At 31.8% G+C, this 112,178-nt stretch overlaps 8 protein-coding genes, 1 long non-coding RNA gene and 4 other non-coding genes across 26 annotated transcripts; 6 read left to right on the forward strand and 7 right to left on the reverse strand.

Annotated features, from left to right (window-relative positions):
* The first annotated feature begins 11,984 nt into the window (after positions 1–11,984).
* Positions 11,985–16,098, forward strand: LOC118027485 (persulfide dioxygenase ETHE1 homolog, mitochondrial). Its single transcript, XM_035030862.2, has 9 exons — positions 11,985–12,386; positions 12,844–12,972; positions 13,072–13,179; positions 14,176–14,310; positions 14,649–14,690; positions 14,767–14,826; positions 14,924–14,977; positions 15,723–15,747; positions 15,831–16,098. Exons 1-9 carry the CDS (start codon positions 12,171–12,173, stop codon positions 15,911–15,913), a joined length of 852 nt encoding a protein of 283 aa, XP_034886753.1. The 5' UTR covers positions 11,985–12,170; the 3' UTR covers positions 15,914–16,098.
* Positions 16,099–18,099: 2,001 nt separating this feature from the next.
* Positions 18,100–21,078, forward strand: LOC118063575 (large ribosomal subunit protein eL20z). The gene is made up of 4 exons (XM_035077639.2): positions 18,100–18,515; positions 18,884–18,959; positions 19,772–19,886; positions 20,830–21,078. The coding sequence occupies exons 1-4, from the start codon at positions 18,296–18,298 to the stop codon at positions 20,887–20,889; spliced, it is 471 nt and encodes a 156-aa protein (XP_034933530.1). The 5' UTR covers positions 18,100–18,295; the 3' UTR covers positions 20,890–21,078.
* A 1,936-nt stretch (positions 21,079–23,014) lies between these two features.
* Positions 23,015–27,777, reverse strand: LOC118063570 (mitochondrial ATP-independent inner membrane protease subunit 1a). Of its 11 annotated transcripts, none has more exons than XR_012168971.1 (7): positions 26,726–27,040; positions 26,421–26,645; positions 26,183–26,293; positions 25,160–25,232; positions 23,615–24,267; positions 23,388–23,481; positions 23,212–23,272 (listed from the first exon to the last, which is right to left on the reverse strand). XR_012168971.1 is itself a non-coding variant. In XM_035077632.2 (5 exons), the coding sequence occupies exons 1-4, from the start codon at positions 26,834–26,836 to the stop codon at positions 25,194–25,196; spliced, it is 486 nt and encodes a 161-aa protein (XP_034933523.1). In that variant the 5' UTR covers positions 26,837–27,040; the 3' UTR covers positions 23,015–24,267; positions 25,160–25,193. The 11 variants fall into 11 exon arrangements, 4 of the variants coding, with proteins under 4 accessions (XP_034933523.1, XP_073263233.1, XP_073263234.1 ...); XR_012168972.1 differs by having other exon boundaries at positions 23,584–24,267; XR_004689925.2 differs by having other exon boundaries at positions 23,212–23,481.
* Positions 27,778–28,152: 375 nt separating this feature from the next.
* On the reverse strand, positions 28,153–32,728 carry LOC118063542 (solanesyl diphosphate synthase 1, chloroplastic). Its single transcript, XM_035077597.2, has 6 exons — positions 32,079–32,728; positions 31,451–31,575; positions 30,598–30,725; positions 30,414–30,517; positions 29,193–29,320; positions 28,153–28,994 (listed from the first exon to the last, which is right to left on the reverse strand). Exons 1-6 carry the CDS (start codon positions 32,308–32,310, stop codon positions 28,446–28,448), a joined length of 1,266 nt encoding a protein of 421 aa, XP_034933488.1. The 5' UTR covers positions 32,311–32,728; the 3' UTR covers positions 28,153–28,445.
* Positions 32,729–48,942: 16,214 nt separating this feature from the next.
* Positions 48,943–49,027, forward strand: LOC118027512 (small nucleolar RNA R21). The gene has a single exon (XR_004683836.1). It is a non-coding gene; the product is annotated as a small nucleolar RNA R21 (small nucleolar RNA).
* Positions 49,028–49,402: 375 nt separating this feature from the next.
* On the forward strand, positions 49,403–49,478 carry LOC118027507 (small nucleolar RNA R21). Its single transcript, XR_004683831.1, has one exon. It is a non-coding gene; the product is annotated as a small nucleolar RNA R21 (small nucleolar RNA).
* A 675-nt stretch (positions 49,479–50,153) lies between these two features.
* LOC118027513 (small nucleolar RNA R21) lies at positions 50,154–50,231 on the forward strand. Its single transcript, XR_004683837.1, has one exon. It is a non-coding gene; the product is annotated as a small nucleolar RNA R21 (small nucleolar RNA).
* A 178-nt stretch (positions 50,232–50,409) lies between these two features.
* Positions 50,410–50,507, forward strand: LOC118027511 (small nucleolar RNA Z161/Z228). The gene has a single exon (XR_004683835.1). It is a non-coding gene; the product is annotated as a small nucleolar RNA Z161/Z228 (small nucleolar RNA).
* A 1,330-nt stretch (positions 50,508–51,837) lies between these two features.
* On the reverse strand, positions 51,838–52,969 carry LOC118063571 (glucan endo-1,3-beta-glucosidase). 2 transcript variants are annotated; one of them, XM_035077635.2, is made up of 4 exons: positions 52,704–52,956; positions 52,456–52,484; positions 52,109–52,343; positions 51,838–52,022 (listed from the first exon to the last, which is right to left on the reverse strand). In XM_035077635.2, the coding sequence occupies exons 1-4, from the start codon at positions 52,759–52,761 to the stop codon at positions 51,997–51,999; spliced, it is 348 nt and encodes a 115-aa protein (XP_034933526.1). In that variant the 5' UTR covers positions 52,762–52,956; the 3' UTR covers positions 51,838–51,996. The 2 variants fall into 2 exon arrangements, with proteins under 2 accessions (XP_034933526.1, XP_034933525.1); XM_035077634.2 differs by having other exon boundaries at positions 51,838–52,343; positions 52,704–52,969.
* A 1,367-nt stretch (positions 52,970–54,336) lies between these two features.
* On the reverse strand, positions 54,337–64,048 carry LOC140956174 (uncharacterized). Its single transcript, XR_012171265.1, has 4 exons — positions 63,750–64,048; positions 62,755–62,836; positions 61,692–62,163; positions 54,337–56,230 (listed from the first exon to the last, which is right to left on the reverse strand). It is a non-coding gene; the product is annotated as an uncharacterized lncRNA (long non-coding RNA).
* Positions 64,049–67,832: 3,784 nt separating this feature from the next.
* LOC118027484 (receptor-like serine/threonine-protein kinase At1g78530) lies at positions 67,833–70,475 on the reverse strand. Of its 2 annotated transcripts, none has more exons than XM_035030860.2 (6): positions 70,283–70,475; positions 69,725–69,917; positions 69,303–69,641; positions 68,845–69,099; positions 68,623–68,756; positions 67,833–68,208 (listed from the first exon to the last, which is right to left on the reverse strand). In XM_035030860.2, the coding sequence occupies exons 2-6, from the start codon at positions 69,861–69,863 to the stop codon at positions 68,008–68,010; spliced, it is 1,068 nt and encodes a 355-aa protein (XP_034886751.1). In that variant the 5' UTR covers positions 69,864–69,917; positions 70,283–70,475; the 3' UTR covers positions 67,833–68,007. The 2 variants fall into 2 exon arrangements, with proteins under 2 accessions (XP_034886751.1, XP_073267019.1); XM_073410918.1 differs by having other exon boundaries at positions 70,279–70,475.
* A 1,861-nt stretch (positions 70,476–72,336) lies between these two features.
* LOC118063576 (SH2 domain-containing protein A) lies at positions 72,337–81,406 on the reverse strand. Of its 2 annotated transcripts, XM_035077640.2 has the most exons (12): positions 81,021–81,405; positions 79,971–80,138; positions 79,555–79,761; positions 79,372–79,461; positions 77,584–77,661; positions 77,318–77,482; positions 75,978–76,322; positions 74,907–75,190; positions 73,877–74,039; positions 73,054–73,403; positions 72,731–72,808; positions 72,337–72,623 (listed from the first exon to the last, which is right to left on the reverse strand). In XM_035077640.2, exons 1-12 carry the CDS (start codon positions 81,183–81,185, stop codon positions 72,596–72,598), a joined length of 2,121 nt encoding a protein of 706 aa, XP_034933531.1. In that variant the 5' UTR covers positions 81,186–81,405; the 3' UTR covers positions 72,337–72,595. The 2 variants fall into 2 exon arrangements, with proteins under 2 accessions (XP_034933531.1, XP_073264137.1); XM_073408036.1 differs by lacking the exons at positions 72,337–72,623; positions 72,731–72,808 and having other exon boundaries at positions 72,831–73,403; positions 81,021–81,406.
* A 1,633-nt stretch (positions 81,407–83,039) lies between these two features.
* LOC118027480 (probable protein phosphatase 2C 80) lies at positions 83,040–83,971 on the reverse strand. Its single transcript, XM_035030855.1, has 2 exons — positions 83,741–83,971; positions 83,040–83,672 (listed from the first exon to the last, which is right to left on the reverse strand). Exons 1-2 carry the CDS (start codon positions 83,969–83,971, stop codon positions 83,040–83,042), a joined length of 864 nt encoding a protein of 287 aa, XP_034886746.1.
* Between the last annotated feature and the right edge of the window lie 28,207 nt (positions 83,972–112,178).

Here is a 112,178-nt window from a genome sequence, read left to right on the forward strand (position 1 = left end):
ATTACCAATTCAGAAGGTAACACATGAGCTTTATGATGATTGATTTTTTTTGTTAATGCTAAAGGCATTATGTTTAGTGTTGCACTATTATTAATTAGTACCTTTTATAGTGGCACACAAGTAAAACTTGTTGCTATAAATAGGGTTTTAATATGTTTACTTATAGCCATCGTTAGCTTACACCTAATCATTGATCTATTATAGTTTATGACTGGCTAGTTTCTATAATTCTTTCTTTCCTGTCCACACTATCTTCAGAATCATTATCAACATAGGGTAATTGACCAAGTTTGGCCTTAAACAAGTATGGCAAGGTAAACACTATGTTTGTTGATGTGACATTACCATGATAACTTTTATTCTGACTTATATTTATACAATTTATTAGCAATAGACCTTTTAGGCTTGAAGGTTATTTGTCTTTCATTGTGTGATAATATGTTCAGCCTTACCCTTCAAGTTTTCTATTAGGTAGAATTGTATGATAAATGAGGTATCTATATACTTCACAAAGATTTTTTGCATGATCTTTTAGTGAATTTTTTTTATTATCTTACTATGATCCATATACCTATTTTGATTGGTTATAACAATGACCAATTTGAACCTCTCTTAATGGTTGATAAAGTTTAGTATACTATGTTTCTTTTATGATAAAAAGTTGTTATGGTTTAGAAGTAGTCATTGTTGTTATCATCTTAGAAAATGAGTTATTATCCATCTTCATTTTCTTTTTCTAAAAAAATAAATTCAGCAAGCTTCCAATATCTTCTAAATCTGGTTCTTAAAAATGACTCAATTGTTAGTATTATGTCTTCACAAGTCATTCTACTTATAATATTTCTTTCTTTTTATATATTTAGTAATGGGGATTATATGATTTCCTAGGATTTTCAATTTCCCTCCTCGCATTAATCTTTTCCTTTCTTGATGCCAACAAGTACTCTTTACTCTAACTAATCATTTTTTCTTTTTCACCAATAGGTTTGTTAGCCTCTTTTGGCTTTCTTAATTCAGCAATTTAAAATGGTTTTTTTTTTTTTAAGTTCTATGATTGTTATGAGCTTTTTTTGTTCTTCAAAATATCTATCAAAATAAAAAACAAAATCAATCATTAAATATATGATCAAGATCTTATTTAAATAGCCAACTTAATACGTTTCCTTAATTGACTTGTTTTTTGCTCATTTTATCATCATCTTTTTATATAAAGTAAAATTGTTTTTAAAGGTTTAGATATTGGAATATGTGATCTCTATAAACCATTTTCTAAGATTACATTTCATCTTTTCTATAATTAACTTAATGCATTCATGCTTTGCATGTTACCAATGCTTCGTACTTTATTTTTAAAGTTCTAAAATGAAGGGCGTAGATTTGTATAGACTCTCTTGGATCTTAAACTATCTTGGACAAGTTAACTAGTGTTACTTCTGGTTTTGTTTTATAAATATGTTTGTGAAAATAAGCTTTTATCTCTTTTCAACTGTTGATAGACTTAGGTGATAATGTAAAGAACCAATTAACGACAATTTTGATTAATGATGAACTAAATAACCTCAATTTCTCTAAAGGAATAACAACATGACCACCATATTGATTAGTGATCTTTTCAAAGTGCTCTTTTATTTATTAATTATCTTTCTTATAAAACTATTTAAGGTTAGCTACATTGATTCTTCTAAGAATAGGATATAACATGTCTATCTAGTCAGGGTATAGATGATTATATGCAGGTCTGGTTATATGTCCAACTTCTAAGCCTATCTCTCTTAAATGTTGGACTATTCGACACTGTTAATTCTTTCTTTTGATTTTTAGTCGACAACAAGTACCTAGGTTAGAGGAAGATTGACACTGTTAATTCTTTCTTTTGATTTTTAGTCGACAACAAGTACCTAGGTTAGAGGAAGATTGAGATAGTCTTAGTGGAAAGAGCTTTAAATTGTTTGATTATAGATTATTATGGTTATATGTAAGGTTGTTGGGTATATAACTAGTCTCAAGTTTCCTTTATGCTTGTAGGGTAGGTGATACTTCATTAGCTATATCATGTATAAATTGGGTTTAGCTTGTTATAATGCTAGTTGTTTAGGCATGTAATATCTAGGATGAGTTCGAGAACTTTCAAAAATTTATGTTGGAGTTTCTTTTATTTTAGTATATCTTAAGATTTGCCCCTAAGCTCTTTGAAGAAATATAATGTTTGATCAACTCTACTTAAGCTCATTTTAGATTTGTTAAATTGATTAGATATAGCCAATATAGTCTTGTTGACTACCACAATATTATTATGATAAATTGCATTAGTTTCATTTTCCATCTCAATCTAAGGAACTTTTAAGTGGTCATTATCACAATTAATTACATGGAATGTTAAGTTTTTAATTGACTTTAACATGTTAAAAAAATTTCAAAACTACAAATTGAAAAAAGTTATAGATGAAGGCTCTAAAGAAATAAATTGTGATATGCAAAAAATATATATATAAAAAAAAAAACAAAATGTATCAAAAAGTTGTGAATAAATTATATAATAAATTTTATAAATAGGACATGTATTGTTTTAAACCACTGGAAATATTTATAATATTATAAAGATAGAATTCCATGTAGATATTAAATCTTATTCCTACATAAATTGTCTATAGCAAGCAAGAACTTTACTATCTAAATACTAGTACTTCTTATTTGTGCATATCCTTTTGATAATTGTATGTGTTTTTCTATAACTTTCACCAATTTAACTACAAAATATTTATGTTCTGCATATGATCAACTGATTGTTGAATTTTGATCTTCTTGGTTGATGATGAAAGATCAATCATCATTATCTTTACTAATTAATGATCAATTTTACTAATCAATGGGTATTTTCATTTTTCATCATTGATTTATAAAATAAATAAATATTGTTCTTAATCAATGTGGTTGTTTATTTTAGTATAAACAATTGTGAAGCTCACATGAATATATTATATCATAAAAGTTATAATTATTAGCTAGGATATCCTATGAACATTAGGAAATATTTTGTTTGCCCAATGAACTTTGAGATATAAAATAAGGAAACCATCAACTATAAGTCAACAAACAATATAGGGTATGAACAGACTAAAAATGGAGCACTATTGCACAATAACCTACTTTGCAACATTCAAAGTGTTCTTGAGTAGCATTGCGACAGTCATTGGCCCCACACCACTAGAAACTGGAGTAATACATCCAGCTACCTTTCATATTTTCTCAAAATCAACATCTCACATTAGCCTATAACCTGACTTCCTGTTTGGTTCATCGTTAGTGTTTGTCCTAGCATCAATAATTACAGCATCAAGTTTGATCCAACTTTTTTTTATTTTATTTAAAAGTTAGAAAATAAACTTATATATAAAAGAGCATTCCTTCCATCAAAACTCAAACAAATCCAACATATTAGACTATTAGGAACTCTGAGCTAGCAAAAATTGTGTCTAGTGACAAAATACTATATACCTTTTTAATTTTCTTTTCAATTTTCAGTTTGTTTTTTAATGAAGAATTGAAAAATAAGTTCATTTATTACAAAAAAAAAAATCAAATTTTTTTTACAAAAACATAAAAAATACATAAAAACTATAATTATTTTTTTATAAAAAAATTTAAACCATAATTTATAGTAATCTTAATATTTTGTATTCCTAATAATTTTATTATAAAAATATTAATTTTATTTCCTTCAAATTTAAAACTATCATGTAAAGAAGTTGTATTGTTAACCCAAAAAAATATTTAAATTGGATCTATAATAATTAAATTCATAACATTAACTAAATATAAAAAAGTAAAAAAAAATATAATTTTAATTTTTTACATTGTTAAAAAGTACATGTATATAAAAATAATTATATTGTTAATTTTTTTCTTAATTTGAAAAATAGTTAAGAATTTGTATTGGAAATTTATGAAGAACCTTTATAATGTTGATTAGGAATACAATGAGTAGTAACTCTTTAATAGTTGTCATAATTCTATTTTATAATTGTCATAATTTTGTTTTCAAAAATCAATTTAAATTTTAAAAAAAATTAAAACTATTTGAATAGCCTAAGCTTGCAAAATTTGACTAATTTAAGACTCAGTATATTTATATTTTATTTGTATGGTTTTTGTTTAATCTTGGCACATGCCTAAGCTTTCAGAAGTTGACTGACTCAACAACAGACGCATTAATAACGGAATTCTTGTGTTAGTGTCTCAAATTCAAAATTCGTTAAATCATAAACTCGTGCTCAATCAAGAAATTCAATTTAATATTGAAAGATAAAATCAGAAAAAAAAATATATATCAATTTAAAAAATTTATCAAGGTGAAAAATAACAATAAAAAATAAAGGAGAATGAAATCATAAAAAAATAAATTTTAAAAATGATCTCAAATAAAATAAGTAGTAATCAAAAAATAGGAACTACATTTGACATATTAAAAAAAATAAAGGAGGATGCAATTGAAAACAAATTTTAATTCTATAAAATAACTCGAATAAAAAAAATATATCAATTGAAAGAACAATGATCAAATTCAAAGGAAAAATAAATTGAAGAGCTGCTGTGAAATTTTAAAAAGTAAGGCATGAAAATCAAGGAGGATAGAGAAATGAAGAAAAAATAAAAGCAAATTAATGCCAAATTAGATGGGATTGCACCACATGCACCGTTTAGGGAGGTAAAACCCGTTGTGTCGAATTGAAAAACACCAAGGAAGGCCATTTTGTAATATCATAAGTCTTTGCATGCATCTTTCAAACATGGCGGGGCATCTTACTTATTGGAGCATTCAACAAACACACCAACAAATTTTTGCTGTTATTTTATATTTATTAAAATACTAAATTTCCTTTAAAACCACATGATAATCAAAAAAAAAAAATCATAAATGAAAGCACGAATAAGCCCTTGAAGGTAAGATAAGAAAATTTTGATTTTAAAGGCAATAGAGTCATTTTTATGTACTATGAAAAATAAAATATCAAAAAATCCCTTAGACCCAAGTTAAATAGTTTTTTGCTTTTAAATGAAATTAAGTAATTAGATTGTGCAAAAACAATATATTAAAAGAATGAGTTGTCTCAATCAATTCTAAAATTACCAATGGACCATGTGAAAAGACTCAATTACCCATAATAGACAACTTATTTTTTAGAAGGGCAAAATAGTAATTTCCATATATTGATATATGTATGATATGTGTTATGAGATTGCTAAGGCATTCCTTCATCTTTTAAGTTTGTTTTAATTACATTATGTACTTATTATTTTATAAAATTCCATATATTGATATATGTATTATATGTGTTGTGAGACATATCTCATACACTATGAATAATACTATTATATATTCATAACTTTATTGAAACTAGACATCAACATAAGCAGCAAAATTGGTATGCGTTATATCTTTATCTTATGATGATAGTAGAGATTCTCATTTCTATAGCATGATTATAATAAGAATAATATGTAGACGCTTGTTAGGGACTTAGTTTATCAAATGTGGTCTACATGGGAACCCATTTGGCATTTGTATATTGCCTATAGGGAATCTTATAAAGATGGGTGTAATTAGTTCTTTGACTTGAGGTTATTAGGTTATCTTGTTTGAAAACCATGTACTTTGACACTCTTTAGATAGACTTTAAAGGTTGCACATACATTAGTTATTAGGTATATGTTGAACCATATAAAAATTTATGAATAATAAAGATTGTGATGACAATTATGCAATGATAGTATAAATAATGACAATAATGGCAATGATGATGCCATCAATAGTATTCTTATTGATAAGTTAAAGGTTGAATGCAAAGACAATATAGAAAATATTCAAGAAAAGAATTTTGTTAACTTAAGGTATGTGTTGCAATGTCGCGGTCACACAAATTAATTACCCTAGCTTAAAACACAACACACAAAATGGTATAAAGCAAGCAAGGGGTCGATCCCACGAGGAAGATTTAGTTCAGATTTTTATGCTATATGTTATGCAATTAGGGGGTTTTTGATTTGTAATGATCTAAACTATGAAAGAAATTAAACTAGCAAACAAAATCAATTGAAACCAAAATTTATCAAGAAAATAAACCTTGGTCGCAAGCACACATCCACCAACGAAAATTAGAACCGGTCCTTGAAACGAAACTTCAATTTATATTTTGAATTTTTATATTTTCTTAACATTGGTTAATTAATGGATCCGCCGTATAATTAACCCTAACCAACAAACAATCACAATGTCCGCATTAATGATTTAGTTCAATGGCAGCCCTAAGAACTAGATAAATTGATTGATCTCTTGATAACCAAGCTGTCCGCAGCTATGTTCCCTTGTTTGAGTGTTCTCCCTAAGTTTAATAATGTACTTCCGCCACAATTATCAAGGTTAGTTGCTTCACAAGTTCATATATCACAACTTTGGTTTTGATATCAAACTTAGCAATAGATTATTCACAATAATAACTTAGAGTTCGCTCTAACAATTATCAACAACAATCATAGAAAATATGCATAGGAAAACAATCATACTCATTCATAATATAAACTGAAAATAAAAGGAAAAATAAATCTCGCGATTCTTGAAATTCGAAGGTTTGTTGTGTCCTTACAACCAAGAAAACGAGCTTAGCTTTGCATATCTATGTAACAATTACCCCTAAAGATAGAAGAAAGCATTATTTCTAGTTTATAGAGAGGAGAGTTTGTGTTTCTTCACTTATGGATGTTGCCCCCTTTCTGCCCTCTTTCTCATCTCTCTTTCATTTTATATGCTAAGAAACCCTAGTATCTATTTTACAAAATAGTCCTCCTTTAAGTTGACAATTTACATTTAAGTATTCCAATAACTATTTTCCTAAAAAGGAGAAATATATTTGCATTAAACCTTCAAGCTTTGACTTAGAGGAGCTAAATTGCTGAAATAAAAACTTGGACAACAGTTTAGATGCTTCAAAATATAATTTGGACATGTTCCTTTACGAAACCTGTTTGCTGGTAGAACTCATCTATCATCTTTGAAAATAAATATCTCCCTCATATGACATTGTTTGTTTCTGAAATTTTAAGTGTTGCTACCTATTTAAGTCAGAAATCCAACAAAATTGAGTTTTCATTAATTGGACTTCTGAAGCTCTAGATATTGAATTTTGAATGGGAAAAGGTCAACATTGGTAGACTACAAGATTTGACTTTGAAGGATGTGATTTCCATGATCTTTCTCTTTTTATTTTTCTTGCATTAAATTTCCAGAAAGATATGAATGATAGCTTTTTATTTCCACTAGAATCACTTCATTTTGACCTCTAGAACTCATGCTCTGCACAAAACATCGATTGAACGTCAAATTTACCAATTACCCCAAATTTACTCCTTTTTGCATCTTTCATCCAAAAGTGTCTTCAAAACATAAAACAAATAATATCAAGGCATTTTATATATATATAATGGGTAAAACACTAGTTAAATGTGGGTGAAACTATCGAATAATATGGTTCCATCAGTATGTTGATCCTTTTGATTACAAGTTTATTATTATCACAAAGATAGATTTTTTTCAAGGGTTATATGGATACAATGTATGTTGATGGAGCAAGTTTAAGGTTTGCAATTCATTACTTCAGAAGCTAGTAAAAAAGAAATCATTTTTCAATTGATATTTCTTATGCAAAATTTAATATGAAGAGATTAAAGTTGATATCTAAAATTTTTATGTTGCTTGAGCTTGCTCTTTTTTTGTGTGTTATTTTCATATGAGTCAGTTGGTATCAGAACTTAACGATTCCGAGTGATTAGTTGTTGTGTGTTGTTAAATATTCATGGCTAGGAAAGGCGGTTGCATAACAAAAAATGCTCATATAGGAAGGTATGAAAAGGTTCTTCCTAGGAAAAGAGACATTCAAGAACTAGTGATAGAAGACATGTGAATGGAGATTACAGAATTGACTTGTCAATTAGATAAAATTATAAAGGCAAGTTGTTGATAATGATAATGGCAATAATGATGTCATTAATAGTGTGATCATTGATAAGTTGGAGGTTGAGTATAAAGAGAATATGAAAGGAGCTCAATAAAAAAAAAAATATTTAGGTTGTATTGATCCTTTTATTACAAGCTTAAAATTATTACAATGAAAGATTTATTCAAGGGTTTTATGGATGTAACATATGTTGATGAACCAAATATGAGGTTTGCAATTCATTACTTTAAAAGCTAATGGAAGAGAAATCATTTCTCAATTGATATTTTTTATCAAAATTTTAATGTGAAGGGATTAAAGTTGATGTCTAAAAGTACTATACATTTAAAAAGAAGAAAGAATAGAGGTTGGAGAGTCTTGATTGGACACCCATAAGATCAAGGCAAGAACAATTTGAACTTAAGGATGAGTTTCTTCCAACCAGGGAGAATCATATAGGAGGATTTTTAGGGGAATTTATTTATTTCCTTAGTTATTTTTATTCTCATTTAGTTGAAAAAAAAATATTTTCTTTTATGGTGTTTTTATTCTTTCTAATTAGTTTAGGAATCACTCAATTTAGGAATTATATTTTTTGTTGTTCAATTTAAGCCTAGGACTAGTGTAAACTTGTATCTAATCTTATTAGACTACTTGAAGAGAAATATTCAACAATAAAATTTTGAATTAGGGTTTTCATGCGGTGGCCGTATTGAATAAAATTGTGTTGCTTGTGCTTGCTTTTTTTCTTATGTTGTTTCCATCACATCAAAGTCCTATTGAGATTAGGGTCAGGAATCCTATTAAAACTAGAAACATAGTTTTATATATGAAACTAGAATCCTAATGAAATTTGGATTCATTCCTATATTCCTAGTTAGACTAGGACTATAAAAAAGACGTTAGATATAAGTAGGATTTTATGGTTGATATGTTAGGTTATTTAACCAAGTATAGAATAAGTTAGGTTTATAGGCCTTAGAAGCCCACATGCTATGCTGGAGACTTTGTTATCCATATAGGCTTGTTAAGCCCAAATGATAACTTTGTCTCATCACCATCCATATGGGTTTAAGAGCCCATCTAGAGTCGAAAGAACAATCCCAAGAGATTGGGCTTATATATAACCTCAATCCATTTAGGATTAAATGTATTATCTTAAGAGGAACTTGAATTAGCACAAAATACAACCTGTTTCAATATGATTGAAACTCAAAAAAAGAAAAAAAAGAAAAACTAGATTATAAGGGTTTAAATAAAGAAGAAACCAAAATTTCAAAGAGAATGAGGAAAAAAAACATGCAAAATTATGGATAGTTTTTCCTATTCTACGATTTCTTTAAAGAAAAAGACATTTTGTCATTTTAATCTTTTTTAATATATTGATCGTTTTTGGAGTACAACTAGCATGAACTCCATAATAAATTTTTTTTCTAATACAAAAGATTTTTGGCAATGGGAATTGATATTCATTATTGCATGGATCATCTCTAGAGGTGAGATAATTAGACAACTAATTACAGGTTGTTACTATTAGTTTAATATGCCTTATAGCCAATCGATTAGTTATACGTGGTATTATTATATTCATGTAAATACATATTTACTATTAATAAATGCTTAATTTATCTTTAATATTCATATAATATTAGATTAATGAATTTAGAGTGAAGATAAAGTCAATGGAACAAAAATACTTTGCAAAGAAAATTACAAAGTTGTTATAATTATAGGATTTCTATTACATCAAAGCATTGTTCCTAAAATATTCATGGTCGATGCTCTCTTTAATATTGGACATTCATTAGAGCCATAGAGACTGACACATATTATGTTCTTTCCTTTATAAAATAAAGTAGTTACTTTCATAAGCTGAGATATAAGGGATGTCTATAACTAATATGTAGGTGCTTGTCATAAGACATATACACTGAACTAACCCGCATGAGAATTTCATATGGAGAGATCATATATATATATGGAAAGGCTCCCATGACAATTGTATAAGTGATCCTTAGATTTGAGATAACTAAGTCATCTTTTATAGATAATGTTATCATTTGATCATGTTACATGTTATCCTAATCGAGGTAACGAAATAGCAAACATTGGATATAACATGAATTATATGAAGGTTCTTAAGTGATAAAGAAATTATTCATCACCCTAGGTGAATTAGAAAAAAAATGTTTCATCTGTTCTGAAATAGTATTGATTCAAGAATCATTGGGTAAGGTGGAAAGAGATTTGAAAAGAGTTTCATATCTTATTCAAACAATCAACGACTATTATGCAAAGAACAAACATGATTTAACATAGTAGACATACTTCATGCTTTAATGTTAAATCAGAACATTATTAATAAAATGATATTAATTATACTGAGAAACTAGTTACTAAAGTCAAAAATTAAATTGGAATGATTTAATTAAGTATGACTTGATTAAAATTTATATTAGAAATTAAGTACTAGAATATAATTAATACATGGATATATTTCCAGACCTAAAAAAATCAAGTAAGGACTTGATTGAGTTAATTTTCAAAATTATCCTGAATTAATATGTAGGTATTATTAAGGGGAGAAATTGATATTTTGTCAATTTATAGGGTTTTTTATATTTTTCTATAAATAGTAAGCTATGCTTTTTATTTTTTTAAGAGTTGTTGTTGGTTAGACAAAAAAAAACTACATAAACACAAAATTAGAGCTAGCACTCTAGGCATAACAATTTAAAAGATTTCTCATTGGTGGTTCGTGTAGATTACTATTGGAAACCAGACAATTGGACAACTTGTAGTTTGCGATAATCCAGCATTTAAAGAATTATTTAAAGCCAAAGAATATTATATCTTTATGTAATAAATTTTTAAACAATTCTAGATCTGTCTAATAGGATCTTAGAGACTCCCGAATAATTTTGTTCATAGTATTCGCTACGTATATGATATTCAGGAACTCAATAGTCACGACCAAAAACTTAAGATAGTATTTGGTTAGTACCTCAACACATGAGAAATGAAGACACTTAGAATAGAGTGGACAAGATAGAAAAGGAGGTAGAGATAAAGTTGTACTTGGTAGAAATATACAAGATAAAGTAACTATTTTCATATATTTGGTTGATGGGGGATATAATATAATAAAATACAAAAAAAAAAAAATTATTCTACTTTTGATTTGAATTACCATAAAACTTGACATGTTTGAAACAATAATTAAAAACTATTTTTTTAACTGTAGTTTTTTAACTATTCTACTATTTTTATTTTTTTAACTGTAGGATACCATGGGGGATGTACTTCTTGGGTGGGGTGTTTGGTATAACTTTTATTTATGCTTTTACATTATTTTTAAAAGTGTTTTTTAAAGGCTTGATCATTTAGTAAGTGGCCTAGTGATAACAGCTTGGGATCAAGAGACTTGCTTTTTTTGTGGTCTCAGGTTCGAGCCCAATGGTTGCTACTATGATAGCCACTGAAAGTTTGCATTGTCATTAACTTTAAGACCCGTGGAATTAGTTGAGGTATGCACAAGCTGACCTAGATATCTTCATTAATAAATAAATAAATAATCCTCTTTTTAACTAGTTTTCAGTAATTTTATATCTTCCTTACGAGGATGACAAATTATTCGAAAAGCTTGCCACAAGATGTGCAAGAGCTAAGCAATTCCTCCAAGTTGAGTCCTTTTTTTCACAAAAGGGAGTTATTCATTTTGAAAAGCAGGTTATTACCACGCAAAAGTCTGGTATCTTTCTTGCTTATTATGCTATCCAATGGACCTCCCACAATAAATAAATAAATAAAAATGTCAATAATTTTTTATTGAAGTATAACCAAATGAATACTTTAAAAAAAAAAATTATTTTAATATATTTATAAGAATAAATACTTAAAAAAAAACAATAAACCTAGAATCAACGAATCAATCATTAGCGTAATAAATAAATATTCGTTGCAAACAGACTTGAAAGGTGATCCTCACTTTCAAATCATATTTCTTGTGTCACAAAAAAACAAGAACAATGTACAGGAAACCATAATCACCCGCCAATGACGTTATCTTCAACCCTTATTTTTAAAGAAGAAAAAAACAGTGACAACTAACTATAAGTAAACGAAACCACTAATCTTTTCTTGCTTGTTGGATAGTAATCTATTAAACAATAAAAAATTCTAATGCCACTTCAATTCATAAGATCCTCTTTGTTTGCATCACCGAAAAATCTTCTACGAACTCTTTTTCTGGTTACGAAGCTCAGATCGCTAGCAATGGGGTCTTACACGGCTTCTTCTCAGTCATCGAAGCTTTTTTTTCGCCAGCTCTTTGAAAAGGAGTCTTCCACCTACACTTACCTTCTGGCTGATGTTTCTCATCCTGACAAACCCGCTCTTGTGAGTTCTTTAACTTGATTGCCTTTCTTTTTGTTTTGTAGCGTGTGAATAAATTTTATGGTCATGATTTCTTGAATGGAATTGATTCGTTTTTCTTAGAAGCTTCAAACGTTAATAGGGTTTTAAAGAAAGTCAGTTTTTTTTTTTTTTTTTTAAATGGTAGATCCATTTCCTTGACTGCTTCAATTAGCGGAACTCATGTCAGGCCTATGTAGGTTTTGTGTTTGATCAGTGAGTATAAGATCATGTCATATGCAAATTCTTATTTCAAAAGAAAAATGAAGTCGTGACTTTCTTTTCTGTTGATGTACATGGTCAAATCTCAAATTTGAATGCTAGTATTGCATTCAGAAGGGAACATACGATTGAAAAAATTAAGGGTAGGTCCTAGTTTTGATTCAAATTTACTGGGTGGACTTTTACATATGATGTGGAATTGTATTGGTTTATCTTGCAGTTGATTGACCCTGTAGACAAGACTGTTGATAGAGACCTGTCTCTTGTTAAAGAACTGGGATTGAAGCTAATCTATGCCCTGAACACCCATGTTCATGCTGATCATATCACTGGAACAGGCCTCATTAAGGTTTGCCACAGATCAATTTTTTCATCAATTGTTTACTATATCTTTGCTATTGCCTTGTAATAGTAGTATTTCTCTCTGTAACGCTACTCTTTCTTGCAGACTAAATCTCCAGGTGTGAAATCTATTATTTCAAAAGCAAGTGGTTCCAAAGCTGATATTCTGGTTGAACCTGGTGATAAAGTATCTTTTGGGGATCTTTTCCTTGAGGTAGGCATGATGATGCTTGTCTCAATGAATTTTCTTTTTGTTAGGATCTATGAGTGTGCTGTGCTGATGGTGAGCTATTCCTAAAACAAAGAAATGATATCTATGGTTGATTATAGACTAGGATATATAGTTTCACAAGGAAATCCATGCATGATTTCGTTTTTATCAATAACAATTTCAAAATTTCTAACTTCACTGATTACCAGAGTCTCGGTGCCTAAAAATAAGTTGTGGAAAAAAGTTGTAGTGATTAAATCAAGGGTACTAAGTAAAGATTGGACTTCTGTGTGAGGAATAGAATTACTTTAGCCCCTGCAAATGGTTAGGGTTTCATATCAGAAAATTTTAAACTAATTGAATATAGAAATAACAACTTCATGATGGATTTCATAACTGTGCATTGATCCAATTTTTAAAGAAAACTTCAAAAGATTTGGCTTATGTAACTTACCATTCCATGTTTAGATTGAACTTAAAGTTTAAAACAAAACTGTAAATTAACGGTCTAAATATGCCTATATCTTCGATATACTTTTGAAGTGTGTCTTCGTTTTTAAGGATGTTTAACAAGCTTATATGGCATGTTCTTATGTACCACAAGCAAGCATGGAATGTGTATCGTGGTATCAAAACATTGTCACAGCTGGTCTTTGTTGCAAGTTCTTTGATGTTTTAAGCTTCTATAATAGAAACTGAATTTTTAGGCTGAAGGTCACAGTAATGTTTTACACCCACCCTCGATGTTTCTTTCTTTTTCCAATGGTCAACTGGGTTGGGTATGTTTTTCATTATAATTTTGAAGCCTATATTCCTGACATTTTCTTATGCATAATGTGTTGAATTTTTTTCAGGACCAGTACTAATGCAGTAAAGATGATTTTGTTTAGACTTTGTTATTGTTGACACTTGACTGCATAGTAAACCTATTATGTACAACAATATTACAAGGATACAACATATTTAGCATTCTGAATTATGATCTATCTATAATTTCAGGTTCGTGCCACACCTGGCCATACATCGGGTTGTGTTACCTATGTCACAGGAGATGGACCTGATCAGCCTCAACCTCGGATGGTATTCACTGGTGATGCTCTATTGATACGTGGATGTGGGAGAACAGATTTTCAGGTATTGTGTCTTGAAACTGATCTGTAGAGTGGAAAGAAGTAATCAGTTCCTTCTGTGATGTTAAATTATCAAGACACTGAAAAATGTATAAAATAGGGATTCCATTCACTTTTTATTTCTCATTTTGAGTTTGACTAAAAAAAGTTCTCAAAGTGCAAATTCTGATTTCACATTTGGACAGTTTATGGAAACTGAAATTCTGTAGTGATAGGAATGACCATACTGAATTTCCTTTTCCTCTTACAGTGTCAAATTTGCATGTAGTAATGCTATGGCATTTATATGTTTGAGGAAGAATATTTATGCATCAAGGTTTAATACCAGAAATTCTGTCACAGGGTGGTAGTTCACTGCAGCTTTATAAGTCAGTGCATTCGCAGGCAAGTCTATGAGATTTATTATTCTTATCTAGAGGAAAAGAAATAGATGAAATTATGCTTTTTATTTTGTGACCAGATTTTTACATTGCCCAAGGACACATTGATCTATCCAGCTCATGACTACAAAGGGTTTTCGGTAATGATACATTTAATACCTGATCTTCTACTAGGAAAGCAAATATTTAGCACCTCAATGTTAGGTGGTTGCTTCAGCTGAAGTCTATTGGTTGCAGGTAAGCACAGTCGAAGAAGAAATGCTCTATAATCCTCGCCTAACAAAGAATCAGGTAATTCTGTGGTGCCTATATCTTATATCTATGCAGAATCATGTTCACTGTATAAATGGCTGAAAGTGTAGTGAAATCATAATTATAGAAATGAATTTAGGGATTTCACAGTAGCATTTATGCTTGCAGCAGAATTGAATGGACAATAATGTGTTCAATAAAAGCTATGTGTTGTTCTTCAAATTAACAAGGATAAACAAGGTCTTTCTTTAAGGAACAGGGAAAAGGAAAGATTGGGTTACCCCACCACTTTTCTGAAATATGCTCTTCATCATATTGGCGACACCAATTGCTTAGTAACCCAGGATCATAATGGTGCCTTGTTTCTAGAGAGACACATGGTTATGCTCTCTTACTTGCTATAAAGAAGGTCAGGTATGAATGGATCATCCTTGATAGACCCTGCTGTGAACCCTCCATGCCAAATCTCTCTAATCATCCCAATGACCCGAAGCTTGGTCATGGATTGGATCCCACCACCAACCATGACTCGCCTGGTTTTCCTTTTACTCGTTACATGAGCCCAGACCTCTCATGTCGATGCTCCATACAGGTAGAGGTCCATTTACATGCAAAAAAGACAGATGAGAATAAATGTGTTGATCGATGTTCTAAAATTGACTTGGAACATGATGTCCTAAACTAGGCATCTACGAAGACCATCCTGGTTCCTTTCCTCTTAGAATTCCAGTATTCATTCCATTGCAATAGTAATTAATGTGCTCCATTCCATTTTTTTTTGCAGGAAACGTTCAAAGGCATCATGGAAAGTAAGTAGTGGAGTTCTTTACAGCAGGCTCAAATCATAACTCGACTTTTTAGAACACTAACTTCTATAATGATGAAACTGCAGATCTGAACCTGGCATATCCGAAGATGATGGGCATTGCAGTCCCTGCAAACATGGTTTGTGGCTTGCAAGATACGACTTCTTAAGCCTGATGGACTTTTCTTAACCTGTGACATGATCATGATGATAATAAAATGGCCCTTGATGTAAGAAGAAATGTAATAAATGACTAGACAATTGAATAAACGAAGAACAAAAGTGAATGATGAACAGGAAATGTTTCTTGAGTATTTCAAGTTGTGATCATGTATTCCTAAGAAATTTAATAATTCTATGAGGTGTTGGCTTTTTAGATATAATAAGTTGAGGAAGTAAACCTCCTTACCTACTTAGACTAAACTAAGAAGAATTTACTCTCTTTTTTTCTTTTCTTTTTTATGTAGAAAGTTTTTTTTTTTTTTTTTTAACTTTACTTTATGAACTGTGTCGGTGATTTCTTAAATATTATCATTTTAAAAAATAGTTAATATTATATATAAGTATGTTAAACAAAATAGTGTGTTAAATTTCATGAAATTGTTAGTGAGTTCACTTATAATAATTATTTTATTTCTTTGTTCATGTTAAGAAAATTGTCTAAAAAGTACTATAATCCATAATGTGATCTTACATTGCAAAAATTGTTATATCAATAATATATTATAGTATTTTTCCCCCTATTATAGCTAAAACTTTGGGGATTAAAAAACCTCTTTTTTAATTTTGAGGTAGAGAATTCATAGAATGAAAAAGGGACATAATTTAGATATATTGTATAAAATTTGGGAGTCTGATTAATTATGGTTGTTTTTTAAAATATTTTTCATATTAAAATATATTAAAATAATATTTTTTTTATTTTTTAAAAAATTATTTTTGGATCAGCACATCAAAACAATTCAAAATATTAAAAAATTAAATTTTAATTAAAAAAATTAATTTTTTAAAAATATGGGTATAATTATGTTTCTAATTAAACACTTATTTGGGGTTGTGAAAAAGTTATAAAAGATTATATTTAATGAATAGAGATTAGTGGTACTTGAAAGATTTTCTGATGATTTTGCAATATCTCTAATTTTGTGAATTTATAATTTAATTTAATTTAATTTTTAATATTTTATAAATTATATATTTTATTTTATTTTATTTTATTTTTATAATTTATTATATTTTATAAATTATAAATTTAACCCATATTTATTTAATTTAATTTTAGAAATGAGTGAGTTAGATATATTGGGTTAAATCAAATTTTTTGTTGATATTATAGATATTCAGGGGTAAGATATATATTGTTAATTTTCATGAATACTGTATTTAGAAATAGACTTAGAGATAGACTTAAGCATGAATTATAAGTGTCATTACACCTTAACAATAGGTCTAATTGTCGTGCCTTATATCATTATTAAATTTTAGTAATCCCTTTTTTGTAAGCTCAAAAATAAACTTTTTTTATTATATTAAAGAAATCTAATAAAAAGTTCAATAACATGAAATTTAAAACCAACGCATTTCTAAATAAAATGAAAACAAATGCTCAATACACAAACCATCAATATATATAAACAAAAAAAATATAAAATATACAAGTTGGGTCAGGTTTATCGAGTCTTAAAAATCCTAACCCGTCACCTAATTTATAATATTAATTTTTTAGATTTTTTTTACTCATTATCATCTCTAATATCTATATTATTTAATTTTAATAAATTAATTTGGATTAGATAATACAATATTACTTGGGTTTTTTAACCTCCCTAATTGTTGAGTAGCTTAATGAAGACACTATTGAGGTGTGTTATTATAAGAGAATGGTGTGGCCAAATTAGTTTTTGTGCTCGTTTAGTTTTTCTATCAAAGCATCAATATTTTATCATAGTATTTTCATTTCTTTCTTTTTATAAATATGTAATCTATAACTCAATTAATACTAAAAATTACCTTTTAGAACAAAATTAAGTTTTTTATTTATTTATATAAGGAATTTAAGCTAGTTTGTATGTAATTTGATAAATCTTGATGTATTTTAAGTAAATTTTTTTGTGGTTATTAATATTAACAACATAGGAAAACAAAACTTTTAGTTGGAAGCTCTTATAATTAAATTATTATTTTTTAATTCATGTGGTGTACGGGCAGCTTTTGACCACCTTTATTTTGGTTACTGTGGATGGAAGCATTCACGGATAGAAAATTGTAATTATCATCACTAATGAATGAATGGATTAAAGAGGTGACATGGTCTTATCATTATTAAAAAAAAAAAAAAAAGAGAGAGAAAGAAAGAAAGAAAAAAAAAAAAAAGCTTAGGGTTTAAGTAAATGAGAGGTAACAAAGAGAATGTAGGGGGTAATTTGTTCACCCAGCGGAAATTAAGTCAACACCAATTATAGTATTTTTCTTCTTCTAACAAACGAACCTTTCCACAATCATTGATTTCGATTCTGATTCACTCCTCTTTCTAAAATCCAAATTGAATAACAATGAGCGACCAAGAGAAAAACAGGGGAGTTGTTGTAGATCACCACCACCATGAAGACCAACCACCGCCACCGCCACCACCCCAGCCCCAATATGGTACCTTTCAAGGAGTTGCCAATTATCCACCGCCTTCTCAAAGCCATGTCATCGGCTTTCCTCAGCCTGTCCCCCCTCCTGGTATCACCGCCGAACCTTATGCTCTCGGCTACCAAACCGTCTCAGGTACAACAACAATCAATGTTTGATATATATATTGTATGTTAATTGACCATCAAGTGTTATGTTCAATTTATGCCGTTTCTTGGCTAATTTACCAGAAGTCACTATGAAGGCATGTTCCTTTTGGAAAGAGGATTTAATGATCTATGTGGTAACCATGCAGATTTAGGCATTTAGAGCTTATTTTATATCCATCAAAGAATCCTTGTGAAATGGGTTTACAAGGATTGACTTAGTTATGCGCTTAGATTTTAGTAAAAGCAAGACCAGGACCTTATTTGATTCTAAAATAAGATATTCATGTTTATTTAATTTTCTCTATTCTTAGATTAAAGTTTGTTGCTTTATGGTTGTTTGTGATGCTTGTTCAGGTTATGCTGTTGCTGAAGGAAGACCTGTGAGACAACGTCGCCTACCTTGTTGCGGTTGTGGTGTTGGCTGGTTCTTGTAAGTTTGCTATCAATATGACATTTGCTCCTTTCTATTTTCTTGGTTTTTAAATGAGTTTGTTTGCTTCGGCTTTTGGAATTGTTCATATTTATCTTCCCACATTGACTTTACATTTTTAGATTTCCAATGTGCAAACTCGGTTTGATATAGCTGCCACAGAAAGTATAGGTTTGACTGTGATGTAACTGGAATTGGAATAAAATAACTGGTTCACTGAAGATTTGATTGGTTAATGAATGAAAATTGCGTTAGCTTGCTGAACCCAAAGTCGAGTGCCCAGTTTCGTAATCACATTATGTTTACATGCTACTGACTTTATCTCAGTTCATTTTTTGTGTCTGAATAATTTTGCAATTAATGCTGTTAGATTCTTAAATTAGAGATTTGAAGTTTTATTTATGCCTTAGTACCACATTTTATGTTACCACAGTTTAAATTGATAAGTCAATCCATTTGAACATATTCCTATTTGTTTGTTTCTTTAACATCTGTTGTTATTATTAGTTTTTTTTTTTTTAGTATTTCTTATAAGCTTGTATCATGATTGTGGATTAAAGAAAATGGTTACAAGCTTAAATATTCATCCCAGAACATGAATGACCTTTAGAAGACTTTAAATTTCAAATAAAAGCAATGGACTCTGATTTTCTACTTGAAATGGCTGGACTTACAAGTTAGGCTTTTCATGTTGATTATCAAATGGTGTCAAATTTATCATTTTGTGGTTCAGACTTCCACTTGTAAATTATAATTCTGATAGTTTATTTATTTATATACTGATTGTGAAGAGCTGTATGCTTTTTCTGAAGGTTCATCATCGGTTTCTTTCTGGGTGCCATCCCCTGGTATATTGGGTTATTTATCATAGCTTGTATGAGGATAGATCCCCGAGAGAAACCTGGATATATTGCTTGCACCATTGCTGTAAGTAACTTTTCTTATCATTTATTTTTATTTTCTGGACTATTATTCTGTGCTGTTTCTGTAGAAAACTTTTGAATTAGCTAAGGAAACATCTTGTCGAGCATGCGTGCCACATTGAAATAAGGTGTCTATTGCACAATCTCTGTGTAAAGGTAAACAAACATGGAACACCCTTTAGTGGAATCCCGATTGATGCTTGTTTTTACCCTTTGAAACCACCAAGGAAAGAAAAAACCATCCACCCTTCATTTTTTAGTAAGATTGCCTTTACACCATTATTTTACCGAATAAAGTATTCCATCTACATTATTTTAACATATTAAAATTTTATTATGCATGTTATCAGTCATTTGTCTGGCACTTTCTCTTAACAGTAGCTTTTTTGACAATGAAAGAGCCAGGAGTAATTTTAAACGGACCTTATTCTTTGCAAGAACCTGTACATCAAGCCAGCATTTGTTAGGGGAAGCTCTAATTCATGGTGCATGATGTTTTTCATCTAAAATGTTATTACTCAGAATCGATGCTAGCATGTTTTCTCATGGGAATGCCAACAGTTCAATAAACCTCCATCGGATCCCTCTTGGCTTGGCTAGTCATTAAATACTTTTGTCCTGAATGATATTTTATCTACTTTGGAACTTAGAATCATTTTCCTTCTATATGAATGGTGGAGGATGAGGTTCCCTGTTTGTTTCTATATTTATAGCCATGACTTCTCTTACTCTTGATAAAATTCTGGCCTTCAAACTGTTATATTATTTTGTTCATCTGGATACTTCATGCGCAGTTGCAACTACTATATCTCTCTGTGGATAAGATTGTCTTGTTCTCATGTAATTTCCCACTGCTGGTGTGCGTTGTTAATTGTTTCCTGGGCAACAATCAAATATGAAGTCTTCTTGCCTGTTCTCGGCTAAAACTATAAGAATTCTATGTGCAGGCTATTCTTGCAACAATTGCAATTATTCTTGGTGCAACAAAGGGAGCTGATGAGTGGTAATCTACTGGACAAGAGTTTTATAGGTTGCAACCTGGATGTATAAACATGTTTCTATTCCTGATAATTATATTTTAAAGGTGAAAGACCGAAACTGCGAACAGAATCATGGTTGCTTGTGAAATATGTTATTTATTATGAGTGCCGTAAACTTTGGAAACTGCCAGTTATTTACAAGAAGATTTCCGTAAATGTTTGATGCAGTTTTTGTTATAGAAATGAATCCTTGCATTATAAAAGAATGAAGAGTCACTGGATTATGGTAGAGTTGCAGTTAGTTCATCTGTTCAGGTCTTTGGTATAGAAATGCAGCCAGAGCTTGAAGAAATCTCTTGTTATTATGCTAGGTATTTAGATGAATAACTGATGAAGATAATGCCTCGAGCGCCTCTTCCTTCCCTTGCGCATCCTGGGACGGTTTCTTTGCGTCTGGTTTTTTCCTGTGCCAGTAAAGATTACAAAATAGATTTATCTGTTGCAGAGCTCGCTAGTGTATATAACATTGCTGGAAATCTACGTTATGATGATTTTCTTGAATGTCTTGGTATAACTCACTGGATGTTATCAATAGACCCCTCCCTCGTATGCTCAGCTTAAAACCTTTCAGATCTCGGCAATAAAATTCAATTCTCACTTGTGTTGAATTCAAGAGTGTGGTGAATTTTAAACTGGGTTGTGGCATATTTTATTTTGATTGTGTTTAAAATGGACTCACCACTCACATTCAATGAGTCTCTGTCGAGTTACGTTGATCCATTCTAAGTTTATTTACTATTATGATAAGGAGGGATGGATGTATACTGAATCATGAAAATTCCTAAATAAACATTTATCTTTTTTGTTTTGCTGTATGATGGGAAGGCATGTTTATTGATATGTGAAGATGGTCAGTTGCAAGCTAGGGTTTTCTTTTCTATTTTTACAGAGAAATCTGACCTTTGACCACCAAGTAAAACAAAATCCCAATTAAGCAAGAATAGTATTTTCCTTGACTAATAGTCTTGATTAGCTAAGATAGAATATCAAGATAGAAGCTTGTAAACCCGCAGGCTCCTAGCCTTTGATAGAGTGATATACTTCCAGCCAATAGCATGTTGTGATAGTTGTTTTAAAAAAATTATTTTTTATAATAATATCTTAAAATGATATAAAAATTCAGAAAAAATTAATCTATAGCAAACAAAAAAAACAATTACGTAAATTAATCTATAGTTCGCTTCTCTGGATTTCCACTCAAGGCTGAATAGCAGTACCATGCTACCATTGACATGAAACTTTTCTGGAGAGCACTGAACAGAGCGTATACAAGCATTGATTTCTTTGGTGACTGTAGTTCATGTTCCAAGTGGAGGATGATGTCTTGTCTTCTTCATTTTGGAGCTGACATTCTGAGCTTTCCTCTGATCTGACATGCAACAGATGGTGGACTTGCAAGGGAACCAGATGCTTCATCTTTCCTTCCTCAGATTTGAGCTTTCCTCTGATGTCTTGGACAATTAAATCTTTAAATTTTAAAAAATTTGTCCTCAAACCCTGGTTTTAACAAATTTTGTATAGCTAACAGTTTTGATCCCTGGTTTTAGCAATTTTGAAAGTTGTCTAGATAATCGGTATTCGGTATAAACTAATTCATTGATATCATGATTTTGAAATGTGATATAATTAAAATTTTATCATAATTTAAAAAACAAAACCATTAAAAAAATGTTTTTCATCAAAAAAGTAACCTTTTGATTTAAAGTCATTTTCATCATTTATTTGCCCAATTTATCCATGTTCCTTTCTTTTTCACCTGATTTTAGGGAAGTCGATGATCTTAGCTCTCGTCATTTTTGCGGTTTGCCATTGATGATCTTTGACTCGGACATCTAATTTTCAGGTAACCAAATTGGAAGCAATCCTACTCCGCATTTACTCATTTTACCGAGTCTAATCCTCAAGATTCGCAATAGTCTGCAGAGGAAACTTAAGTTACAGGCGGGCTGCAAAACTCTGCCATGATAGAAGTCAAGATAGCTTCAGCAAAATTTCTGCAACACATTTCATTTTGCATTTCACCTTCTTACACGCATCCCTCGATTAGCTATACCTCTTCAGCCACAACACTGCTTGGATTTTGAATAAACAATTTAATCAAAGCCATCTTCAATTTACTGATGAGCATGGGCGAACCACACAAATGGTCCTCCAAGTTTGTGAATTTTGATAATTTAACCCCTATACTATAGGTGGAGAAAAAATAACACCACAATTATTTTCCAAAGGAAACCGTGTATCAAGTTCAAAGAAACTAAGAAATTAACTGGTTATTCACAGTATGAGCGGTACGATAAAAAGATCCCAACATGATTATACGAGGGGCAGAATCCATTAATATGCTGAAGAGCTGAACAAAACCAGAAAATACAAAAAGGGGGGCTCAGATCTATGAGAGTAGCCATGGTCAATAAATGTTTGGATTTGAAAAAAGAGGAAATAATGAGAAATATTGGGGCAGTTACCTGACTTAAAACACGAATGAGAAAACATGTAAGAACCTTGAGGCTGCCCCATTGTTCAACTCTAGGCCGGGTGAAATTGAGCTCTCACGCATTTCTGCCATTTTTAAAGCGAGAGCCCATTGGATCGGCCAATTTTTGAAAAGCAAAAGTTTATAAAACAACAAGAAAAGAAAATAATGATGGAGATGTAGAACACCTTCCATGCAACTGCAAGAGAGAGAATAAACCTGCTTGCAAGGATCAATGGAAGGAATCTTGGAGGTTGCTGTATGCCCGCAACGGAACAAGAGCGGCATGAAGGATATTCACGCTCTGTTCTCTCAAAGGCAGTGAGATCCCAAACCCTACTGCTTCTCCTTTTATAGCTAGTTCGGCTCGGACGAATTGTCCATCTTGCCATTAGTCCCTTAAAGCATTCTTTAATTTAATCATTTAATATCCTACCTCATTGACCTCCACGACTGCACGCTCCTCTTCAAATCAGTACAGGCTTTAATCAAAACTCACAAGGCCTTCAGTGATTTGAATAGTGCTTCCAAGGACTTGTACCCAAGCTTTTTTCTAAATAAATATAAATTCACAGGCAGCACAGCTACGCAGGTTGCTTCCAAGGGAAAACTGTATGTTGCAGTTTAAAATTGAAAAACAGTGTATGGGAGATAATTAATCAGCTACAAACTGTAACAATTCACAAGCAGGTCAACTTCGTCTCTCACAAAAAAATGTACATAAGAGAATGCCTGGAGTTTGATTCATTTGTTGCTTCTGGCCACTGTATCACCGGCGAAATGACAGTTGGAAAACTGTCATGATGTTTAAGAGCTAAAGCTTTGGCATGTACAAGTTATGCAAAATTGGGATCCTCTGCTTCACGGAATTCCTGAAAATCAAAACATAAAGAGCATTGGTGTTTTATATACACTCGCGTTTCATCAACTCAACAAAAGAGATGGTGCCCATCGGAAAAAAATGGCCGCTGAATAAGAATTTATAAAGCAATGCTACTTCAAGAAAACAGACAGTCGATATCAAGATGAAGTAACTCGGTGCTTGGTCCCTTCAAGAATTCGTAGTTTTGGTTACAAAATGGCATTGAAGCCATTTAAACCTGCAACCATGAGATTCTTTTTCTGAAAGAATAGCACAAACTCTGGGATCACCACCCCTCCTGAATCTCAGAACCATGAGTGCCAAGGAAAATGCATTCCAACATGTTGCATGATTCGTGGGGTTGCTAGCAATGAATACTCAGTGCAATGCTGCCACACATGGACATAATCATCATCTATGGTTTCCAGTCTTCTATATTCCAGGTAGTCCACATTCCATTCATGACATGTAAATTTGCATCTCACAAACTTGGTGACATGATTGAAGAAGCTCAAGAGGACATATGTTATTTAAATGCTTCGTTACAAGAGCACAAAATGCTCCAAATTGAGATGACATGGCAAAGAAAGAGAGATGCTGATTACTTCACTGGTCATGATCGATGTCCTTTAGAAATTCAGACCATGACCTTTTTGTGCAGAACCAGCTATAAACCATCACCAACCAGGAAAAATAAAAAAAAGTGGAAATAACTTAAGATCTGAAGACAACGAAATATCATAAGATAAATTGGCAGTAATCACATTCACTGCTCCCAAGGCTATGATGATTCTTGTGAGAGCATATTAACAAGTTTTCCCTTGATTTATACAAGGGAAAACAAATGGATATTAAGAACAGAATTTAAATATAGTCCAGTGGAACTGTGGAAATAAACATACCTCCAACTTATACAACTTATATTCTTCATTTTGGTCACTGACCGAAAGATCCAAAGCTAGAAGGTGGCCATACCTAATGACAAACGGAGATTTTACAAAATGATTCACTAACACTACCAATATTCAACTAGCCAAAAAAAAATCACAAAGAAAAAGAAGGAAACTGTGTATTAACTATCACTCAAACCATTAATGATCACTTGAAACCTAACTTGAAAAAAATCTTTTGTCATCAAATGATCAGCACCCACATTATGCACACACACCTGATATTGCAAGGAAATCATTTCATTCAAGATTTGAATCCAAGAACTACAACCATGAACTACACTATTTGCAACTTCAAGTGACGCTCAGGGAACAGAGTTGTAACTCTTACTTAAGAATGTAGAACTTTACAAGGTTTGGTAACATACACTCGGAAACGGCTCTTGAATGCAAATTCATTTTTTTCAAGAAACCTTGAGAGAACAAGAAAAAGATTCTCATTGTGAAGCCCCCATGCCTATGGGATCTCAGGTTAGAAAAGAAGGTTTATAACTCGCAATAGTAAATAACCAGTATCTCCGTCACGTAGTGTTGAAGAAAGCTTAAAAAGAAAGAAAGTTAATATCAGAAATAGTACTAAGTCAGATAGCCATTGGAGTATCCTCCTAGACCCCTGAAAGACTCAAATCCCATTCTTTAAAATTGAAACCCACATCTACAAGACAGATGTCTTAATTTAAGTTTGATTATGGTCCGGTCCCAACAAGTAGGATCCTGAGAAGGAAGTCTGAAGCAGTTAGACCAAGCAATCGATAAACCTAGAAATAAAGCCTAAAAATACTGAATCATATGCATGCAACGCATGTAAGCCGAAAAATGAAACCTAAACTTTAACCCTATAAAAGTAAAACCTCAAGCAAGAAACATCATTTCATATGCTGATAGTTGTTTCAAGAATCAACTCTCGTCTGATCTGAATCATACATACACTAAAAAAAAAAAAACGAACAAAGGAGTAAAGGAACAAACAGTTACCCTGAAAAAGAGCTTGCCTTGAACAAGACCATATGGAACAGGCCCATAATGCCGTGAATCACAGGAAGCATACATGTTATCACCCTGAATCCAAATGTGCCCCTTCGGTACCTACCAATTCCAATTATCCCAAATATGAAATACCAAACAACTCATTAACCAGATTCACGCACGCTTCAACCACAACCATGAGATGAGATTAAGAAGAAAAAAGAAATTAATGTTATACTATCCATACCATGATGGTGCGACAGATGTCAGTAATGGAGGGATCGGGCAAGAAATTGATTTGATCACCCTCCATACCAACAATGCGTTTAGTGACCATCTTTGTAGGATCTAAAGGTGACCGAACCAGTACCACATCTCCTGGACCCACCTTCTGGAAGCGGTGAGACACGTGCTCCACTAATAAGACGTCGCCCGTTAGATTTAGCGTTGGGAGCATGCTAGGGCCGTAAACCTGAAAGCAGAGGACGATGATGAGTCAGATGATGAATCCCAGAAGTGAGTTTACAAGCAAGAAGAAGTAACGGTACGGACGAGAGTGGGAGAGACGAGGTAGTTGTTGGTGAGGTGAAGGAAGCCAAGGAACTTAGCGACTAGACAAGTTTGGGTGAATGCTTCTTTGGCTATGCTTTTCCATGCATTCATGGATTTCAATTATTAGTTAGTTTCTCTAAGAAGTTTCTTTGGGGAGACTGAGTGAGTGACCTATTTATCGCGTCTTCTTTTTCTTTATATGTATATGGGTGCTGCGCGGTGCTGGTGTTAATTGGGGAGAAAGAAAAGGTGAACCGGCGGCGGCGGAGTGGACCTGTAGAGAGGCGGAAAGTGTCTGGCATGAAATAGGTGAAATGACTGTATTACCCATAGTAAAAAAGCATTATTCCTTTTTTTAATATACTTTAATTCCGCTTTACAGCTTAATCCAAAATATTTCATTATTTTCGGTGTTGTTTAGTTTCGTTGTGGTTTCTTATTTCTTATAAAACAAACAAACAAAAAAATTAAAATTAAAAAAATATTTTAAAAAATACCATCTACTATATTAATAATATGACAATCATAATAATTTTTATTTATTTTATTTATCTTAAAAAAATAGAAATTATTAACAAAAAACATAAAATAATTTTTTGCAAATGGTGAGAATCAATTGAGTTGCTTGTGGATTTCTAAACAAAGAACATGATATTACGAAGTATCCACAGGCGACTTGTACATTCTCACATAGTATAAAAACTACCTCGGATCTGCAAAACCGAATCTTTGCATCCAAGAACATACATAGACTATTTTGCATCACTGAATTCTTTCTTCTGATTTGATTTTCATCAAGCCACCTTCAAGAAGATGCAGCCACAGACACAATATCTGAATCGCATCCCTTGTCAACCCCTCAACTCGATGTTTAGATTTTAAAATCAAAACCATTTGAAGCTATATTTTTGGAGACCCTGCCTTGGAGAACGACGATGCACTGGTACGGCTTCCCTCCCATCTCACTCTATCCAGTGCGGGGATCGTGAGGGTAAAATGAACCAGATTTCTGAGGTTGCATCACCTGCCTACTCACAAAATGATCAAAAACAGAGGGTGAGAAATAGACTTGTTTGTTTTTTCAGCATAAACCACTTCTTTTAAAAATTAGATTTTTTTATTTAAAATTAAATTTTTTAATATTTTTCGATGGTTTTGAAATTCCAATATAAAAAACAAATTTTAAAAAATAAAAAATATGTATATTAACAATCACTGATTTGAAGAATTAGGTTATTGAGATTTGAGTGTTAAAAATTGAGATTTTTACTCGAGCGAGGCTGTGCTATATATATTATATAGTTGTTTTTTTTTTTAATTTTAATTTAAGAATTGGATTGCCTAAACTGTAATTTAAGAAAAAAAAAGTAAAAAAAAAATACAAATCAAACAAACAAAAAAAAATATGATGATACAGTTCAGCAAGATGGCCTAAAAATTCCTTTATTCTACCACAATAGTAGAAAGTGATTTTTCTGGGGACAACTGTGATCAACCCGTAGCTGAATACGAAGTATTATTTACTGAAATCTTAGCTCAGTAGCCTAAAGAATATAGAATGACGAGTCTTCAGGGACTTCTCTCCTGCAAGACTTGTATGAATTCCGGCACCCGTACAGGCTTGTTACATAGTATTTTCGCTACAGGGCTCCGCCGTTGTTGTACATTATTTATTGTTTCCGATGATCAACGAATAGGTTGTACAACAAGAAGTATCATACTAATGAATCCGTTCGAGATTGTACAGCACCATCTCCTCGAGAGCTGATTGATAGGAGCCCTGAGGAAGGCATCTGAGATTCTGAATTGCAAGATCAGCTTTCTCTTTCGCCAATTCCTGCGCCCTTTCAATGCCCCCGGAGCTCTTAACCAGCTCGATAGCATCATCAATGGAACCACTCTCACAGAATTCAGACTCGATTATTTCTCTTAGTTTTGGTGATTGCTCTAGAGCAAATATTACTGGAGCAGTCAGGTTCCCCTTGGCCAGGTCACTCCCAGCTGGCTTCCCCAGCTGCTCTGCTGACTGTGTGAAATCTAGTATGTCATCCACGACCTGGAAGGAGAGACCAAGATTCTTACCATAGTCATACATCTGCATGGATACGCTACTGTCCACCCCGCTAAAAATAGCAGCTCCTTTGGTGCTAGCAGCAATCAAGGAGGCTGTCTTGTAATAGCTCTTGATCAAATACTCTTCAAGTTCAACATCACAATCAAATAGGCTAGATGCCTGCTTTATTTCACCACTAGCAAAATCCTTGATAACCTGCCATCAAGCAAGTATAATTGTAAATCAACTTCAATTCACCAGAATGACACCGTCTTTACCCCATTCCTGTTTCTCAGATTTCAATTTGCAAGACTAACAATATATAGTGAGGTGCAAAAACTCCATATTATGTATCGAACAATGGACCGGGCCGGGCTATAACTACTCGTGTATAGAATGGAATTGCAGACCTACCTGGCTGATAAGCTTAATGACTTCAATATTTTCAAGATTTGCTAGGTACCATGACGACTGAGCAAACATGAAGTCCCCAGCCAGTACCGCTACCCTTGTACCATAGAGTTGATGAACAGTTTCCTTCCCTGCAAATTAGCAGCAGTGAACTGAAAGTCAGAGAAGGTCTTATGGTAGGCCCATAATGGAAATTATGAAACAAGAAAACAAAAAGAAATTGCAAAATGCAACAAACTGTTTTATAAATATTTCAGTTTCGCGACCCTACTTGATGTGATAAGTAAGAGCTTCAATAATACCAGTCACTACTTATAGTATATTTCCTTCAGTCTATAATCTCTGCTTAGGTAGCAATTCATTCAAAAGTTGAAGCAGTGGATTGCATATCATTGGATGTGCACATTCAAGCTCATGTCATGTCAATAGGCTCTAGCATAGTGATATACAGTGAAAGAAAGCTTAAGTTTCAAAGCTTAATTGGGAGAATAATAGATAGTTTCAGTTCCCTTTTTAAAGGGGGGTAGGATTCCAGGTCGATGCACAAGTCCAAACAATAGAAGGTTGGCTTCACAGAATCATATTTTCCATCTCATAGCTAAAGTAGGTCTTAGTATATGTGACCTGTTGGTCATCCATCTACAAGAACCCTTCTCTTTTCAGCCTTGGACTGGTTCTGTAAAACTCTAAACAGGGCAAATGAAATTAAAACTTATAATCCATAGATACAATTCGGAGAGCCTTCATATTCAACTCTTGTATATGTCCAAACGTACTCATTTAGAAATCCTTCAAATGTAGCTAATGTAAGGAGCAGAATAACAATATATGTTCAATAAACTAAATTGATCCTCTAGTTGTTGTAAAACACAAGACCTAATCCAATAGAGAATATAATGCTGATGACCTGATCGAGAACTCTTTTAATCAAGCATTTTATACAAGATTACATGTAAGCATATTACAATAACCAAATAGAGGTTGATAATCTGTTACCATTTCACAGCAAGGAAGACTTGCAGATATGAAGTCCAGGGCATGCAAACTGTAAGTGGGTTTGCTGGGGCTTGGGGCAGCATTAGATCCTCGTATACTTTGGAAGTTTTAAAATAGCTTGGGTTTCTTTAATAAGCATGTGTTGGTGAATGATAAAGTGACATTAATGATATTTTTCAGGTTGCTTTGATACATCATCATGATTATACTATCAATTTGAAATCCTACCTCTTCGCATGTCACTTTCATCCAGTACATCATCATGTATTAAACTTGCAGTGTGGATCATCTCGATAATCTCTGCTAAACGTCGATGTTCAGTTGTAAGTTCCCTGCAAAGCAGCAATGCAATATAATTTTTTCTATTCCACTCAGCACCATATAATGCCCTTAAATACTGGGTAAAACTTACTTCATCCCTACTACTTCAGCCGTTGCTCTTGAAACTAGAAAGACCAGAGCTGGTCGCATTCTCTTCCCACCAGCACCAAATATCTGCTCAGCTGCAGACATCAACACTGGATTTTCTGCACCAACAATCTACGAGAGAATCTTCATCAGAAATACAGGAACTGGATATAAGGAACGAAAGAAACTATTCTGATTTGGTGCAAAATGGTACACAATTCAGCTATATAAAGGGCAACATATAATAGAAAACAGACAATAGCAGAATACGGAAGCAGGTAAAAATCCTTATGAAGTGGCCCTTTTTTGTTAGCTCATCTTGTGCCAAAATAACCATGTTTAATTGTACCACAGTGTGGACTCGGTGCCGACTTTAAATTCTTACCGGCTACCTGCTATGCCAATTTATATCAACTCAGACCATTTGTAGTGGTCAATCAGCTAACCAATGGTTAATATATTTGTAAGAGTTTATTCTGCATAGATCTACTATGGTGTAAGTGCCCTGACAACTATTTTCTAAAATACAAAAAATATCTAGTGGCACCTTATACTACTACAAGCAAATATTAACTATTCAGAGATTAAGCATTGTCCTAACATTCAAATAAATCATATTGCAATTCCCAGCGAAATAAGTTACATACAAAGACAACTACCACAGCCACAGACAAACACAGCAATGCTAGATAGCATTTTCAAGCAAAACCACATTTGTGTTCCCAGAGTCAACAAACCATAAAACACCATCAACTGATATAAAGCTCGATATGAAAATTCAGCAGGTATCACATCTATAATGGTTAACATATGTCCTAACATATGTCAACACCAAAAAATCTATAATAGTTACTCACCGACTGAAGATTTTGATTAAGAGTCTGGAGATCATCTGCAACCACTTCAAACAAATTTGTTATTGAAATTGATTCTCTTGGATCTTTCTTCAATTTCAGAAGTCCTGTAGGACCTTCAGCAACTCCTGTATTCAGCCAAAAAAATGAACAAAAATACCAGCACTTCAAGCATTACAACATATCATTACAACAATGGCAGGAGCTTCATTAATGGAGACCAAGCTCTTAAATGCTAAGTACACCACAATCATCACGAATTAGATAAGCACTAAACTGTGACCAGCCAAGAAATAGTTAATCAAAGCCACCAAATTGTGCTACACTAAAGCAAATCCAATCAGTATTAGTAAGACAACTTGCTGATTGTTAGTTCTGTTGGATACAGACACTAAACTGTAATCCAACAAATTCAGATTGTTTCCTAGTATACAAATACATTCTAGTATCAATAAGACACGAAATCAATACTGCAAGATGTCCCAATGATCAATTGTCAACCAAACCATGAAAAAAAAATACAGCTACTATCGATACAGGTAAAACCCATGAATGTCAAAAAGACCTAGCAAAACAAAAAATCCAAATTACAGAGAGAGAGAGAGAGGTGCTTTGTCCATAAGAAAAGTACCCGCAGGTAAAGTCTCAGGGGTCTTTGTTGGGGAAACTCGACACCTAGCAATATCTCGCCTGCAACAAACCAGTCTCCTAGAACCATAATCTCTGTTACAACTCTTTGAAACAGACTTAGCATAATTCCTCACTGAATACCTATCTATTGAAGCATTGGAGGAGCAGCCACAAGCCACCAAATCAAGTTTAGCCCTTCCAAAATCAAGATTATGGCATGTCATTGACATCATTCTCAATAGCAACACCCCAAAAGAGTAAGAAAGAGACAAAATTTTGCTCTCAAATTGGAGAATCCAGGTAGCAAATATTGCTCAATTTGCCATATAACAACCAGCAGCCACCGAGAAATAAAGCGAGAAAAAAAACAAGAGGGGTCTTGTTCAAAACTCGAGAGAAAGAAAGAAATGGAGTAAAAAGGATGCTCAGTTTTTTAGAAGTTCCTCATTTCATTGAGAGCACAAGTTGGAGTACGCATTTGAGTGGATCCAATAAGCCCACATAGGACACAGTTTTGTCTTTGGTTTCTTTATCAGTTCTGAGGTCAGTGTTGTCAGGACATCAAAGAGAGTTGTGTCTCGTTTGTGTTCATGATGTAGCAGAAAGATTTATGAAAGGAGGCAACGGAAGGGCTTATCTGTGGGCGTTCAAATAAATGGGAGCCACAGATCCAACCTTATACTAATCACCATCTTTTTTTCATTTTCTTTTCGAGAAAAGGCAAAGATACGTTTTTTGCCACTCGAATGATTTCAACTGTCCTTGGGATATTCTTTACTTATAAAATATATTATTCTTTATTACTTTTTATTTTAAATAACCAAAGTTAAATGAAATTTATAAATTCTTATATCCCTGATATTTTTCAATTAGTCAATTTTTATGGCTAAATGCACTCCATTACAAAAAAAAAAAAAAAAAACTTTTCCTAGCTCAGCCCATGGTATAATGTACTCATCGACTATTATTGTTCATTTATATTTGTTATTGTAATAATAGTTATTAGTATTTTTTTTATTTTAAAATGTATTAAATAATAATTTTTATTTTTTAAAATTAATTTTTAACATTAATATATTAAAAAAATTCAAAATACATATATATATATAAATTAATTTTTTAAAAAAATATTTTTTTTCAAAAACATCGCACTTTGCCATCTATACTCTCTCTTTTATTTTTTTTTTTTATTATTAATGTGGATATCTAGGTGGGTATCTAAGTCCAGTTTATATGTGTTTCTCGACTAATTTCATAAGCTCTAAAGTTAACAATCATGTAAGTCTCTAATGGTCCTAAAATTTGTAGGAACTCGAACTAGTAATTTTTAGAGAACAAACCTAAAATCTCTATATTTTCTTCTTAAAATTAAATATCTCTTCCTTTGATAATTGATTGATAAGTCCTATCAAGATTGATGTCACATGTGTCATCGTGGATTGTGTTGAATTTTTTAACTTTAAAAAAATACTATATCATAATATTATAAACTATAATAGATTCAATAAAAATAATTTTATTTAATTATATAATCTCAAAAAAAAAATTAAATTTAAAAAGAAAAGGAAAATAATGTAAAAAAAAGCATTTATTAAAAAAATAAATTAAAAATCTTAATTTATACTAGTATTTTTATATTTTATATGTGATTGAAAACTAAAAAATCATAAATATAATACATTCATGTTAAAATTCAAATAAAAATTTATAATAATATTTTAAAAATCATGTTTAAATTGAAGAGTAAGTGAATTTGGTTCAAAACCTTTTTGAGTGACAAACAAATAAAAACAGAATAAAAATTTATAATAATATTTAATAATTTACTTTAATAATCATAAAATGTTTTCTTAACAAAAACAATAATTTATGTTAAAATTATTATATTCTAAGATGAATAAGAGATGCGTATGATTATATTTTAATGTTTAATAACAATAAAAAAAAAATTAAAACCTAATCTTTTTTTTACTTTAAAAAACCGATCTCAACGGTATAACAGAGACATACAAACTAAACTAGTATATAATAATTCTTCTGAAGAAAAAAAATACTTGCAAGTTGCATTTGCTAAGTGTGTGTGTGTGTATAACTTCAATAACTATTTGCGCAAGTCAGTACCGTCTATTATGGAGATACTGATCGACAACACGTGGAGTCTATTTAATTTTCTGCACCTTTTGCCAGGTTGGATGGGCTTGTAATAACTGTATTTTTGGTGTTTAATTTTTTATTATTTTTATATTTGAGTATCTCATTTATAATTCTGTGTATTTTGAGTTATTGTTGATGCTTGTTATTAATTTAGTTTATTAGAATTAGAGGTGATTATTTTTGGTTTGGTTTGGTTTGGTTTTTATTAAAAAATAACCAAACTAAAATTTTATATACATAAAAAAAAAAAAAGGTTCAAACCGACCAGTTTTGGTTCAGTTCGGTTTTTTTGGACAAAAACCGGTTCAAATTGGTATGACTCAGTTTTTCTGGTTTGGCTCGATTTTTTTTGGGTTTTGCTTGGTTTTGTTTCCAGTTTTTTTCAGTTTGAATTCGGTTTTTTTTTTATTTCAAATGTATAAAACTGAAATAAAACCGAACCGATTGATTTTTAAAAATTTTTAATTGATTTTTTTTCACGGTTTAATTTTTTTGATTATTTTTTTGATTTTTTTTTCCTCACCTCTAATTAGAATTATTCCTTATGTCAATAATTTTTTATAAGAGAGAAACAAAAATAGCACTTCAAAATTTATATTATCTCCTACTATTATTATTCTTATTAGCATCTCTTACTTTAACATAAATTTTTTTATTTTTAAAATAAAATATTTCGAGAAGGTTCAATTCTTTGAAATAGAATTTTTATCAACATCAATTTTTTAAATTTTTTTCAAAGAATTGTTGGAGATTTTCTATGATAACAAAATTGTGAAAAGACTTTTATTTTGTTTTTTTCTTATACCAGATTAGAAGAATGACTGAAACCATATTTCTATATTTAGTATGTATATCTTGTGACAAGTGATAAAAAGTAAGCTCCAATAAGAAACAAATACATATTAATATTAGATAATTTAACTTAAATAAGTAAAATAAAAAGTGAGGTGCTAAAATAAAAAAAAATAACAAAAAGTTAAATATCAAATTAAGATTTTTCCCTTTTAAAACTGTAATTCTTGTGTGGGTGATTTCACGAGGACAAGCAAAGATAAAGAATTTGTGATGGGTGTTTGTTTCCTTATTAAATTTTTTTTTCGATGAGTTTTTTTTTTATTAATAGTATATTTCTTACAAAAAACAATTATCATAATCTAAAAAGCAAGTTTTAAATAAAAATTAAAAAACAAAGAATGTCTTCATAAAATTTGTATGTGGTTGTATGAAAAAAAATCAAAGAATAATTAATTCATAAAAACCATGTAAAATTAACAATAAAATATATTTAATTCTCATTGAATATTCATGTATAAAGTTTTTATACAATTTATTAAATGTTAGAATCATCTATAATTAATAAAAAAAAAGTTGTTACAGATATAACTATAAAAGTACCAATCTCATTTAAAATGTATAATTGGATTTTTTAAACAGCATTGTAATTGTTAATTTAGATAAATATTTATTTTAAAATATATATAAATTTATTTTTAGGCCTAGGAGACTAGGCTTGTGTATTTTTTTTTATATATATATCAAGTTGATAATGGATTATTCGTTGTTAAAAGTGTGTTTTATATTGTGATAGTTGTTATGATGTTAATTTGAAAAAATATTATTTTATAAAAAATATTTTTAATTAAGATTAATTTAAAAAAATATAAAAATTTACTGCAAGACGACGCATAGTTAACTGCATTATTTTTTCGAGCATCTCCTATGGCTGGAAAATGAGGGTGAGTTTTTGGACCCTCTGCGCCGTCAATGGATGGAGGGGTTACTAAGATAATTCCAACACTTTTAAGGATGACAACATATGTGTGTCAAGAGGTGCCTTACACACAGCTCTAAGAGAGCGTGTCGTTGATTTGTAAGCATGGAGGTTACATGTGTCAACTATTTTTATTTTAAAATTATATTTATATTTATTAAAATATTAAATTTTTTTTCTAATCAGATTAATTATAACTAAAAACAAAATGAAGATATTAAAAGCTACATTAGTTAAAAGTTTTTTTTTTCAAATGGTAATTTAGTTATTTTAATTTTTTTTTATATAACTAAAAATACAAAAAAAAACCCCCTTAACTCCAATTAAATATTTTTTATTTTAAAATAAATTTAATTGTTTTATTATATTTTTAAAATATAAAAAATCAAATTATCCACAATTAATTTGATAATGATTAATAAATCTTGTAAAAAAATTATATTAATCCTAATAATCAGTTCAATAATTTTTTAGTAAACTAAGTTTATGTGTGCATTTAAATCTGATCTCTCTTTTTTATTTATTTAATATCTCGAGTTATCCATGGAACATGACTCCCCATCCTTATTTATTTATTAGAGACAAATTCCATCATACGATCGCTCATCGGATTGAGTTTTCTCGATTCCGAAATAAATATAAAAGATATGGTAAAACTTAGGCCATCGGCAATTTTTTATTTTGAATAATTAAAATTAAATTAAAAAAATTCTAAGCTAATAGTATAATAGACTGTTGATGATGCCTGCTTGCTGGAGCCCCTAAGGCAGGATCTCTGCTGACCTGTATGTTATGCCCTATAAGATTTGCAGAGCTGAAAAACATTTAAAAAAATAAAAATAAAAGGGAATTGATTAGACTTGCCTAGCCACCCCTTGCAGATAATATAAATAAGGAAATTTAAAATAAAAAAAAATAAAAAAAAAACAAAAAAAAAAACCCTAAAAGATGTTGCAAGACACAGTCGGCAATAGTGTTTTTCTAACGTTGACCTTTTTAAAAATCTTGCACAAGTTTTAAGGGTATAATTATCTTTCCACGTGCACAATTTTGATATTTTAAAATTGAGTGGGGGTAATATGGGTAATTTTCTTTTTTATCCATCTAAATTACAACACTAATCTTTAATTTTTTTTTTTTTTTCCTTATTATTAAAGTTAGTTTTGTATTTTTACATACTTAGTTCACCGTAAAAATACCCTCTTGTTCTTGGAAGCTAAAAAGACAAACAAATAGATGGAGGGCCAATCTATAATATCCAACTATGTTGATCAGTAAAATGAACTTTGCATCCTTTATGCCAAATGATTTAACTCTTAGAAAAAAAAAGAAGTGATTTTTATTAGTGGACCCACCAATTTTCATTGCTACACCACAGGTTTGGAGAAACAGCATTTTGCTGCTTCTCGTGGTGAGAAAGTAACCTCAACAGTTGAGCCATGCTTCATTGCGCACTGTTCACGTGAACAATTTTTTTTTTTAAACCAGTGCGAAAAGTTTTTTTTTTCCGAAAAAACTAGAAAGTTAATTAATTGCACTCGTATTGTTCACGTAAATATATATATATATATAATATATATATATATATATATATATATATATATATTAGTTTAAGGTAAATTAAATTTGTTTGTACTGTAATCTCAATTTTATTCCTGATAATATTTTACTTAATTTTATTGCACACAGGATAAATCATGATAACTATAGTTATTGTCGAATGAATTTTGTACGTAATGAAATTGTTGATTTTTTTTTTAAAAAAAATTGTGTTTTACTCGAAAAACTAGTACTTAATATCATTTAATAACACTATATAAATTAGAAGGATATCGCATGATGACATAGCATTTATGAAATTTGATCGCAATTCCAATTATGTTATTGTCAGGCCCGACCCAATTAAAAAAAATTCATTTTTTATTTTTATTTTAACTGTGTTCTATTCAAAAAATTAGAAGGAGATCGCTTGATGACGTAACAAAAAATTCAGTTTTTGTTGTTGCGCGCTTAAGAAACCATGAAAAAATATAGTCCTTGTTAGATAGATCTTCGTATGTGATGACATTGCACATAGTTTAATGGAATAATAAAAAATATTTGATGTCAATATTATTTATTTCATGATGTAATAACAGTAGTTAAATTTACAATATTTAAATTAAAAATCATTAATATTAATATACATATTTTTTAATTATTTTATAACCTTAATTTGTAAAGCATTTTTTTAACCAAACACATTAAACTACTTTTTCTTTAACCTCAATTTCAACCACAGTTTTAACCAAACACCTATTTTTTCAAACCAACCTCAACTAAAAGTACTTTTTATAAAACATTTTTTTTTCAAATCACAACTACAACAGCTACCACAATATAAAACACACTCTTAGATTAAAGGTTTTTTTTTTGTCATTTTGTTCATGGTTTTTTTTGTTGTAATTAATGAGTAGAGGTGGAGTTATTTAAGTATTTTTCTTTTTTAAAAAAAAGATGGAAAAAGTTGACATGTGTTTGGAAAGTGTCTGTGTGTCAATCGCATTGTTGTTTTAGGATTGTATGGGCAGCTGATTAGAGCAAGAAAAAAGGTTGTTCCAGAGCTTCATGAACTTTCTTTTCAGTGTTGCCTCTTGGAAAATGTGGTGCGTGCACCTTCTGTTTATCACTGGTGACCAGTTTTTTTTTTTTTTTTCTCTCTCTCTTTTAATTTTTGTGCGCCCTCCCACTTAATTTTTGAGGTGAACCTCTAAATTTTTATTTTTTTTATTTAGTCCCTCTATTTTTATCTTTATTTAAAAAAAAAATAATTCATTCAATTAGTTTTTTTTTCATCCTTATTGAATTTTTTTTTGTCAAATTTAGCCCTTAATCTTTTAATTTTTATTTTTTTAAGACTAAAATAATTTTTAGAACTGTATTTTATTTTAGATTCCACCCTCCTTAATTCTTTTTTATAATAGATTTAATCCTCATTTTTTTTTATTGTTGTTGTTTTTTTGCTTTGTAAAATTTTTAAAATTAGAATTTATTATCCAATTTAATTTCTCAATATTTAATTGGTTTGGATATTACCTTTGTTAAGCCTGCGACTAAAATTTCACAAGTTGTAGACTTTGAAAATTAACTTGATTTCATGAGGCTTTCTAGGAGTGCTTTGAGTATTTTTTTTAAAAAAATTATAAGTTAATTTTTTTTTATCCTTCAATATTTATTTAATTGTATATTGAGCTCTTTTTCCCCCATACTTTCTATGACCTCGGTTTTACCTTCTATTTATTTATTTAATGAGGTTACCTAAATTCTTTTTATTTTTATTTGTTTTTATTTATTATGTTTTTTTTTAATTATTCTTTAATTAATTGAAATTGATTTATTTAATATAGATAGATGCTCACTTCAATTATTTTTTTTGTGATGAGTGATGTCCACAATAAAGTGACAATGGGTTTCCAATGATTTGTTTTTGCTCTTGATTGTAATATTGGTGGCCAAGGTTATTAAAAACGCATTTTGATTCGTAAAACCGTATGATTTTACAAATCAAAACATAAAAACATGTTAAATCGAGTTAAAAACTCGAAAACCAGTCAAACTGATCAAACAGGTCAAATTTGCGTAAAATCGATCCAACTCGTAAAATCGTTCAAACCAGACTGATTTCACGTGAAAATTAAAACAGCTACCGAGTGTTGAGTCAGCACTCCCCTTTCCCTATGAGTTCCCACTCCCCCGTCAGTCACTTCACTCTTCCCATTTTCCCTTCACCATTTACCCTTTCCCTTTTTTTCTTGTCAATAAATCGCCAGTAGATTAAGAGGTCGTTTGGGAGTGCTTTTCAAAAGCACTTCCGAAAAAATTTGATTTTTTTTCTTTGAATTAATATATTTTTTATGTTTTCAAATCATTTTGATGTGCTGATCTCAAAAATGATTTTTTTAAAAAATAAAAAAACATTATTGGCATGCTTTTTTTGAGTGAAAAACACTTTGACAAGCAACTACAACCACACTCCCAAACACGCATTAAGAAATTGGTTCCCCTCTATACTCTCCACTCACCAGTAGCGCCTCTGATATGAATATAATTGTCTCCAGTTAGTATAAACAAAAACTTGCGAAACTGATTGAGTTTGTGACATGCAGTTAGAAAATTTTGAAATGTGAAAAACATAAACAAAAAGGAAAACATGGGTCTTTTGTTAAGAAGAATGTTCTCTTCTTTATTTGTTAATAAAAAAGCTCGAACACTTGTCTTTGGCCTCAACAATGCTGGCAAAACCACCATTCTCTATAACCCCTCCACACTTTCTTTATGTTATTCACTTTCTAGGCTTTTCTAGTTTTACATATTTGTGATGTTTTGGTGTGTTTTTTTGTGATTTAGATCGGCTTCAAATGGGAGAGGTAGGCTTCACGATCCCAAGTGAGTTTTTTTTTAAAGGAAGAAAATTTAAGTTGGTAATTTACGTTATCGTATGATTTTTTCTAAATTTTTGCTAATCTGATGCTTTTTTTTATGTGGTGTAACGACTGGATTCAATGTAAAAACTGTACAGTACAACAATATTAAGTTTCAAGTCTGGGATTTAGGTAGGTAATTGGTTTTAATCTATGAAGTAATGGAGTTTTAGTCTGTTAGATTGATTTTATTATGTAATGAAGAGGATACTGAGAGCTAGTATGCAGTAGAGTGATCAAGGGGTCCAGTCAAGTGGGCTTGTATCTCCACTCTCTCATCTTGCTATTGAGATCCGGAATGTTCTTGGCGATAAGAAGGTAAGAATTTATTCCTAATTTTTGTTTTTTATGTCTCGTCTAGTATTCCCGGTGTGATGCTATAAGAAATTAGGTCACAGGTTTTTCATTTTTTTGTTAGACTTTGTTGCTAGAAATATTAGAGTTGCATCAGTTTTGGTTAATAATGGTGGTGAAAGTTTTAGTTTTGGGTTATTGTAGCATGTTAATAATCTAGATGTTGTGATTAGTGGAAAATGAAACTTAATTTTAGGATCTTTTTATATGAGAGAATTGAATGTTGTGATTTGCTGATGATTTCATTTTACACGAGGAAATATTTTACACCGTTTCTTTCTTTCTCTTTAGTTTTGAGCAAGATCCCTTTTTTTGTTTTTCTCGCATTATTTCTTGGTGGTTACTAGTTATTATATGACAAATTGAGCAATATTTGTTATATGGCAATTTGAGAGAAAATTTTGTCTTTTTTTTACTTTTTTAAGGTGTTGCTATTGAGAATAATGTCAATGACATGCCATAATCTTGATTTTGGCAGGGCTAAACTTGATTTGGTGGCTTGTGGCTGCTCCTCCAATGCTTCAATAGATAGGTATTCAGTGAGGAATTATGCTAAGTTTGTTTCTAAGAATTGTAACAGAGATTATGGTTCTAAGAGACTGGTTCAATAGACTAATTTGAAGAATGAATTTTTATTTTTTTAATATATTTTAAAATTCTTTATGATTTTACGATCCGAGTTTATTTTTCATTTTTCTTGTTGTGTTAAAAATGCGTTTTTAACAACCTTGTCAATGGCTCTTTTGTTTTGGTTGATTATTGCCACATGTTTTTTTTTTGTTTTTTTTTTTATGGTTCGTATGCTATCGTTGTGTATAGTTTAAATAACATTATTAGATTACTCGATCTTATTGGATTCAGTTGGGTTAATGATTTCAATATCAGGTTTTTCTTACTTTTTTATAAATTTTCTTGGCTAGAAAATATCTTACCAACACTTGAATATCTTTTTTACATTTAATAAAAGTTTGATTCAATCTATGGCATAATAGGGGCAAATATCTAATGAGTTTCTAATTGAAATGTGACTAGAATCAATCATCATTGGTTTATGGTTTAGGCTTTTAGGGCTTTAATATGGTGGACGTCGAGGCTTAAATTTGATTGATCAATGTGTAAAAGAAAAAGGGAATTGTTAATTGAAATTTAATGTTTTTATAGCCTGTTTGAGAGTATGGTTATGGTTGCTATTCAAAATGTTTTTCGCTTAGAAATGCATCAAAATGATATTTTTTTTATTTTTTAAAAATTATTTTTTAGATAAGCACATCAAAATGATCCAAAAACATAAATTTTTTTTAGCAAAATTTTTTTATTAATTTTTAAAAAAACATGAGTTGACTGGCATTTTCAAATAGGGCCTTAAGCTGAGTTTTTCCAAGGACATATAATAAGTCACTTGTTTATTACATAGACAAAGTAAAACACTGCATATATTTCTCAATTCATTCACTTTCATTTCATTATTTACTAGCCATTTTAGGTTTTTTTTTAATATAGATATGCAAGTTGTTTTAAAGTATTTTTTATATATAAAAAATTCTAAATGTAAATTAAAAAGTTTATGTAAATATTTAATTATATAAATTGATAACTATATGTAAAAGTAAATAAATAAAAATATCATTAGCAATAACTAAAATCTAAACTTGGAAAATCAAGAGCTTGAAGTAGATCAAGATATTTTATCAGGCAACATGTGACATTTACTTTATTATGTTTAATGAATTTATTTACTAAAATAATCTTTGTATTCAATAAAATGATAATAGAAATAGACACACCCATGAAATTGATTAAATAAAATAAAATAAAAAAAAATATTATGCAAGGCTGCACATATTAAAAATCTTATTTAAAAATAAATATATTTTTTTAAAAAATAAATTTCATCTATATAAAAAATATAGATGAATCAAAATACTATCTTCAAAAATTAAAAAACTTAAAAAAAAAATCTATACAAAATAGGTTAAACAAGCAAAATCAAAAACCATAAAGGAGGGATATTAATTGAGACATAAATTGAAAAAAAAAAAAAAGACAACAATAATAAACAGAAAATTTTTAAGTTGAGTTACAAGCTCGATCAAGTTTAATAAGTTGGTTTTTTTTAATTAGACGATAAAAAAATAGACAACGATTGCAAACAAACAATTTTTTTTTTATAAAAAGTAAGATCATGATAAAAAAAAAAAACTTGGAAGAACAAAATTAAGTAAAAAGGAAAAAAAGAGAGAGAGGCTTGAGTCAACCTGATTTAACATGATAAACATGTAACCTCAGTAATAAGGGGTGAGCCAACTCGAGTTAACTTGCAAGATTTGTGATCCAAGTTATGAGACTGAGATAACTTAATAGAAAAGAAATTAAGGAAAACTACAATGACAATCTTTTTTAAAATAATAAAAAAAAGTTGAATTATGAAACCAGAAAAAAAAATGAACAAAAAAAAAGTCGATCCCATGTTAACATTTCAAACCCGTAACCTGGGTTATTAGATCGGAAACACCATAAATGAAAAAAATCATAAAGCTCAATCTCTAACAAATTTAAAGGGCAAAATTGAAAAAAAAAAAATCAATTACACAAAAGGAACTAATATATATATATATATATATATATATATATATATATATATATATATATATATATATATATATATATAAAGAATGAGGGTGAAAATAAAAAAAAAAATGAGAGGGCAAGGAAATTTTTTTGATTGTATGCTTAAATTGAAAAAAAAAAATCAGAACAATAAGGACCAAATTTAAAAAAATTCACCATAAACTTTGATTGGATATGGAAATTGAAAACCAATAACACTTTAATAAAGGGCCAAGGAAAAAAGTAGTAAATCAAAATAATAAGGATCAAATTGAAAAAGATAATATATGACAAATTATAATTGAAGTACTAAATTAAAAACAAACAATTTTTTTAAAAAAAAAAAGCTCAAGAAAAAAAAAAAAGGATTGAATTTGAAACACCTAAAAACAAATAGGACTGATGTGGAGAGGATAGAGAATAGGAGGAAAAAAATATCACTAGTGATGAATCACCTATCATATCGACATGCGTCACACTAGAGAAAGAGGATGTAACAACGTTTTTAACAGCATGGTGGAAAGACAAGTTTGTTTAGCGGGAGGCTTTTCAAAATTAAATATTAATTTTTGAGTGAAAAAGACTAAAAAACCCTTAATGGATATGTAATATATATATAAAACCCTCCATGAAAAGACTAAAATTCTCCTATGTGTATGGCCATTTTTATTTTTTTTTATTCATAGAGAAAAATTGTCATTTGATTGTTTTAAAAAAGGGTCAATAGTTCTATTTTTTTTTCTATTACGAGGAATAAATTAGTCATTTTACTATTATATAAAAGTTGAAATGATGTGTATACCCCTGAACAATCCTTTAATTACTAATGGGTCATTAAAAAGATTGAATTACCCCCAAACAAAAAGCATCAAATTCTCTCAATCAAGGGCAAAAAATAATTTCACTATCGAAGTGAATAGTGTGTACATAGTGATTTTCCTAAATATTTTAGAGTTTTGTATAATATCACTATTCATTGAGTCATTTTTTTTTTATGGATTCATTAAAATATTAGTTTTTTTTCCTTTGATTATTAAACTTATTTTTTATTGTTTTGGCCCTTAAAAATTATATTATCATGGTTTTATATTTGTAATTTATTTTTGGTTTACATGTCTTGCTTATACGAGATGCTAAAAAATACTTAAATTAAATATCTAATTTTACAAATAAAATTTTAAGTTATTATTAAAAAATTGAAAGAATCAGGACAAAAATTAACATAAACAAGTAATGCATGCAACATATGTAGAAAGTTGTATAAGAAAACTGTAAAACTTGTCTTTAGTGCACCAATGTATCATAAATAATATGAAGTTATAACAAACAAGAAGGTGAGAACAATTAACATATCCAGATTACAGATTATTACCTTGACATCTTCAGTTCTTCTGCATGCATAATATCTCGGAGCGAAATCAAAGCTTAGGTTGTCTGCAATCACATATTCCCGTGTCCTGAAAAATTTGTGGCACTGCTACTTTCTACGTTTGGTGCTCTATTTCTTTCAGAATCCCTGGAAACTGCTTTCCTATGCTTTCTCATTGATCGAAGGGGGATGAAGAAATGAAGTGGTGAGGTTGTCTGGTAAGAAGAGTAGATTAAATTATAAATGCATAGGGTCCTTGCTTTAGTATATAGTTATTAAACCCGACCAGTCCAGTGGGTCGACCCTGTCGACCTGTTGGCTAGACCGGTCTGGGTAAGATAAAAGATCAGGATGAGCAAAAACCTAGTTGACCTGTGACCTGGGCGACTCGAAAAAACCCAGTTGAGGCATCTTTTTTTTTTTTTTTTCAAATGTGTTTTTCTCTTAGCCAGAGACTCCTTATATGTGTGTGTGTGTATTAACCATTTTCAAAGTTCACTATATATATATATACACACACTTTATGTTCACAAGAAAAAAAGGGATGTTTTTTCAATGTGGGATAAGCAACTTTTTTTGGTTTAAATACTTCAACTTAAAAGGATAACGTATTAACTATTTTTTGGTTTATATACACTTTTTTCAATGTGTGTGTGTGTATTAACCATTTTCAAAGTTCACTAGACACACACACACACACACACACACACATACACTTTATGTTCACAAGAAAAAAAGGGATGTTTTTTGAATGTGGGATAAGCAACTTTTTTTGGTTTAAATACTTCAACTTAAAAGGATAACGTATTAACATAGTATCTTTTCAATGTGAAATAAAAAAACCTTTTGAAACAATTTTTTAAATTTCATTATTTATAACATGTATAGTCTATATTTACATGGATTGTTTTCTTAATTTTTTCATATGAAATATTAAAACTTTAAATATTTTTTTAAAATTTTTCTAGGTTAATTCAGGTTCACCCATATAATCCGAAACCTAGCTTCTTAATCGAGATAACCCCAGCTCGGGTGTGATAAGTATGTTCTATATGCTGGTTTATCTTGCATTTAGTGTTCTACTGTTTGGGGATTTATCCAATGCTCCCTCTTTTGTCAACAGGTGCTATCCATACTTATTCATGCTTTATTTCATTTCATTGTTTTTGATTTTATATACAACTGTTTTAGGAAATTGGGTCACCTCACACAATTTACTAATTCAACTTTTTATTAAGATTTTGTTTGGTTACTTAAAACATATGGATCTTATAAATACATCAAATTCAAGATATCTAAACTTGATAGTCAGCCAAGTACAAAGTGATGTAGGTCTGATATGATTGCCAAACTCAAGACGATTGGACTTGATATTCAATCAAGCCTAAAGTGACGTGGATTTAACACACTTTTCAGACCCAATACACTTGAACTTAACAGTCAGCCAAGTTCAAGGAACGTGGGTTTGGCACGTACCCCGAACCTAAGGCGTTTGGATGTGGTAGCTAGCCATATCCAAGGAATGTAGGTCTGGTATGCCTGTTATACCCAATGCACTTGAACTTGGCAACCAATCAAGTTTAAGGAACACAGGTCTGACACATATGATAGACTTAAGACACTTGAACTTTACAGTTAGTCAAGTCCAATGTAATGTGGGTTTGACACATATACGAGATCCAAGGCACTTGAACTTGATAATCAGCCATGTCCAAAACACTTAGACTTTATAGTCAGCAAAGTCCAAGGTAATATGGGTATGACATACATGTTAGACTCAAGACACTTGAACTTAGCAGTCAACCAAGTCCGAGGTCATGTGAGTCTGGAAAACATGTCATATCCAAGACACTTGGACTTAGCAATCTACCAAGTTCAAGGTAATGACCATTCCTTGATATGTCCAAGGGTATGACCAATCTCTCTTCGGTATAAACCTTAGGGAACAACTTAGCCTCTATAGGCTTAGCTATATTTGACGTTTGAAACTCTGAATCTCTCTACACATTTTAAAGTATATTAAAGTCGTTCAAAAACCCATCATATTCCCATCAAACATTAATATAGATGTAAGAGATATTTAACCCTCATTAAATGTTATCAGGTTAATTATACCATTTTTTTTCACAAAATAATAAGACTCATGAGCTATAAATATACTATGAAACCCTTAGAACAAATGTTCACAATCTCTATTTCTTTATGTCATTTATATTTTCAGAGCATCTCTCTCTAGTATATTCTTGTATTTTTTTTCTCTTTCAAAAGATATTAACTTTACCATCAAATAATTTTTAAATCCTCTGATTGAGACTGTTTTATTACATGTATTCAAGACCTTCTTAGTGAATTTAAAGTTAATTAGATTAAGAAGAATTCCAAATACTTTAACATATTAATCAACCTATATCCCAAACACCAAATAATATTTTATTTTATATTCTTGGATTTCTTAACATCATCAACTAATAATTAAACAAGCTTTTAATCATCTTTCCCACTTTCTTTCTCATTAAAAATATGTTTCAAATGGTATATTTTGATAAAAATAGTTTATTTTTTTTAAACAAATCTTTAGCCAAACTCAAGCTACCATAACTAACGGTGGAACTCCTTAATTTGATTTACATCCTGTTTTTTGTTTCTTTTATTTTTTATATTTGTTTTAAACATTTGTTAACATACATTTGCTAAACCATAACCACAATAATGATGTAGCTAATACACAAAGAGTACAGTAAAGAAACTCGTGATCACAACAAAACAACAAAATATTTCTACCATAAAAACAAAAAGAAAGCACAATTTCATCATTCCCTAGCAACAATTTGAATTAACTTTATCCAAATACACTCACAAATAGAAACAATTTCATCCAATCAAACTAATAAACAATTTATTTGGACCTGGAACAAAAAAGAAAGAACAAAAAGGACCCATTAGCCATCACCACCATCCCCAACAACTTTAAAATTGAGATTTAGTTAACTAGTGCAAGTACACTCACAAACAAATCAGTAACCATCCACTGATAAAAAAAGAAACAATTTTTAACTAAGAACATCAATATAATCACCAACCCATTAAGTAATCACTTGAACCCTGCAAAAATCAATGAAATAATTAAACTTTTACATTTCAGGAAACAAAACACAAAATCCCATTTGAAAAATTGAACTAAAGAACACATTAGTGTTAGATATAAAACCAAATAATAAAGCGGGAAAGAGAGATGAGGGAGAGACCTTCTAAAACTTGATCTTCAGGTCCAATATAAAAAGAATCACCACAAACATCATAAACAACTCTTCCATGGATTTCACTTGTTTAAGCTTTGACACTAGAAACAAAACTGCCGATAATAATAAAAAAAGAGAGACCAAACACCAGATTTTTCAATTGTGACTCCATGGCTTGTTTTTAGAGGTTCCTAAATGTCCAAAGACCAAGAGATTTTTACACAAATAATGATTTTTTTATAACAGGTTTACTCGTGGGGGCATTGAATGACTTTTCTTAGTTTGCTTTGTCATTGAATTTAAATATTTTCAATTTTTCTTCTTTATTTCAATTATATTTTTTTTCTCAATCTAGATTGTAAGATGTTATTCCCTTGTCATTGAAAAGAAAATATAGAGAATTACTATATGTATTAAACCACAAATGCACTTTATTTTAAGCCTCTTTGGCTTTATTTTGGTTATAAAAATAAATTAAATGAGGACAAGAGACTTGTAGTGGGTTGTGAGGAATCATTTATTGGGATAATCTATTTATTTAAAAAATAAAATAAATTTATTTAATGGATACTAATTATAAAATTTAAATTTAAAAAATAAAGAAATACAACAAATATTCTTAACTATTCTATCAACTTTTTAAATTCTATTTATATATAATGATTAAAAAAGGTTTCTTACAAGTGTTCTATGTTAAAATGTAACTTTCTCATGCTTTAGGGACTAAAATGGAAGTTATCCTCTTATTTCCCTCCCTGTATATACTATATAGTGCCTCTACAGTCTAAAACCTAAAATCTGGGTCAGCTTCTCTTCACAAGCGCTGCCATTTTGTACTTCTATCTACAAATACAAAAGCTAATCAACCTTCTTCGCTAACACTCTACTAGTGAGATTTTCCATTTGGTTTGTATCCCTATGAAGAATGAACTGATTTTTCAATTAAAAGTAGTGGGCTGATCTCCATTGATGATCACTAACCAATTCTGAGGGATGTGCCACCTTTTCTGTTTGGTTTATGTCATTTCTTTGTTCAGTATGTTTGCAAAGTAGCTTTCTTGTTAAACAAAGTCTTGGGTTTTGCTTTAAGTCGGATTTTCTTTACTGGGTTCATTCAAAATGGCATAAAAAGTTCATGATTTGGACCCATTGGAAACGTCCGTTTTTTACTTTTAGATTCCATCGTTTGCTTTGATGGATTTTACAATGTGAATTGGATTGGTGAATCATTTTATTGTTTCCCAATATGGAGAAGTTAAGGAATATTTGCTTGTCCAAGATAAACTGTGGAAAACTTGTGGTTTTCTTGAATGAAATTGTGTATGTGCATATAGCTCCATTTGATATTGCTTTTCTGGTGATATTGCTTTGTGTCCCTATGAAGAATAGAACTAAAAGTAAAAGTAGTGGACTGATTCTGCTTGATGAATAATGCATCTGAGGGATACATTTGATCTTTCTTGTTTGTTTGTACAGGTTATTTATAACATCTTAAGTTTGTAGAAGATTACACACACTTGCTTGTTTGCTATAACATACTGGCTTGCAATTTCCTGTTTCGTATCCATGTGAAATTATAAATAAAACTAAAACTCATCAATATTTTATTAATGCATAGTGTTATCTATAGTAAATAACTAATGAGCACGTTCCAACAAGTTGGGGGAGCCCGTGTTTTTTGAACGGCGTGTGTGGCATCTCCCGGTAGTTGTATGGCGCCTCCTAGTGGATGTTGATAGCCTTCCACGGCAATGTCCAAATCATCACACCGCTCTCTACACCGTTTATTATACTATTATATGATATTCATTGCTAGTATTATACTATGATATTCATTGCTGAATCATGTCCTGTTAAATGAGTTTGTTGAATGGAAAAGTTTAGTTTGGGACAGAGGACTTTGTTTGCCGACAGATTCTGAAATGCCTTTGTGGAATTATGCTATTATGACCAAAGCAAAGTTTAGCTGATATGTTCACGTATCAAAAAGATTCAGGAAAAAATTTTCAGAAAGTTGAGATATGTTTTCAATGCTAGATTCAAACGGTTGCTTACGCGTGCTTTCATTTTCTTGGGTCGAGCTCATCAGAATTTATTGTTCAATGCTAGATTGAACATTGCACATCTCTGTGATGAACGATTTGAAATTTAAAAGTAGTGGACTGATATCTGTCAATGAAGAAAATAATTCTGAGAGATGTGCATTTCTTCTAAAATAACCTGATCAAATTATTAACCGGTATTGTAATTTAGTGTAAAAAAGACTCAAGCTTTGTTCTTGCGCATTGCTACTAGTAAATTGGTCTGATCCCTCACACACTCCACTTCCTCTGTTGTGATTGTTTATGTATGTTTGGAGAGTCCTACTTGATGTGTTGAAACCAAACGATGATTTTGGATTCAAATTTCTCACGGTGGTCGTCTGAGACTCTTCAAGCTTCATTGTTGATTCAATTACCAAATGCACGTGATGGTTTCATCTCTCCAGTATAACAACTTATTCAAGGAAGAAATGACACTGATAATGATAGCAAGTAAAATGACTTCTTTCTGCTCGTGTTGATTCAATTGTTCTTATGGAAATCTCCAGTTCTCCTTTACAGTTATGCACTGCCCAGTTTTATGGATGAACATTTCTGCATTTGCTGAACATGTTTGAAGCAGGCCATCATCTTAAAGTCGTGTTCAACTTCATATTTTAATTTCTTATCCAGAATATCGCTCATGCAATGAATGATTACTTATTCAAAATGCTGCCATGCTTCCTCTCCTTTTATCAGGTTCCTAAGCACTCCTGCTGCAGTGTTTTCATAATAAGTGTGAATGATTAAAATTCACATCCACATAAATTTGCAGTTGTTCGCCAATTTCGTTGTGGTACACTTTCACAATGCATGGTGATAACATGAATATGACTTCACAATCCGAATATATTGGGATTTCAAGAGTTCCAGCTTCTGAGATAGAGAGGTCTGAAAAGAAGGGAAGTGAATTAAAAAGATAGTATTTTTTATATTACTGGGCAAAAACACTGTAGCAGTGTTTTTTCCAGTTGTCTTTAAACCTTTTTTTTTTTTTTTTTTTGTCAATTGTAGCTTTATATGCGTAATTTGATGATGAATTTGTCAAAATTTGTTGAGGATGGATAAAATTCAAACAAAAAGGATGAGTACAACAAGGATAAACAACATGCTAAATTTAAAATTCTTGGAAAAAGGTTTTTTTTTTTTAATTCTTGCACTTTCTTGTCTATTTCTCTACAGTCCTATATTTTTTAAATTTTCAATCTTGATTCAAAGATTCATTCTCTTGCATCTTAGCTTAAGTTAGAGAGAAGAAAAAGAAAGTTCATTGAAAATAGTAAGAAGAGAGAAAGTTATCAGTTTAGTCACTTTTCAAGAAAATTGTTGTTCTTGATGTTAATGAGTAGTTTTTATTTCTAAATATTTATGAAGAAAAGGGTTTAATTATTATTTTTTTTTATACCAAACAGGGATCTAGATGGATTCCATTAACAGTCTAACCCAACACCAAAACATAATTAAGCAACATCGAAACATAATTTTAGCAATCCCAATTTACAAGACTTAACCTAAGACATCGCTAGTTACTAATTGTATCCCACACCCACACACTCTTCTGTCATAGTTTATGTTCAGGTAAAGCACTTGTGAATTTGTGATTTTTTTTCTTCTCATTTCACTCACGTATTTACATCCTTGATGAGCTTGTGATTCAAGCTTGGATTCCTTATCAGGTTCATGCACTCTGAAAGATGATTAGCAACTAAACGAGGCTTGACAACATTGGAAAAAAAAGTATATCAGATTTAATCCTGTTGCTTCTTCGCAGCAATACATATATTGCCAGTAGCAGCAAATGAGAAATACAAGTTCAAACAAGAAGAGAAAAGGCACCACTATTGTAACTTCCAATGGGCTAAATGCTACTTCCTGGACCAGGGATTAGGCATAGATGCAGTTACTATAACCTGCAAGTTGACACAAGAAACTGTCGTAAGCATGACATGATTACTGCCAGCAGATTAACATATTGCATCATTCATGGAGTTCTTACTTGGATCAGTCACGACAACGAGGCCAGAGTTCCTGAAATCGCAATTCCAGTGGTTCCTTCCCTTACATTGGTAATACAGATTCATGGCTATGGATGCATGGTTTATGAGACTATCTGGAGAGAAGCAAGGACAACCCTTTTGTAGAATCTGGCAATCCACGTGAGCGCATGCGTAGTTGATATTCGCTAGTAAAGTTGCTTGGTCTGACGATGGCTTGGCCACACACCAAGTTTTCTGTGATATTATTTATGGTTAATGAGAATTTCTCTGAATAAGGACAACGCAGGTGGATACGATACTTTGTATTGTGTTGTGTGTGAAGAAAGAAGTTGATAGTACTAACTACCTGTTCATTAGCCATGACCGAATCCTCCCCTGCAAAAATATGAACAGAGAAGAAATCCCAGAATCAGGCCATTTGCCAAGAAACTGATCAGTTTATTGCTGTAATCATTATATATAGACCCACCTCAGATCTAAAGACACAAGAAATCCCTCCACATTGTGCTTTCAAAAAAGGAAGTAGGCATGAAAGTGAAAAGCAATGACTACAGCATCAGCCCTATAAAGTACCTATGAGATAAGACATTATACCTGAACTGAGGTAAAGTAGTAGGAGCAAAAGAGAGAGAGCTGCCATTGCTTTAGCCATTGATTTGTTTCTGCTGTACCTTGCAGCTGACTTTTGTAATGAGAGTAACAATGATTTTGATTTTTGAGGTTTGTACAGAGGAATGATCGAAAAGGCAGCTACGTTTAAATAAAAATGAAGGTACAACGGCTATATTGATTGCATAGCCGTTACGGAAATCGGAAAGGTGGGGAATTTCTTGGGATGAAGAGAAGTCCGACAGGCGTCATGTGACGTTATCACTAACTCCACCTTTCCAACCCCACTTTAACCCTATCTTTCTGTTGATGATTGGATAACCTGAGCAAGCGACCATTAGAAAAAAAAGTAAAATAAAATTGCAAGATACGAAGTTTATTTTATATATTATCTTTGTTATTTTCATCTTAAACATTCTCTTATTATATTCTTGCTCTTCAATCCAAACACATTTTTTTTTTAAAGTTAACTATTTTATTTCAATGAGTGAAGTCTTTTTTTATTTAACAAAAGTTGATTTCTTCCATTCGATTGAAATGGAATGATCCAAACCCACCGGCCAAAAATATTCACAGGGTTTTTTTGGCTGTTTTTGGAGCAGAGTGAAAAATGATAATGGTGAGTGCTGCACAACTATACGAGTACACAACACATCAAGGGATTGAATCGGGAGAAGAAAAGTTGAAAAATCTAATTAATTGAGTGAGGGAAACATGTAACAGTAATTTATGAGGAAAATCAACTGTTTGAAAATTAAGAAACCCCCCAGCCCCTTTCGTAACTAATCTCTTTGAACACTTTGTGTTACCAACCGAAGATGAAGAAGAGAAAAGCATTGATATGAGATTCAAATTAAGTAACCGTCATTGGATATGCATTGTTTTATTAAGCCATTTAAACTGCACCGTTTTATATTTTCCTTTAAACACAACGTTTTGATTAAACGCAATAATTCCACCAGGGGCAGTCAGTGGCGGAGCCAGAGTTTTTTAAATGAGGGGACAAATTATTAACAAATACTATATTATATAGACATGTATTAAAAATCAATTCAAAACATATATATTAATTAATATCAAGTAAAATTAATATAAAAATACTTTTAAAATGAAAAAACTTACATTATAATTGTTCTCTTCGAGTTTTCATATTTTGAAACCACTTCATAATAGCTTCATTATCAATCTTATCGAAGATATCTTTCTCAATGTATACAACCAAACTTATCATTCATCTACTTATCTCCCATCCTGTTCCGCAATCTACTCTTGACAATATGCATAACAGAAAAAACTCTCTCCACTATAGCAGTTGCAACTGGTAGAAGTAATGATAATTTGATAAGCATATATACTAATGGAAATATCAAATTCTTCTTTGTTTTTACCATTTTCTCTGCAAGACTAGCAATACCTTCAATACCAGAGAACTCATCATCACCATGTAGATCAATAATATACATATCAAGTTGGTCACCAAGTACCATAAGGTCCACTATAGAGAATTCACTAGGATAAAAAAGAGCAAGACGAATAAGCTTTTCTTTGTTGAAAGTAGAGAAAGAGTCATTTGGGCTTAAACATGCCACACAAAAAAGTAACTCCATACTCGTCTCGGTAAAACAATCATCTAACTCAGTAAGTTGCATGTCAATGATATTGTTAAACAATTCATAACGAAAATGGTGTAAGTTTGTAATCCCTTGAGATTTTTGTCTTGAACGCCCACGAAGCTTGTACTCATCATCCATGTTTAGAATATCAATATCATGTTTGATGCAAAAAGATGACACTTCTTTTAGTAAAGATTCCCAATCATTCTCTCTCATCAATTTGAATCATTCCTTTGATGTTTTCAATAAACTCATAACATTTTCTATGTCTTGATCTTTTCTTTGTAATGCTTGTGATAACTCATTAGTAACTGCTAGTATCCTTCTCAAACAATGAAGCATGAACAAAAAATTAAATGATTCCATAATACCTGTTAAAACGACCGTTTCCGTTCTCTATTCTGAGTTCATCCCATCCTCCCTTATAATCTCAAGCACATCAAGAACCGATGAAAACATTGCAAGTAAACAAATAATTGTAATATAGTGGGAGCCCCAACGAGTATCACCATACCTTCTAAGAGAATTTTCTTGATTCAAGCCTCGTCCACTAGAAATTTCCCCATTTTCAAGCCCTTCAATAATTCTAGCATATTGTTTTTCTCTAATCACCTCCATCCTCTTACATGATGCTCCAACTATGTTTATAATGCTAGAAATAAAATTGAAGACATCTCCAACTTCATTATGCTTCTTTGTAATAGCCACAAGAGTCAATTGAAGTCTATGAGCAAAACAATGTACATAATATGCACTTGGATTGTTATTTAGAATAAGTGCTTTCAAGCCATTGAATTCACCTCGCATGTTACTAGCTCCATCATATCCCTGACCACGCAATCTTGATATACTTAGCCCATGTTTAGAAAACAAAGCTTCAATAACTGCCTTGAGTGAGCTAGCAGTTGTATCTGACACATGTTTAATGCCAAGAAAACATTCAATTATATGTCCATTGTTGTCTACATATCGTATAACAACTGCCATTTGTTCCTTGATTGATATGTCACGTGACTCATCAATTAAAATTGAAAATAATGAGTCACCTAGATCTTTGATAATCACATTTGTAATCTCCTCTACAACAACTTGAGTAATGTCTTTTTGAATATCTGGAGAAGTCAATTTGTTATGTTTAGGAGCTTCACTGAAAGTAACTCTTTTAATAGCTTCATTATTTTTGGAAAGGAAATGCAAGAGCTCTAGATAATCTCCTTGGTTGCTTGAACATTCACATTCATCATGACCACAAAATGGAAGTCCTTGGTGCAACAAAAAACGAGCACACTTTATTGAAGCATTCAATCAAGTTCGATAATCACTTTGACTCTTTACTGTCTGCTCAGACAACAAAGTCATGATACTTTGTTTTTCATTCATCAAATTCTCATATTTTATCCAAGTTGCATTGTGACTACTATTAGACTTTCCAATATGATGATCAAATCTTTCCCTTTTTTTCCAATTTGAAAACCCATCACCCACAAACGAATCAACACCCCCTTTTGACTTGAAGAGGTAACAATACAAGCAAAAGGCAGCATCTTTGGCTATACTGTACTCTAACCATGTTGGGTATGCACCAAACCAAGCCGGATTAAAGCGTCGTAGTTTTGATACATTCCTAAATGTTTTTTTGAAGAAAATCATAGTGTGAAGGTTGACAAGGACCTTTTTGTAGATAAGCTCTTCGGATTGCATCATCCCTATCATTTATATGGACCTCATAAATTGGTCTTTTTAAGCCAAGGTCAGCAAGGAGAGTATCGGGGCTGATTTCAATATGACTTTTCTTTTAACTTGATTGAGTTACATGACTTGAAGCTTTGATTGACTCCTCATCCTCAAGGGATTTACGCTTGAAATACTTGTCTAGTGACATGTTAATTTAATATGAACCTGCTGGAATTTTTATCATCATTAGTGTCTACATAATAATTAACACAAGTACACAATAATTCACTATTAAACAAAAGTCAATTGAGTTACACAATAATTCTAAATCTTCCATATGAAATTAATAGCAAAATACATGTCAATTTATCAAAATCAAAACCTATTACAAAATACAAATAAATCATGTGAAAATATTAAATTTCAATAAACTACTATATCAATGCAAGAGATGTCAAAAATAGTGGTTTTGCATGACTATTAATTTATTTATTTATAATAAGAAAAGAAACATTTAATTGATTAAATTACTAGATTTAAACATTTATTGTGAACATATTCATAACAAAACCCATAAATTATCATAAACCCTAATATTTTTAATAACTAATTATAAAAGAATAAAACTAAAATTAGATAATAAAACAAATAGAAAAGATGAAGAAAATTTACCTAAAGTATAAAGGAAAAGGCAAAAAAGCTTAATTGATAATAAATTTGCATGTAGGAGACTAGGAGAGGTAGGAACGACTGCTGGAAAAAAAAACCTACAGGGAAAGATAAAGAAACAAAAGGGGAAATGAGGAAAATTAGGGAGCTGTAATTATATATATAGACACACTTTCCTTACCTATAGCAATAACTATCGTATAACAACTTTCCTTACCTGTAGGCTATAAAAATTGTTTAACAATATCAGTATTTAAAAAAAGGCGGAGAAAGGCGCCGCATCAATATTCCTCCAATCAATACCAAGATGAATCTATATTCATGTGAGAAATGAAAAAGAAGCCTTACCGCATTTGCCCTGGTCCTTAACAGGAGTGACGACGCCTTTCCTTCCTCCAATCAATAGTTTAACACCCATTAATATATTAATATTTTTTTAAAAAAAAAACTAAGGGGGCAATTGCCCCCTTTTAACCCACTGTGGCTCCGCCACTAGGGGCAGTTGAGGGTAGTCTTCAGCTATATATACTTGTAACAAACTGCATGAGTTTTTACGTGAAAAGAAATAAGAAATGAATGACTCTCCTGCAATTAAGGATTGTTAACAAACTACCCATGCCTCTGCTATGCTCATAGGCTGAACTTTGCTATCCTTCCTTGCTAAGCATCTTCCCTTCCCAAACTTGCCAAGTAGTGCCAATACTATTTGGATCACTGAATATTACACACGTAATAAGTGGTATCAGAGCTGACTATCAACGACATACAGTCATGCCACCAGACATTAGAACCACGGAGATCAAATGCATAGAAGACTCCATTGCAGCAGTCAAACAGGACAGTGGCTAGAAGTATGAACAACTGGTAGACATCCTGAAGGGACAGAGTCTAAAGCTCGATCAAACCATTGAGAACCAAGGGGCCCAACTTAATGATATAAGGCACATGATGAGAACCATGGCACATCAAATAGAGTTTACCATGTTGAAACTCTCTCAAGCTCCAAGAAGCTCTAGTCACAACCCTGAGAGGCTAGTACCTAGTATGGAGGGAATGGAAGTCAGGAACAAGGAGCCTCGTGAGGATCGAATGTCGTCCTATAAGGTATACAAACCCAAACATTTTTTCCCTACTTTCAATGGGGAAGATGTGTATAAGTGTCTTTTTAAATGCACATAATATTTGAGATAGAAGAGGTTGCTGCTTCAGAGAAATTACAAATTGCATTTTATTATCTTAATGGAGTTGCCTTTTATTGGCATCAAAACTTCCTTAAGAGTTTGGGAAACCAAAAGTCCTCTTAGGAGGATTATGTAGAAGCCATTTGCTATCGGTTTGGAGGCCAACAAGACCCTCTAAAGGAATTAATGGAGTTGAAGCAACGGGGAGAGTTGGAGGAATACATCCAGGACTTTGATGTTTTATGGAACAAGGCTGAAGTAAGCGAGAAATAAGCCTGGTAATCTTCTTAGGGGGACTGGAAACAGAGATTAAAAACACAATCAAGATGTTCAAACCAAAAACCCTTAGACATGCATGTAACCTGTCTCAATTACAAGCCAATACCTAAACATACAGAAGATCCCCAGCCTATGTCAAGAGACCACCCGGTGCGTTCCAACACCATCCTGTGCCAGCCACGACTACTTGTCCATCACAGTCCACAACCAACACTACAAACCCTTATACAGCTCCACAAAAAACCACTCCTACTCCATGGACTAATAACCCTGGCAGTAGCTACACAAAAACCTATACCAAACCCACCAAATCCATTCGCAACCAAGACTTTGAGGGTAGAAGACTGAAGGGGCTGTGTTTTTTGTGCGATGACAAGTTTGTGCCTGGACATCGATGTAAGAATAAAAGGGTGTATTCCCTAAGTGTTTTGGAGGAAGAAGGAGTAATGGAGGAAGAGGTGACCGAAGATAAAATTAATGAAAGGGAGCTCACACATCACATTTCCTTAAATGCCTTAGAAGGAACCGTGGGACTAATACTATGAAGGTCAATGGCAAAATAGATAAGACTATAATTTATATTCTGATAGATTCAGGCAGCATCCACAATTTCCTAAACACCACCCTAACCATTAAACTACAGTTCCAGCTAACAACCATAAAACCCATGATAGTGTAAGCAACCAATGGGGAGAAGATGGTATGCAAATCCATGTGCAGGGGACTTAGGTAGAAGATGCAGGGGATAAGTTTCAAAACAGATGTTTATATCATTGACCTCAACAACTGCAAAATGGTATTGGGAATACAATGACTATCCATGTTAGGAGACATCTTATGCAACTATGGATGTCTTTTGATTGGCAAGGGGAGAGAGTCTTACTTAAAGGAGAGAATCCACCCAAGTTCCAAACCATTGAACTAAAACAGTTGAGTTTCTTAGTGGGCAATCAGGGGCAAGTGGCCGACTACTTCTTATGTAGTCTTATGAAGGTTGAAGATGGAGAAGAAGTGGCAACATGCACAAGAACAATTACCACTTTGATTCCTGACATCAAGGATACTGATCTGTTAAGTCTCCTGCAATCCTACCAGGAATTATTCCATGAATCGAAAGGATTGCCACCACCTAAAGCTCACGATCATAAAATTCCATTGAAAACAAATAGTGAAGCAGTCAATCTAAGACCCTATCGATACTCTGGACTTTAGAAGGGTATTCTTGAGAGAATGGTAAAAGAAATGCTGGAAGTTAGAATTATTAGAACCAACAACAACCCATTTGCATCACCAATGATTCTGGTGAAGAAAAAAGACTCTACTTGGAGGTTTTGTGTCGATTATAGAGCCTTAAACAAACTCATTATCAAAGACAAATACCCTATCCCAATGATTGAAGAGCTTCTAGAGGAATTTGTGGGCGCAATAACATTTTCCAAGATCGATCTTCGATTAGGGTACCACCAAATTCGAATGTCTACAAGGGATGAGTTTAAGATAGCCTTCAAGACTCATAGTGGCCATTACGAGTTTCTGGTTATGCCCTTCAGCTTAACCAATGCCCCTACCACCTTTCAGAGCCTCATGGATAAAGTCTTCAGAGGTCATTTAAGGAAGTTCATTTTTTGTGTTCTTCGATAAGATATTAGTTTACAACAGCTCCTTAACTAATCATTACAAACATCTAAGGATAGTTCTGGAACTATTAAAAGGGCATCAACTAGTTGCCAAGGCTAACAAATGTTTTTTCAGCATAAGGCAGGTAGAATACTTGGGTCACATCATTTCAGCACAAGAGGTAGCAATTGACCCTCTCAAGATTCAGGCAATTCTAGATTGGCCAATTCCTAAAAATCTGAAACAGCTAAGGTGGTTCTTAGGGTTGACAGGTTACTACCGAAGGTTTGTTAAGGGATATGACAACATTTCTAAGCCCTTAACTAATCTGTTAAGAAAGGAGGCCTTAGGATGGGATGAGGAAGCAATACAAGCATTCACACTCTTGAAGAAACTCATGACAACCCCGTATTAACTCTACCTGACTTCAACAAGCAATTTGTGATAGAAACAAATGCATCTCTAACAGGGGTCAGGGCAGTCTTAATGCAAGAGGGTCATCCAATTGCTTTCATAAGCAAATCCTTGGGTCCAAAACAACAAATCATGTCTGTCTACGAGAGGGAAATGCTGGCAATCCTACAAGTAGTCACTGAATGGAAACATTATTTGTGGGGAAGACACTTTCACATCCGAACTGATCATATAAGCCTAAAATACCTCCTACACCAGAAACTAACGACTCCTGCTCAGCATGTATGGTTAGTCAAACTCTTGGGTTATGACTATGACATAGAATACAAGTAAGGAAAGGAGAATGTCCCTGCAGATGCACTCTCTAGGATTCCAAGTAAAGAACTCTATGCATTAACAGTTTCAACCATTTCTACAACTTTTATACAGGAGATTGTGCAGTCTTATAAAAATGATCCCATCATCCAAACTCTCATTTATGAATTGCAGCAATCTCCAACCTCTCATCCACACTATACGTAGGTTAATGGTCATCTTAACAGGAAACGAATGATAGTGGTAGGCAATAATCAGGAACTACGGGGTAAACTTATTTCAATGTTTCATAATTCAACTATGGGGGGCATTCGAGCATGATGGTTACTGCTAAGATTGTGGGAGGTTTATTCTACTAGTGGGGACAACAAAAACACATAAAACAACATGTCAGAGAATGCAATGTGTGTCAACGAAACAAATATGAAAATATGGCTAGCCAAGGTCTTTTACAGCCACTGCCTATCCCTTATGCACCATTTATCAACATCAATATGGATTTCGTTGAAAGCCTACCCAAGTATGAGGGAAAGGATGTTATTCTGGTGGTGGTGGATAGGTTCAGTAAGTATGCTCACTATCTTGCACTAAATCACCCCTACTCTGCTCCTAAGGTGGCCAAGATGTTTATAGACAATATATATAAACTACATGGGTTACCAACATCTATCACTAGCAACAGGGATCCAGTATTTCTTAGCAGGTTTTGGAAGGAGATGTTCAACATCCTAGGCATGGATCTTCACTACTCTACAGCATACCACCTGCAGATTAATGGTAAGACCGAAATTGTCAACAAATGCACCGAACACTACCTAAGATGCATGACCGGTGATCATCCTCATCAATGGGCAAAATGGCTTCCCCTCGCAAAATGGTGGTACAACACCAATTATGACTCCGCGACTAAGATGACACCCTATGAAGTGTTATACGAAGTTCCTCCTCCCATACACATTCCTTACTTTCCTAGGGATTCTGCAGTAGAGTCAGTGGATGCATATCTAACTACTAAAGAAAACCTGATTAAGCGAGTCCGGTCACATCTACAGTCAACTCAGCATAGAATGACTACAATTGCAAACAGAAGGCGGAGTGATTGAAGTTTTGAGGTAAAAGATTATGTTTATCTCAAGTTTCAACCATACAGACAACAATATACAGCTGTTAGAGTTTCACATAAATTAGTTGCAAAATATTACGGTCTTTACCAGGTGTTAGCAAAGGTGGGAACAGTGGCTTATAAGCTCAATCTGCCACCATCTTTCATGATTCATCTAGTTTTCCACGTCTCTCAGCTTAAGAAGCATGTGGGCAACCAGATAGTGCAACAGACCCTACCGGCACTATAGCCAACACCTTACCTGCATCTAAGAGCCATATTAGTGTCACGACCCGAATTCCGGATCCATGACCGGCACATAAGTAAGGTTCCCCTCCAAGGTTCCAAACCTATGCGAACCCAAACTTACATACAAACCTATCCTTTAAACAACTCAATCAGAGTTCAACGCAACATTAACAACAAAACTAACTTTATAACATAATTCGATTGTCTTAATACAAGAGTTAATATAATTCATAGTTTTGGAGCACTAACTTGACAAAAAGGAATGTACAAATTACAACCAAAAAGCAGGTTCAGAAGATTCAACAAAAGTGACCTGCTATCAAGCTATAAGCCTGAAAAGAATAATAATGAGAGGGTGAGTTCAACAACTCAGTGAGTAGATAACGTTCAATATACACACATGAGGTAATACAGTAATGAGAAATATATATACAAGTATGGCTCTAGGTTCTTATAGAAAGTTTCTCAAATAGGCCATAACAAGAAGATTATATGGTAAAGTTCGTCAGAAAATCAAAATGCAATGAGCATGAGGCTCCGTACTGTGGGATGATCAGTCCACACAGGTTGGTGACTCCCCCGACCAACTAGGGTTCAGATACGATGTGCACAAAGACTAACGCTACCCTGTTAGCATGGGTATTCTGATTGACATACCATAGGTTCACAATCGTAATCAAACAAACATATTCATATCTCAAAGCTCAACTCATGACATCAATCAAATGAGGAGCTATCAATTCAGAAGTCAATTCAAAACATATGTTGGTTCATATCAAGAATTCAGATTCAATAACTGATCATGCTTTATCATAACAAGGATAATAATCAACATATATATTATCAAGAAGCATGATTCAATTCATATTAACAAATAAAATACTTATACTATTTCTCATGCATATGGAAAATTATCCACTCACCTGACTCAAAAGCAAACAGCACTCACAAGCTGAAACCGAAGGAAATCCTACTGACGTCCTGCCGGTAGAATATCAGGATTATCTAAATACAAAGGAGACATATTCAAAAACGACTCGAAAGAACATTTAACCTATTTAATACACTTAGCTAAGGGTGTATACCGTAACCCTATATGTTTTTGAACTAATTAGTTAATTTTCTCAAAAACCCAAAATCTAACGGTTTCTCCGAAATCTAATCCATAATAAAAACAACTAATAAAATTGGTAATAATTCACTAAATAACCCTTAATTATTCATCAAAATAATATGAAAAAGCTAATATTACAGCTAGGGACTAATATGGAATTTTTCCATATTTTTAGGGCCAAATTGTAATTTTCATCTAATGGAGGACCACACTGAAATTTGCCATAAATCCATGAATATAATGAAATTATGACCTTAATTAATCCTCAATTATGTCCAGGATGTATCATTATGCTCCAGGGACCATTCTGGAATTTTACCAAATTTTTAGGGTCAAATTGTAATTTTTGTTAAATTGAAGGACCAAATTGAAAGTGTTAAATTCTCTTATCTATACAGTAATTCTACCCATAATTCATATGTTATTCTGTTCAGAATCTCGGAATATGCTCCAGGGACCAATTTGTAATTTTCCAAAGTTCGGGGACTAAACTATAATTTTCACAAATTGAGGGACCAAATTGAATTTTTGTCATCTTCAACCTCCATTCCAGAATTTTAACAGGAACCCACTGTTCTCCCCTGATTTCTCACTCAAATTTCACCATTTACACAATTCATAACTCAAAATCATCACAATCTTCCATAATCAACTAAATCATCAATTAAACACAACAATCAACCCCTAACATTCAATTTAATTCATCAATTTAAACCAAAACACAAATTCTCAAAACCCTAACATTCATCAAAACTGAAATTAAAGCTTAATTAACATATTATACACATTAAAGCATAATCTTACCCCTTTTTACTTATTTCCTCCAACTCCTTTCCTTTTTCCCCTTACTTTCCCCTCCTTTCTCTTCTTCTTCTTCTCACTTCACTCCTGCGGTTCTCTCTTAAAATTTCAGATCACTCTTTCCTTTTTTTTTTTTACTTCCTATTTATATATATCAACTATTTATCCAATTACAACTATACCCCTCATTCATTTATTCCAACTTTTAAGCCTTCAAGGGCTTTATTGTATTTTCCAATTCATTTATTTCAAAACATTACAATTAGACAAACGTTTAGCAAGAAAAAATCACAAAGCTACCACCCAAGTTCTAGTCCATTGGGAGGGGCTACCTCCTGCTGATGTCACGTGGGAATTCACTGATGAATGAAGCATGAGGTTTCCTAGTTTCAACCTTGAGGACAAGGTTGAATTCAAAGAGGGGCGATTGTTACCAACCAAAGATGAAGAAAAAAAGGATTGATATGAGATTCAAATTAAGTAACCGTTACCGGATACACCGTTTTATTAAGCCATTTCAACTGCACCATTTTATATTTTCCTTTAAACACATCGTTTTGATTAAACACAATAATTCCACCAGGGGCAGCTGGGGGTAATCTTCAGCTATATATACCTGTAATAGTCTGCATGAGTTTTATGTGAAAAGAAATGAGAAATGAATGACTTTCCTGCAATTAAAGATTGTTAACAAGCTTCCCACTATAACCAAGCTACCCATGCCTCTTTCATATTTACAGGCTGAACCTTGCTATCCTTCCCTGCTAAGCGTCCTCCCTTCCCAAACCTGCCAAGCAGTGCCAATAATGTTTGGATCACTGAATATTACACACGTAACACTTTGTTATCTTCTTCTCTCTGCATGGCATCCTGTAACGCAGTAGAACTGAGACATGGTCGGGGCAATGACAATGCGGTCAACTCCCATAACCCATCATTTTCCCTTCAAATCTCCAGTTTCGTCACCATTCTATAAAACCCACTCTAAGTTCTCATTCCCTCAATGCCATTCTATAGTTGTTGCTTTAATGGCAGAGAGGCCAAACTTGAGGAACTTGTTCCTGCTCAAAGGCTGAAACAGTAGCTTTTTGTGAATCGCATTGGCCAGTGTAGTTACATGAGCCCCAATCTAACTCGTGAATCTATGTTTGCTCTATTCATGTATCACTAGTATGCTGATGAAAATGTCGCCTAGATTTAAGGACATCGAGGATAGGGTCTCCAAATTGATAATAAAATCTGAAGAAAAGGTTTGACAATGAAGATCTTTAAAACCGTGGGAAAAATGGAATTGGAGAGAGGAAATATATGGTTGCCAGTTTTCTTTTTATGGAGAAATGATAATAAAAAAACATCAAAGTACTGAGCTTATGAAGATTTACTTCTTTAAAAAGGAGAACATATGGGGCTGAGAGAGTGAATAATTGTAGAGATCAAGGCTCAAGAGCACTAGAGTAGGATTTATGAAGTTCTCCTGCTGTAAGTTGATGACAGATAGTGCCTAGTTCAAACCTTAAATTAGACAGCTAAGACCTCGGAAAACATCATCTTCCTTTTAAAAGTGAAAGCCATCGGCAGCATATCAAAATTTCGAAAGCAAAAACAAAGGGAGAACTGAGCAGAAATGAGAATTGATGTTGCTTGTCAAAAAGAACAGAAAAAAAACGCGAGCTTTTCTTTTTTGAAAGTGTGTCTGTGGGTCGGGTGCACTGTACCTACACCTATGACACCTACGTGGTTTCATCTAATGCTGTAATGAAATAGAGAGAATAATAGCAAGAGATAAGGAGATGGAATCAGACTGAAATCAGTGAAGGTTATTCAGATTCCATATTTTTTCTGTGCTAAAGCAACACATAAATGCAGGTTGAAAGTATGAGACAAAAAAAAAAGTTTATAGAAACATGCTGGTTGTTTTTCCTTTTAGTTTCTTTTTTCTTTACATTTGCAATCATCACAAAATCCTGACACCTGTTGCTCTCTTAACCCGTTGCTGCAGCTGGAAGTGCAGAATACACAGAGGAACCTGCAACCAAAGCAAGATTTCAGACATCCTTGAGCTTACCCGGCTGCTCTACCTCGCTATCATTGCTTGGAACTGGTCGTTTACTTTAGTAAGAATTTATTTCCAGCAGAGAGACCTTGTAGAACTTATCTAAAAATCATTTGGTGTTAGCATCTATCTAACTGTCAGAGCTGATCTGATTATCACTTAATGCAGGAAAATGGATCTAGGAAAATAGAAAGAAGTTATCTTAACTGATGTATTATCCTCAAACAGCCTTTTCCTTTTCTTTTCCTTTTATTTCACACTTATTGTAAGGAAATTATTTCAACAATTCCCTGCTCTCATAATGGGTGGAGGAACTTCAAGAGCTTATTTATAGAACCTTCATCTCTATCCGAAAGCTTTGGTGTCGATTGCCAATGCATATCAATAAACTTCATCCTAGTACATCATTACTATCTACGATGGTGGTTGCATAGAGGTGCTTTGTAAAATTACCTCCAATTGTAATCATTTAGGAGAGCTCAGTGGAAAGGCCTCCCTTTAGAGGTGGAGGATTCTCTGTCTTCCAATGGCAATGAGAGAACTCTCAGGTGGAAAAAACCAGTCTTCAAGATTAAATTAGTTAATGCATCTATTTGAGATGGTGCTTCAAATATAACTGGAAAACTAATGGTTTTAGTGACTGGAATCTCCTGCTGCTGATACTGTCTGAACCTTGATGTTTTTGGTAAGGATTTCAACAATAAAAATTCATATTAGAGAAATTATGTAAGAGAATAATATAAATCTTAGCCTGGACCTCACTCATCAAAAACATTAAATGGGTCTATTATAATTTTGGCCAATGTCTATTGAAGACTAATCGTGGCTTTTGTTGCTTAAGATGTCTTCCTGTTGTTGTAACTATGATCTTCACTGAATTCAGGATACAGGGAGAAGGTTTTTGCAATAATTGGTGTTAAGGTCCATGCTGCAGGGATATATGTAAATCCGTCCATATTAAGTACGTTGAGCACTTGGAAAGGAGAATCAGCTAGTGAGATTCAAGAGAACACAGCTTTGTTTAGTTCGATTTTCCAGGGTAACTGATCTCATCAGATACGTACTACTCTGAAGAGGAAGAGCATATGAATTTCGCTAATATAACTGACCTTATTCCTTGATTGCAGCTCCTTTGGAAAAATCATTACAGATTGTTGATGGCAAAACTTTCTAGGATGCCTTGGATGAAGCCATATCCCCAAGAATCAAAGAAGCCACTTCACTTGACAAGTCTGCTCTGTCCACATTTCGAAGCATCTTCCAAGGTCGACCTCTTAAAAAAGGAACTTCAATATTTTTGACTTGGTTGGACCCCTCCAAAATGCTAGTAAGTGTGAATTTGTACATGCATACATGAGCACTTTTGTAATTCTTCTATGTTTCTCGGTGACAGGGTTTTACTTTCATTTTTCTTCTGTTTCTGTTTTTTCTTCTCTGCGTATTAATTCAGACTGTATTGTGATTGGCAGGTTTGCGTCTCATCAGATGGAACTCCATCTAGTCTAGATGCTACGATTGCGTCGGAAAATGTTTCTTCTGCACTTTTTGACGTATTTTCTTGGAGATGCTCCAGTTTCTCCTTCCTTGAAAACCTCGGTAGCTAATGGCCTAGAAACAATCCTCAAGTGAATAAGGTGACTTGATTTCCTGAAGTTTATGTCAGTTCAATTTTTTGCATTTTAGTTTCTTCAATTTTGTATTTTCTCATTGTTGCATGTTAACTTCTTGATTACTCGAGGCTTTGGTAAATCCTGCTAATCTCTTTTGTAATTGTAACTTAAGACTGTTGGGAACCTGATGTCTCTGCATTGTTTGTAAGAAAAAAAAAAGCTTAGCAGATTTGAATTATCTTGTAGTTCTTACTTGAACCATAGTAAAATGTAGTCCTACGAATCAATGCAGGGGTTGGTATTTTTCTAACAAACATTATTATCCTTTTAGCATCTCATTATTCCCATGGAGATTTTCTTCTAGGTTTTTGGCTCATCTTAGGCTTGGTACTCGTAATGCTCGGAAACAACTTAAAGCAAGTCGTCTGTTAATGAACATCTATTAATTGGCCATAAAGTACACATCAAATTTGCTAGAGAAAGGATTAGTCAATGCATAAATATTAACACTCTTCCACAACCCTCTCTGATTTAGCTTGCTCAAGCATCTTGACAACATCAGCCATGGTAGGTCTCTCGGAGGGTCAATGCATAAATATTAACACTCTTCCACAACCCTCTCTGATTTAGCTTGCTCAAGCATCTTGACAACATCAGCCATGGTAGGTCTCTCGGAGGGCTCTGGTTCAAGGCACCTGAATGCAATTCTGAATACTTTGTTAATCTCATCAGCAGGACTGCACTTTAAGCTACTGTCAAGGACATACTCTCCTCTTTTATGTTCGACAACTGCCTTCACCTGTTCCAAGTTTCAACATACACAACCAGGTAATATATCAATACATGTAATATCACGTATTTTCAGACCAACACTAGAGGAAACCAGTAGTCGAGGCACCCTTTTCCCAGTTAAATAGCCAGTTCTAAATGTACACAAAACTTGACAGACATGTCTGATTGTACCATGAAACTTGATTTATTTTACAGTACAGGATTTGATGCAGTTAAGATGAGTTTTCTGTATTCAATATGGCTTCCATGGACCATTCTCTTGCACGTGTTAGTTAATATTTAAATTTATTGAGATGGCAATTTTTGAATGATTAATTATCATGGAAATCAAAAGGGCATTCCCTGCAGAAGCACTTTGGGAATTCATATAATCTCCTCTCCTCACCCACAAGAGAGCCTAGATTAAATTCAGTAGACTCACCCATGTTACAAGCTTGGTTCCTTCCTTGAAAAACTCTTCGTCTGTTGGTTTCCTTCCAGTTAGAAGTTCGAGCAGGACAACTCCGAAGCTGTATACATCCCCTTTCACGGTCGCCTTCCCCGTATCAAAGTACTCTGAAGAAGCACATATTTGAATATGTTAATTGTTAGATCAAAATAAGGGAAGAGACTGGATTTACAGTTATCTGGTGCTTTGGCATACCAGGAGCCAGGTATCCAAAAGTTCCTGCTACTAACGTGGAAACATGAGTCTTGTCAGGTTCCATCAACGTGGCCAATCCGAAATCAGAAACTTGAGCTTCCATGTTTTGATCCAGCAATATATTACTTGACTTGATATCTCGGTGAATTATGTGGGGGATGCAATCGTGATGCAGGTATGATATTCCTCTTGCTGCACCCAGTGCTATCTTATATCTGGATGGCCAATCCAAAAGCTTAGTCTCTTCCGATCTCCCTGCATCATCATCCACTTCAGTATTGAATACCTTTGAAATCAAGCATGCTTCAGATAAAACTCTAGCCTATAAGGAAATTACAGAACTGGCTATGAACATTGAACAGGGCATTCAATTCGAGAATATCATATTTTCAGTGCTGACAAACATTTAGGAAGAAAATGATTAGCGGTGTTTACTTGAAGCTATATTATGTTCATACCATGCAGGAACGTGTCCAAACTTCCATTAGGCATTAGCTCATATATGAGAAGATTATATTGAGGGGTAGTGCAATATCCATGAAGAGTGAGAATATTCCTATGCTTTATATCCCCCATGGCCTCCAGCTCTCTCTCGAATCCTCGATCTCTTTCCGCAGTACCCCTGTTTAGTCTTTTCACAGCGAATGCAGTAGACTCGTTTAGCATCAACTTGTACACTGTCCCATACCCTCCAGATCCAATTATGTCCTTGTAGCTCAATTTCAGTGTCTTCTTGAAGAGCTCATCGGATTTTAGAGATTGCATCATTGCAGACTTGAACATCACCATCTTCCCACCTGGAATTGCCATCGTAAGATATTAATATTTGTTTGATTATGTTAATTTCCAAGCAATTAAATTTATGTAGTGGTCAGTGTACCTGAAAAGCCATCTTCTTCATAAATCAAGTGCTTTCTTTTCCATCGCTTGTAGAGAAGGACTGAAATAACTATCTTCGATACTATAAAAGCAATGCAGCATACTGTGATGTAGAATGCGATATACTGAGCCTTGGCCATTTGAGCCTGCCAAGGCAGCTAGGATAAATGTCAACCGAGCTTTGAGATGTAAATCTTCCACCATAAATGAGAAACCAAAATCAGTTCACTCAAAAGGCAGCCAGCTAACAGGTATAACAGTAAGAGATCCATCATCAGTGGAGTAACTACAACAAGAATCCATTTCTAGAGAATGAAAGTAAGTAAACTATACAGGAAGCTAGAACAAGCTCTGGACGCTGTTATTTAAGCTCAACGCAAATCTTCTCTTTTGCTTCACAAATAGCTTCAACCCACCAAAAACTACAAAACCACTTACAATCTAAACAAAGAAAGTCTAAAGAGCAAACAAAACGAAGTAAAATGAAGAATCAGATATAAACACCAACAGTAACTTGGGAGTAAAGAGAAGGTAAGGTAGGGGCTATGCACTAACTGACCGTAGAAGCAGAGATGATTCTGTTCGTGATCATGGCATTTCCATTAGGATTAAGAAGGAAGATAAGAAAGAAACAATGGTGAAAGGGACAGGGAGGGAGGGAAGGAAAACTGTAGCGTGATTGGGATTGTTGACACACATGAGAAGCATTATTACAAGGCTCTAACTTTTCCTTGACAGCTTCTTATTTTCTTTCTATTTTTTGTGTATGCTTTTATTGACATTTTGTCTTTTCCATTCACTCACAACTCATTCTTTGACTCGTGACTCTAATTTTTGGCTTGCCACGTCATGCGTATCTATCTGCTTTATGACACGTGCTTAACTTTGATCCTGTTATTGTAGAGAGAGAAAGATATGATGTCGGTGAAGGCTGAAGAAGTTAGTTCCCCATCTTGTTATTGTTGTTTCACATGCAGAGGAAAGCTCAAGGGGGGAGCTCGCCGAAATATTAGCCAAAACCCTATTTTATGCTATTAAGATAGCTTTTTAAGTGTCTTGTCTGAATAAAAAATTAATTCATTAAGATAACCTCTTAATAAAATAAAAATGATGATTACACCTATAGTTTTGAAACCCAACCCGGCTTGACAGATTGATTTGACCGACCAGAGAATAAAATCGGGTCGGGTTAAAAAAAAATAGAAGAAAAAAAAATCTGGTGTGACCCGATTGACCCGGTTAAAAACCTGGTTGCAATCCGTTGACTTTTATTTTTACTAAAATAATATCGTTTGATTTTAAAAAAAAATTAACTCGAATGACCAGATAAAAATCCAGAACCCAGACCTTGAACCGGACTGAGTTTAAAAATTATGATTACACCCTTAAAACTCACTTAAATACTTGAAAAACTATAATTTACTCATTGTATATTATTCTTGTAATTTTGTGAGTTAATCTTTTTTACGTTCTGATAATTATAAGTTAGATCTTTTACTAAATCTTATTTTCAATCTAGGTTACCACTTTTAAATGTTTTTTTTTTCTATAATTGACGAGGTTAAAAAATTAAATTAAAAATGAAGGATGTTTTTTAAAAAAAAAAAATCAATTAAATTGCAAGAAGAAAACAAACTAAGGATCAAGTTACAAATATGTAACCTAGTAATAAGAATTTAAAATCAAAAGATTTGTTTTTTCTTTGATCTCAAGTTCGATTCATATGCTTACTTAATATAATGGTCACTGAAAGCTTATATGATTATTAACTTTAGTGCTTGTGAGATTAGTTGAGATACGCGCAAGTTGGCTCGAACACCTACATTAATAATAAAAATAAAAAGTTGCAAACAGAAATGAAAATACAGAGATTTAGTATTGAATTTTTTATTTTTATTTTTTAAGAAAAACTTGAGATAATATAACTTGCAGTGTCCGTAGAAGAAAATCTAGAACAGAGGAGCTATCACTTCTCATAAATCACAGTCCCTCGACATTAACGTGTAAATAGTTCTAATAAAAACTAAATACATTTTTGTTTTTCCCCGTAGAAACAGTGTTTTTAATATTTTTAAATCGTTTCAAAAATAAAATTGAAGAAGTCGTAAAGGCAATGTTAAGGTCATTGATTGCAGATGTTTTGGCAACCAGAAAGCTGGCAATAAAATGTGAACAAAAGGGAAGAATGACTCAGAGTACTTGCTTTCTCACCATGTAATCTTTCCCACCTGTATCGGAGCCTTTAGCATTCAAAGTAGGAGGGAGGGAGGGAGTTGGGAATGTTCAAAGTCAGCATTGGCAATCTTGTTGTGGATCACCTCGAAAGCTGTGCGCTGTCGCTGAGTTTATCATCGAAGCAATTATTGAGCTTTGAAGTGGTTGAGTTGCTCTGCTCTTCTCCACTTCCAGTTTCTTCTTTTACTTTTTGTTTAATGAATTTATTCTTCTTCTCTTCTTTTTCCTTTTTTTTTTTTTTGGTTAGATGAGAAGTTATACAAGGATCCAGAATCTTTCTCATCTTGATTTCTTACCGTATTTTTTATAAATGAAATTAAAGGATTAATCATTCTAATGTCTTCTTAAGAACTAGACAAGTTTCGTGTTGGTTCATACTTGAAATGTAAAGAATTGAATTGACAAAAGCCAAAAGTTGACAGGATAATATCTTGTTAAAACGCCTAGGGCTGACATTACAGCATTTCCCCCTCTGCTTCATGCGCATCACAGAAATGCATCTTGGAGAGGAGAAGAAATATTAAATAAGAGGAAAAAGATGCAGCAGCAGCAGCCAGGAAGAGGATTAAGAATATACACAGATGATGATTCCATATCCCGAAAAGCAAAATCGGAAGGATATTCCTCTATGCCTCAATCAAGTTAATTGACGTTGTCTTACTATCCTGCATTTTCAATTAATGAATTGTTAATCCACCGAGAGAACAAGCATTACTTGGTATCTCCATCATAAAAAAAAAATTAAAAATAAATCAAGAATAAAATATCTTGCCTTCCTAATCGAGAGAGCTCAGGCTCGGCAAACAGCATATCTTCTAGTGATTTCCCATTCATCTCGCTTTCCTCACTACTGCAAGGACACAACAAAGGCAACCGCATGCTCAAGTCAATAACAAACAGGGCTTCTTTCTCTTCTTCTATCCTCTCTCCCCCATCAAAAAAAAAAAAAAAAAAACACAAAAGCTAGACATATAGATGCAATGCACACGTAAATATCTGGATAATTTAATAACCAAAGGGATGAATATATTCAATAATTTATCGCCTAACATAGGGGGGATAAAGGAAGAAAGACGTAAGAATGGAAGAACACACCTGTAGATATAATCAAGGGAAAGAAGCCTGTGGTGAACAGTGTAATCGCTGCCAACGTAGGTCACAATTAAGCAACCTGCATCAGGATGGGGCCAGCTCCTTGAAGTAGGAAAGCGCAGTACAAATGTTCCAGGCTCTTGAAGACCCCGAGGACCCTGAAGTGACAGTTCTGCTTCTTCCTTTGTAATAAATCCTTCTATCCACTTTGGTGATGTAGAATTCCATATTGTGTTTATTGAATCGCTCGTTAATGTAAAAGCAACAGGGTACAACCAACGCCATATCTTCTCAAAATTTTCTTGGGCCATATATTCCCCACATCCAGAAATTCTCCTCAGGAGCTCAAAATCCTGAAACAATTATTAACTCCGAATAGTTACAAAGTCTCCAAGTTGTGCACAAGTCACTCTTGAGCACCATTATAGCATGTTCAGCATAAAAAAGCTTCTTCTGGAGTTCATTGATTCAACAATTAGTGAATCAACACTACGATACATACTCCCATTATTCTCCCCAAGTAATACTGTAGGGCAGGAGCTTGCCTGAATACCCTTAACGACAAGTTCGTATGAAAAGGGGCTCATTAAGTTTAAGAGTGCATGTTAGAGTAAATCTTTCAAATTGGATGTCTTAGATTCAAATTATAATGAGCCAGAAAATACACATGCCTCATCTCATGCACGAGGCCATATCATTGCACCCCTAACAATGATCCAAAACTAGTAATATTATTTCCAAGCCACCAGTACATGAACCTCAATTTGTAAGCAGAGCATTGTGTGTTCTCATAATGAGGACATGAAGAAGGAAAAGAAAAGGCAACCTGTTCGGTAAGAGATCTGGTACTGGAGCAAGTAATCCTCATAAATCGCTCTTCAATCTCAAAAATCACATTCTCCCATTGAATGTGGCGGTTGTTTTGTGAGATTGAATTCCAAAATTTGGTTCCTTCCTCTATCAACCTCTTTGATATCACTATCTGTCGCCTGAACAAGAAAGATGGTATTGTGAGTATTAAAACTAGACAATAGGCATCTCAAATGATTGAGAAATTCTACTTGTGTGGAGCGGCAACAGTTAGCAATGACAACTAGGTTAGTCAAATTATGAGCCATAGAGCTGTCAAAATGTCTATCCCCTATTTTAACTTTTATAAAAGATAATGAAGATGAGGACATGAAGCTGGATCACTTCCCCAAGTTAATTTCACACAGGTAAGATCGGTCAACTTCATAGAGTTGTAGGCAACAATGCAATGCTCAGCCTTACTTCAATCCAGTGCAAGGGGCTACCATGATTTTTTGTTGTAACTTGCAAATGATAGAAGAAGAGAGAAAAAAACTTGGCCCACACATGACCAGGCAAAAGAAATCCAGTGAGTTTGACATGAAAATGTGAAGTGAATTGTTTGTAACTAAAATCAACCAAATCGCTGTCATCAAAAAACATTAGCAAAGGATCATCATGCTAGACACGTTTCAACAAACCTATTATGAGATAATCAAAAAATCAGTTCCTGTACTTTGTCAGATATCCATTCCTAAACCGCAGCTTTTTCAATTTGAGTTCCTATAAATTTAAACATTCATTAATTAGGAAATTTATTTTGAAAATACCCTTGATATGGCAATGGTTTAAATACTCATGAGCAAAGTAATTTTTTTTAAATGTACTTGATTGATCATTTTTCAAGAGTACAAGAACTCAACTTATAAAAGTTATAGCATAGAACTCATAGAGATTTTGATATCGTACAGGCACCAAGATTATGATTACTTTAACCTACTAATAACTAATCAGGCATAGAATACTCAAACAAAACTGCGTCCAGAATGAACCAAACCCTTACATACCTGTGGTGTGAACATCCTGAGTACAATGAAACCTCATTTGCAAGTCTAAAAAGCTCTTCTTCAGAGGCAGAGGTTGCAACCTCCTTCAGCAGAAGAGCCCTGTCAGTCAAGCCTCCCAGGCAGTATTTAAAAATGATCACATCAGAAATTGAATAGCCGCCACTTGACATAATATTGAAATCCGATAACCTTTCTTCAATACTGTCTGATACAGATGGTGAATTGTCTGCTTCTTCAATATTCTCTGCTCCCCTGGCTAATTGTGTCCCTGCTTCATTTGCAACCTAGATTAAAAAATGGTGATGCAGTTAGAATCATGCCAACATAATACAATAATGAAATTAGGGAGAATAAACTTCAACTTCCAACCAAACATTTCTTAATAAATGAGTCTCTCCAACATCACAGTTAAAAAAAAAAATTTGATAAACTATACAATATCTCAAGGAAAGGGCCTGCAAGGAAAATGTTTTCCAAGTAGAAAAAATATCATCCACCACCCATGCTGCACATTTGGTATGGGATTTCTGTATCCAGAACAACATACAGAAAATAAAGTACCCAACTTCATGGTATTGAGTTGAGAATTGGAGAATAAAAGTAAATATCATAGATTATATGCTTATTTCATCCACAGTTATTACATGTTTTCTGAAAATCACTTGTCCTTCTCTTACCTAAAGACATAATTTCAAGCACCAACTTTGGTCATGTCAACAGTGGGCCCCAAGAATAAAAAACAGGCACCAAACAATCTTCTGTAAATCATGTGGAACAAAAAGAAAAAAAAAAGACAGAAAAAACAAGACTAAAAAGCGAAAGATACCTTAGCAAAAAACATAGGAGAAAAGTTTTAATGATATGGGAGCCAGATATTTGAACAATCAAATAAATGATACAAGGTGATCTCCACAAATATCCTATCGATGGATAGTTATGCTTACAGTAGTCATTCAACTATTCATACTAATACTACTACAATCACAAGGAAGGTGAGAATGATGATTGCAATGATAAATACAAGAAAGAATGGTGATTGTAATGAAAATTAAAAGAAAACTCATTTTATACCTGATTAGTTGTCCAAGTATCAGAGTAGCATGCCACATCTGGCTGCCCCGTTGCAGATGTCCTTTCTTTCCCCAGTTTGATCCGTTTTGATGATGGACTGGGTCTTATTTTATGGATAGAGTTTTGCTGCAATTCCAAGGATCCATTACATAGTCCAAATGATTGATATTTATTTAAAGGGTCAGCAGCAGAGGTTGGCCTTTTCCATGTCAGAGATGTGCGAGGATTACGACTTCGAGAGATGCAACGGATTGGATGGGAAAATGCCTCTAGGAAATGATACCCACTGAATTTTGGAATTTCTAATTTAATGCGGAAAAGCCTATTATCACACTTGGATGAAAGCTGACATGGGAATGAAAGCAGAATCACTAGCAAATTCCATAAATATTGATAGCAAGAACCCAAATTGCAAAGTAAACAAATTTAATCTCCTGAGAATTAGCGAATCCAGAATCCCATTCCAGAAATTAACAATTTCCTTGCACCATAAGCAGAATACTGCTTCGTGGCACATGGGCAGGTACCAAACCAAAAGGCATACCGCTTTGGAGTTAAGACTTTTAATAGCCTTGCCTACCAGAGCAGGGGCATGAACCACAAGGAGACCCAAGACCAGCATTGTATGCATTTAAAATATACTTGTAACAATGGGAAAAAAGAACAAGATGTGCCAAGAAGGTAAGATCAGCCTAAATAAGATATATTTTTGCTTTTTAATTAAAAAAAAAAAAGGTAACTCACAGACTCATTCAAGTTGAGTGCACCCAACATGGGAAACATCTACGTTATTATTCAGGAACAATAATGATGATTATTTCAGCTAAATGTAAACGACTCTACTTTAATACAGTGTTCATCAATTTGTGAATATGCAACACAAACTTTTTGCAAATATGCAGCAGCATTTAAATTATCTACAGATTGATGTCTAGGATATAACATGACCAGATGGAAAATCATAATAATTGTATGCTTATTTATAATGCAAATTCACAGACTGATCAAGGTCAAGAAACAGCTGCCAACTGCATCAGACTGCAAGCTGCAAGTTAGCTGCAGATAAGGTTGGTCCCATTGCTGCAATCTCCATTAGAGGTATATATGGTAAGCAGAGTTTATTTCAGATAACCACAGCAATATGATTGTGTTCTTTAAACTTTCAGTCTTGTAGGAAAATAATGCATATAGAATGCTAAAGACATTTTCTGGGAAAACTGAGAGGAAGAAAATAATAGTGGAAATGAACATAAGAATGTTCATCTTGTCCATGCATAGAAGAAGAGCACTTGTACACTGGATAAGTGACCAGAAACATTTTTCAAGTCTGACATTACTACCTGGGATATTTTGAGCTTCAAGGATGCATGCCCATGCAATAGTTTGCCTGGTCTATCATACGAAGCAAATTCTATCCCATCACAGCTTGCCAAAAGGGGATCTTCATCATCAGATGTTTTCTCCACAGGAAGCCCACTGTCCGCATAAACCAGTGAAGCAACAATCTATTAAAGCAAGTAATGTGCAAATGTTAGTACAAGAAGAAATGCCAAAAATACAAGTAAAATATGGTAAAATGCACTACTGGAAACCCAGAGATACAGACCTCCAATTCCTCGTTTACAGCCTGGCATATTGCATTTAATAAAACCACATCCAAGGAAAAAATCCTTCGACATGAAGCCTGCAAACAGAAATATGAGAAGAAAATCTTAGAATGCTGCTATTTGATTCATAACTTCCACAATGTTAACATATCCTGTAGGAAAATTAATTGTCTGTTTGTCCACACTCCACAACCTCTAGAGGATTTCATTCGACCCAATTTATGAGTTTGAGAGAGATAGAGATAGGAAGATTCTTGGTGTTGCACGGTGCTTTCAATTATTTGGTAAACTATGTTTGGAGAGCAAATGTCGACATAAATAGAAATCAATTCTTATCTAATCAGTTAATTTGGTATAGAGTGGCTTTCTTGGCTTCCTATGGTGCTCTACAACTGAAGCTTTCCGAGGGCTTTCTAACCTGATATATTGTGAGACTGGAAGCAGTTTTCTACTTGTAATAAAAGGCTAACATTAGTAGAACGCCTCACAGCAAAACAAAAGCAATAGAAATGAGAAATGAGAAATGAGAAGCAGAAAATGCCCACAAAATTTACATGGTTCACCACAGAGCATTGATTCAACCATAAAATTAGGAGGGGAATGGAAAATACAATGGAGGTTCTAAATTAACCAAAATACGACCTGAAACACCTTTGTATACAACCAAAAGTAATAAATCCTAATTTGAGGTTTTCACCTAATTTGTTGGGCCAGATCACAAGTTGTTTGACCAAACAAATTTCAAGACAAACCTCCTAGTATTAGCAGCTAGTTTTAAATTTGTGGATACTTTTTCCTCCTTTCTTCCATTTCCTTAATATGATTTCTTTTTTCAATTACAACAGAACAGATATGATAAGATTCATATGTAATAAATGATGAACATTAGTATAACCTAAATTATTTCCCGCAAGACTACTTTTAATCTCCAGGTGTTTACCATCTAGGAATATATGTAAGTTGGACAAAAAAAATCACAATTTCTTGCTTTACAGTCCTAATCTCAGCAATTTTTCCCCAATCCTACACGTGGGCATATTTCACTAACCAGTCTTTGGAATTTTACACCATCCTTTTCTTCCTCCAACAGGCAAAAATCATCACACGCACTGACCTTAAATTAAAACCAAGCATATGTAAGTAGGATGAGAGGCAAGGGAAGGAAAGTTTTACAAATTCATTGTTTATAGATGTACTCTGTTTTAAAAGATTTTCCCTTCAAAGTTTTACCTATCTAGGCTGGAAATCTTGCTACGCTGCATGAGATAAAATCTTACTGTAAATAATCCCAACTATTTCTCTTTGTTTTCTTTTCTTTAAGACCATACAAGAGAACAAAATTAATTTTAAAAATTTTCACTTGTTCACTCCCCTTCCAACTTAGCAAACAAAGGGCAAAGAGATGTCCTCTTCGCCTATGAAAGATTGAATTGCAAATACATGCATCGAAACCTAGCCTTTATGCATAAGCTGCCTATGAATCGTTTTCTCACACAAAAGGAAGGTTGATATGTGCAGCATCTTACTAACTCAAGATGACAACTATTATTCTTCAATTTGCGAATAGAGTGAAAATGGTTATTTGAATTACTTGCCTAGCTCTCGCATACAACTATTAGAAACCGCTTGCAGAAATAAAAGAAAAGAAAAGAAACAGCAACCTTAAAACAAGGCCTACAAAGAGTGACAATCAAGTCACCCGTGCCCCAGTGGCTTGCCAGCTGGTTTCAAGATGTAACATGACTCCTTAGGAAAACATAATATCAAAATTCCCTATAATTACTAACCTTGCCTCCAACAATATTCCAAATTCTATCACTGTCTTCATCAATTTCAGAGGTTGAAGAGAGATCAATCGATAATCGTACAGGTGGGTCCTATCATAGCATAAGCATATTTGTCAAGTATTCAGTTAATTTATAGGCAGATATAAAAAAAGAACAGAATTCAAAAAAATATCTTTTATGAACCTTAACATAGTGTTCCTTAATGGACATGCTTAAAGGCAAGACTTCTACATGGTGAACATAACCCTGCAAGCCATCATCTCCACCAGCACCAGCTAATGTTATCTTCCTCAGTCCATTGGAGTTCGAGCTTTTGTCAAGGGAGAATGACTGAGGCTGCTCTCCTACAATCTTCCCATTAATGTGAAACCGCAACATATCGGTAACAACCTATAATAAGCAAGATAACATTTAGCATTTCTTAACTTTAGAGAGAGCTGGTGAGAGAAATTGAGAGAAGAGGAAGGGAGAGAACAAAAATATTATACAAATAAAGGCAAATTACAAGTAACAAAATGAAAACTCAATGATGGAAAAGTAACCCCCATACTATAAATTTCATAAATGACTAATTGTGTGACTTGACTTCTAAAACATACCTCACATCCAACATGAATCCAATTTTCCAGAGGAAACTCAATCTCCATAGATGTAGAATTACTAAAATTTGTAGTTTCTTTGTGAGCATGGAAAAATGGAAAAAGTGTCATTATCTTCTTCTCATTTAGAACAAGAAAAGGAGCATCGCTGCTAATATCCGAGTAAACCTGCAAAAAGAATTATTTAGTTCAGCATTTCATTTTAGAGGATAAAAAAATTGTCCAACAAGCAAAACACACTTGTACACCACATTTTAAAACATAAATCACTGATTAACAAAGATTTATGGATTATGCAGAATTGCCACCCTTATGCTATAGCATTAAAGATGATTGTCAATATCTGAAAAATCAAAAACATTATTCAGCTCCTTGGTTTTGCTGACTGACTCTACTAGAGCTAATAAAGCTCGCTTACTCATTAATATCTACTAATTAGACTTCCTTGACAGAGGACTGCAGGGCTATAAGAAAGAGGTGGAATGAGCTGGTGAATTTGGAAAAAGTTCACTATACGTAGATGAGATCTGAACCTAGAAAAATCTTCAAACAAAAAGGATATCAGACGTGGCAATGCCAAAAAAAGTTCCCTTCATCGTAGTGAGTAGCTATATGCCTGATTTCTGGAAATCATAAAATCTATCAAGCAGATGACTCGTCAAATTTAATGAGGAATGACACTGCTCCGGCTCATGACCATAAAGAAAAAACTAAGCTTTCCTACATTTAAACCATACAAAATAACGAGCCAGCAAAAAACCTGTAATGTACTTGACCAATACCAACATCACAAGTCCATCAAAAAGACACAAAATTAAGGATTTAGATGCCACTCCAATTGACATCCAAACATTGAAAAAGATACAAGCTTTGCCCCACCACTAAAATACACTAAACCCATCAAAAGAACAAAAATTTAAACCTGGGTTACACTTAAAGTGATAGGAATAGATGCTAGAAGTTGTAATAAACTTGAAGATTCAGTTGAATACCTAAATGCAGGAAAACAAACAAACAATGTAGCGCGAAAAAGGGCAGTGTTTTCCAAACCTGTTTGATGATTGTAGCAGGAAATGCAGCGGTGGAGGAGTTGATAAGATAAACCCAAAAAGAAATAGAAAAATCCTTTTCATTTTCAACTTCAATTTCCTTTCTGAAATCTTTCAGCAAAATGTAATCTTTTCTGTTTATCACATTATTATTATCACTACCCATTATTATTGTTTCTTGATCAAAAGAAACCTCAAAAAACCCAAACCCCGCCGTCTCTCTGTCTGTCCCTCTCTCTCTAAAAACTGACAAAGAAACTGAAATTTTTTGCACTCTCTCTTAATTCACACTTAATTACTTTGTTTCTCTTACTAAAAAAAGCAGGGAGGCAGACACGGCTGTTCTGTTTTAATTAACGGTTGGTTCGGTGGTGGGTTCCGTTTTTTCTTTGTTTTTTGTTTTAATGAAAAGGAAAGTAGGTGGGTAATAATCTGGTACTTTGCGTCAATCCCAACACAACCACTTGAGGGTTATACTAGGAAATGTAGAAGTTAAATGCTATGACTCGGCAGAAATGATTGGAAAATAATTTTTATTTTTTTAAAAGTGATTTTCAAGAATAGTTTTTATAAAAAATAAATTTATACATAGTAAATTATTTTAATCAAATAAAATAAATAACAATTAAAAGAATAAAATATATAAAAAAAATTAAAAGGAATGAAATTAAAAAAAAATTAATTTTAAATAAAAAAATAAAAAAAAATCAAATAAAAAAAATATTTAATCATTTCACCTTGGATTTTTTTTGTTTTTTGTTTTTTGAAAGTTTTGGAAAGAGGGGTTTTTTATGGAGAAAATAAATAAAAACACTTTCTTTTCTTCTTGACATTGATACTAGTAAACTTAAGGCTCATTAACTTGAAATTGAAAGTTTAATGATTTTGTTTTTCTTAGAAAAAATTGATTGCCCATTACTTGGCTTCTTAATGATATTTTTTATTTGGCACTTGAGGTATTGGCCCAGCGGTTAAAGGGACTTGTTCCCTTCCTCTGCATCCTGGGTTCAAACCTTACTGTGCACGTCTATCATCCCCGCGGTGCTTTACATGCTTACTGGGTTTGCAGGATGTTCAGTAAGTCATGGTACGCGCAAGCTAGCCCGGACACCCACATAAATCAGAAGAAAAAAAAATGATATTTTTTATTTGACAGCGTGTCTCTTAAAGATCACAGCACAATATATATATATATATATATATAGAGAAAAACAGGGGTTATAACATATAACCCCTGTTTTTCTCTTTAGTTTCTAAACTAGCAGAATCGTGGGACATCAAAAGTGGGAAGTTGATTGTAGGTTTTTATTCCTCACTCTCTCGTATAGGTGAACTTGGTTCGTTCAATTCTTAGGGAAAAGGAAAGATCCACTGTGAAACAATGGGAAGACTGGAGCAGTATCTTCATTAGCAGGAGGGACTCCACTAGCTCGAAGAACGAACAAGAACAGGCTTTTATATATGTATAGGGCAACACAGATTGAAGAAAGAATGATCGAGTCTAAGAAAGTAGTAGTGAAAAATAAGAACTAAATACTCCGAGTCCAATTCTGGAATATGCTCTGGTTAGCAGAAATATAATTAAACAATCAATTTGTCCAAGAGGAAGAAAGGTGAACCTGCGTTCGTAATGGTGCTTCAAGAACAAGCATGTGTGTGTGTTATCTAGGTGCACAGAATTCTATTATGACACAAAGCATTTCAAACTAGAAAGTTTTTCCACTCTCTCAGGTTTTAACTGTGTATATTCATTCTCAATTGGCAAATTAAAATGGAAAGAATTTGATCATGCCCTTCAAAGAATTGATCAGTGAGACCACATAGATGACTTCTCAAAGGGCCTTCAAAGGAGGGTAAATACATTAAACAATGGTGATGATCCTGTACCTGACTGCATCACTGATTGATGTTTACTTAAAATCTTTGATGTAGCAAAGAATCAGTGAATTTAGTCAAGTCTAAAGAAGAAAAGGAAAAAACAAAGATCCTAGCTTTGATTTTTACAGTTGCAGATCAGGGACTACAAAACTAATTTGTCTCGTGTCATGAATGAATGCGTGTTACTCCTCCTCCTCCTCCTCCTCCTCCTCCTCTCCTCCTGGCTAACTCGAGGCTGGTCCAACTCAATCACAGCAACAATGACAGTAATGTCATCAATTTTGCCTCCAACGTGCTCGATTCCTTCAGACTCAGCAGCAATTGCAAAGGGAGAGTCATATTCTTCGCTGGTTGAATTCATGGACGCAACAGTTGCGATGGTCCATGCAAGGTCCTGAGGCCAAGGTCTTCCTTCAGATTCTTGAAGAATTTCCTCAATCTCAGAGCCAAAAAGATTATCAAACACTCCATCAGAACCAGCAACCACAATGTCCCCCTGCTCTACATCAAATTCACCGAGGAAAACCGAAACCGGGCGCTTACCCTCCCCAACCCAATTCCCCAAGGAAAAAGGACAGTTGAAATAATTCTGCTGCGTTGGTGACCTGTAAACAAGCCTTTTCCCTCTAAAAACCATGAAACCGCTGTCACCTACATTGGCATAACACAAACGGTCTCCTTTAAGGCTAACAACACAGGCAGTGGATGATCCTATAGCAGCGGTCTTGGAATGCGCTTTTAACAATATCTTCTTTAGATTAACAGCCCGACCAGGCTTTAAGGATCGAAGAGAAGTAAGACAATTGGACATGAGTTCTCTGGCAAAAATCCCAGAATCAATACCCTTTTTAGCCCAACCACCAACACCATCAGCCACTCCAAAGGTTTGTCTTTCTTGGTAAAATGGGCGTCTTGGCCTAGACTTTCTGGGTTCGACTCGATATCTTTTGGGAAGTAACAGGTTCCCATGTTCATCCTCAACTTCTCACCGCTTTCATCATCATCAGAAACCGAAACCGTGGCTTGAAAATTTGGCTGGCTTCGCACAGCTATTCTTCTCTTTTTGATAATCATGTCGTTTGTTGCCTAAAGAAATATAACTTTGATGGAGTTCGATCTCAGGGTTTATCAATTTATAAAAAGAAAGTTACTAATTCCTTACTGAATTCGGAAGCAATGAACAGAGGGATTTGAGAGGAAAACAATCTAAGCAGCAGCGTTAGGGTTTGTTTGGAAAGAAAAACTGATTACGCGTTATTTCAGTCAGGAGTAGCAATACATGTATATATAGTGTAAAGTGGCGAGGCGAGGAGGATCGGAACTTTCCTTTCCTTGCCGAGGTCGGAGAAATCGACGCCATCCTTCAAATTTTCCTTAGGTCTTAAGAGGACCAGGGAACTTTCTATGAAGCCCAGTTCTATACTCAAGCGAAGTCCAAAATGGTCGCACAAGTGTGATACACGTGCTCTATTAACTATATATATATATATATATAAAGTTTAGTTTTAAATTGCAAGTGAATTTAAGATTAAAAAAAATTGGTTAAAAAAATAATGTTCATCAACAAAACTATATTATTGAGACTTCTTAAGTTTTTTTTTTTTAGAAAAAAAAAAATCATTGTCCAATGCATTAAGTTAGGTGATTTTTTTATATAACAATAAATTATCTTATTATTTCTCAAAATGGTAGATTTAAGATCTGTTTGGAAAGTGTGGTTGCGGTTATTTTTTAAAGTTTTTTTCACACCGAAATGTATCAAAATGATTTTTTTTTTTTACTTTTTAAAATTATTATTGAGATCAATGCATCAAAACGATCCAAAACATACAAAAAAATTTTAATTTTTTTAAAAAACATGGATATAATCACATTTCTGAATGTTCTCTTAGAGTTTTTATATTCAAATCCTAAAAAAGTAAAAATAAAATTGGAATGAGATTTATGATTTTTTTTGTCATAAGGAATTAGAATATCTAGTTAAATTGAAAATCAAACACAAAGTCTTAGAATATTTATTATCTTACATTTATTTTAATATCTAATTATATTTGTTTATCATGAGGCATTCAAAAAGGTATATTCATAAAAGGAAGAATTATATTATATACTTATACTATTTGCTGTTGATATCATCATATGACTTAGATAATTGTATCATACTTAATATCATGAAATTTTTATGTTTTGAAAGAAAAAAACTTTATAATTTATTGAATGTTAGACACTAATATTTCATATGAAATTTTCATATTTTTCTCACAATGACTATCATTATTATTAAAATATTTTTAAATTTTTTTATCAACAAAGTCATCACTTTAAATCCAAATAAAAATCTATTTATATTATATAAATAGATAAAGATGCATGATATGAACACAAACTTTATCCAAGAACCTATTAATAAATATAGAGTGCGACAATCTTAGATTCGGTTATTTCAAAGCATTCTTTTAATTGTATATCATGTTAATATAAATCAATAATAGGAATAAAAAAAAATGTTATTAATCATTTTCTGTTAAATATTCTTTTTGAATGTCGGCAAATTTTGTCAAACTAAATAACATAAATTTTATGAATCTTTTCGTCTAAAATGTTCAAATAATGTAAGATTACGACAAAAAATTTCTTATACAAAAATCAAGGATTCCATATATTAAAATGTCATTACATTACTTTTGTATTTTTTTTTTATTCATTTGACTTATTTTTAAGTATTTTATTTCATCTCTAATTTGAGGTAGAAAAAAAATCACCATATTTTGATGGTAGAAAAAAAAGTTATTATATCTTAATATTTACGAGTTTCATTTTATGATAAAAAATTCAATAAGATGTTCTTTCATCTTTAAATTGCATAGAAAAAAATAGATTTAATCTCGGGAAGCTTTTTTTGTTTCAAGTTGATTTTTCTTAATTTATGGACCTTTTTGTGTTATTTAAAGGTATAAACGGGTTTATTTAGGTCTTTATAGTGGTTTTTAGATGTTTTTTGTTTTAAAAATGGCTTTAAATAGATTTTTCTAGTGTTGAGCACCTCAAGTTTGACTTTTCGACGACCATTGATCAAGGAAAACTAGGCAAAGTAAGCAACACATCAATTGTTGTATTTTTTTTCAAAACAATCAGGGTGGACAATAAGTTATTTGCCTTATAAAAAAGGAGAATTTTAGCAAGCCCAGACACATGGGTTGTCCCATGCCCGTGCACACGGGCTTTTGTTTGGAGGCCATGTTGGCCAACAAAGCCCGTATGCTATATATTTTTTGTTTTTTTCTCCAATTTAATCCTACATAATTGATTTTTCTTGTTTAATTGTTTTCAATTTCATTCTTTAATATTTTGTTGATTTTTTATCGAGCAATGTAATTTTTTTAGTTTGATATTAAATGCTCTAATATTTAGTTGATTCCTGATTTTGTGAGCGTTTATTTTTCTTATATTATAATTAAATAAAAAATTATAAAAAAAAATTATTAAACCCGATTAAGTCCATGAGTTGGGTCATAAATTTGGATGGTTAACTTTGGTTGGTTATGAATTAGGTTTTATAATTTGGTTCAATTGCATAAATATTTATTGATTTATTTAATTAAATGCATGCATAAAATTTTTAATTTACAATTGAGATTTTTTTATGTTAAAAAATGTGAAGGAAATGTCAACATATTCATTTGTTTTTATGTTAAAAAGATAATTTATATGACTCGTGCTTCGTTATGGATCAGATAGCTAAAGAGAGCAAACCTAGATTACTAGCATAGCCTAATTGAGGTTTTGCTACATCATTAAACTTAACCAATACTCATTTCCCCCTCCATTCCTTCACATGAGAGACCTTGCCTTGGAAAGTATCCTTCATATGCCTATTTGGCCTAATGAAAAAGGTAAACAAGGGGATGGAATCAACACTGCTGATTGGCATGTAGTAGTGTCTGAATATAAAAATCATTGGCTTTTTAAGGATTCTCAATAACTTCTCAAAAACAAACAAGGGAGTCCACTCTCAATAATGGAATTGAGATGGACTTAGATTATAATAACAAAATACACCCCTTATAAACTCTTGCAAAGAAAACGATTACCCAAACTTGTACATATATATAGGGGCAACAATGATAAAGTTTTCCTCAACATATTTACTGGTAACCTAAGTGACTCAATCATCCAACTCAAACATCAGTATCGTCGTGTCTTGTGGTTACTTAGAGTTGACAAAGGAAATGAAAACAACTTATTTGAGAGTGATACTATTTATTAGCACAAATACAACTTGGAAAAATAGTATATGATTCATAAGGAAGTGTGGGTCGTGTGGTTGCTTTAAAAAAATAAAAATAAAAAAAGCTTAAAGAAAAGAAGAAGACGTAGTTGTAAAGCTTGAAAGGAGTGAGACTGTATTGAAGAAAAAACCCTAAATTTTATATTTATATATGTTTGGTATAAATATAACTTTTTCAAACTTTAAGATTATTTATGTGATTCGGGTTGGGTTGGGACGGAGTTTTAGGTTGGGTAGGGCAATATATATACCTACCCAAACTTGACCTTTTGACTTAAGTTATTGCCCGAATTTGAACGTGAAAAAAACTCAAATTCATTCAAGTAAATTTAAATCGGTATCCATCAAGTTCAGGTGAAATTTTCATCCCTATTTAGGTAGCTTTATTTGTCCCCTAAGGTATGCAACCTCTCTATGAATAATCTTGTCTCCTCATCTAGTAGAAAAGGGTATAGTCAAATCACGCTCTAATCTAGGGCCTATTCTAATGACAGTTGACCCCTGGAGCGATTTCAGTTTGATGTTTGAAAATGAAATCCCCCTCAAATGATATAATCTTCCTACCTTTTTTAGAACTCATTTTTTAATAAGATAGAGTACGACAAAGAAAGAACAAAATAAAGTGTTTATGTTTTTACCTAGAAGAAAACTCTTCCCATTTAGGTCTCCTGTTGTAGAAATCTTAGAGAGATTTTGGCAAAAATGAAAAATAGGATTGAAAGAGAAGAGGTAGGCCATTGTTTCTCACTTCCACTAATAAATAAAGGACATGTAGCTCTACCCTAAAACCCCAGGTAGGCTAAGTGCCTTATGTTTTGATTGCAACTACTACTAGAAGGAAGTTATAAATCTTTTTGAAAAGACCATTCGACAGTGTGTAATCAATATGACAAGGCGTCATATTTATAGGGAAGACAAGACAGATTTAACCGGTTGATTCTCCTAAGGTTAGTTAAGTCTTTTCACATAGAACATATAAAGACTCAGGAGACAACCGATGAACTAAGTGGATAATACAATGATATGTGAGTGAAACTAACATCCATACCCAATATCCCTAAGCTTAGTAAAGTATTAAACCGAGATGACTTGGGTCTAGCTCGCTTCGAAGCCTAATGCCTTTAGGCCCAACTGTGAGCCGAGCCTAATGGATGAGGGTCTAATGAACTGTCAAACCCAACGTCCTTGAGGTCAGCTATATACCGAGTCTAAACGAACATAGGTCTAAAGAGCTTCCAGACCCAACATCATTAGGTTTAACTACATGCTGAGCTTAAGCAAACATGGATCTGACGAGCTACCAGACCCAAAATTCTTGGGGTCAACCACATGCTGGGCCCAATCGGATGTGAGTATGACAAGCTACCAGACCCAACATCCTTCTTTTAGTCTCATTTAAATGTCTTTTGAAGCATTGAGTATATAGTGTTCACTAGCCATTTGACTCGTGCTTCGTTACATGCCTAATATTTGTTTTTCTAGAAAAAAATAAATATGCAAGCTCTTTCAACATTCAAAAAAAAAAAGTTGAAGCATGAATTTAATAATAAAAACACTCAATTTAAAAAATGAAAAAAAATAAAGCTAACCGGAATTAATCTGCCATCGTGATTTGGATCATGCATCTTATTTAATTATACACTGACTAGGTGCATAAGATTTTTTTATATCAAACAATAATTGTTTTCAAAAAAATAAAAATAGGGTTTGCGAATGAAACTAAAATTAAAAAATGGCCTTCATTTTTTTAAAGATTTATAACAAAATGAGGTTTTTTTTTCAAGTCAAATAAAAAAATCTTTAAAAACTAAACAAATGATGAAACAATGTATTTTTTTTTTAATTCAAAGTGTTAAAAACATATAAAATAAAATAAAATAAAAACAAACAGGCCAAGTGCATGGGCCTACCTATGTGCTTAGCTCATAAAAAGCATGGCTCGTGCACAAGACCAATGAAAGAGGCCTGGCTTGCCCTTTACTTTTACTAACAACGCGTCATCCACCCCTTTTTTTATAGGCAAATGACATGACTTTTACCTCTTTTTTTAATAGCAGACAACACGTCTTCTATCCTTTTATTTAAAAAAAAGAAAAAAAGCAACAACTAATGTGTCGTCTGTTGGCCTAGTTTCCAGTGACTAAGTATCACTAGAAAATCCAGCCCTATGTATTGTTTTCATAAATTTTAATTTTCAAGCTATTTTTAATCCAAAATATTTAGAAAACACTCTAAAAACCTTGATAAACCCTTTAATGACCTTAAAAAAATCATACAAAAACCCAAAATCAATCTGAAACAAAAAATATTCTCGAGCTTAGATCTAATTTTTAGGCATTTTAAGATGAAAAAACACCTAAGTGTAACTCCCCTCATCGAATGAAACTATTTGACACCAAAATCAATCATTTTGGTAGCTAGGATCAAAGTCAAGGTCGATATTCTCTCTATCGCTGAAATCTGGTGACTTTCTCATTTCTCTCTCAAACTATGAATTTAAAAAATAAAAATTTTGGACTAAAATTGATTTTTAAAAAAATCTTGAAAATTAAAGGCACCCGGTATTTATAATTTGAAAAGTATGAGGTCTATAATGAATATTTTGCCTAAAGTTAAAAAAAAAATCATTGATTTTCTTCGTTGTTTTTTACGATAATCCTCTATCTTTTAATCTTACCATTTTCTAATAAATTAAGTTAAATTTGCCTTTAACATGGTTATATAAAGGGCAAAAAAAAAAAATATTAAGTGTGAATAGGATCCATAATACAATTTTGAATAGTAAATCCTCCTTGTATTTTAGTGTTTGTTGTAATATAATTATAATAATATAATGATCTATGGTCCTCCTCCTTCCGATAACATATTCCGACCACCCTTGTTTATTTCCAAAAAGGAATAGTTCCTAGCCATTAGCCCACATATGTTGGTTTGAAGTGAAGAGTACATATATAGACGTTGGTCCTCAGCAGTCCTTTGATTTCCTTTACTTGGCCATGGGTAAGGACTAGAACTGTGCTAACAAGAAAGCATCTCTTACTTGACTAGATCCATCATCTTCATCTTATTTCATTAATGAGTCAATCCTTTTTATCTGTCTATGTTGTGTTTGCAAAGCCTATTTGTCTCGCCTAGACTCGATCTCCATTAAATGGTTGGTCTCTCGTTTAGAATTTAACCTCTATCCCATATACATGTTCACCTTCCTTATGAAACACCATGAGTTTTCCCTTGAGTACTCTTCTCTTCACTTTACTAGTTGTCTCTTTCTCCCACCTAAATCTTCATTCAAGTTTGGCCATGGAAAAGCTTGAAGGTTTTTTTTACTCTCTCTCTCTATGAGTGTGATGATGATTGTTGTCTGAAATTGTTGGTTTCTTTTTCTTTTTCTTTTTCTCAGATATCAAAAATACCAAAATGAAATCATCAAATCTTAAAGTCAAGGTCAGTACAGTAAGTAACATATATAATATCCTACTCTCATTTGTCCAAGTGAAATCATCAAAGCTTTAAATACTCGTTGTTTTTCTTATACTTTTTCTGGTGAATTTCAGGCATTTGCAGATCAAGGCGATCGTGTTCAAAGGAAATACTTGCATGAAGTATATTCAGGGCCTAATCTTATCAGTAATTTCATTCCTCCACAAAAGTGGAAAACAAGGATTCGAGCAAGTCCATAAATTCTTTCGTTTCATCATTTCTGTCAACTAGATTTGTAACATTATGAAAAAAAACATTAGCAGATTGTTTTTTTTTATGCCTTTTTAACTTGCTATCATTATAGACAATCATCATCATCATCATTTGTTCTATCTTTTAAATTGAGCTGATAAACAATAGTAATTCAAACGTTATTTAATATCCCAGCAACATATATAGCTGTGTTGTTCTGTATTAATTTTGAAGCAATGATGCCAAAATAATGCATTGTTGTGCATCTTATAGGGTTGATGTAGCTACTGAGAAAGGGCCAACACTAATTTTACTTAATCCACTATATCGCGTAGTATTGTTACTAACATGAAAAGACAAAACGAGGTATAGCAAAGCAATACAAGTACTCATGAGGTGGCCTACAGACACAAATTAATCTCCAAAAAGAAAAGCTAAGAATACCATGCACAGTCCTTACGAAATTGAGGATGGCATGTTTAAGGTACACCAATAACGCATTGCAATGGCACTTCCCCATGCACAATGTTGACCAAAAACTATGTAGCTCAATCAACGTTCATAAAGTTTGCTTCATGTTCTCTGATGTTTGAGTTAATGTATGAAACGTTGAAAGTAAAAGGGTTACCTTTTTCTCTAGCTTTATTAAAAGCATATTCTTCCACTATAGCTTGATTTAATTAAGGTGAAACTTGTTTGTATATGTGCATGAATGCAACTTAGTTTCAATCCAGAAATAATTGGTATCGATTCACTGTAGAAATTACTAATCCTCAATTAATCTAATAACTTGGAGGAAAAATAATTATTTTCAAGACTTTTTCTAATTAATTTAAGAGTAAGACCTGATTTCATGCGTCCTTTGTAGATTTGCTCTATGGGGCTTTTTCTTCTCTCTCTCTCTCTTTTTAATTGGATAACCATTTTGCTAGGTATAGGATCTAAACACAGAGGGATTTGCATTTACATTGGGTTATAAAAGCTTGACTATATATATAAATGGGAAAAATATGATAAAGAGAATAGCATTGTATTAATTAATGATTAGAAGACACAAGTAAAAACAGGTGGAGTAGTTTTTGGAGTTGAATATCTCTGTGTGTGTGGAGTGTGTTTCCTAGAAAAAGAGAAAAGGTTTGGAACTAAACACCCTTATTTAGCAGTGGAAAAGCCTAGACATTCAAATTTCCATTGATAAATAACATGTTACGACGCAAGAAAGTGTTTTGATTTAACTAAAAAAAATTAAATGGATTCTTGTTTTTGGAAAATAAAATAAGACGTTTACAAGAGATCACATTAATTTGTAGAAAAGCATGAGGCGATGTGTTTATCATTTGTTTCCTAAGTCTTTCAAAATGTCCTCCGATAGCTTTTTCGTACAGATTTTTGTTGGCCCTCTAATCTTTCAAACAACTAAAAGAGAGGGAATATAAGCATTATGGGTGTCATTATTGTACAATTATGAGAAAACAAAGCATATTATTCCCTTTGTTTGTTGTTTGCTTTTGGAAAATAAGTCTAAAAAGCAATCCAAAAAGGGTGTTTAAAACCTATGTTGATGAGAATTGTGGTCAAATAAGACCAAGTATCTGTTCTTCTGATAACCAGTCACTTTGCCCACTGGGTATTATTTCATGTTGGGTAGCATAGTGGTATTAAATGGGGGAAAGTGAAAGCAAGCATCAAACTAAGCAGATCAAAAGGGAAGGTGAATGCCAGTTCAATTTCATCACAAATGCGGTGAAAATAAAAAACCGAGGGGGGACATTCAAAAAGCATAAAATCTGTATACAAATCCCAAGAGACAAAGCAACATTAGCAGGGGACAATCCGGAAAGGTCTTTAAGATTGGGTTTTCGAATTCAGACTCTCCACACACACGCCCTAAATGATGAACAGAAGAGGCCTGTTCTTATGTTCAAATTCATCATTGACATTACTCTGCAAAATTAATAATTTTACATGTAGCTATAGACCAACCATCTTGCATGCACACAAATGCAAGTGGCTTTTCTAAAGCCAACAAATTCGACCACGTTGGTTAGGCATATAATGTACAAACCAAAGACAAATAAAATAGAATCTGATTATGCATGTGTATATATAATTTTGATGACTTGAAATTAAACAAGCATATATGCATAAAATATGATTGGATAAATTTTTTATCTAAAATATTATTTTAAAAAAAATAAGACAATCCTATGATTCTTTTTTTAAATTTAATATATAGTGATTTGATTTATTTGTTAAATCAAGCCAAGATTTTTGCTTTGTAAGAACTTGAATTTAGGTGTGTATCACGAAGCGAGATTTAGTGATTTGATGCTTTGAAGAGTACCTTTGATTTGTCTTCAAAGTGTTGTTCAAGAACTTTTAAGGAGTGTTTAGACTTGATCCAACAGAACTTTGTTATTTGTAAACTTCAAGTGCATATAAAGAAGCTTTAAGAACTTTTGAGGAAGCTTCCTTACTTGAAAAACTTGTCTTAAAGAAAATTTGTATCTCCAAGAATTTATTTTTTTCTGTCTCTCTTACTAGGTTGAGATTCTTTATTTATAGAAGTTTGTAGGGGTTTCCAAGTTATTTTTCAATACTACATGGCATGATTATTGGCTGAACTTTATTAATAGAATCTTATTTTATGATAAAATATCTTAAACATCTCATTCCAAATTTCAACCTTTCATTGACCAAAAAATATATGAAAATTCATTTATTTTTCATGTCATTTATTTTAATTTTATTTCATCCATTCATGTGAAAATAAAATAAAAATAATAATGGTGAAATTTAATTGATAGAAAATTTTTGTTTCTACAAATACCCTTTTAAGACAACTTCACTTATACTTAAAAATAAGTGGTATGTCTTGAAAATATGGTAGAGAAAATTTTATAATTTGAACATACTTTTTAAAATAAAATTTAATTTGATCATACTAAATTTTCACAATTATAAAATCAAATATTAAACAATAAAATGTAAAATTTGAAACAACAATATATGTATCCAAATAAAATTTGTTGTCGTGTATAAATAATAACAAATAATTTTAATGGGCATTCGGGACTTTTTCATTTCATTGAAAATAGTTGTTGTGACATCTTGTTTTAAAGATTTTGTTGTCTCGAATACAATTGCGTAATTCCAAAAAATGGTGGGTGAGTTATGACAGATGAAAATTTTGACTCCCTTTTACTCTCTTGCTTTGGAGTGCGTGCCTCCATTTACAATTCTTTGCTTTCCCCCGTTTTACTTAAAAAAGAAAAAAGAAAATGGTGCTTCTTGAATTTTACAAGGAACGATAGCAAACAACATGTAACTTTCATGTGCATATATTAGGAAATTGTTTTCACAAATTAGGCATTTTTTCTTCTTTTTTTTTGTTGATTTCCAGAATAGGTCAACTAACCTTTACCAATATGGAACTATTCCCTTTTTCTTTTACTGCGATATACTTTCAATAGGAAATAATATTTGACTTCCCCGTATGCCCATTTTAGTTTAGAAGAGGAAACAAAATTTTTTATATTTTGCCGATTTTGCTCTCATAGAACCAGAAAGATTTGTTGTTTTAGATTAGGAAATGATACCTGAGGTGGCTATAAAAGAGCATTATTGTCAATAAAGCCTCCACCAGTCCTCATAAGTATGCATGCCTCTTTTTCAACTTTTTTTTTTTGAGTGTGTATTATTTTTCTCAATTTCTCCTAGAATTACTTTAAAAAACAACTTATTTTCACTAACAAATTTAGAATTCAGTGCCTCTGTTAACGATTTAGTGTTCCTCAACAAGCTTTCTTTTCGTTAATAACACTAATACCATCTTCTTAAACAGGATTTCTCAAAGAGAACTGAGGCAAGTCATACACACTTTTGCTCTTACCAGGCCAATAGAAGAAGATGCCATTCAATGTAGAAGATTCTCCTATTCCTATTGATCAACGTCCCATAAGGAGCTATTCTTTCGTAAATTTCTTTCACAAAGAATTTATTCATGCACATCAGCTTCTTCGAATTCTATAGTAGTCTTCTATCTCACACCAGTGACTCAAGCAGCAATCGTGCACAACAACTTCTTCTAATTCTATGGCAGTGTTCTATCTCACGTTGGTGACTCAAGCAACAGTTATTCGCAAAGACCAAGAGTTCCTACTGCCACACTAGTAATTCTATCAAAACACTTTGTCGAGACACTCATTTGCCTTCTCTTTTTCAATGCCATCTCATATTTCCCCAAAGATGCCATATTGGCTATTCAAAGTTGAGTTATAAAATAAAATATTGCAATATCTGATGTACAACACAAATAAAATATTTATTTATTTGCTTTAAATTTTTTAGATTGTGATTTTCAGTAATTCTTCTTTTTTCTCTAAAAGGTTCTCAGTAATTAAGGACCAGTATCGTTAAATAAGTATTTGTGTATATGAACCTGTCATTGGTCCATTTGCTAAAAATGATCTTCCGAAAGCATTAAGCATTTGACTTCTTGGCCATTGAAGACTTCTTATGAACTTTATGGCCATGGTGGTTTACCTCAAGAAGTTTTGCAATTTTAGTCCCTCTTTTCAAATTCAACAACTTTTCCAGCTGATCTGCCACCATTAGACTGCTATAAACATGCAAGAGATGCTACTTGCAAGATTACTTCCCAATATCTGATGCATTTAAGTATGCTCCCAAGTATTGGGAATGGATAGAAGATATTTTGAAACACTACAAGCCTATCCTCGAGAGGGCAAATATTTTTTGCATCTCTTTTTACATATGACTGGCATATAAATGTTATCATTTCTTTCTACAACCATTGGAATCCTTCTACTAACACACTATCTACCTCGAATGTCGATGAGTTTGTATCACTTTGGGAATTGAAATCATGTAGCAACCTTCCTATTTTTGGCACATTTTATGATGAAGTTATCTCTTCTGCTAGTGAACTTAATGAAGTTGATAAGAAAGGGCGTTTTTTTCTTCCTAGAAGCTGTAAATATATAAGTATTTCCTTTCATAAAGAATATGAGATTGTTAATGGTGCTTATGTAATAACTCTTCAAGATTGTGTAGATTTCTAGTGAGATGACTTAAGATACAAAGTGCCTTTCTCTATGAGTATATATAGCAAATCAAATAAGATTACTTATCTATCTGGCTCAATTGACAAATCTCGTATTCGCTTTAGCAAATTCAGGCATCCTCTTAAAAGAGCTTAATGTCCCTTTTTATATTTAGGATGATGTTTTTTTAGAAGCTTTTCTTTCATATTAGCTATGCAAATTTGTATTTCTTAGCAAAGATTTTGGTTTTATTTGTCCTATTAGTTTTAAAATAGCATCTATGATGACAGCTGAAAGGCAATTCTCTTTTGTGATACTAGTTCTGGCAAGTATTTTCAAAGGTCTAAAAGAGATTCAATCTATATTAGATGTGACTTCATGAGGCATCATTTTTCCTTTTTATTCTTTTAGTAGTTGGCTTGCAGAAAACTTTGGCACCTATCAAACAACCATTAGCCCTGTCAAGTTAGTTGGGATGACAAAATATATCGCAAGGGGTTAGCAAAACATTTCAATAAATCTCAAGCTAATACTCTTTTTAGAAATCCCAAGAGAATCATATCTCCTACATTACTTCCCCTGGCTAAAGTTGTTGTCTTGTGTGATGATGGCAACTTATCAGTCCTCAAGAGTGACTACTTAATTTGCATTTGATTCTGCTATTTGACTCTTTCTTATGATGATACTTTTATTATTAAGCATTATTTTTTTGATAAATTTAGTTAACAATTTGAATTTTGCTAATATATTCCCCATGACCTTAGAGGGAGGACTTTAGGTTCCAACCTTGGAAGATGCATTTCAACTTTGGCATAGCTTTGCTAAACTCAAAACTAATTCTCAGTGCAAGCTTTTGTTGCCCCAAGTGTCGGACTTCCTTTGTTTACTAAACGTTACATGGACTAGTGGACTCCAAAATGGTCGAAAATTTATCCTTTAGAGATGAAATCATTATAAAATATCATATTAATGATTCTGTAGTATCTTGAAAGGAAAAAGAAAATAAGAATGACCCTGACTTAACAAAGAAGAAAAGAATTTCTCATACCCATAAAAAAGACAAACAAGTAGTTGATGTTCATTTAGGAAAGGATGATAGTGCCCAAACATGTGCCCACATAAAGAAGACACCACTTGTGATTCCTAGTACAAAGGAAGTGAGTTCTTCAGAAGATCCTCTTAAAAAAGACACATTAACTCTAGCACAAGAAGGAAGTGCACAATCCTTTTCTCCATGATTGGTAAATAAACACTTGCCTTTTTTCATGTGCCTCGTTAATTTTTTTAAACTAAGATGCTCACAATGATATGCGTGTAAGAGGAGAAATAAGATGTTGTTGAAGCAATTTTAAATGTTGAGGATAGTGAACAAAAAGGCAGTGATCATTATTGGAAATATTTAAAACGTACCACAAAGGTGTTCAATCCTTATGGACTGAGTTTTTTTATGAAGACCATAGTGCATCAATCATGCCAGATAATGTTGTTGAATTGGTTTGACACTTTCTTTCTTCTTCAATTCATGTTACTTATCATATATTAACCTTCCTTTTTATATATATTCTTTGTTTCATGACACTTTCTTTCTTCTTCAATTCATGATTATCAGGCGTCGCATTACCAAGACAAGATCTCCTACTTGGAATAAAGGATGTCACATCTTTTTGTTGAAAGCTCTATAAAGTAAGGCTTGATAACATTATAATTGTTGTTGAGCTTCACGACATTTTTCTTCTAAAGCTTTAAGCTCTTCAAAATACAGACAAACATTGTCTTCTTTAGAAAGTCTTTTTTATATTGTAATTTTTCAAGACGGAATTTGACATTTTAGTGGAAGAATAACTTCAATCCTGTGTATAAAAGAATATAGAGTAGCTAAAGTTAGCATTCAGAATGTAGTACGATAAGCTCATAGCGTTTCTCTAATTCTATCATGTCAATCCTTCCTCGAGCGATTCACCACTTTCTTGAGAATATTGTATAAGGTCTTGTTAAAAGCTTCTACCAAGCAATTAGCTAGAACATTATACATAGAAGAGTTATGTTGTTTGAAACCTAATTGTGTACACAACTTATTCATGATTATATTGTAAAACTCTTTTCCATTATTAGTTATGATATATCTCAATATCCCATAACGATAGATGATGTTTGTTCAAATGAAGTTTATAACTATCTCTTTCTTAATCTCTTTTAATGTTGTATTTTCGACCCATATTTTAAGAAGTAATTTGTTGCAGCCAATATAAAAAGATTCCCCTTAGAGCTTTTCAATAATGGTCCTACAACATCAAGTCTTCAAGAATCAAAGGGCCAAGAAGCAATTGTCTTGTGTAAAGGCTTGGGTGGTTGGTGGATCAAATTAGCATGCAATTGACAACTTTGACATTTTTTTAGCATAATCAATGTAATCTTTCACTATTGTATGCCAATAGTACCCTATTCTTTTGATTTATAAGTAAAGTTTAGGACTTGATTGTGTGTTTTATAGATCCTCGAATGTGTTTCTTTTAGTGTTTTTATAGCTTTTTCTTCTCTAAGATAACTCAAAAGGACTTCATCAAAAGAGTGTCGATAAAGAGTGCCTTGGAATTATATGAAGCGAGCAAATCTTCATCTAACCTTCATCTTATGGCATAAGTCTTTAAGTAGCTTACCATATATCAAATAGTCAATAAGTAGTTAGTGTCAATCTTCTTTTTCAATCTTATAGATAGAAACTACATCCATTTGTTATTTCTTTTCTATATAATGAGTTATTGATGGAACGACCTATCTTTGACACACAAGGACTTTTACTTCCTCGTTATATGATTTTAATGTTGATGTCAGATTTCCTAAAGTATTGGTTTGCTTATTCTCTTTTCAAGATACATGTTCTTAAGTGACCCAATCAAGTGATATCATCAATTGTAGTGCATACTTGTGATATGTGATGAATTCCAGCTTCTTGACTTCATAAAATGAGAAGAGTTGTCTGATGACTAATTGAGAATCTCTAAAAAAAATTAAAATAAAGCATTTTTATATTCACCGTCATTTCCAACCCAAAAATCAAGGCTTGATATTTGGCCATGTTATTGGAACAATATTTGGTGAGTGAAATGGTGGAAGGCAAGACCTCTCATTTCGGGGATGGTTTCTTTCTTTCACCATTTTAAAAAGTAGCCGATGTTGCATGATTATTCCTCTTAACTCCAGTTGATACCTTTACAGCAGTAGAGTTAGAAATTAAAGACTACTTTCCCTCAACCTTTAAAGCACTCTTTCAAAATTTATGACCTTCAAGTTTATTTCTCTTGGGCTCTTACATAGGTATAATAAGCTTTCAATTACTGCAATACTAAGTTTTAAGTTGTGTGCTCAAATAGCCAATTCTTCACAAGACTTTGGTTTGATGCCTTAAAAAATATAACATAGTCCTCAATGCATCCTTTGAATATATATGTCTAATGTAAAAGTTTTAGTGAGTCGATCTCTACAGTTGAGTCTAAGGTTTCTCCACCAATAAATATAATCGATAACAGGCTCCTCCTTCCACTGATGTGTATTGGTGAGTTCAGTCATGTTAACCACACGATGAGTGCTATAGAAGTGGTTAAGAAACTCATGTTTTAAGTGCTCCCAACTATCAATTGAGCTGGACTTCAAGTTAGTTTACCAGCCAAAGGCATTACCTTTCAAGAAACGAATGAATTGTTTTACCATTTTTATAATATTTGAGATATTATTTATAGAACCAGTTTACAATTAAAGCTATGGTAAACTAGAATTCAAAACATTAATGAATGTATATATAAAAAAGCATTTTAACCAAAGTGTAAGACGGTGGAGAAAGAGATTCCAATCCGACATCTTATCCTTAAAGATTAGCTTGTTCCTTGCAGTCCAAATACCCCCATAAAATGCCATATGATATCATCATTAAAGCACTTCGCTGGAACTTGCCTTTTATCATGTCCTACATTGGATGATAATTTGATCTATTCTATTCGGTATGCACCTAGAGATGCCAAACTAGTTCTGAAATTGTTGCCATGGTCTCCACGTGTGATGGAAATTGAGGAAAAGATGATTATCATATTATGTTTTATGTTCACAGAAGGGACATATTGCTTGGCTAGAATGTATTAAATGGTGACTAGGAAGGCTCTAGTACATACACTGCCATGCAGTAGCAACCATATGAACATTTTAATCTTTAGTATGGAAAATCCTTTCCATGAAAAGGAAGAGTAAAGGAAGTTTCCTAGATAAACAATGTTATCAATTAATTCAGTTCCAGACTTGTTAATATAAGCACCAGTTGCTTCTCCTCCCCATATTCTTGTAACAGATTTGTTTTCATGCAGAGTTATACCTACTAGTAGTTGAGTCATACTCTGTGATTACTCCTCTTTTGATAGTTGTAGGCATCTTTTTCAATATGGCCTCCATTATCACTAAGTTAAGATATACCCCCTTTTATCCAGCAAACATGATGAAGGTGTTATGAACAAGAAAAATAAATGTGGATAAAGATCTTTTAACATCCCACTAGATAAATATTTATCTGTCTAAAAATAGACATGTCCACCATTACTAACCCAATACCAACAATGATTCTTTAAAGCCCCTTTAGTTGTAGAGTCTATGTTGATGAGAGAATTTATGGATTGTCATGTTTATGAAAGAGGTGGATGAAGTATTGATAGGTCATTAGTGAAGGAAACCTGATACTTTTTACTTACAAATTCTTGTCAACCTCTTAAATTATTGTCTCGTGGCCATCATAGCCATTTAAATAGCAATGTCTTGTTCTTGCTTTTCAGTGAATCAATGCTTAGACCTTCTTGATTCTTTCCCTGACCACCATCTACCATGCAAATTTGTAATTTTTTTTATCTTTAAAATCCCCACATAATAAGAATCTTTTTCTAATTGAGGTAATAACCCTAGCAACTCTTTTTGGCATAAAAAAACACGGACATGTAATATAGAAAGAGGGAGGACAACACCATTTTAATAAAACACATTCTTTCTGCCATGATTAATAAGCATCCTTTTGATAGGCCTAGTTTTATTTGGATTCTATTTATTATATGTTTCCAAGTGGAGAGCTATTTTGGATTTGCTCTAAGGGAAGTCCTAAGTATCGAATTAGGAGTGAGTCCCATTTGTAATATATTGCATTTGTCATTCTTTCCATATATTTATTATCTAGGTTGATTCCAACCGATGAACCTTTAGAATGAACCTTTTGAGAGGCATAATAGAAAAAATAAGAGGAGAAAGTAAATTTAGGTTTAGGGATATGTCTAATGAGTGTGTTATAATGTTATGTATAGTCAAATTTTTTATTTCTAGAATTCCAAACCGAAAACAGATCATTTTTTTAGTTTTCAAACCGAGAATATCCACCTCTTTTGCAAAGCCATTTGGCTCAGTTAATTTTGAGTTAGTTTTCATAAATATTTTGAATATTATGATTATTTTTTCTCTCATTTCTACGTAGAGATATAAAGTTCAAACCCTATAAGATACTAATTTTCTCATTTATTGTAAAAACTAACTCGAGTTTTACCAGTTAATCCAATTTAACTGAATCTTTACATATCAAATTTTATGCATCAATTTCAATCAATTGGTTGGCCAAGTCATTGAATTTCGGTTAGATCATATTTGGTTTAGGTTTGATTACATGGTTTGATATAAAACATAATGATTTATAATTTCCTTTACACATGGTTTCAAAAACAAGTTGGATTACACATGCTCTAGCTAAATATTATATTTTTGCTACTAGTTTAGTCATGCATAAATTTCCAGTAAGATTAAAAAAACTAATCTAGGGAGAAGAGTAAGACATGGAAAAGAAAATATAACAATATCTTATTAAACATTACTTAATAAAAAAAAGGTATTAGCATGTATTTTTTTATATAGGCAATAAGATGTATAAAAACACCTAATAATAAGCATACAAGAGAATCGAAATAAATTTACAAAGACTAAGGATGTGTAGAAGATAAAGAACCAGCTGATTTATAACCAAAAAACACAAGAACGCTGAAAAAAACCAAAATCCAAATCATGCCATTGTTTTTTGCAATGCAAGAAAACTCCCCTATGGTAGTATTATTGAGGATCGTAGTAGTAGCTAGCAACTTCTAAAAAATACATAAGTCCTGCCTATGTATCCTTTTATGTTGTATGAAGCATCCAACTTTATAAGACAATTGTTCGTCTCGTCCTCTATATCATCAGTAATTATATCATAATTCCCATTGCATCTTTATACATCCATAATGGTAGATCTCCATTGAACCTCCAATATTACTTTCATAGTATATACATACTTCAAGTGTCTAAAAGCTTGCTAAATCATGAAGTAACATATCAAGACCATATTAGTTGAAATTAAATAGTCAACGTTAAATACAATTAAACTAGGACATGAAGATAAAGTTTGTGTGACAAAGTTAAGGCCAAGGTTGCTGGTGTAATTTTGTGTTATTGTTGATTTACAACAAGAATCTCTTGTATCCATCTAGATTGATCTCTAACAATGAAATCTGTCGACCTTCTTGAAAGTTTTTTGTTCAAAAATAAGATAAGCTTGTAGTCGAGAGTCCTATGTAGTAAAAGAAACAAGGATTGCACTTGAATGGCATCTAGAATGTTGAGCAAGAGGGGCATTTGCCTTTGTTTTATGATCTTAGGACCAAGAGGTAGGAGCTGCAAGTAAAGGTGCAATAAAATTGATAGGAAAAAGAGAAAAATCATTACTTATATACTAAAACGCATGGGATTCACTATACATTTATCACTGTGCAAATTTTTTTTTTTTCTAGTTTAATCCTCAAACTTTGTTTTTGGACGATCAAGTCCTATTCAAGGAGCAATTGATTCCAAATTATTATGAAAGGGTGGGATTGGAAGATGGGGTACCGGAAAAAAAAAATACAGCAAACATAGGTGATGTACCATAAGTTTTGAAAATATTCACTTTGGTTCTCTAACTTAAACAATCACGCAAATTATACAATTGCAGTCCCTCATAATTGTTCCAATTCTATTTTGGTACAAAGGTTTACTTTTATTATTTTTTATCTCTGGTTGAGAGAGGAGAGAGAAAGGGGTTGCCAGATTCCGGTGGTGGAGAGAGAAACTTGTTGTTGGCATCGATTTAGGCCACCAAAATAAGGGATTTTTATGTTAAATTATTCCATTTGAGGTGGGGAGTTCATATAAGGTGTTTTTGTACCTTAAAAGTTCATGAAAAAACAAATTTAAGCTCAAGTTGATTTTTGGTTTCAGGTTGAGTTCGATTTTTGGGGCAGTGTTTTGGGTTTTTTAGGACATAAATAGGTTTGTCATGGTTTTTATGGTGTTTTATAGGTAGTTTCGGCATATTAAAAAAATAAAAGATGCAAAATAGATTTTTGGGTCAAAAGAGCATAGATCCTAATTTTTTTGTCACCATAATGGCCGGAATCTAGGCAAAACAAGCAACATGTCGCCTATTGCTGGCATGACTACCAGACCCAATGTGTTTAGGTTTGGCATGATTACCATGAAAATATAACTTTAAAAAATGCAAGTGAAAAGAGATAAAGTGATGTGACTGGTTAAAAAACTAAAAAAAAAAATTAACAAAACCTTCTTTTTTTTTATTTTGTTCAGATGGCCTCTTTTCAATAATATTGATTTTTTATGCGTTTAATTTTCGAAGAGGTTTTTCTGGTTTATTTATAATTTTATTTTTTTATCTTTTATATAGATAAACCATGTCTTTGAAAATTTAAAAATATATATTTTCTTGTTATATTTTTAACATGTGTAGCCTTAAATGTTATTTATTTTTTCTTTTTATTTTATTCAATCAATTTAATATCCTATTTTTCAAGATTAAATATCTTAATCTACACATGTCTCTCAATTTTTCAAGTTTTATTTTTAGGTGTCATTAATGATTATTTATTTATGTATTAGAATAAATAACTCTTAGTTTATTTGATTAAATGTGCACATAATTTTTTTGATTTGTTATATTTTTTAAACTACAAAAATACATTAAAAAACTTAAACATATAATTTTTTTATGAAAAAAAAAAAAAAAACCTATAACATAACTTGAGTCCCATAGTTAACAACCACTAAAATCCATCACCAAGTCCAGGCCGAGAGAAGCCGGAGTAGCACCAGGAGAATGGAGGTCGGAGCAGCTTGTCCAGAACGAGTCCCGACAAGAGGAGATGGTGGTGAGGACTGTGGCCTGAGAAGAAGGACGATGGAGTGGGGCACTAGCATGTATTAGTGACCACCTATATGGCATTATTGCCTTATTGGTGGTGGCAATGGCTCTATGATAAGTTTGCATCGTAATTTCATTATCGTCTCGTCAGTCGTCACTGTAGTTGGGAATTCAACACATATTTCTACGCGGTCCAAGAAATCTTCTTGATAAGTACGTTGACGGCATTCGCTGTCGGCGTTTCGCAACAGTGCATGGTTCTCATTTGTTTAGCGGCGATCGACTGAACTGACGGCTATGTCAAATAAAGAGAGGCCGTTGACTGTGTGAGCAAGTGGTGGAAGACGTAGGACCATGCATGTTAGCGCTCTATTCGTTTGATCTATGGGAGAATATTTTTTTACTGTGTTTAAAATTATAATAATATTTGAAGTTTTTTTTATTTAAAAATATATTAAAATAAATTTTTTTATTTTTAAAAAAATTATATTTAATATTAGTGCATCAAAATAATCTAAAAATATATATAAAAAATAATTTTTTAAAAAAATCAAAATTTAAACACTGTTTGGAAACACAGTGCGAACCGCATTCTCCAAAAATTCAGTTTTTATATTAGAAATTATTTTTTTAGATGTTTTGGATCGTTTTGATGTGCTGATCTTAAAAATAATTTTTAAAAAATAAAAAAAAATATTATTTTAATATAAAAAATACTTTAAAAAATAACCAGAACTACACTCCAAAATATACATATTAAGGCCAAACACACCCCGATTTAGACTCTGGTATAAGCGTGGATGAAAGGGACAGAAGTCCAAGTTACAACACTTGACTAGAAGCTCTTGATGAATCACTGTTGAAAGAGAAGACAAATGACGGGATTTGGAAGTTTGACGATTTCCTTCCATATTTTCTCTCTCTTTTCTTGGCTTAAAAAGGAGAGAAGATAAAATAATTAAGGAGGAGGTAATAAAAAAGACAGTATTTTGTGTTCTGAAATGAGATGTGATATGGAGTTCGATTACGGACCACAAAATTAATATTTCGATTATCTGACTCCATGAAAAAGTAAAAAACAAGCTCAAGAAAATAATATAAAAATTATTTTTTTATTAATATTTAAAAATATGGTTGTGGTTGTGGTTTTTTTTTAATATTTTTTATATTAAAATACATTAAAAAAAATTTTAAAAAAAATTATTTTTGAAAATCAGCACATCAAAATGATCTAAAATATATATATATATATAAATAATTTAAAAAAATTAATTTTTAGGTGAGTTAGTTTGCAAAGAAAAAAAAAATTAATGTGCTTAGTTTTAAAAAAAATATATATAATCTTCTTTTATGTATTAAACTATTGTGTGATTAAATAATAATAATAAAAAAAAAACAAATAAATTAATGACATCGTGTAGTTCAGAAGCATGTGGTATCTTGGAAGCAGGTTGTAGTTCATTATCTCCCTTAAAGATGCGATAAGTGGCATAACTTTAATGTTTTCAAAAAGGTCTGTCTTTGCACCTAACCCACATGTTTACTTGTGCTGTCCTCCTTTTATTTTAAATTCATTATATATTTTTCTTTTTGTTCTTTTCCTAATGATTGATGTTTACTTTTGAGATGCTGTTTATAAGTATAATAATAGTTATTTTTTAAAATTATTTTTTGTTTGAAAATATATTAAAATAATATTTTTTTATTTTTAAAATTTTATTTTTGACATCATTATATTTAAATAATTTAAAAATACTAAAAAAAATTATATTTAAAAAAAAAACAGACTAGAAACTCAATTTCAAAACACTATTAGGTGATTTTCATCATTTTGTTTTCTTGGTAGAAAGCCATGGAATAAGTTGACCAAATACAGTGAAAATCACTTCCCTGCTGCTGGGATCATGACATTCCATCTACTGCCTCGTATCCCCAATTTGTCCCTTCTTCTATTTATATCATTTTAGCTAATTATTGCTTAAACATTTTTTAAGAAGCTCCGACAGATACAATTATGACCAAAATGCATGGATGTTTTGAGAATTGTTTGGATAAATGATGAGAAATCCGATCTCGTCTATTCTCATTCTCATGGCGAATTTTAATATTTCTAGAGTGAATTAATTATGTTTGTTTTTGTGTTTTAAAAATATTTTTTAAAAAAATTAATCTTTTTTTACTTTTTTCTTTGTTTTAAATTAATTTTTTTAATGTTTTTAGATATTTTAATGCCCTAATATCAAAAATAATTTTTAAAAAAATAAAAAAAAATATTATTTTAATATATTTTTAAATGAAAAACACTTTCAAAAACAACCGCAACCACACTTCCAAACTTCGTTTCTTGAAAACGATTCCGTCCCCAAAGATACATATATTTCATTGTAAAGTGTTTTGGAAATTATTTTTAGAGTAAACTCAATAATACAATCAGAGGCCTGGGAGTTTGATACTTTTATAATTGAATTAAAACTCTTTTATTTATTGTTTTTTTTTCTTATTTAATATTATATTAGGAAGTTTTTGGTTTTCTGAATCCCATTCTCATGAAAGAAGAACTTCCTCCAAAACAATCATTTAATGCACGGAATTTTATATATATATATATATATATATATACTTTAGAAAACACATTCCATAAAATTATTATTATCATCATCAGAACTAAAAATAAATGTAAGCTTGAGAAATACTATAATAAGATGAACGGAATTAATGTCCACTTGCGGTGGTCCAACAAAGCAGAGTATTGAATATTGTTGCCCGTCAAATGACCGTATTCAGGCCTAACACACACCGCTCAGTCAAGGGAACGACAAACAAAAACAGTGACATTGTCTTGCCGGCCATGGAAAGGGTCTCCACTCACCTCACGCGTGCGTTGTCGTCCACTTGATTATTTTCAAAACAACCAAAGCAGAGGTCAATAACATTATTAAATATCATTTTGCTTGGCGCCAGGTGAAGACATGAAGAACTGAGACTGTAGAAAGATCAAATATCTCTTCAAAATGGCCTGAGAGTCATTAAATTTCGAGGAAATCATTGCTCACGTGAACTCCTTTGTTTGGAATGCTCTGCACTGGACGGTTGAGGCAGAATTTGGATAAACCAAAAAGACAATGAACGTGCTTGTTTGGTACTTCAGCGTGAGCCGTTTGTCTTTTAAATAGCTTGAATTTTTTATATATTAATAATAAAAATAATTTTTTAAGAAATAATAAATAATTTTTTAATATATTTTTAAATAAACAATATTTTAAAAAAACTTTTTTATTTTCTAATTCCTATATGAATTAAGGCCTTTATGAGGGTTTGTTTAGGTTTAGCTTTTACGGTGTAAAAAACATAGTTAGGTATTTGGTTATATACCAAACCGTGTTTTATATTATGGGATCCACTAAAAAATTAAATTTAAAACATAATTTTTGTGAATATATGTTTTTTTAACTGAGTTTTGTAAGACTTTATTTGTTCTTGTGTTTTTAAAGTATTTTTTTTTAAATTTATATATTTTTTTATTTTTCTTTTTACTTCAAATTAATTTTTTTTGTGTTTTCAGATCATTTTGATGTTTTAATATGAAAAATAATTTTAAAAAAAATATATTTTGATACATTTTCAAGTAAAAAACATTTTTAAAAAAATAATCACAATCAAAATATTTTATACATATTTTTTTACTGTATATAAACACAACCATAATTTTTATCAAACACATATCTAAATTCAACTAATAATATCTCACTATAATTTTTTAAAAATTTATTTTTTAAAATTATAATCATAAAAAATAACTCAAAAAACAAACAAACAGACAAATTTCTGCGTCCATGCCAGTTGACCAGGTTGTGGTTGGCGTGCAGAAGTGTGTCGTCCCGTGGAGCTAATGCAGAAACTGTTGTGACGTAAGCCAAGGTGAAATTTTGTTGCCACCAGTCTCTTGTTGGTGACTATTACTTTTTATTTAAGATTAATAAAATAAATTTTAAAAACACATAAATTAATAATAAAAAAGTTGTTAACTCTATATTTAACTTTGACTATTCTTTTTGTTTTATATATTTTTTATTTATTTTATCTTATAAGTTAGTTTTGGTTGTTAAGAATAAATGTTAGTTTTGGTTGTTAAGAATAAATGGTTTTTATTCTTATAAACAAGTCATATAAATACAATTTATGTAAAATATAAAGAATTATAATAATCTATTTAAGCATTATAAAATTATAAAAATTAATTATTATTTTTAAAAGGTGAACTAAATAATTTAAAAATTAAAAAGATGATATTAATTAAAATTAAAAAAAAAAGTTTTTTTTTTAAAAAAGGTCATGCAAATATTAGACCAAACAAGCTAACGCCATTCACTTAGTTAGGGATCCAAAAGCCTAGGTGTGTCTAGCTGAATTTTTTATATTTGTATTTTTAAAGAGTGGATGTCATGATGTTTATTGTAGTTTTTTTTTTTTTTTTTTTAATGAAAGACAAATCATCTGTTGCGGTAGACAACCTATCATCCTTTGTACCGTTTTTCAGTAATTGAAAATAAGGGTTCTACTATTCAAATTGAAGAAAAGAAAACTATTTTTCCAACTTGTTTTCATATAAAAATACCTAAAATTACCTTATAAATCGTAACAAATCCATTTTCAATTTCAAAATAGCCTTTAATCTCTCTAAAATACAAAAATTAAACAAGCCCAAAAAAACTTAAAAGGACCATGATCTATTTTTTTTAGTGTGGTTAGAGGATCACATCATTTCCATTAAACTTTCATTGAAAAAACAAACTTATTAATACAAAGATTAAGCTTTTTGATGGTTGCAATGTCGTCATTTGAGCATATTTTTTCTTTTTTCTTTTAATATTTTTTGTGACCTTTTTTCATCTCTTCATATCTAAAAATTAAACTAAAACGTTAAAAATAAAGTTTGATATGAAAATGTGAAATAATAAAACAACAAGGACATAAACTTTATAAAACAAATTGAAGTTTTCCGCTACAATATCTTTGATTTTTTTTATTTGTTTTTTTTGTTAAATTTAATTTTTATTCTTTTATTTTTTTTCCAAATATAAATAAGATTTTTCTTTATAAAATTGATCTTAATTTATCATTGAAATTTTATTTGACACTAGAGATTGCAAATTGAAACAAAATTCAACATATATAATTATAATTGTAATTATGGTAATGTAACTGAGAAGGATAAAATTAATGACTGAAATTAAAAAAAAAAATTGCTCTGTTATATATGAACAATGCAAGCATCTAAGAAAGAAGAAAAAAAATAATTATTTACCACTAAATTAAGGAGTTTAGGAAAATATAATTTCTTATGAGTAATTACCACTTTGGAGGCTTGAATTTTGATGCCCAGACGGTCGCCTTATACCCTCAAATCAACCCCTCAACTTTTTTATTTTATTTTTAAAAATTTTGTGTCTCTTTATAAAACAAAATAATATCTCGAAATTATTTTATTCCATGCTTTCAACTCAACTCTTCATCATTCCAAAAGAATCTCATAACTACGAACATTATTTATTTATTTATTTATTATTAGTATTCTTAGCACAAGGCTGGCATGTGTATTAATAAAAAAAAATTAAAATTGATTTTTTTAAAAAATAATAAAATAAATAAAATACTATATAGGAATAAACTTTGAATAAAATCATCTATAAGGATATAATTTAATGATTTGATATATTTTGATGATTTTTAATATTTTAATTTTAACTTTTATTGACCTATTCTTATGTATTTAAAAAACTACAATAAGTCGCTATATATGCTAGAGGTGATTTAAAAAATTTATTTTATGTTATTTAAAGTTTACGTGATGTATAAATAGGCATATAATATAAAAACAAGATTGACCAATTTTTTATAATTATATTAATATTTCAATCTATTTCTTAATTAAAGATAGATTTGAATTTATATATATTAGTATTCACATATATTTTGTATCGTGATATACAAATAATAATAAATATTTCATAAAAGTCTTTTTAGTTTTTGCATGTAGAATTGTTTTAAGATAAGAAAATATATTTAGTGTTTACAACAAAGTTCTCTTAATACATGTGATTATTTTTTTAAAATTTAAGATTTTTTTTATCAAAATAACTGTTTCAACATATAGTTCAGTTATGGATTGATAAGAAAAGACATTAATGTGCTCTACACGAGTATTATTCAACTATTTTATAGTTTTTCTTACTAGATTATTTTAAATTATCTATAAATAACTATTTTTAGAATTTATAAAATAGAAATATTTGGTTTTTATTGAAAATGATTTTTTTTGTATCCCACGTCATGATAAAATCCCACGCCTGTCTTGAAATAATAAAAGAGATAAAAAGGGTTTCATTGTTTATTTAATTTTATTAAAAAAACAATATTTTGACATTTCATCTTAAAATTTAAGTCAGTTTAAATCATACGATGAAAATAAAAATTATTGAACTATCAAAATATAAATATGATATTTTAGGATCTTGCATACACAGTAAATATAGATACATTAAAAATAGAATTATGATAATAAATGACTTAATATTTCTTTTAAACTTTTATTTTGATAAAATATATTTAGCAAATACCAATAGTTAAAAAAATCTTGCAAAACAAATTGAGAAATAAAGCTTTATAAATAATTAAATGCATGATATTAATATTCAAGCTTTATATCATGAAATTGTTATTATTTTTCTATTATAATTGATCATTATCAGTATTATCTTATTTTTTAGATTTTAATAATATTTTTTTCAAAGTTTTTTTTCCCCCATAGTTACAGGGATGAGGTTAATTTACATGTTAGTACCGAAGATGTGATATGATATTAAAAATATGAAGTTTTCAAGAGTGTTTAACAAAGCGTAGTATAAATTATATTTTTTTAAAATTTAAATTATTTTTTATTAATTTTTTTTAAAATATTTTTAAATTATTTTAATATACTGATATTAAAAATATATTTTTTAAAATTTTAATATATTTTTTTAAAAAATATATTTTTAACCACTATCATTATTAAAATTCCAAACAAATCTTTAATGATCTCTCTCAAACACACAGTTAATGATTATATATATGGCGGGGTCACTTATTAGTTTAATAAGATAGGCACTCTTAGATGGTTTTGAATGGTTAAGACATCTCTAATTTGCACACTTTGCTGTACTTGAACCGTGTTTTTTAAAAAAGATTTAATTTTTTAATTTTTTAATATTTTAATATATTTAAAAACCAATATTTATAACGATAAGAAACCTCTTTGTCAATAATATATATTAGGTTAGAATTTATTTGAAAATATGATTGCGATTGTTTTTTAAAATATTTTTATACTAAAATACATTAAAATGATGTTTTTTTTATTTTTTAAAAATTATTATTGAGATCAAATAATCAAAACGATCTAAAATATATAAAAAATTAATTTTTAATAAAAATATAATTAAATTTTTATGAAACAAAATTTACATTATTATTTCTAAATTTTTTTTTTAGCATAGCTGACTTTTTTTTTATTATAATATTTTAAAAAAGTCTTCGCTTAAACCGTCCTCGTCAAATAGTTTTAGCAAGTGTTTGGTAATTTCTATGAAAAAACTATTTGCTTCTAAAAGGTTATCATTTACTATTATCATAAAAGGTTTTTGCTCAACTTTCTCAAGGTATTAAGTTGCAATTTCTTTCTTGATTTTTGGCATTATCGTGCCACAAAGAAGATGATGTATTTGTTTGATTTATATAATCAATAAAATCAACTTCATCTATAAAAAATATTACCTTCATGTATTTTTATCATCTCAATTAATTTCAACATGAATTAAGATTATAAGAAATATATTTGATTTTTTTTTTTTAGTTAATTTTAATTTCAACTAATCTTATAAAAAAATAAACCCAGTTTTATTGTAGGAAATCTAAATTTAAATTAGTTTCATCCATTTTTATTTCTTTTTTCAATATAAAAGTTCAATAATCTAATAATTA

Source organism: Populus alba, chromosome 1, assembly GCF_005239225.2.
Source record: "Populus alba chromosome 1, ASM523922v2, whole genome shotgun sequence".
NCBI classification, from domain to species: Eukaryota; Viridiplantae; Streptophyta; class Magnoliopsida; order Malpighiales; family Salicaceae; genus Populus; species Populus alba.

Bases quoted from the DNA above. Each gene is read 5' to 3' on its own strand.
- LOC118027485 (XM_035030862.2), top strand. From the start codon at position 12,171: ATGCCACTTCAATTCATAAGATCCTCTTTGTTTGCATCACCGAAAAAT. The intron at 14,311-14,648 runs GTATTGTGTCTT...ATTCTGTCACAG, and splicing joins GTGGGAGAACAGATTTTCAG to GGTGGTAGTTCACTGCAGCT. The intron at 14,978-15,722 runs GTAATTCTGTGG...TTTTTTTTGCAG, and splicing joins CTCGCCTAACAAAGAATCAG to GAAACGTTCAAAGGCATCAT.
- LOC118063575 (XM_035077639.2), top strand. From the start codon at position 18,296: ATGAGCGACCAAGAGAAAAACAGGGGAGTTGTTGTAGATCACCACCAC. The intron at 18,960-19,771 runs GTAAGTTTGCTA...CTTTTTCTGAAG, and splicing joins TGTGGTGTTGGCTGGTTCTT to GTTCATCATCGGTTTCTTTC. The intron at 19,887-20,829 runs GTAAGTAACTTT...TTCTATGTGCAG, and splicing joins ATATTGCTTGCACCATTGCT to GCTATTCTTGCAACAATTGC.
- LOC118063570 (XM_073407131.1), bottom strand. From the start codon at position 26,836: ATGAATGCATGGAAAAGCATAGCCAAAGAAGCATTCACCCAAACTTGT. The intron at 26,294-26,420 runs GTATGGATAGTA...TGGAATTGGTAG, and splicing joins ACATCTGTCGCACCATCATG to GTACCGAAGGGGCACATTTG. The intron at 25,966-26,182 runs GTAACTGTTTGT...CTTTATTTCTAG, and splicing joins AAGGCAAGCTCTTTTTCAGG to GTTTATCGATTGCTTGGTCT.
- LOC118063542 (XM_035077597.2), bottom strand. From the start codon at position 32,310: ATGATGTCAATGACATGCCATAATCTTGATTTTGGAAGGGCTAAACTT. The intron at 29,321-30,413 runs GTAGGATTTCAA...GCTAATTTGCAG, and splicing joins TGAAAGTGACATGCGAAGAG to GGAAGGAAACTGTTCATCAA. The intron at 28,995-29,192 runs GTAGGTCTGCAA...GCTTGATGGCAG, and splicing joins TCATTAAGCTTATCAGCCAG to GTTATCAAGGATTTTGCTAG.
- LOC118063571 (XM_035077634.2), bottom strand. From the start codon at position 52,761: ATGGCTAAAGCAATGGCAGCTCTCTCTCTTTTGCTCCTACTACTTTAC. The intron at 52,485-52,703 runs GTATAATGTCTT...ATATTTTTGCAG, and splicing joins ACTACTTTACCTCAGTTCAG to GGGAGGATTCGGTCATGGCT. The intron at 52,344-52,455 runs GTAGTTAGTACT...ATAATATCACAG, and splicing joins CGGTCATGGCTAATGAACAG to AAAACTTGGTGTGTGGCCAA.
- LOC118027484 (XM_035030860.2), bottom strand. From the start codon at position 69,863: ATGGCCAAGGCTCAGTATATCGCATTCTACATCACAGTATGCTGCATT. The intron at 69,642-69,724 runs GTACACTGACCA...TGGCAATTCCAG, and splicing joins TGAAGAAGATGGCTTTTCAG to GTGGGAAGATGGTGATGTTC. The intron at 68,209-68,622 runs GTGAGTCTACTG...AACTTGGAACAG, and splicing joins GAACCAAGCTTGTAACATGG to GTGAAGGCAGTTGTCGAACA.
- LOC118063576 (XM_073408036.1), bottom strand. From the start codon at position 81,185: ATGGGTAGTGATAATAATAATGTGATAAACAGAAAAGATTACATTTTG. The intron at 76,323-77,317 runs GTAGTAATGTCA...TTCCCATGTCAG, and splicing joins TGAAGCTCAAAATATCCCAG to CTTTCATCCAAGTGTGATAA. The intron at 75,191-75,977 runs GTATAAAATGAG...TTTTTAATCTAG, and splicing joins ATACTTGGACAACTAATCAG to GTTGCAAATGAAGCAGGGAC.
- LOC118027480 (XM_035030855.1), bottom strand. From the start codon at position 83,971: ATGATTATCAAAAAGAGAAGAATAGCTGTGCGAAGCCAGCCAAATTTT. The intron at 83,673-83,740 runs GTATTGATTCTG...CGATCCTTAAAG, and splicing joins TGGTGGTTGGGCTAAAAAGG to CCTGGTCGGGCTGTTAATCT.